General features: G+C 37.7%; 2 protein-coding genes across 3 annotated transcripts; both read right to left on the bottom strand.

Moving 5' to 3' along the window:
* Positions 1-41,305: 41,305 nt before the first annotated feature.
* Positions 41,306-75,222, bottom strand: plod2 (procollagen-lysine, 2-oxoglutarate 5-dioxygenase 2). Of its 2 annotated transcripts, XM_079260141.1 has the most exons (20): positions 75,083-75,222; positions 62,811-62,902; positions 61,831-61,967; positions 59,851-60,014; positions 56,953-57,065; positions 56,800-56,863; positions 56,535-56,632; positions 54,588-54,689; positions 52,657-52,782; positions 52,445-52,566; positions 50,379-50,483; positions 49,436-49,561; positions 48,675-48,816; positions 47,918-47,980; positions 46,705-46,818; positions 46,301-46,366; positions 45,989-46,093; positions 44,249-44,395; positions 42,210-42,335; positions 41,306-42,081 (listed from the first exon to the last, which is right to left on the bottom strand). In XM_079260141.1, exons 1-20 carry the CDS (start codon positions 75,183-75,185, stop codon positions 41,926-41,928), a joined length of 2,271 nt encoding a protein of 756 aa, XP_079116267.1. In that variant the 5' UTR covers positions 75,186-75,222; the 3' UTR covers positions 41,306-41,925. The 2 variants fall into 2 exon arrangements, with proteins under 2 accessions (XP_079116267.1, XP_079116268.1); XM_079260142.1 differs by lacking the exon at positions 47,918-47,980.
* A 13,465-nt stretch (positions 75,223-88,687) lies between these two features.
* Positions 88,688-94,904, bottom strand: LOC306770882 (phospholipid scramblase 1). The gene is made up of 7 exons (XM_079259895.1): positions 94,853-94,904; positions 94,136-94,225; positions 92,582-92,624; positions 92,275-92,495; positions 91,993-92,154; positions 91,398-91,559; positions 88,688-90,953 (listed from the first exon to the last, which is right to left on the bottom strand). Exons 2-7 carry the CDS (start codon positions 94,202-94,204, stop codon positions 90,924-90,926), a joined length of 687 nt encoding a protein of 228 aa, XP_079116021.1. The 5' UTR covers positions 94,205-94,225; positions 94,853-94,904; the 3' UTR covers positions 88,688-90,923.
* Between the last annotated feature and the right edge of the window lie 49,275 nt (positions 94,905-144,179).

Genomic DNA, 144,179 nt, shown 5'->3' with positions numbered 1-144,179 from the left:
GCCTGACTCAGAAAAGAGTTTTTGTGCTGTGGTAAACATCCTGCCTTGTTCCAGTACTTAAATTGCAACCATTTGAACCAAAAAGAGAGCAGGTAGAGACTCAAAGAAACATAACAAGCTGAACAAGAAGGCTGGTTCTGTGTTGGGGATAACTGGGGCCAATGCAGCTGATGGTCTCTAAAAGAATGCTGCACAAGCTGCTGTTTAAATGATTATTCCTTTACCTCCTTCAGACAGCGCAGTGAAGAAACAACCAAGGGTGTTTAGACAGAGGCTTCTTCAGCTCCACTGCCATCCAGATCATTCCTGCCAGCATCCATCATCCTCTGGAACAAGTCCTCAACTATCTAAAAGATTATTTTTTTTATTTGTATATTAAGAAAAAAAATATATCAATAAATTACAATAAGAAATTTAGATTTTTATGTTAAATTAATTGAAAACTTTCATCAGTGCATCTCACAAATTATTATCGTATTAATGCTTGGTCGATATTTTCAGCTCAGATCAGTGCTGGTTACTCAATGATTGACTCAATGTATGAATGTAGATTCATTTAATACAATTAAAGTCAAGCTGGATGAAATATGCTTTCTTAAACTTAAATTGATGCTTTCACTTTTCTTTCTTTTTTTTTATTTTTCAGCTGTTTGGTACATATCCTTTTTGTATTCGGTAGTTGCAATATCAACTCAGTGTTTGGAATCAATACCCACCCCTGTGTTTTGTTTTCTTTTATTGAATTGGCAGCAAGAAGGAAATTACTGCTTGTTGCCACACCATGAGAAAGCAAAGGTTTTGTGTTTCTGGAAACACTTGGCAAGACACCTTGTAAACTTTTTTAGTGTTGTTTTTTTTTTTTTTTTTGCCAATTTCAAATATTGTAGCTTTGTTCTGTTTCAGCAAATGTGAACTTTCCAAACATTTCCAACTATTTAACACAAACAACCAGCCTTCAGTAAAATTTTTAAATGTAAAACAATAAAGCTACATGTGATCAAGTATAAATAGGTTTAATTTTATGCATGAATACTTAACGACATGCAGGTACGTTTCTCATGTCATCTTTGGTAAAATAACAAAACGATGAAGGAGTGATGGAATGCACATTCCTGTGTCAAGACTAGGATTCTGTTCTGCATCATTATCATAACATGAGATTCTGAGTGCACGGAGAATATGTCCAGGGTTTGTCACCTTCTTTATTGGGCAAATCAGTGCGTTGTACATGCCCGCGGATATGCTTTATTAGCGTAATCAGGACTCTAGAGGCAAGACCCCAAGCATAAGACCCTTCTAAAGTAGTTAATAAGGTGCTTGGATGAGAGCAGGTTGTAGCAGTATAGCATGTCAACAATGTAACTGCAGGGAGAAAGATGGTGAACACTGTATGTCTGTTAAAAAAGACTTGGGATTTTACATATAACTGCTAGTAATATATGCAAGGGCATTCAGCACTGCATATATTAGAATTTAACTTGTAAAGATGTCTAACCAAGACATCTGCAGAAGCTCTTGTGCAGACGACTTGGGTGAACTGAGTCATGGCTGCGAAAGAAATACAACATTAGAAATTAATACTCAATGCTGCAGCAAGAACCCTGGAAAAAAGCTGTTTGGATACACTCTTCCACAATCCCCAATAAGAGGTGGTGCCTTGAATTATTTAGTGGCTCCTTTTCACGTGTAGCAGCCATTATAAGAAAGACCATATATACAAGTGGACTTTCTATCATGTAGACAGACAGGATGTGTTAAAAGTGGGAAATGTGCTCTCACACGAAGATAAAAAGGTATTCCGATTGGATTGTATGTTATCTACTTTGAACTATCTTCACCTATATGTATTCTTTGAGAAAGAGGTTTATTAACAAGAAATTCAAATACAGTTGAACATTATGCACATAGCTTGCCAAGACCTGCAGGAATGTCTTTGATGTCTTTAATTCAAAGGATGTGCACAGGAAGTGATGCATCATATGTTTCTGGATGAATCTTAAGTATTTCCATTGCCTTCTTGGAATCACAAAAGTACAATAAGCTTCTGCTGATTCTTGGCTTTAAGCAAACAGCTTGAAAATATACTTCTCTTGAGTTTTGTCAGTGAGGATGAAATAAGTGACGAGATATTCACAAAGAAGTCACAGAAAAGCTCATTTTCCCCAACTGATTCCATTCTAGGAATCAAAATATCTCATTAAATTGGACACTGATAAATGGCCATGTTTTGCTTTTATCCAAGCCTCAAAATGACATAAAACCATATTTTTAAAGCTACACTGGGGAAACTACCACAAGAAGCCAGAAAAAAAAAGATACCTAAATTGTATATTCAAATGTAATCCCAAAAACCATAAATGTTATTAAAAGTCATTGCTCTCCAGGATGTTCACAAAGGTGTGATAGGCTTCAACTCCATGGACAATGCTTTGTGTAGCATCTGTGCAAAGGGTCATGGTCGAATCAAGAGCATCGCTGCAGGAGGGAACACTTAAGTACCTGCTTCTTTGTCCTCTCCTTTCTTCCCTTCACAATCTAAAGAATACCAATCCCACACTCAAAGACTGAATTGTTTCAAGGAAATACTTTACAGCTTTTGGCATCCTTGAAAAAGCAGTCAGTATTCTTACTTGGTATCACGCTTTATTCTATTTGAATGTTGTGGTACATTTATTCATTTACTCATGAAGCAATACAAATACAATCAGGGTTATACTGTACTTATACTGTACTATAGTACAAAAAGCAGATTTAAAACAACAATAGGATTATTTTAATGTTTAATTTAACTCAAACATTTATTTATTAATTTATTTTTGCTTGAGGAATGTGCCAGTTAGAAAACACAAAGCACCAGAAATGTGTGGATAAACTCCAGAAGAATAAGAATGCAAAAACTGGAAGACTTGATATTTACCAAAGAGTGTGCTGCTAAGAATTGTTTGTTCAGGCTGCATTAAAAAACAATTCTTAGCAGAAATAGGTGAGATGGTTGTCTGCCTTAAGTGGCTCGAGCAACATGGTAGAAAAGATGAACACTGAGAAATATTAAACAATAAATGCAGAGTTGGGTGGTGGACAGTAACCACTGTTGAGACGTTTTTTTTTAAATCAAGGCACAATGAGAAGTGAAGTAAAAGTGTCTAAAGACAAGTTTAATTCTTATCAGAAGAGTAAAAAAAAGAACCAGATGATATTCAGCAGTCCAGTGTTCCTCCAGTCAAAATGGCGCACTGGTATATGACAAAATAATAACGTAACAGAAGGCAAATAGCTAGCTTAGCTTTATTTGGCCTCCAATCTCGAATAACTTGGGGCACTGTAAGAGTTAGGGGATGGAACTCAGGCAGCGCAGAGCAGAACATCGCTCTCTTAAACACTCTGGGGACACCAGCATCGTCGGCGATGCCAGGGACCATGTTGTGTTTAATCGAGCATAGCTGTCGAACCATAAAAGATAGAAACTTACTTTTTTCCCCCTTTTAATCGGGAGACTCCGGGCTTTCAGACGGTGGTTCCAGCATCACTGTAGCCCATTCATAAGTGACACAGTGTTGTGTAAAAGTAGGTGTTCCAATCAGAGCCTTTGTCTTTGGCGCATGACATGTGTTTGTCCAATCAGAGCCGATGATGCCTCAGGAAACGCCTCCAAACAGTGTCAATCACTATGCATCGGTGTCACTATGCATAGCTGCCTTCTGTATTTACAAGGCCGATAAATTATGAAAACAACAGCTTTTACGCACGCAAACCATGCGTAATTGCTCAAACAAACATTTGCATTACTCAAGTAGTTTATTTCAACATAAACGACACGACGGCGTCGTAACAGATGTATAACTTGGTAAAAGATATAGTGTGTGCAGCTGACAGTGATTTCGGAAAGCTGCGGTGCTTCAGTCCCCTTCAGTACCTTTAGTCATGCTTCGAAATTATAATACTCTTCATTTCAAGCAAAGGAACCTCATTTACATAGCAGTTTATGATATTTCAATTCAAAATAAAAGAAAATTTAAAAAAAAGGTATAGGACATTATGGGCCATTGAAAGGTGGTTTTTATTAGCATTTAAACAAAAAAAAAGTCAGGTTTATTTCTCTAAAATACCCTTGGTCCCCAGAGGGTTAAGCAAATATGATGAGTATAATGTCAAGATGACTGAATAAATATCCAGAAATCTAAATTTCACCACATAGAAAAGTCCTAAACCTATAGTTCTGAAATCACAGAGCGTGAGCTCATAGTGGATTTCTGAAAACAATAAACAGAAAAGAAACATAACCTATGTCTTGCATTTCCCTGTTTGCATGTTTTCTGTGGAGCAGCAAACATACAATTTCTTTTGTTTTCTTTTTTAACTTGCAGCTCCTTGTAACTATGTAAGATGTAAATGTTTAAAAGCTTAACACTCCCATCCTTTCACACACAAGCCTAGAGTGATAACATATGGTTGAAAGACATCATTTAGGAAATGTTAGATTTGTTTCTCTGACGCTGAATTTAGCTCTGCAGCTCTTTTTCTAGTGCATCATTGATCTGTAGCATAATATGCTGGGTGTGCATGCAGGGACATGCTTTTATTTTTTTCTCTTTCTCTCATGGTATAAATGTCCATTTTTCCAATAATGTCCACTAAGCCGGAACTCTGTTGCTATACGCAATCCCTCCATTTGTCACACCATTTACTCCCTTGTTACTCCTTCCCTGCTTGTTTTCTGCCCACCTGCTGGCTTGTTCATTTTCCTGCCATGTGCCAACTCCTAGCAACGGCTGGTCTTAGTCCCACCGGCTTTTTAAAAAACACAACAACCTTGCATGTTTGAAATACTGTCCTATTGATATGACATCAGGTTTAGGACCAACCATCATCACTTTCACACATGCATTCATCCAGGCAAACACTCTTTTTTTTTAACGAAGACTCTTCCAAAGTTTTCAGTTGTGTCTGTAATACCAAATAAAAAGCTAACAGTTATTAGTCATCACACATTAAGCACCACTAAAATAAAACTAACACAGCTTCATCTTCACACCAGTGTGCGTCAGGAACATCTCAGGACAACTTTTCACAGTCCTGCTGTATCAAAAATACTTTATTATACTTGAACTACATAGCTGCACACTTTCAATAAGTCAAACCATAAAGATGTTCTGATTGTGTATTGCAATGTTGGGACAGATACAGTCTGCGCTATGGATGGGTAAAGATTATTGACGGCTCTGTCCCTACGAGAGTTTTCAGGTTATCAGTATACATTACTCATGATGTTCAGAATGGGATTTTTTCTTACATCTTGCTGTCTCTTATTGACAGAATGCAGTAGTTTCTGCCATACATCAATATTCCTTGCTCCAGTAAGTAGAGACGAAAAATGAGCAGCCTGCAGCTGAGAGAGAGGGCGTACTGTTTAGTGGAAAAGAAAACCGTATGAACAACAACTCAAAAACAAAAGTTAAAAGCTGAAAATCTTTTATTTTGTATTTTTTATATATATATATATATGTGTGTGTTTGTGTGTGTGTGTGTTTTGAGATAGATAGATAGATAGATATTCTTTTCTTCGGTTAGTGAAAAACTCATTGAGTGATCACCAGCATATATGCATTATTGAGAGCTGAGAGGTCTTCTCTTCGACACCTGTCATACTGAGACTGAGTAATATGGAAAAGTCTATGTACTTGTAAGTCTCAGTGCTGAATTGCATTTAATGAGCACTGAGTTTTAGTGGTTGAATTAGTGCATATAAAGGTAATTTTTCTTGTTTTCGATCATTGTCAGTTAGACAACAGCCACTTCAAAATATGAACACATTCAAGGTGTTTCCTGAGTTTGTAAATTTCTTAAAATGTGAATGGTCTTTTTTAGTCGTGAACATAAAACATAAAAAAGTCTTGTTGGAATGCAAAGTTATTCATTCATTCATTTATCATCCCAACAGCTTAATCCATTGAAGGGTCGCTGGAAGCTGGAGCCTATCCCAAAGGCAGGGTACACCCTGGACAGCTTGCCAGTCCATTGCAGGGATATGCAAAGTTATTTTCAAATCTAATTTAATGTTTTAAATAAAACATGGCATTTTATTTGTTATTTGAGTCAAATACAGCTATATATTAATATTGTGTTCATAGCAACCTAGTCTTGTATCCGATGCAGCTGAATACAGGAGCTCAAAAGAAAAGGCAATTTTGTGCAACCAGATGATACTTTCTACAGTAAAAAAGGCTGAGTTCAGTAGTTTTCAAGGTTCGCACCAATAACTTGGCCTCACTTATTGTACTTTTGACACGCTGTTTGGCATAATTTGTTTGCTTTTTATGACTTTTATAAAGGATACACTAAAATATTGCAAGGTCACATGTTTTGCTTAAGTGGATCTAATGTTGCAATAGCAGGGACTTTTGTATGGGCATAGATGTAGTGACATTTTCAAATCGTTTGGTGAAAATAATGAAAATGTGTTTTTGAAACTGACAGCATGGCACCTTATCTGTTGCCTGAAATTTTGTAATGCACCATCACCAATGAACAAACACAGACACATAATGTAGCACTCAGAGTTTTTTTCCAGTCCTCTGTCAGTCATGTGGCACAGATTGCAGCTTTCATGTTTTTTTTGTTTTTTTATTCCCCCCCTGCTGAATGATGTCTTGATGGCCACTGAAGTCAATCCATAGTAATCATGATTCTTCTATCGGGCTGTCACCACACAAACACTAGGCCTGTATCCTGCGGTGTGTGATGCTCGTAATCAACCAACCAGTGGGCTAGATAGACACCAATCAGTGACATGCTCAGTCATACCCAGCATGACTGCCCATATCAGAGATGGCCGGTACCACCCACAGGGTGCCATCTGCTCTCCATTTTATTTCAAAGTGCCTTTACCACTTATTGGACTCTTTAAGGAGGTAAATCTGTGGTTTGATTATGAGATTCTGTTGCTTCAGTATAAGAGAAAAATCAGTGCGGGATGTTTGAGGAGAGTGGTCAGTATTATATCTTTTTACTTTAAAAAATAATATTGTTATTGCTGTGACAGAAAACTTTTAAAAGTCAAAGATAATCATCTTTTAATAATCAACTAAATGTTCCGTGTATTTAGTAGTACACACACACACACACACAAAACACATTAAAGCAGGAATGAGAGCTGCTAAGGATAAACGCACACATATATATAAATATATATATATATATATATATATATATATATATATATATATATATATATATATATATATATATATATATATATATATATATATATATATATGTATGTATGTATATATATAGCTTTAATGGGATAATACAACATTATAAAGTAGTATATAATATAATATATTAAAATAACAAGGGATGTATGATATAAGTATTTTATTTATGCCAAATTAGACAGTGGAAACTTGTCTATATGTTTTTGTTTGAAATTTTTTGGCAGTGTTTTAAAAAGTTTGCTTCAACTCTATACATTGAGTCAGGGGTGGGCAACTCAGATGCCCGATACCTTCAAGTGTTAGAAGTCTCCTTGCTGCAAATCAATGGATAATTATCAGACTTGTGCAGAGTATAAGCCTGATATGTGTCGGTTGTGTTGCAGCAGGGAAACTACTAACATATGCAGGACTGCAGCTCTTGAGAACCAGAGCTGCCCACCCCTGCATTAAATGAAGTCTTAGGTTTTGGAAAAGCTGCAATACAGTGTGAAGACTATTTTCTAAGTTTGAAACTAAACTGTTAAAAACAGAAAAAAATTTGCATTACATAACAGAGGCTAACCTAAAACAGCAGGGGTAATGTTTCAGGAATAATCAGTAATCACTAGATTTCACTTACCCTTACACCTTTCTCCTTGAAGTCAGCCAATTAAGAATCCGCTTTTAAACTGAACCCCGACTGCTGAGGTTTGGAGTTTAATTTGTTGAATAAATTATAGGAGGAAGAAAATTCTGTCTTGAACAAAACACCAACCTTTTATTCTTTAGTTATCAGCCTGATCGATTCTGTAGTGGCTACATATTGACATCGGTTACCTTTGGAAAATGTATATATATCCACACTCTTTTGAATGTTTCATAACTTAAGAGCTTGAAAAGTCTTCGAAGACCTGTGCTAACGATGCCCACCGAGGAATTGAAAAAAGAGGGCAGGAGATTGGTTGGACCCTCAATCAAAGCTCACAGTTTCCCATTGTCCGTTTTGCACACCCCTGGGATCCGGCTCATAAGGACTTACTTTTTTTTTTTTTAAAAAAGCATTTTAAACTACTTTGTTTGAAGAATATTTAATACTTTGTGGTTGATTCCTTTTTACAACCTAGGTATTTTTGTGCGTGTTCCACTGCTTAACAAAATACCATTGATCTTTTAGTTATTCATTTTCATGTTCTTTGTCCTGACCGGGAATTGTGCCATGTTAGCAAGATTCAATCAGAATGTAAAAACAATAGCAGCATTGTCTGCTGCACTTCATTGTATAGAGGATGATATTATTTCTCTACAAAGCTGAAGCAGCTGGAAATACCATTGAGTCCGCCCGGTGGCCTTGACACCGGGCGCTCATATCCATCATGCCATATCTTTGTCTTTGGGTGCTTTGTTACATTTTAGGGGTCTGCTCTCAGGTGAAGATAAATGCTGTAAACACTTCTTTATGAATGAATAAATTTCCCCTGCGCCAACATTGCTCCATGGCCCACCGTTAATAAACTGATTCATGGTGTAATCCACTCGCTCAAGCATTCAGGGCCCCTTTTTATACCCCCCTATTTATGTTTGCTGTTATTTCAGAGAGTCAGCTGAAAAGAACCACAAGAGAAAGAAGATAAATCACATTTCCCTGCTTTAATTTATGGAGGTGAACCGGTGTTATATGAGCAAATTCTAACCTAGCAAGCGGCGGCAGTGCAGAGCAGTGAAGGAAAACCTGAAAGGGAAATACAATCAGGCAAAGCATCTTTCTCCATAACCTGTAAGCTCGAGAAGTGAGCACGTTCATTACAAACTTCATTGTCCGGAACCACAACAAGGAAGAAAAGTAAGTCTAAAAGCAGGAAATATATTCTTCTTCAGCCCTTCAGAAAAGCTCGTCTTTCATCATTATCACCTGTCTTGGAAAAATTGACCATCATTCTTCATGGAAGTTAAATAAGTTCACAGAGTTGCCAACAGATGCATCATAATTTTTTAGAGCTGGCTCCTGAGGAAATGCTCATAGTTTTAACACATTTGTAAGACTAAAATGATCATCATAGGATGGATAAAAAATGTACTCCAGGTAAACGTGTGATATCAGATTTCCCTATTTTTACACTTGAATGAAAAACTGAAAGGGCAAAACACATATATTCCAGTAAACGAAGCCGTGCTGCTTCTAAGATTTTGACATTTTAACTAGAACTCAAACAGGAAATGATAAATGATGAAGGGGGAATAATTTCTTTTATTTTTTTACTGAAAAGCATAGTTACATTCTAACTTTACACAGATACAGACAAGCTCTACCTTAAAATTAAATATGAAGGACATCCCAGTCATTAGGAGGTCTCAAATCACAAAGAACACAAGGACTTTAGTCTGTTATTATTTCTGAAAACAACAAGTTTATATGTGACACTCTACACTTGCAGATGAGACATACAGGTATTCCAACTGGTCTGTGGTGAAACAGGTGAAAGCAAGCTGAGTGACCCCCACAATGAGAGTGATTCAGTATGCAAATATTGTTGACCCATAGTCCAGGGCTGACAGAGCAGCCATCTGTTAGCAAGCTACAGAGTGGCTGGTGGACAATACTCCAGAGCATGGGTCTCTAAAAATAACTCACCTTTTGAGTTTTTTCTGTTTGTTCAGCAATATTAAGAAAAAGTGTTTGTTTTCAGTGTTCCAATAGTTAAATATTCCAATGAACAACAATACATTGCTAGATGATACAACTGAAAATAAACATATTCATTTTGGAACATGTAGAGACACATGTCTATGGGCTTGATATAAAGTTACAACGATTCTGCGGCAGCATATCATTTTAATTTAGCATAGGTAAATCAATTTTTCTTATCCTGAAAAGTAAATAAATAAATAACATCTGCCTGAGAAATTCTATTTCCTGAATATGTAGAAAATTATTTGGATACTTAAAAATTTTATATATATATATATATATATATATATATATATATATATATATATATATATATATATATATATATATATATATATATATGTGTGTGTGTGTGTGTGTGAGCGTGTGTGTGTGTGTATCACTGGGGTTCTGTGCCATTTCAAGAAATGAGGTGGTTCATTTACAATTCCTCCAAAGTGCAGCAATATATACAATGTCCCGTTCCAGTATGTACAATATTTACAATTTGTACAGATTTCTCACCAAAGGTTTACCGAATGCCAGCTTCGCAATATACAATCCAATCTACTCTCCACACCTTCTAGCTCAGAATGAGCATCTCATAAACAAAAAAAGTTCCTCCCCAAACAGGAAGCTTCCCATATATCACAGATAATGCAGTTTTTCTTAGGTTGTATTTGTTATCCATAACAAATATGCATAACAAAACATTCCACAAAGAATACACATTTAAACAACCCCAACATTAATATGATAATCATTACATAGGCCAAAATAAAGAAGATAATTGACATGATGTGGTTGACGGTGACGTCACTGCCGCATTGCGACCTATGATTGCGACATATGCTCCTATCTTACAGCCAGCCCGAGTGTTGCCTCGGTTTACACAAACTACCGGCGGACCGGGTGACACACGGTAAGTAGTAGTATTAGTAGTGAGAAAACTAGGTGTGCACCCCTAATAATCTGCTAATGGTAGGTGGAACGCCTTAGTAGTAGGGGAAACATCAAAGGATTGTTCAACAACATATTAGTTTATGAGTGATGTAACATAAATCAGTTTATCATATTTGTTTTTTTTTTTTAAATTATATTGAACTAAGATTAGAAAATTATGTAATGATGCCATCTTTTTTTTTTTTTTTTTAAATTATTGTTACTTTTGTCCAGGGTGTATCCTGCATCTTGCCCAATGGCAGCTTGGATAGGCTCCAGCTCCCTCGTGACCATTGATCGGATTAAGAGGTTCAGATAATGAATCAATGAATATATATGCTTGTTTTAGAAGTTTTTATTTTGAGTATTGATTTTTTTTAGCTTTATTTATTTAAAATCCATGCTGCCCTTGCAATACAGATTTCAATGCACACTATAGAATTGTTATTTTCCTATAAAGGGCAAAAGGTATTTATCAACAGCAATGAAAAAGTATCAGGAATCAACAGAAAAAAAAAATTCTTCACATCTAATCAATCTGATTAGATAATGATTCTCCCTAGCTCCTTCAAAATCAAGTGCTGCTGTAGTGGATGGATGTTGCCTACCCTGGCAGACCGGGTGGTGGGGTGTACCCTAGCCAGGAATTCCTTTCTTCATCAACCACTTCTCTTTTTCCCTCAATGTATAATCTTCAGTCTCCAGTCTGGAGGTGCTGCTGTAAGGGAGAAATCTGGATGCAGCCATGTGAAGCAGCAACGACCGTAGGATCAAAGTGCCGTTGAAATAATAACTGCAATGCACAGAAACCAGCTGGAGAAGAACTGGCTGAATGACTGACTCGGAATGGCCTGTTGGATTTTTCATCATCCAATCAGAAGAGTAAAGACAAGGCCAGTTTATTAATTAGAATCCAAGAAAAAATGATTGCAAAAGCACTTCTACTTTTCTTTACAAGTAAAAATCTTTTTGTACATGCAAAATCGTTTCATATTATTTGCATATTCACAAACTTGAATTTACAGACAGATTTTTTTTTACAGGGTGACAAAACCTGATTTGCCAAAAAAAAAAAAAAAAAAAAAAAACAAGGTTGAAACTACTTGAATACATTCATAATCACTAAAAAAAAAAAAAAAAAACCTGTATGGCTTTGTATCAGGCCCACATACACTATATTGCTAAAAATATTCACTCATCTGTCTTTACAAACATATGAACTCTAGTGACATCCCATTCTTAATCCACAGCGAGTTTATATGATGTCGGCCCATCCTTTGAAGTTATAACTGCTTCAGGTTTTCTGGGAAAACTTTCCACAAGGTTTGGGAATGTGTTTATGGGAACTTTTGACCATTCTTCCAGAAGCACATTTGTGAGGTCAGACACTGATACTGAACAAGAGGACCGGGCTCATAGTCTCCTTTGTAATTCAGGACCCTGTGCTGGCCAGTCAAGTTCTCACTAACCCATTCATGTCCTTACAGACCTTGTTTTGGAGGAAGAGCAAGACACCATTTCCAAACTGTTCCCATAAAGTTAGGAAGATGGAATTGTCCGACATCTCTTAGTACACTAAAACATTGAAAGTTCCTTTTACTGGAGCAAAGGGGCCAAGCCCAGCTTCTGAAGAACAACTCCACACCATAATCCCCCCTCCATCAAACTCCACATGACAGTACAGTCAAACAGGTACCGTTGTCCTGGCAACAGCCAAACCCAGACTTGTCCATCAGTTTTGCCGGATGAAGAAGTGGGATTTGTCACTCCAGAAAAAATTTTTCCACTGCTCTAGAGTCCAATGGTGGCAGGTTTCCCATCGCTGTATCCGACACTTTGCATTGCACTTGGTGATGTACGGTATGGATGCAGCAGCTCAGCAATGAAAACCCAACCACCAAGCTCTCTATGTACTGTTGTGGAGCTAATCTGAAGACCACATTATATCAGAGGTCAGTATTGAAAGCTAGCAAACTGTGCACTACGCACCTCAGCATCCACTGACCCCACTCTGTCAGTTTACATGCTACCACTTCATGGTGGAGCTGCCGTTCTTCTTAATTGTTTCAACTTTATATAATAGTGCTAACAGTAGACTGTGGAGTATTTAGTAGCAAAGAAATTTCATGGGCTTGTTGCACGGGTGACATCCTGTTGAGGTACTACGTAGGAATTCACTGAGCTACTCTTTCCCATTCTGTTGCAAATGTTTATGGAGGCAGTCTGCATGCCTAGTGCTTGATTTTATACAACTGTGGCCTTGAACTCAAATTTTTGTATGAGTGAGTGAATACTTTTGGCAATATGGTCTTTGGCTACTCACATTGGATTACGGCAACACTTTTTTCTTCCACATCCCATATATAGTGTTTTTAATTCAACTTTTTTTTTCAATTCAACTTTATTGGTATAGCGCCACTTCACAACAATGTTGTCACAGGGCACTTTACATACACGAATCAACATACACATAATTTCGAGCCAATTCATACATAGCCTATAATAGAAATCAACTGATTGCATCGAGTCATGACTTCGATCCAATCCCCCATCCTGGGCATGCACACGGCGACAGTGGGAAGGAAAAAACTCCCCTTTAACAGGAAGAAAACCTCCGGCAGAACCCGGCTCAGGGAGGGCAGCCATCTGCCTTGACTGGGTTGGGGTGGAGACGACAGGATAGATAGATAGATAGATAGATAGATAGATAGATAGATAGATAGATAGATAGATAGATAGATAGAGGCAAAAAGAGAACGACAGAGTGAAAGAAAGAAATGGCAACACTGCATCTGCATTGTTTACAACATTATCATATTGTTCACATTATTATTGGTTTTTGCCTCACCATTGTAAAAGGAATAAAACACTGTACTCAACCCTTCAAGACAATGGCAGTAAAAAATATTAACAATTAATAATTAATTATTATTGTAGCCACTGTCACTCTTTGAGAATGTTTTAAAATGAAACATGAAAAGAAGTGGACTGTCTTAGAAATGAATACAGAATAAGGGGTGTTATAAATAAAGCTTAACTAGGACAAGAAAAAATATTCTCCTTTTTCTTAGATGCCTGCTGCTGTATAATATACATTGAATGAAAGCAGGACTCTTCAACTGTTTGCATATATGACTAACCATATGTGCTAATAAACATGTGTGGTCCTTTTTCTATTGATTCCATGATACTGATATTCAACTTTAAAGATTAATTGCATGACATAAATGCAGTGGGTTGATATATTCTAAAATACTGTATGTTTATCCACAGAGAAAAATAAGTTCCAGTTTTCATTCTTTCATTACCATTCATGATACAGTCTCCAACACACTGGTCATGGTGTCTCCACCCCTGTCAGACCACTATGCCTTTACAATGTAAGCAGTTGCTGCATTTGAGAAGAACAAAATCATCTTCAGATTGAAGTTAGAAAACAGCCCTGACCTGAAAGCAAGTAATGACTTCTCCAAATACTGGTTTTTAAGTCTTGGCCTTTTTATTCCACGCTAACATACTGCAGTACTCCTCTATCACCCACTAATACTTCAAATAAGAAGTTAAAGTGTTTGGACTTAAAATTTATGTGTATTTTCAGGTTTATATTTTTATACTACAGAGTACCTGATGCTTTTATATCCACCACAGGTAAACGTGTATTCACACACATATTTATGCATATAAATATATGCTCATATTTTGACTTTCTCCTCTTCTGTTTGTCTTTTGGCATTAATCTTTAATCTGAATAAAGAGATCTCTTTTTTTTTAATTATTATGTCCTAAAATACAGAGTAATTACCCAGTGAATATGCTTGAGTTTTCTCTTAGATGCTTTACTTCTATGTCATGCCCGACTGTTATCTGTGGTAAAGATCATGAAGGATAGATTCTCACCTTGAGGCTTTAAAACAGCATTAGAGAGGTGACATTGTCCACTTTTTAAATGCAATCTTTTGTATCCACCTAGCGCAGAAGTGCATAGCTTATATTTGAGTTTTAATGTGGGCTGCAATGAAATGTCTGTTTCATCTTTTTTGAAAAGAAGGTAATTTTTTATTTATTCAATCTAATTTAATTTCCTTCCAAATAAACTGCTTGTTCAAACTTGTTTCCATGCTTTTACTGAAACAAAATCAATCAGTGCATCAGCACATCAGTAAAAAGAACTAAACAACTGAGAGTATTTTCACAAATATCAGGGTAACAGGTTTTAGTTCATGAGAAAATCCAGTCTAGCCTTGAAGTTAGTGTACAATGAACCCGTGTGCTTCAGAATTTTCAGTGCTAAATGTCCTTAAAACTGCAACACCTCTCACCATTGAGCAGAAACTGAACATGCTGGAATGGAACTCATATTAAAGCCTTGACCCTTACTTGGAGAAGGAGCCTCATCCACAATTCTGCTTGTAAAAGCCGCCTCTGCATAGCTTCTTTCTTACCACAGCACAATCCAATTTAATGTATGCAACAGGACTTTAACAAGTGTTTTGAGCATATTGGGTAATTGTATTATTTTTTGTTGTATTGTTTTTACTAAGGGTGTGAATGTTATGTTGCAAGAATGAAGCGACTCTTCTGTTTCTGTTTCTCATTCTTTTCCAGTGTATATAAACATAGCTATACTCCCAACCCTTTGCTCCCTAATCAGGCAATTCAAGCTTGAATTTATTTTACATCTGCAAACATGACCTGGCCAAAAGATCTCAGTAGATAGAAAAAGAAAAAACAGAAACACATTGATACGAGAAAATAAATATGAGAACATCCTTTGTAGAAGAAAGTCCTCAATTCAGAACAACCAGATGTAGACAGTAATGTACGCATTACACATATCTTTGATATCTTACAGATGGAGTAGTTTTAGTGCTTCAAAATTTTTATCAACAGTTATCATGCAAAGCTAGCCAAACCATTAGCTTATCTTTGCTAGTAGGCTAGCTTTAATGTTAGCGAGTTATTTTCTATTTTCTATATTAGAGGATTTCTATATTAGAGGATTTTGTATGTAGATAAGTGCTAAATGGGTGAAGTAACTTCCTAACCTCTTCAATTATATCAGTGACATAAATGTGACTTACAAGCTGTGAATTATCATTGAGCAAATAATTATTTGTCATTTATTTATGTCATTTTTCCAACTCAACAGTTTTAATGTGATGGAAAAATTCACTACTTCACTGAATGTAAGATGATGAACCTTAACTCTATTCATCCCTTTACAGTTCCCTGCTAACTAAACGTTTCTGCTCACTTGGTCAAGATTTTATTTAACATGGCCGACTATCCTGTGGCGTTCACTTTGCAGGGAGCTACTGGGCAATCAAAACGAACCCCTGATGTGTCTGTGATCCCCTCTTTATTTAACTTTCTCCAGTTCTTTCGCTCTGAGACATCTTTGAAGACACCTAATGTAATGAGAGCTCAGCAGAAGTGGCAGCAGGTTGCTATTGGACTGGGAACAAGGAAGAAGGCAGGCCAACAATAAGATGATGGGTGTTTGATTCAGTTACCCTCAGAACTATTATGAGCTAATATTGATGGTAGGCGACAAGCTTTTCAGTAATTATTCTTTTTACAGCTATTACAACTATTTTACAGATGTTTAAATGTCAGGTTGGTGGAGTTTGGGGTTATTTAACAAAAAAGTTTAGAAGTTAGGAATAAAGTGTTAGAAAAGCTTCTGTTCTCAACTTATCTGACGCAAGCGAAAGCATTTAAAAAGGCATCATTACCGAAAAGGGCCGAATTATATGAAGTAACCAAGTAACTACATAGTTACTAGTTTTCAGATTAGGTACGAAAGTGTCAAGTGGGTACATTCAAAGTATGTTACATTTCTAAGAGGTCATAACCAGGAAGAGTGGAAATTTTTATTCTTGAGTAAAAATATAACTGTTTATATTTGAGAAATCTCCAAGGTTATGCTTAAGGTTATTGGTCTTTAAATTCCTAAAAGTGATAGTTTGCTGTGTATGTCTGCCTTTAACATGTACATAAGTGAAAACATTATCATCTGCCTGAAGCTTACAGTAACATGATATCAGAGCTGAGCTCTACGTTTCAATAAGAAAGGAAATAATAAAAATGAAATATTTTCCATCCACCCTGCTACCAAAGAAAAAGAAAACCTTATGCCCCTCATTTTCTGCATTGTGAAAGGCAGAAATAATGATTTCCTATTTGGTATGCATTTTTCTGCTTCTCTCTGGCGGATTTTAGGGGAGCAGAAAGCCAGTGTGGTGCCTGCACCTTATTAAAAGTCAGCTCTGTGTTCCGTATCTTATCAAATACAGAGACAAAAATTACAAAAACAACCCTCTATGTTAGATTGTCTGACTGAATGGTAAATATCAGGTTTATAATGAGCTTTCCCTGACGCTGTTTTCCTCTTTTGTAATGTAAAGTGGTTAAGCACCTCTGAGAGAAGGGTGCTGTGCTGCTTCTGTAAACATCATTTCCTCCTTTGCTCACATCCCTGGGACATCCAGTTCCTCAGTGGCATTAAAAGTAAACCCCTTTCTCAATGAATCCAATTATAGAGAAAGTTCAATCAGCTGATGCCAGGCTTGTTGAACCACCTACACATGCTTTTCCCATAGACCAAAACATGACAATACGGAGTATAAAACCCTACATTTCTTGTCATTTATGGATACTTTTAGTTTAATGTGAGTAGTTACAGTTGCGTTAACATGTATAAGTGCTGGCTAAATGCAAGTGACTTAATGGTTAGAACAAAGCATATCCAAAAGTTATTTATTAGAGAAATTTAAATAACTGGTTGATCATTTAATTAATTATTTTTTATCATAAATACATAATACATAACATTAAAAACATTTGAAGTCAGTTAATAAAGTGTTTGTCTTGATTGCCGGTTTATTCAGTCATCCTTTGCCGTAAAGCAGAACATATAGCTTTTGCATATGTGACTGGCTGCCTTGCATATTTTGCATTTACCAGAAACGTAATTTGCGTAAGCTTATATACGGTGCAACATGCGAGTAGCCAGACAGTGTGGAGACCCATTTGATTGGCTGTAAAAATGACAGAAAGTGTCAAAGACATGCTTGATTTGGGGGCCTTAAATACTTCTATGATGTTGCTGTTGTTTTTTCATCTCAAAGTTCAGCAAATGTCTAACTCCTCCTTTGTTTGCACCCTGTAAGCTCTCTTATGTAGCTTACCCCAAAGTGGAATCTGAAGGTAACAAGCAAAGTACACAAGCAAGTATGTTTAAATGCTTAAACATGGTTGGACAGTAAACAGTTGTACAAGAAGTTGTTCATCAAAACATGACTCCACAATCCCATTCGCAGTTATTCACTTAATAGCCCTCTGGGGTAGTGAATAAAAAATAAATAAAAAAATAAAATAATAATAATAATCATAATAATAAATTATTTCAAGTTCAGCTTGAAATAATGTACCATTCACAATGAGTCCCTGACTCATTGGGGTGTCAAACTATACAGTGGTCCAAAATTAAAAATTGGACAAACTCGGGGGGTTTGTTTGGCACATTTTTATTTTAAAAATGTGCAAATATGACAGTGACCCTCATAGATTAGTGGTAAAATGTGTGTTAAGTTACTGTGTCAGGCTCTCATTTGAAAATGCTTGTTTTTTCAATGGGGTTATGAGCTCACAAACTTTTCATAATGCACAAACTCTCCCTCATTGAAGGGCAGGGCTTCACTTTACAATCTGATGCAGTAGCATCATTGGAGTTACTATGACTACTGTCAGCAGAGAAGAAGATCCTGTCCTGATTGATGCGTCAAACCACCACCAGAGCATCCTGGGGCTTATAATTTTGGCAGCATATGTGCGGACCAGCTTTAGTATTCATTTAGTATTACCTCGTGGGCTAAGTATAATTACACCGCGGACCAAAGTTGGCCCATCTGCAAGAGTTTGACACCTATGTACTATTGATTTAATTTTCAGGCGTTTTAGTCATAAACAGAATAACTCAGTTAGGTATAAATGTGTTTGCTGCATGAATGCCTCCAAGTCTAAGTGTCCGATCTGTAATGTAATTATTGTCCCAACATTTTATTCCTTTTACCTAAATAGGTTACATTTCATTCACTCAGTGCAACAAATGAACTCATATCTTTCTTATCATATCTTATCTCGTTTTGTTTTGCAATTTCTCCCTTTAGAAGTAAATATATATAAATTGTTTGTGCAAAATGTAGTTTTCCCTATTAAGATAAATAAAGCTTAAACGCTTTGAATGAATACAGCCTCATTGTGTTAATCTTGTTTTAGCTTTTATATATGCCAATATTTTAGCACCTTGAATCTATTCACTGTGCATAAACACATTTTGCAGTCCAGGCTGTCATAACTCTATATATAGTATGAATACTAGATTTAGCCAGAGGACTTGCCAATAGCTCCTATGATTCTCTATGTGTTTTCTTTTCTTCTTAATATTGGTACCATTTTTGTTAGTATAATATCCATGATGCAAGTAAAGGAAATTACTTACAATAAATAAATGAGATTTCTGAGTCATTTAGTCAGACATGGAGAAAGTGCTATAGCTACAGTCTGAGCACTGAAAAGAATAATTGAAAGTCAGACTGATGAAGTATTTCTCTGCAAGCTCCATTCATAATTCAAAAGACCCTTTGTTTTTGTAGTTGAAATGATAAGATTTTCTTCTGCTTCAAGGTGAAATTAATTGTTTATTAGACCATGACATCTGAACCCTTCTTGTTTGTTTCTCCTACATATGCACAGAATACCAAAGTTCTTATATAAAATGGATTTTTTTTTTTTTCATGCGCATGTGTATACTTGTGTGGACTTACTTTGTCACTATTAGTTACAGTCTGCTTACCTGCGAGTTCTGCAGCCAGACTCACACAGAGATGCTCTTAACTTTCTGTTTACTGCCTGTACTTAGACTCAGGAGTTGTTTGATGTCCTATAAAATGAGTAATTTATCATGAACTTCCTAAAATTTGAAAGAAAACTCAAACAGCTGTCACAGAGATAGGAGAAGTGCAGTTGCACTGAGGCTTTTCAGCCATGATGTGCATTTTCTTTGAAATATCAGAGACAGGACTCGTGCCATCTGTTATAGCATGACTGCATACCTAATACTTTTGGTGAGTTCTTTAGATCCTAAATCCCTCCAAATATATGACAGGAGCCATGTTGTTGTTTTCTTCTTGAACACGAAAGCCACAGTGTAGCTGTAGTAAGTGAGCATTTCTCCCGTTTGGTGGTGCAGTGTGAAGTGAGTGGGTTTGTTTGGGAGTACATTTACAGACGACGTATACAGGAGACGGGGCAGAATAATAACTCACATGGCTGTATGTGTAGCAGAAACCTTGATCTTACAAAGGTACTGCATCTAAAGAAGGTTCTTTGTAAAGTATAAGTATTGAGACATTCACTTAGTATTGAACTGAAGCTCCTTTGACAACAATGTCATTCTCAAGTGCTCTTTGAAATGATCCTACAAGCTCAGCACACCTTTTCTCTTTGGATGTTTCTCCCTTCCTTTTTGACAGAAACATTCAAGCTGAACCAGGTTGGATGGGGTGCACCAGTGCACGAACAATTTTCAGCTCTCCACAGAGATGCTCTGCTGGATTTAGGCTGCGGCTCGGCCGTTTTAAGACTTTCATGGTTTTCTTGACGTTTGTTTTCCTTTCTTTTTTTTTTTTTTTTTTTTGTTCTAATGTTGAAATGTTAACGTTTGCTCCAACATGAGTTCCATTGAAAGCTTTTTACTCAAAAATACTCAACATATTTCTTTTCCTCCGTATTGTCTCTCAGCAACATGATGTTGCCATTTCCATGTTAGACTGTCAGGATGGTAGTAATGAGGCGATGCAGCGCCTGGTTTCCTCTGTACATGCCGTTGGGTGGCTAATAGTTCAATCTTTGTTTAGTGAGATCATAGGCTTTTGCTTTTAATGGTCTGAGAGTCATTCAGGTGCCCTTTAGGAAAGTCCCAGTGGGCTGTAATCTCCAATTTAATGAGGAATGGGAACTACTGGCCAACCACTTTACCAAAGGCCTGATTGGTGTAATGCTGCACTGAAGTTTGTCCTGCAAGATTTTCCGATATCTGCAAACTCTTGATCTCATTTAGTTGAGTGTGTTGGATTTCCAGATTTAGGAACTCTTGTTATGGTGGTCTGTGAGGCAAAAATACATTAAAGTGAAGTAGCATGCACCAAAGCTCACATGCAATTGTCATACCAACAGGACTGAATACTTATGCAAATTATATAGTTTATTTTTTCACGTCTTTTGGTTCCATCTTTTGTCATGAAAAGTTGTATATACCCTGATGAGAAATATATATTTGAACAAATATGTATTTGTTCAAATCTAGAACAAATCTAGAAAGAAGCAGAAAACTTTTTGCATTCACCTTCTCAGTGTGAAGGTTACAGCTGGTGCCTCTTCAGTTTTATGTCATTGTATGTGTGGATTTGGTTGTAAAATAAAGATGGTACTCCACCTCCAAGCTCTCCATCCTCTGATCATTACCTTCTCTGTGTAAGAGCCAACCACTTGAATTCTCATTTTACTGGTCTTTGTGGTATTGCTTCATTTGGCCTTGCAGAATTACTGTCTCTGTAATTTGTTATTACAGAAAAAGGTACCTAAAGGAGTCGAGCATCCTATTTTTTTTTTTTTTTTATCTCTGGAGGTTTACAGATGAAGACTTATTTTAATGGTCAGGATTCTCCAAGAGAAGCTATACTATATTATATACTAATGTTAGTCATTTTTAATAAAATCTGCAAATATTACAAATGCTTGCCATCATATTTGTGTGTTTACGTTGAGATTGTACAATATACTGTGTTCATTACTTGCAAAACACCTAATGAGAAATCAATTACAGCAGGGCTCACATCGGAAATGTGCTCGCAACAAACAATAACAAGTTTAGCATGTCATTTATATCCCTGACAGCAAAAGAAAACTGGTAAATTGCACTACGAAGTCTTGTCATCTTGATAGCTTTTGTACTTGTGTATCTCTCCTCTTTGCCTCCCCTGGCTGAGATTAATTGCTGTTGCACCCAGCAGTGACAACAGCGTTTATGGAGGGAGGGCTATGGATATGGAATGCCTGTATTTTAGGTCCTCTTCCTTCCTGCTTTGTGTATTTTTTTTCCTTTTTATATTCCATCAGTTCTTCTTATTTACCCCTTTCTTTGATTCACTAGAGAAAAAGCACACAGGGAGCATGTAATGGGAATGTGCTAGATAAGGAACTACATGAGACAGCCAGCAGGAATAGAGGAAAGGTGATGTCTCAATTTATGATTCGCCTCCCACATTGTTTGTAAATTTATCGCCCTGATACCACCTGCTGCCACTATTGATGCCTTTGTCACCCACACAAGTGCACCAACCGTAATACACGAGAGAAGCAGTGAGACGCTGTAGTTGCAGAGTTCTAACCAAGAAGTAGTCGCATGCTGCAGCATAAGGTTTCAGGGAGCTGTCTCGACTGGCCAAACGTACACATCCCAGCCTACAAATAATACATAGCTGCTCAACGGTCTCAGGAAGATTACGTATTCTGATGCGACGTGCATTTGACCTCATCTCCTGTTTTTATTGATTGGATGCAATTTTTGCAACACAGACACAACAGGCGGGTGTTGGTCAGACTGTTAATAATCATTTTTTCCATATGTGGGACTTAATCCGCAGCATTGAACGGTGCATTTGGGGCTGAATAGATTTTTTTTTCTCAGCTGAATTAATTCTTTTTGTCCATTGTCCTGTTGTGCGACCCTTTAGAGTGGCTCAGGAGATGAGCATCGAAATGCTCTCTGAATTCAATCTGCTCATCTTCACAGTACAGGCGTAATGTCTGCAGCTGCTGCTGAACATTTTGATAAGTTAATAAGCAGAGAACAAACTTCACCGGCCCTCTGCCAAAGACATTACTACAAACTTTCTAATAAGCTAGATTACTGTTTGCACTCATTTCTATGTTACGTTTGAGTCATGTCTGTTCATGCTGTGTTTTATCTGTAGGCATTTTTATACTTTTGCATAGCATTCAGCGCTATATTCTGTGACCTGTATGCCAGCCAACCATTGGCATGTCATTTTAACTATGTCAAATGACATGAAAAGGCTTCTTAAATGGCACAATGTTTATTAACATCACGATGAGATCTTGTTGGATTCATTAGATTTCTCTTCCCAAATAGTTTGATATTGTTATACTGGTTTAAATGGGATGGAATTTTGAACAGGATTTTAATTCTTTTGGATAATATTAGACTGTTTATGACTGATTTGCATTGTTAAGTGAATTGAATTGGACTGTATTGGGGAAAAAAATCACTATAGTGCTCTGAGAAAACTTCAAGCACAATTTAAGTTTTTGCAACAAATTATCCCCGTAATAAATTTCTGCTTTTATTCTTGAAAGTTAAGAATAATATCAGTACAGTAAATTAATTTTATTATTTTTCTTTTAATTGTAAATCATTTTTTGATGACTAAAAATAAAGTTTTTTCACTTCTATTTTATTTGTCAGTAAGTTAGAATATTGATCAATGAACATGATGCTCACTATTCAGGTATTACAACTTGTTATCTTATTTTCAACAGTTAATCAGTCATTAAATACATCAATTTAAAAAAGGGAAAAAAAAGAGGTTACAAAAGAACAATCTATGAAAAAATAGTTAATGTTTATTAGGACTTAAATTCCTTTTTTTTGCAACACAGCAGTCCTGTGCTATACTATAAATAAAGCTAAACACACATAGAGGAATAAAACATTTGTGTTTGCCAGTTGTACCTTATAAATGACTTATAACACATGTGTAAATTAGCTGCGATTCTCACCTAACCTCTGGCTGTCACTTTTGCTTTTTATCTTTTTTCTTTTTGTCTTCCCTTTTTCTCACACTGTCTCGAATAAAAAGAGTCCCCAGGATTTAGGAGATGGTTCAATAATATGTGAGCCAACTGCTTGGCTTGTGGCGCCGGCATTTATCGGACACAAAGAGCAGGACGAGAGCCAGATTTATCGCTGTGTCACCTGATGTTGTCTCTCAGGTGGGTAATTTTCATCCTTAAATGTCCTTACCTTGGGGTGATTTGTGATTTCTTTATGCTAAATGGGAAAAAGAAAACAAACTTCACTTTCTGCTTTGCCATCTAGACAAGCCTGTGTGTCCTAGAATCTAAAATACCAAGAAAATGAACCAAGTTTCTGTCATGACCACATCTTCCTTAACTTGTGCAGTCTCTCTAGATTGTCTCTAAAGCAGGACAAATGGAATAAAAACACTTGTAGAAAACACTTTCAAATTTTCTACAGTGATGTGTTTGTACCTTTGAGGGGAAATATCAATTGCATTTGTTATTACAAAAGATATGGGCCAGCCATTTCTCTGTGGAATAAGTTTTTGTCAAAGACAGAAAGTGATTCCCAAATTGTTGCTCTGCCTTCTCAAAAACATTTACTTGCACTTTGCAGATGAAGCTCACATCTGATCACAAATTCAGTGAAGGCACAGAAATCTGCCAGGCAGCCACATTAAGGCAGAGAATGTACACTGCTGTTTACTCCATCTCCATCCCCCACCCCACCACCCCCTACCCCGACCTGCTTTCAAGCCCCAGTGGCATTCTTCTATTCTACTGATGAAAGAGATTGCTTGGGTCTTGCACTAATGAATTGGCATTATTATTAAATGATGTTTGTAAATTATGACCCAGTTTGCTCCCAGTGAATGGTGCAGAAACCCAAAACCCACATCATCAATTAGCAGCTTACAGCCACTGCCAGCAGATAGTTGGGGAGTTAAACTAGTTTTGTTTTTTTTTTTTCTTTTTTTTTTCTTTTGGATGCAGCCTGGAGTTGTAACATATCCATTCACAGCTCACTAGCAACACCGTGTGGTGCAAAAGCAAACATGTCTTTTTTTATTGCATTGCACTGAAATGTTGTCCATTATTATTATAATTTTATAATTATTATTACAGCATAGTGTTTTTAGATACACACTCTATAAAACAGATTTTAAAAAATACACATTTATGTCACTGTTACTGAGATTAGAGTCCATATCTGGTGCGTGAAGTGCAATGACTGAGAGATTTCAAACACATGCTTGCAAATTTAACAGTCGCCGTCACATTTAAGCTTGTTTTGTTTCCCGTCTTTTGCCACAAGATGGAAGAAGAGGGGAATAGATGCAAGCACACAAGCTTCACATCTCACTGATCAAATATTTCATCTTCATTTGAAATTCTGCTTTGCTGTTAATGATGTTGATAGCAAATTCAGTCAGCTGCTGATAATTTAGATGGGCGAGGGTTTGACAAATGGAAATGAATCATATTAATTAGTTTTTTGTTTTTTGTTTTTATCCAAGCAGTTTAGGAGCCATATTTCTAAAGTCTGCCTCTAATGTGTGCTCATTATCTTGCATCATCAGAATGGTGGCATTTTATAAATGTAACCAGGTCATTCTCACAGTGACACCTTGTGGAGGACATCCGCAACATCTTCCAGTTCATGTGCCATAAAATTCCATACAAATTGTTTCTATTGATAAATTATTTTGAGACATTTCATTATGAACTGTACAAAAACATGGAAGATATAAACGCTCAACTTCCTATTTATAACCTAAATCACCATTAGACTGTAAATCACTGATTATTTTGGGAATCGTCATTTAAAATCAGAAGAGCTAAAACTGAAATAAATTTTTACATGACAAAATAAGATGTATGTGAAATAAAAAATCCACAGTAAAATGTATGGTTTCCTTTTTTTTTTTCAAATTGCAAATGGAAAACAATGTAGAGGCAAGCTAACACACACATTGCAAGCTTCAGATTGATTTGACATCGTTTAAAAACCACATTCTGCTGGTTTTTTACATACACGTATCAGGACCAGTTGATCCTTTCAGGCTGTTCAATCATTTTTATTTTATCCAAGCAGGTATTTTAGTTAAACAACAGTTTTTATGAATGTACATATGTGTTCTTATTATTGTTTTGTCGTTCATCTTTTGGTCTTTTTATGTAGCTTTTATTCTTATTTTCTTATTCTTTTTGTAAAGCATCTGTAAAAGGTGCTATATAAATAAACATTTCTTCCTGCCTTCCTTCATCCTTTCTTGATTCTGATAGATCTCCTTTAGCTTTTTAGACTTAACTGATATTCTTTACTTCGATTAGTCATGGTCCAATTATTTACAATTATTTAACAACACAAATTGACAACTTTTTTCCCTCCTTGACAGTACTGAAAAAATCAGGATCTAAGAAAAGTTTCTCTTTTGAGTGGTTTTAGTCGCTTCAGCAGAGAAAGCTAGAATTCAGAGAAAACAGCTAAAACGAAAACTAAGAAGAAAAAATACAGCTCACTTGGGATGCAGAAAGACATGTTATCAGAAAGTGTGACCTGCAAACCGAATCAAATGCAACAAGGCAGAATTTGGTTTTATCTGGATTCTAAGTGTGTTTGAAACGGTGCAAAGAAACTCGGCTACACTGGTGCTTTTATCCCAGAGGTTTATGAGTCATTTTACTCAGTGTTGTGCAGCTGTTCCCTGTCTGAATAAGCTTTCCATATGTCATAGAAATCATCACTTTATAGATGAGAAACAGATATTCTGCCAAAGAAGAAAGATTAAAAAAAAGAAAGGAATTTAAGCAGTTCTCTCTTTGTTTCTTTTAACTCATATTTAAGCCAACATGATGGAGACAGTTTAATATGAGTAGTTAGAATATATTAAACAGAGAGATATAATTACCTTTAAAAAAGGTGCTTTTTTTTAAAAATATTTTTGAAAAAGGTAGATTTTTGAAAGCTTGGGATGGAGGCAACTAAAAACTAAAATGGTTATGTCACGGTGATGAAACTTGTTAAAAGTTATTGGGTCAGTTGCCAGCAGGGTACTCTCTGCAAATGAAAGCATCACAGAGTCTTTCAGAAGTCAAGATGAGGAGTGGTTCATTCTCTGAAACAAAGATTCACCTCAGAAATTTTGTGATTTTGTTTCTCAATTTAAAAATGGAAATACAAAGAAAAACTGAGAGAAAGCTTTTCTCATCTCGTCGTCCACAAGGCTGAAAATTTCTTTCCAGTCACTCAGATCTTCAGGGCAGCAGAAAGTGGATGTCACTGCATGGACTCAGTAGCCCACTGTGAGTGAACAAAGATGTTAACTATAAAAAAAAATCACAAGTTAAAAGTTTGACATGCATGTAGACAAAAACAATAAGATTCCAGGCCAAAAAAAAAAAAAGAATCAGTCAGGTGTTTCCTTGCATATAGTTCATAGAGCAGAATTCCTCAGGATATGATGTATAAATGCCCACATGACACATGCAAATGATTCGGTTTTTAAATAATCACTCATGAAAAATATATGATAAGCTTTTGGAGGGAGCAAGTCTTGCCTGCAGCCAGTTCATATAAAAAGCATTGCTTATTTCAGCAAAGCAATACCAAACCCACATTCTACATGTTAGTGACTTGGCTACAGTCCAGGTCTCTGATGCACAATGAAATTTATTGAGCATTATGTAATGGAAAATATAACAAAGGACAGTATGTATGAAAAAGAAAAATTCTTTTGCAATAGTGTAAGAGTTGACTCTTCAAGTTCCCAAATTTTCCATGTTCCTAAAAAGATTAGCAGTGTTACACAATAGTACTTTTTTTTTTTTAATTCATTTCCTTTTTACAACATGTTATTTATAAATATTGTTTAAGTGACTGATTTCTTTTCACTCTCGTGTCTCAACAGTTTTAGTACTTAACTTTTGTAAAATTGTGAATACAACCAAAAATATTTATTTTAGGCATAAACTAAAATATGTTTTAATTCAAATCATTGTGTGTGTATCTACACTAGATTTCCAAAAGCCAGACTCTCCTGTTAATGATGGTTTAGTCAGTGTTGCATGATTGGCTGCATTCCACTCCCATATTTCACTGAACAGATGTCTGTCCCACGCAGCAGAGAGGCTGTAGAGTTTTTCTGTCATAATATGTGACACTCCCAGAGCTCAACCAGCAGAGAATTTATCCATCTTTATCAGCTCTGAGTCACAATGTCAGTGCAGGGGAAGTAACTCACAAGAAAATACGTCATTCTGAAGAATCCTCCTGCTCTCTGGGTTAACATTAAGTTTCACATCTGTTACACAGAACTAAGCCGATTCAAATGTATTCAGTCTGATCAAAGTGATAACAGTATTTGCATCATGGCTCTGGGTTTTATGTTCCATTAATGATGAGGACACAGTGGGAAATAAAAGCATGTTTTGTGTTGCAATACCCTACAATTTGAAGGCTGGATTAAGCCCAAAAACTTTCAAATTGAAGCAGTGAAAATACCAAAATTATGTTGTCATTGTAGACCGTTTATTATTTTCTTTATGTTGCTTAAAGTGGTCAATTTATGCTCATATCAAATTTGACATCAATTCAGACATTTTTCTTGATGAACCCAAGCTGTCTCTGCTGGAGATGAATGTCACAGCTCCGTGCAACAAGGGCTTGGGGGTGGTGAGGAGGAGGAGGGGGGTGTCACATTCCAGACCCACTGAGGCTTAAAGGAAATGATGTCACCCCTGACCAGACTACCATGATTCATTAGTTTCAGGCTGAGCTTTCATGTTGCCCTACATTAGGAGCCCTGGCAGTTATGACTGCCTTGGCAGTACCAGCATAAGAGGAAAAACACCTGGTCCATTACATTCCCCTTGCAATGCATACTGCATTTTCATGTTTCTTTCCTGCACTGAAAACGAGCCAAAGGCTTGTTAGAGGTTGAGATGACAGACTGAATTCTTCTCCTTTTACTCCCTCCCTGGGGAGCTGGAAATTTTCCATTTTTTTTGTGACGCAATCCAGTTTGCAACAACAAATTCAGGGCACTAATGAGAGATGATGTGAAATTTGACACATGGAGAAAAACCTGTAAGGTAAATCCATTTTCTAACATTAACCTGTAAAGTGGAACTATACAAGGTAGACATCACAGCTAACATTTGACTCCCGATGAGCTGTTTCCAATTCAGACAGATACATCCAGCACCATGGAGGTTTCTTGACGTGTGGGAGGCACAGCAGGCAATCAGTTCATTGCATGCTTGGGTGGCATTTAACCTCCTTCTAGTGCAAGTGAAAATTATAGGAGATTGTGAATGTTCATGTATGTAAACATACAACAATCACTGTATTTGGCTCCAGTTATTTCAGCCTACGGACTAAATCCCCTGAGTGCCCTGAAATAGCCTGTGTGTAGTCCGGGCTGTCTGCAGCAAATACGGGCCTCTGTGCTTCTAAAGGTGTGTGAGCTAAAAGACGTGGTTTTCTGGTTGAGTTATAAATATTAGATGATGGAAGATGAATTTATTTTTTCCCCTGAGTTTGAGCTGATCAGCAGGAGAAAGACAGATCGGAAGAAGGAGCTTGAGTTACTGCAGCTGCTTGATAGTTGCTAACAACAGAAACAATAAATTATGAGACTATTTGGTGAGACTATCTGTTTTTGATACTGTGCACCAAAGATATTGCACAATCAATTCGTATTTAACCCTTTCATGCATAGTGGCCCTACATTGGACACCTATTTACAAGCTTTTTTCTTGCATATTCATGAATGAGGATGGTTTTTCTGTAAATAAACGACTTCAGTGGATGTTAGTGAGCCATCCAACACACTTCCACTCTCTTTTGAATAAATATATATATGATATAACTGAACGTAATGTAATCAAGCAAGTTTGTCTTTGCAAGAAATAGGAAAAGAAAATGATACAGCTATATTTCATAGAAGATTTGAATAATATGATCATGATTATATGTTATTTCATAAATATTTTGTGGAATACATTAAAATAAATCTTAAATCATGATAAATTCTAAACATCACTCATAAACAGAAAAAGTATCATTGCATGTCTGTAAAGGTAAAATACTGTATTTAAAAAAATGTAGCATTGTTGTTTTTTTGTTTTTTTTAACTAATTCATGCATGAAAGGGTTAAAACATAATATATATAGAGAGATATGTTGCATAAACAAGTAGTTGTGAATGAGATGTTGCTCCATACTGAGCAAGCAACAGTCTGCATTTGGAGATCTTCAGGGGTTCATGATGGCGCTTTGAACACTACTGCCAAATTGGAATACAGAACAGAAGAGCCAGCTTCAATATAGTGCTGATCACTTGTGTTTTTAAAATAAATTCACTTTGCAATATAATTTTATGTACCTTTACATACTCACCGCTTCCTTTGCTGTGGTACACATTACAAATGACATGGTTACGGTTAGGAAGACATCATGGCTTGTCTTAAAGCAGACCATGTAATAACATATTACATCAAAATATCCTTTTGTAGTATTGGTTGCCAAGTTCCATCCCCACTGCTAAAGACATAAAACACGCTGGACATATAACTAAATCTTTCACAGAATGCATTTAAAGATTTTTCTTTCGTAGTAATTTCACACTTTGCCATGACATGTTGCTTAGCAATATTTTACTCAGTCTTTCTTCAGTCAGCTTCAGTTTTAATTATGGTTGAAAATCAGTTCAATCTCTTGCAAAGTCTAGTTATTTTCCCGAAAAGGCTCTTGGTTTGTCCTTTTGTGTTTATCATCATTATGTGTTCTGTAAAGCTGCCGACTGAAATTTAGGACATTTTGTTCAAGCCGCTGTCTGTGACCACATCATCAATAAAGATCAGAGGTACTTTTGCCTTGGCAGCAACAAGGTCTCGTGGATTCAAACTGCTTTCAACACATTTGAAAAATGATGTGGGAAGCTTCAGATTATGCCCCCATGTCTTCGCTGTGCCACTAACTCCAAGTACAAGTTCACCTTGGTTTTATTCAACCAAAGCATGTTGTTCCTGAGGTGGGCAGGCATTTTGGAAGACATTTTTGAGCAAAATCTTTATTTTATTTTGCAGTTAAGCTTAATTTAGCCACTCTTGTTTGTAACCTTTTGCATTTATAGGCCTGCCTGCCGCGTCTATAGTGTTCTTGATTTGGGTATATGCATCAAAGTTATTTATTTTTTTTCCCTTTTTTAATCTTTAACCACATGAGGTAACTTTAATAAACCATCAGGGTTTTTGATGTTGCTGAGTCTCTCTGATAACAAAGTTCCCATTTAATTACCTCCTCAATGTATTGACATTTTCACTCACAATGATCCAGAACCAGAAGGACAACAAAATTTTATGTCATACAATTGAACTTTTACAGACATTTCTATATTATTTATAAATGAAGTTGCATCTAAATTGTATTTCTAATAGCACAGGGACTTTCAGGTTCACATTGAAGGTGGAATCACATTTGAAAGTATTGATGTTTATGTTAACATTTATGTTTACTGCAAAGAAATCCCACATGCTGTCAAATTATCTCCACTTTAGCCTCTGAGTTCAATGGTTTATCCTTAGCCACGTTGTAGAACTTAGCTATGACCATACTGTAACAGTCTTTTGTTGCATTTTAGTACTTGCTTTTATAATGAGCTAAAACCGAATGGGTTGAAGCAACAAAGATCAGACAGAGAGGAAGAAAACTGTTGACCTAGTGAAATCATAAGGTTTGCATTCCTGTGAGGTTGCGCTGTGTGATTTCTAGCTTTCTCAACCCCATGTGGTTTCTAACCACTGTTTATATGTGTTTGGGGTAGCAGCAGGGGTACAGCACCCACATGTCCTTTAGATGACCACCACTTGACTTTGGCATTGTACGTTGGACTGATTTCTTAATCAAGCTTTCAGTCTGAAAGACTAAATTTACTCAGGTCCCACTGCTAGGCTTGAGTTCACACTGTAATTCTATCAATCCAGCCCTAATATTATACAGAACAGCACCTGGAAGATATAACAGCCAATGTGCGTTGTTTGCTACAGTTATAACATAAGCAGTTTAATGTGCAGCCCATGGCAGAGGCCAAACAGAAAAGATCATTTCAGCCCAAAGCCACATTTTATTACTGTGTGCACAAGCTGCTTTTGTATGTGGGCCAGATATTATTCACTTACCTCATCTCTATTCATACACATGCATGCACATGCAGGTGATATGGGTGAGAGATCCTGAACAGTTCCCTCTTTCTCCCTGTCAAAAAAGTGCTCAGTGTCAGGTCTTTTGCTTTGTTTTCTGCAGTTCTGTGGAACATTTAACTACTAATTATTTAACGAAAATAAATATGACTTGTATGCACTCACTCAGTTTTTAGCTAGCACCCAGTGGGAGATATAACATAATTCCTGGAATTATATTTCATTATAAAAATCCTTTACTGCAACTGAGCAGGCCATGCGGAGGTCGTGAGTCGTGTATGGTGTGTTTTACAGCACTCAGTGGAGCTGGCATGGTTGTGTCTATTTTCACATTTTATAGTCCAGTCCACCCAAAAGCTGTCAGCTAATTGCACAGATAACAAAACAACAAGCAGCCTTTCACCCTACAACACTGGGAACACCCTAAATGAGGCTAAGCTCCTATAAAACCAGCTTTAGTCCATTTGTTTGGCTTTAACAGTATCATAGTGCTATTTTCCTTATACATTAGTTAAGCATAATATCAACAATAATATCATTCACTAAGAATAAACAGGTTGTCAGTCTCTCTTTTTTATCTCTCCATGCTTCCATTGCAGACATTCTGAATATTTACTTTTAAAGTCTGTACAAAAACAATCAAATTGCTTCTTGGTCATGATGAATATGTATGTGGTGTATGTGCACAGCAATGTACAGTTGTGCTCATATTTATCCATACCATTTCATTAAAGAAGGGAAAAAAAACAGCTGCCTGTAAAAGAAAAAAGCTGAAATTGACTAAAGTAATAAAAAATAAAAAAAATTATAAAAATCATTACATTATTTTGTAATTCTGGTTCAATATAAATATTTTTTTAATAAGCAAACAAATAAGATCATTTATTAGATATTACATCACTCATAAACTAATATTTTGTTGAACAATCCTTTAATGTTTCCGCTACAGTCAGGTGTTTTCTGTTCCTCTCAGTCAGACTTCTGCACCTTCAATTCAATTCAATTCAACTTTATTTATATAGTGTCAAATCACGGCAATGCCATCTCAAGACGCTTTACAGACAGAGAAGAAAATATAATGAAAGCCAATTCATAATAGCCTATATAAGGAAACCAACAGATTGAGTTGAGTCCAACTCAATCTCCCATCCTTAGCAAGCACACTGGCGACAGTGGGAAGGAAAAAACTCCCTTTTAACAGGAAGGAAACCTCCGGCAGAACCCGGCTCAAGGACCTGTTGACAGGTATTTTGTCCCACTGTTCAACAGAAAAGTGCTCTAATTTGTCCAGCACCAATTTCTTTGTTTGTTTGTTTTTTTCAATCTTCAACTCAATTAAATGAAAAAATAGTGTTTTATATTACTAAATTATATTTTTGCAAAATTTTTAGTTATTGTTCCTTTTCTAAGTCTCCAGTTATTTGAGTGACTGTTGTAAATTCAGCCTTTTCTTTAATGTACTGTACATAGTCATTAATGGATACTTTTTTGTTTGTTTGTTTGTTTGTTTTATTTTGTTTTTAAATTATACTTATATTTATATAATTATAAATATATTATAAATATATATAATTATATTTTAGCACTGTGGGCTGGAGACAAAATACCTTTTCTCTCCTGCTGGGTCATGGTTTAGTCCACAATGTTGAAATACACCGAGATGCAGTTCAGCACGTAAGAGGTATTCTTTATTTAGGAATATTTTTAATGACAGCTGTTTGGAGTTGATACTTTATATGATAAAAGTTCAGTGTTGCCACCTGGATCAGCTTGACCAATGCCTTATCTGTGTTCCTATGAGAGCATAGATGTAAATATATATATATAAATAAAAAAAAATAAATAAAAACATCAACAGATCAGTATTTCAAAGCGATCGCAAAGCAACATGGAAACTCCGGTTTAGTGTGCACAATGTCTTCAGAGTTAAAGGATCCTCACTGGAAGACTGAATTAAAGCAAAATTTCATTGAAACTCACACTTTCCAGTGTATAAATCTTAGATGTTGGCAAAATTTCTTTTTGCTTTAAACGTTTTCTGAAGTTTCTTCCATCCCCAATTAGTTTTCCTGTCCTGGATTTAAAAGAAAAGAATTAAATCTTCATGGATCATCTTGTAGCGTTTGGAGTGAAATTGGAAATGAAAACATGACTTCAGTGTCTGAATGCATGGTGGAAGCTTCTCGGAGAATTTGCATGGCTAGTTACACATGACCGTGATCATAAATAATCCCTCTATGTAAACTAGTGAAAGTCAGAACAAAAAGAGGGCTCAGGCAGGGTGCCCGGACAGAGGCATGGTGCCACAGCACAGAGTTAAACACCACACAGTCCAGTGTGGAAGATTTCTTTACACATGCAACAGAGGTATCCAAGGGGAAGAAAAATCCCTCACTTGTGGTTGGTCTTTTAAGTCGAAGCCAAAGAGGCAATTAGAAGGATTAGGGTGGATCACCACTGGTTTTTGTCTTGATGTGCTGCGGTCACCAGATTGCCAGTCTGCTGCTGTGCTGCCTTCAGCTCCTCAGAGGGCACTAGGTTCACATGGCAGGCTCAAAACAAACAAACAAAGACGCCCTGAGGGATTCTTCATCTTCAGGATCTGATAGGACTTGAGAATGAAGTGCTAACTACAAATCTGACAAGAGCCGCATACTTACAAGGAGCATGCAATTATATCAAACCAATGGATAGACAAGAACTGGTAGCTTTCTATGGAATGAGGTCAAGACCAGCTATGGGAATGTTCTCATGTCACGAACACTGCCACAGCCTTGCTTGTCTTCTCTCTCTGAATGAGTGTTTGTACGCTGTGGTGCTGCAGTCACCCATATACAACTGAGTTTATAGGAGACATAAATCTAGACTCAAACACTAAAAACTTGGTGCAGTTGATTGGTTTTCTTTTATGCTCACACACAAGTTCATATTTAATGAGCAATTTCATTCTCAGATTTTTATCCCAGAATTCACTTGTTCAGAGAGATTGTCAGTGTGTTGTGTGTGTTGAAATCAATAGTTCTCATGTGGATATTGTTGATGTTCTGAAAGATGCACATTTTCTTTTCTTGCTGGTGGCAGTATCATGGTTTGGCTTTCTGTTCTGCTTGTTTTTTAATCACATATATGCAATATCCAATACTGTTTTCTCAATAAATAAATAAAATCATGGAGTTGCATCTAAAGTGTTTTGTTTCATACACAGAAATGTATAAAACCTCCATAAAGATACAAACTTATAACCTGTATTCCAGCTATGCCACTTCCTTAGTTTCAAGCATATTGTTATTTGAAGCTACAAGGGGAGGGGGAGGGGGGTATAGACATTAGATCAGCTCAAATAAACCATTCTAACAGAGCAAATTGGACATAGTTTATTTTAACAAAAGCAATGTGCATAGATGAGACATCACCTTTGCATGCAGCAGATGTTATATATATTGATCACACTGGATAAAATCAATCCAGCTTTTGTTGTTCCCACTGATTCCTACGCAGTTTATGTCAGAGGAATCAATTGTGAATTAATAAAAAACAATGCAACATTTTTTAAATACAGTATTTTACCTCTACAGACATATGCAATGATACTTTTTTAAGTGGTGATGTTTAGAATTGATCATGATTTATTTTGACGTATTCTAGAAAATATTTATAAAATATTGTATCATATTTATATTTTGTAAATCTTCTATAAAATGTAGCAGTATCTTTTTCTTTTAAAATTTATCGCAAAGGCAAAATTGCATAATTACATTATGTGCAATTATATAATATATTTATTCTCTAGCGAGTGGAAACTTTTTGGATGACTCACTAACATCCACTTAAGTAGTTTATTTACAAAATACCATCCTCATTCGTGAATATGCAAGAAAAAGCTTGTAAATAGGTGTCCACTATATGGCCAATATGCATGAAAGGGTTAACCCCACGAGGTCAAAGATTTTGCCTTTTTGATTTGCCCTGAAAATACTGATTAAGGACCATTCTGGGCCTTTGGACATGTTGTAAGCAAATATAAACACTTGTTTCAATGTAGAACTCTGGCTTTCACGCTTGGTAAGACTAACACAACCTCAGAAATTAACATCCTTGTAAGACTGTTTTGCAATATTTCTTTGATAAAGACACAATGAGATGTGAAGTAAAATCTGTTTTGTGGTCAGAAGGATAAAACAGTGGATAGAAAGTATGCAGCAGCCTAAGGATTCTTTTCCAAAGTCAACAAGGACAAGCTGCTCTTTATCTGACACGTTATCAACGTAAAACAGGTGTCAGAGCATCTCAGCTCTATCTAGCCTTCGTCCTGAAACGGTGCCACACTACAAATCAGGTCACAGTGAGACCTCAAAGACAAAACCCAGACAAAGAGAAGCTGTCTTTTGAGCAGATATGATGATTGCATGAATTCAAGATAACTTATCAATATCAAAATAAAAAATCCTCCACATCTGAAAGGGAGGTTTGCATGTTTGCATCCTTGGCTCTTTTGCACGCATTAGAGTCTGATGTTTTTCATCATTTATACTTAGGTAAAGACTTCATAATTCGATTTCAATATTGAAACTGTAGATATTTTAATAGTTCCTTTTAAGTTGTTCTAAAACACCAACAAAATTCAATTATTAATCCACAACTTTATTCAACTGAAGAAGCCAATGAAAATGATAAAACTGTCATGTATTTTGGCCTCACCACCATACTGTAGATGTGACGAGTGTGAGCGGCCATCTAACACACGCTGCCAAGAATAATAAACTAACCCTTTTGATAAAGCCAGGAAATGGTTTTGCACGTTAGCAGAGAAGAAGTCTGGTGGCAAGCAAACACTGCAGCAAATGTCTTCCAGGGAATATGAAGCCTGTCTGCATGTAGGGAGATGTTATCATTTTTCTTGTTGTTTCTGTAGCAAATATTTTAAATAGTTAAGAGGCTGCACTTTACTTTTGTGTTCTAGATTATATTTTTCTTTGCAATGTCTTTCATTTTGCGTACACAAATTATTCTCATATTTGCGTTGAAATTAGCTGCAATTATTGATGAAGAACAAATGACTCAAGCAAATGAAGCATGTAATACTCTTTAAACTACCTTATTTAAAAAAAACAAAGAAAAACTTTTGTGTGGATGTGGTTTTATTCTTATCTTTGCATTTAACTTCAGATCGTACGGTATACTTATTCCCATGTTGGAAAATCTCCAATCCATTAATATAACCAGCCTCTGGACTGAAAGTTGAAAATGTTTGACATCCACTTAAGAAATGACGGTTTGTACCCACAGGGGGGCTCTAAGGGTCTGAACTCAACCTGACATTGCTTCTTTCTTGCACTCAAACTGACCTAAGACATGGAGCCTCATCTTACACTTGAGCACCCTGACTCCAGAATACTCCACACTACCATTCTTTCATCTGCAGTTCAACTTACAAAGCACCGATTGAAGGAGGAAAAGCAGACTAAACACACTGAAAGATCATTCAGAAGACTCCAAAATAGCTCATAAAAGACACGTTCAGAGTTTTCTTTGCTTAGGAACTCCTGTGGCTTTTGACAACTCCCCATCCTCCACCCTTCTTCTGTTCCACTTTTGTCTTCTCCATAAATCAATATCTGTCTGGGAGTGTGGGGCTGCTGATTGTTTTTACAGAGCATTGCTATGTAATTTGGCTAAATGGTACGTGCACCCAGTTTACGTTGAGATGGTAAACAGTCTGGCCAGGAAAAGGGAGTGTGCTGATATTTTCAAAGCATACAATCAGCTATAATTGGTAATGTGCATTGAATATAGTTCATTACCTGGAAGATAAGACCTATGATAGGTTTGTGATATTTGTGCTGTTTTCGTCAAATCATATGGATGGTGATCCCCACCTCTTCTCATCTGACATGGATTTACATGCGTGTGTATGTCTAATGTAATGACAGATGTTAGCCTAATGTTAAAGAACACCACAAACAAATATTCAGAGGTTTTGCACAAAGTGCTTAGATTCTCAGGGTCTTTTTTTTAGAGTCCTGTAAAGCTTTAACAGTGTGTTAAAGATGCAGCTGCTGCTGCCAGAATCAGCAGTTTTATGATGTTGAAATGAAGGAATAAAATGTTCCCACTCTTTGGCGAGTGGAAATATACATCATATTGTGAGTTTTACTCAAAATATAGAGTTAAATGGAAATACTTCTGATTTGCCTGCTATTGCTTAAGCTTTGTGTTTCTGAAGCAGGAAAACAGACAATCAAGCAAGAATTAGTTCCTAAATAAACATAAATAGACTTGCAACACAAAGATTATCAGGTGTGTCCCATTATAGAGAGGGATTATTTTATTTTCATAACTGGTTTAGTTTGTTGCTGCTGCACCTAGAGAGTGAATTGTCCGACAATATGCTCATGACCCGGTATTCGCATTAATAAAACAATGTTGAAAAAAGGCCAGATGCACCAGAGGTGTCTTGCTAATGCTTTGCTGAACGAGCAGGTTTTGTTGAGAAGATTTTCTTGTGTTGCAGAATATTCTTCTCAAACACATTTCCACACAGTTGTTTAAACTTGAAAGTGTTCAAGAAATGTTAAATTTTTTGATCTATACACAAAAGAAGATTACTTCACCCAACACATTTAGACTCCAATGAACAGTCATAGCCTACAGAAGCTTTCCTGACTTGATCTGTGCCCCATCCTGGTACTTTTCCACTAACTCAAAATTGCACTGTGCTTGAACCCAGATCCCTCCCACCCCTTCAGTCTCTTCCCTAAACCAAGTCAGAGAAATTTATAGTTTATAGAGTTTACCATGCAGCAAGTCTTACACACCCACACACACACACTTAACTTATCGTGCATTACTTATAAAAAAAAAAAAAAAAAAAAAAAAAAGGGGGAAAAAACTACTTGACGTTCCATACTGGTGATTATTTCTGAGAAAATAGCTAATTTAAAAATTGTTTTTTCAAAGATTTAACTACTTAAGACAGTTCTGTTAGATGATTGGAGACAAACGTAATACTTATAAGAAACTTGACAAACCTTGGAAAACAATGTCAAAGCAGTTTGTAAAACTGTTGTTATTTTATGCTTATTGTAACAAATTTATCAGCTTTTTGTGGACATAAGCAAACAATAACTAATTATAAAAGTAATTATAAGAGTTTAATGGTGTTTTGTGGAACTGTCCAAAAAAGTGTGTGTTTTCCAATTTAAGAGGTTAAAGGAAAGCCTGTGGAGGCTTGAGGGTGTGGCTGCTGAGCTGACTGGACGTATTACTGAGACTTGGGTTCAAATGGAAGTTCCCAAACCAACAAAATCTGGAGCTAAAAATGACAAATTTGTGTGTGCCATTGTTGCAGTGGGTGGCTGTGAAAGCTGTTTATATTACCTTAAATTTAGCTCCACATAAAAGGCCTTATTGCTAAAAATACATAGCAGAAATCCAAAGGTTTCCTTAAAGGTTAAAAAAGTGCAACCTATCCCTTTTTTTTGTAGATAGAGGATGCTCAGTAATTTGAAAATTGAAAACTACTTTTATTATTTCAGACTATTGTGCCATTATTTGCTTCTGATGAGGACTAGATATTGTCCTTTCTGTTGTTCAAGTTAAGCAGTAAAATGTCAATAAGTCTTAATGAAATGCATCACAGAACATGTAACAAAAGTAGGTAAGACTATAAAAACCAGTGTGGCACCAGGAGAAAAGTTCACATAAACTTGAAGAATGAACTTTAACGCCTTCTAATGTCTTGACGCACACAGGTAACATGGCTGACATTCATGGATTAAAGTTTGCTTTTACTTTTCTTAATGTTCCAAGTGGTGAGTAGTAACTCTGTAAACCAGCTGCAGACAAAAATAACTGTAAACCCTTTTTAAATGCAATATGGCTTCAAGGCCATGAGCACCAGCTGGGACCACACATAGGTGGGCCTAAGACACTTTAGTTTTAAAACACTCAATTTAAATCTGTTGTTTAGTCAGGACCAGAGTGTACGATCTGTAATTGTTAAATCACTGTTTTTCACTGGGCACCCTGCACTTTGTGGCGTACTTGAATTTACTTTGGTATAAGATCTCATTTCCCATTCGTAGAACCATTTACCCTGAGCATGGATACTCACTGCGTTAAAACCTGCAAGACCTCAAACAACCTGCCTTTAAATGTCAAATACCCAGTCTACCTCACCTCCTAAACTGTTTAAAAAAAATTAGGCTTAGAACATTTTTGGCCATTTCTGCCTTATGATTAGTAGATTCCTCAGAGAATCTCCTAGTTAGGTAGGCATGAAGGTTTTCCTGCATGCCTGGTTGGGATCAATGTCACCTTTCAGAGGGTATGGACACAAGGCAGTTCAGGGAAATTGATGGTCACAAAGGGCTCTTTCAGCAGCAGCGAGTTTCCCCCCACACTGACCTAAATCCCCCCCCCGCGTCATCATTGCTGCTTTATAACAGCTACTTAGACATTCAGCCTTCGTCTTGGTTTACAAGGAGCAGAAATGTGCGCCTAGTCAGGGAATAGACCATGTAGGGTGAAAACATGCCCCTCAGGGCTGGAGGGAACCCTCAAGAGGCTACAGGTGCTAAAAACTAATGAGATCTGATAGGGTGGCAGGGCTTAAGATGTTGCATAAATGAAGTACTGGTGAATAGGTGAATAGTGAATATTCTCTTGTCTACTTCTCAACAGTTTATTATGATTCATATCTACTAAGTGAAACAACAGTCAAGATATAAACATAAAAAGAGCACTGACATTGCTTCTCTGAAAGACGACAGTATTTACGTACATTCCATATGTTCCTTCTCTGTTCCTGCATCAGTCTTACAAGCCCCATCTGTGCAGCTTTCATTAGGTTACATGTACATGTTTACACACAGCCCCTGAGGTACACTGAACTACATTTGCACCGATGTTCATCATCACACCACACCTGAAAACATGGCCGTGCTTCTCCCCTGCAGCAGAGCAGTTAACAGCCCTGATTGATTCTACATGTGACTTGTTCAGACTTGGGACATGAACTGACAGAGTGATAATACAATAAAAAGTCTGTCTATAGAGGCGATGACATCAGCATATTGTTCCACATCTGTCAGAGGGATCTGCAGAAAACTGAATCCGTTTAGAGAAATGGGACATTACTCATTGATTTTGGAGATAATAATGAGAACGACACATAGAGAGCATGTATTTTAAGAGAATTTTATTACATCTTGACAATAAATTAAATAAGTCTATTTGTTGAGTGTTGAAATCCACTCAGAACCACCATAAAAAAACAACAAGTTTGGGGGGTTTTATTTTTCACTGAAATAAATGAATGATGCTGAACATGATTCACACAGAATTCACACTTAATTCTGCTGTCTTCTTTTTTTAGTTTTGCAAAATTACAAAAATAGATTTCTCAATGGGCAAAACTCAAAGTTTCATTTGGTAAAAAATCTCAAATGAGCTGTGTCAGGGTAGAAAAATCTCACAAAAAGTACACTCCAGCAAACAAAGACACAAACCTTGAATGCAGAAACATGAGAAGTCTGTAAGCACCAGTAGTAATCTTTCCATTTCAGTGACATTAAATATGAAACACAGTTAAGATACCCAATAGCTATCTGCACACTTGTATGGTACAGCTGCTTATCTAGAAAGCTACCAGTGTGTATGAATGACAGTAACCATGACAATGTAAGATCGGCATTGTGGAAGTCATAGTAACCTACAGCACACAATTCCTGGAAAGGTGTCAGTTTTTGGTATAAAAGTCTTTAATTAAAAATCTCTGTTCCCTGATAGCACCTATTTTGTGTGTGTAAATTCCATTTGTCACGTCTCTTTCCACATACACTCTGTTTGACAGAGATTCTTCCAATGCAATCTTTAATCCTCTCAAAGCATTTGCTTTTTAAAAAAAAAAAAACTAAAAAAAAACACCCCCCAAAAACAAAGATTGCATCTGAGAGACATCTGGTGCACGAAACGTCATATAAAAACAAAAGAAAAAACAAGCAAACAAAAAAGCTTACAGTATAAGCAAATGGTTCAGGGATCGATGAAGGACACTGCAATGTACCGGGTGCCGTTTGTGGTTGGTAGGCCTTCATGAAGATGAGTCAGCCGTCCTGGATGCATGAAGCTCCAGCCTTTTCTTGGCGACTCTATGGAGCAGTTATACCTGTGGAAGCGGCAACCTCCACCCTATCGATTTGACACAGACAAAGCAGAAGAACGGTGTTGTTTATTTTTAGAGCTGGATGGCTGATTCTGAATTATTCTAATAGAAAAACAAAAAATGGTGAATTTCTTCCTTTGGTATGCTTACTTACCTGAAAATCTATGCCTTTATTATTAAGAGCAATATTGATGGTGAAGGTAGAAGAGTCATGGTGAGGCCTCAAGTATGCTTGCCTTTCAGGAGTATATTTCACAACGAAGTTCATTATTGAGTAACCCTGCAGTAAAGGAATAGAAATTACCGGTAATTATGTCCACTGTAACGAGTGTATATTATCTGAAATGACTCAATAGCTAGACAAGAAAATCCACTACTGAGGGCTGTAGTGATATAAAAGTATTGACAATAATCATGTCAATCAAGGAGATAAATATCTCTTACACAAATGATAACATTTAGGGATACACAAATACAGAATGTTATCCAAACATCCTTATACTATCACTATCAGCAAATAAGTAAAGGACAAGGCCTCATGAGGCGTCCATTATCAGAAATTAATAGACAATGCGGAGGCGTGAGCTGTCTGACGTGAACTGGAGGACGGTTGCTTCTACAAAGTCCATTCATTCCTTATAATGGACACCTCGAAGGGGATTATCCTGCTTATACCAAGGTCACTTATGAAAGAAATATTAAATCCGTTATTACTACAATTATGCTGTTTTTTACCATTAGAAATTAAGTTTTTCACAAGAAGCAACCGTGTGAACTATTTTACATTATTTGTTGTGACGAAATGCCATGGTAACCAGCTTTGGCAACAGAACCTGCAGCTTGGTTTGCCACAGCTGTTTCATTTGGACAAATCAGTGGAGGGACATAAGATGATTGGTTAATTTTATGTTACGTGACATAAAATATCATTTCAGAGGTCAGTGCTCCTCTTACTGCATGTGTGTGTCCAGAGGATTATGTGAAATTTTGTTTCAAAGAATCAAAGTAAACTGATGGTTTCCTAAATCGTTTTTATTGTAGGAACTATAATTCATCATTTACTTTGATCATTTAATGTGTATCAGACAAGTAGGTCTATCCTGCATCTCTTTTATAAATATTATCCACTCTATTCACTATTCACTCTGTAGGAAACATGTAAGTAAGTAAACTAAGCAGGACAGAAAGGCAGGTAAAGAACTAGTTAAAGCTAAATACAACATTGCTGTCGATGGGGAGATTTGATAGAGATACTGGCATGCCCATGATGGTGAAATCATGGAAATCATGAAAAGACGAAGATTTAACGTTTAGGATTCCAACCACTGCTGGTTGGGGCAGTGCGGGACGACAAAATGATGCTCCGTTCTCATCGCTCCTGCACTGATGGAACCCAATAAGGCTGTGGGCTGCTCTCACAGCGATGCCCTGACAGAAACATGATCTGCCTTGTTCTCAGCTCGGCGTCTAATAGTCAACCCACAGCTGTACTATGTTCTGAGTTTCTATCGCCACGGTTACCAACTAGCATTTGAGTTAATAATAATTTAAAACAATCAGGCAATTTGACTAGAAATCCTTCAGCCAATCAGAATTGATTATTTACTCAGACCAAGGAATGATACACTGATGGTTTATATTTATGTATTGTATCACACTGATTTTCCCCTCAAACCTATGAGCTTGGAATTAAATTTATTGGAAAACATAGTGTCAGGAAGATGTGAAAAAGCTAAAATACTTAGGAATTGCTAAATTATTCTTCCTAAGCCATACTTGATTGTTTCTATTGCATTACAGACTGGGACAATAACATCAACTATCAGCCCGGAATTCCACCACAGCATTGCTAAATTATGAAAAACATTGTGATTTCATATCAGCTAATAAAATCAAATTATTCCTGTTTTTCATTACAAACAAAAATATATTTATTTACTTCCTTTTTATAGTAATTTAGAAGACAAAAATAACAATAAAATTATTTCTTTTTCAATTTTGGTATTAGTATTATGGTAACATTATTATCGTGCGTACTCTTGGCCATGATTAGCATAAACTTAAAACTTACACTCTGTCATAGCACTGTACAAGTAAAAGAGGTCAAAAAGACTGAACTTTGTTTCTCTCAGGTAAACAGCAGAAGGGATTCCTGCTAAGCTTTCCTATAGGTCGCCACCAGATTTCACTAACCTTTGTGTAATAGCCAGAGAAAACCTTTAAGGTGACAGGTGATATGAACTCTCGGATGAAGTGTAGCCACTCTTTATCAAACCCAATTTGCTTCATATGTATATCATCAGTCGGCACCGTCTCATAACCTCCAGCAATTCTTTGGTCCTGAGAAAAAGAGGAGAAAATAAAGCAGCATGATTAACAACGGAACAAATGACCCAGAATTTCAATGTTCTCAAAGTGTATTACCACGACTTTCAGTGTGATTATGACAATGATGATGTTTCTTTAAAACCGCAACTGTTTGTCTGCATGAGGTTAAATGACTCATTCACCACATTCTTTCCCCAAACAGTTTAAATATCTGTAAGCATGTATTCCTGCAAACCAACTTAGAAAGACATTAAATGACCAATTTTAAAATCTATAAAACAGACAACTGAAGTCATAAAAATAAGTGCCTCATCATGACCTCATTTTATTTAAATTCTGGACATGAGATAGAGGTAACATCTTGTTTGTTTACGTAGTCTATATACTATTCAAATGTCTGTATGAATTTATATTAAACTGTAGCTAAATATGAGTATCCCACTGAATCCATCTGGTTAACATTTAAATGGTAGTTTGAAAGTAAGTGTGAATGCTCACTGAGCCCCTTGTGACAACAAAGACAAGACTTCTTTCATGAACTTCACAAGGCGGCATTCATTTTAGTAGAGTTGGCATTTAGGACTGTTTAATTCCAGCAAACATGGATTAAACAACCATAGGAAACAAAACAATGTAGGCTGTACCTTCACTTCATTTCAGTTTGGTAAGCAAAAGAATATTTATTACAACGTAAACCACCAACATATTTTTCTAACTACATAGTTTCAATAAGTTAGTTAAGAACACATCAGAGCAGATCTGCATGTGTGATTAGTCATGAACAGAGTAAGGGTGCATCAGTAAATAAATAAAACAGGCTGATATGACTATACAATAGTGTTAATTAATCTCTCTTCCTTAGTGAAGATGGCCCAAACTTTAAAAGCTAGTTAGCTGCCAAGCTACAGCCTAGCCTTCACTGTAGACACACAACAAGAGGGAGCTGCCTGTAGGTTCTGAAAACATTAACACTTTCAGGTACATGAAATAACTGGAGCTTTGTTGCTTATCACTGAAGAATGTTGAGCAATGTTGGAAGAGCAGCTATGTGCGGTTGCTTCAAAGACATGTTCCAAACTGACCAAATATCTAGCATGCTAAAAAATGTATGGATAATTCAGCAGGGAAGCTCTTACTGGATTAGCTGCAAGGTAAAGCTTAATGAAAAAATTGCAGACAGCTTGGGGGCTGAGAAGAATTTAATTTATTGATATAAAAACCTATCTGCAGGAAAGTTGCAGCTCACATTATCACTCATATCCAAAGATTTTCTTAGTCATGCTAGCAGTGTTCACAATATTAGCATGCTAATGCTAAACTACAAATCGCATTCACACAAATCTTTTTTTTTTTTCCTGGCAACATTCAATGCACATTTTTCTTTGTTGTTAAGTTTTTTTTTCTAAATTAAAACCAAAATAATTCCAAAAGCATAAAAATAACATCAATTTACATGCATTATATTACCTGTAAGACAATACAAGCCTGGTTTCATGAAAATATGTCAACACAAAGATTAGGGAATAAATTACGCAATGTACTGCAACTCCAGAGCGAAGAATGTTCTTTTAGTATGTTCAGGAAGGGTGAACCAACACTACTGACCTCATGTCTTCCTCCTGACCAGGAACCATAGTGCTCCATCTCTTCGACCATTTCATCACAGGCCTTCTCTGAGAGGACTGGGAACCAGAACACATCTGGGCAAGGCTGCAGTACACACAGACATAAGGAGACAGCTGAGAATAAACTTGAATCACACCTTCACCAGGAGTAATGTAATACCCAGAAATGTTAAAACCAGATGTTAGGTTTTCCCTGCGACATTATGTCACTATGTTTTACTATCTCTCAGTCTATGTGTCTGCACCTTGAGGACATGCAGACACACACACACACACATAAATAAACACAAACCTCCTCCAAGTAGTTCTCAGTAAAAATCCGTGTGTAATTTTGGTGGATGTACTTCTCCTTCCAGTCCTGCAAAACAGACAGATTTTAAGATTAGTGGGTTATTTTTTTTCACCCCCTTTGGACTGTTTGCTGACCTGCATACCTGATAAAGCAAATCCTCCCCACCCTGCCACCCTCAATTTAAAGAGGGCATATCCCAGCTTAGTAAAAGCAACAGCCCCATCTGTTCGGAGCCTTATTATTATTATCACACTTAAGTCATGGGTTCACATTTGTCTCAGATTTCTTAGCCTAGTAGCTAATAACCTTTAGAGGTTTGCAGGTTGTTACCATTCATCTGAGTTGTTCAAAAATATAAAGATATTTCTGTGTGTGAAGAAAAAATTGAAATCGTAATGACTTACCACAGGGTTTTCAAATATCTGCCACAAGTCATTGTTGTAATGAGAAATGTTATAATTGGCTGTGGAAATAAGCCTCCCAAAGTCGTGGCGATTAGTTATGTACATGAAGACTCCCTGCAGCAAATGGGAAAGAGTTCTGTCAGTTTCATACAAGTCAGAGAGCTGATAAGATGAAGCAAACCCTCTGATGTCTCACGCACAGACTCGTATCTATTTAACTACAACACATGCAAAATCTACACCATGGTATGCTCATAAGTGGGTAACACTGACATGAATTGATTTCAGAGTGTTTTAATACACTGAAATCAATTATCTGTAACAATACGAAAAAGATATAGTAAAACACATACACACAAAAATGACATAAATAATCTGAGATTATTTATTGGTTGGGGGAGTAGAGGGCTGCAGGGGTGTTGTTGGGTTGGGAACAGGACAAGGTAGGGCAATGAGGGAAGGAGAGAAGGACAGCGAGGCATTTAACTCTAACGTGAAGCATGGGGAAGGTGCTGTGTGGGAGTGGACTTGGACTCGCTATCAGACTAGGCTTTGTTAGGTGGCAAAAATGATAAATCGGTGCTGGTTTTGCACTTTTGCGGTGGAAGTTCCCAAATTGTAATCAAGTAAAATCATGCAGTTCAAGCTGTGATTTGAACCAGATGTTTTGGTGAAAGGAAATGTTGTTGAAGCCTAGTCTGAGATCAGTCTGTGTGTTCAGAAGGAGCAGCTGGTTACATGTGTGTGGCTTTTCAGGGTAAAGCATCAGGACAGGGGACTTGCATGTGGACTGACTCTCCAGCCTTCTGTCTCCTCAGTGATCTTGTCTTGGAAGCAGTTGTGACAACAGTATAGAGGACAGGTATTTCTCGCACTAGCTGGGGCAAATCTGCTTTGTAAATGTGATCTCAACACAAACAAATATCAACATCAATTTCCAAAGAGCTGCCAGTCATTCTGTGACATAGGCAGCAAAATAGAAAGCTTCTCAACATTTGTCTCATCACATTTGTATGCAAATGAAATGTTTGATTTTAATCAAAAAGCATTTGAATTTCACTTGGCGCTGCCAAGAAATCAAATCAGGTACAAGTCTTTTGCATGTGAAAATGGGCCTACCTCCAAAATTAGCCAAAACTCAGATCAGTTTCTGAGTGCTAACCCATTGGAAATGGATGTTTCAGAAAACAGAATAGTCAAAGTAAATTGAGACCTTTGGGGGCCTGAGCATATGGAATGATTCCGGAGAAGGGGAGTCTTTTTCTCTGTGACTCGTCTAAAATAAAGGAAAAGCATCATGTAAACAGGAAAACATTGATATTGTATGAGAATAACAGGCACAGTGACAGTTAAAAATATGCATGTCACATGTATAAGAACTCAGGAGGAGCGGCATGAAAAAAGGAGCAAGATTCCCTCTGAAGCTGATGTTTTTTTGTAGGTTAATATGGGAGGAATGCATGCTGGGGAAAAAAGCCAAGAAATCCTAAAGTAGCCTGATTTTGGATTAGGCACAAAAGCTGTTCAGTGCTGAGTGCAGGTGACACGGCGCAGCTGAATGAACAGTTTACAGAAGAAAAGGAAAACAGAAAACTGGACAAAGTTCATCAGCTCACAAGTCCGGCTTTGCAAATGGCTGAGGTTGTGAGGATGAAGGCGAAAGAAAGAGAAGAATCAGGGAAACAAATGGAGCAGAGAACTTTAATGCACCATGGAGAATTTATGAATGGAGGAGGATCATGCCTCAACGACAGACAAAGACACAGTAAAACACACATACTTGCCTGTTTTAGGTTCCCGTTGAGAGCTGTTTACTTTTGTCAGGAGTTAGATTTATTGCATTTTTAAACTACAAGTAGCTGCACTGATACTTGGTGCAACGCCTTTTGTACAAGCATGCACATCTAAAGACAATGATGAAATACTTCTACGCTTCAAAATTCTGAATCAGGATTTTTGTTCCTTCTTACCATTTCTCTGGCATTTCTACACAAAGCCATATCTGGGTCCAGTTTCTCCAGAACAAAGAAGTTCCTTTCCTTGAGTTCATTCCTTAAAACACTGCCCTTGACGAGGTATACATGCGCCATGTAAGGAATGTTCCACACACCCCTTGAAACAACAAGAAGACAGGGCAAATGGGTGTTTGTTTTACTGTAACCTTCAAAGTGAAAATTCTTGGAATTCTACAAACCTTTTATTTTATTTTCAACTATTTATGATTTAAGATTAAGGAATTATTAAGGACTTTGTTGGAGAATTATATAGTAATATAAGGTAGGATGTGGTTTTTCAGAAGCTTATTTTTGGTTAAAATGACATAGCAGACAATTATTGTGGGTATGGGGATTGCTGTGTACTGTGCTGTGGTGGAGAATGTTGGTCTGCACCATCTGGATGCCATTTAAAAAAATTTTTTGTGAACAATCAGAATGAAGTGTTAAACTTGACTACTGTGATTTTCATGCCTTTGGCTTCATTACTTAGTAGTAAATCACCAGTCAGGTAGTTTGTAGCTTTAACAAGTCTTCAAATGCGCATTCTGGGATGACCCCTTGAAATACAGACAGCTGATGTTGTTTGTGTCTAAAACATGGGTGAGAACTGTTAAGGAACAAGGAGACAAGATCTATTCAGAGCTGCAGACACACAGAGATCCCAAACTAGCATGCAGGTGTGTGGGAACCATAGAAAATGCAAACATATTGCTTTGTGTACACTTGTGACTTACACACGTTTCCTTTGCACAATGTCAACATAATCCTCAGAGCGTGCATAATAACCATCCAGACTCAAGGCTCCCCAGAAGTTGGACCACAGCTTGCTGTGACGAGTGACAAGGGGACCAATTATTTTTCTGTGGGGGAAGCGGGAGACAGAGCGGAGAGATGGTGTTTGTCAGAGCAGTTAAAACTGGTAGCCTGGACAGCCAACCACCTATTAAACTGATTCTTTTAGTGGTGAAACCATTAAACTGCTTCACATCAAGCTCTAGCTGGAAATATACACTCACTGCCAGTAACAGATGCAAACCAGACTCATATGTCATGCTGAACTTAATTCAGATAATTACAACAGCTTGATGTATATACATATCTTTTCTATCTTTAAAAAAAAAAAAATCACTTTTCTTTTATTAAATACACAGTTACACTTTAACGTGACTCCCAATGATGGTTAGCGTTCATGCAATTAAATGCACTGCTATGCCATAATGGTAAATTTCCTTGGTTTTTCCTGTTGCGTCATTAGTGCCAGCAGAGAATTGTCATGCTGCCTTTAAATATTCTAGAAAGCCTTTTGCTTTGCATGCCTCCAGTTGGTCACGGTTCCACTGCGACAGCCGCAGTGACATCCAGTTTATGGGAACGTTTCTTTACAATTATGAGCTGCAGAGGGGAGAAAAAAGGGGGTGTGCATGTTTGTTTTTTGTATAATGCTAAGTGGCATTTCAGGGTTAGTGCGACAGACTTTCAGTATTTCCATGCTGCCAGGCATAAACAGGAAGCCAAAGCAGCTTATTTTAAAACTTTAATTGACTCAGCTGTAATGTTCCTGCGGTTTTGCCACTTGAGGGATAACTTCAATGGTTCAATGATCACGACAGCTACTGAGGAGACTTGTTGAACAGACTTCAGTGTGGCCTAGCTCCATTTAAGTTACTGTGCCATTACCTGTTTTGCTCGATGAGGAGCTTCACGGTCTGTCTGTTGGTGATCATGACATCTGAATCTATGCTGAAGTAGTAGTCGCAGGCGGCATCCTTACGACAAAGATCCCTGGTGAAACAAAAACATAAAAAACACAAAACAATCACACTCCTGAAGTTCTAATTTATTACCATAAAATGTAGCTGTAGATGTCATTCAATTTTTTGTTGAGGTAGCCATTTGTAAGGAGCTACAATATGAGGGTAAGGTATTAGGTTAGGGGACATGGCAGGCTACGAGACTAAGGAGAAAACAAATATACAACAGACATGATGTAGAAAATGCTGAAGAAGCTATGGTCTGCTCTGTTAACAAAAACACCCATACATCTTTGATGTTTCTAACAATTACACTACATAAGAGAAACCCATTGTATATAATGATCTGACCACAATGCACAATCTTACAGAATTTATCCCAGTGCTATCTGCAGCCAACCAGTGTTCAGTTTCAGGTACTAGTGCTGAAGATATTAAGGATGAAAAAATAACAGAAGTAATGTTACAACTGCAGGTCTACGGTCTCAAGTAACTGGAAGTTTAATATGTATCTATATGTCAAATTTGAAGTTTGTTGGTATTGTGATACTGCGATGGACTGCCGAGCTGTCCAGGCTGTACACTGCCTTTCGCCCAAAGACTGCTGGGAATTTCTGAATTGAAATGAAGAAAAATAAAGAGCAAAAAAAAATGTTTATACATTTTTTTGTTTTGTTTTTAATCTACAAAAATCAGCAATATCGGAGAATTGCAATTTAAATCACAATTTAAATCGAATCGGCAACCAAAAAATCTGAATCAAATCGAATTGGGACAAAAGCATATCGTCACACCCCTACTGTCTAGAGTGGAACCTGCTTCACACCTAGCAGCTGCTTCAATGTACAATCTGGTGAAATTCCCTTTTGGTGAGAACGCAGCATTCATCATTCTACGGCTGTCCAGACCAGTGCTTTCAGGCATGCTGTCCTTTAAATGGCATCTCATAGATGATGCCTTGCGGTCCTTTCAGCAGCACTGCACCATTAAACCCATTATTTTGAGCAGCTTGTGCCACACAGAAAAGCTGAGAGGGCATGTGAGTCTACAGACTATCCACGCAGCCAACAGACATGAGGCAACCCTTCAGTCAGAGAGAGCAAGATAGAGGAAAAACTGCAACTGAGGGATATTGATCTTCCCAAGCTCCATCAATCATAAAAAAGTTTACGAGTAAAACAATATCCAAGCAGCAGGTTTCCCACCAAGTTGAAGTTTTAGGTGCTGTTTTAAGTGCAAACTATGCACAATCAGATGCACCTTTGACTTTTAACGTATTGCTACATACAAACACGGACCTTCTCACCTACCAACATTAACGTGACGTGCTCAGCCTCTTTGGTTTTGTTTGTTGCAACAACTCTGCCAACTAATACCTTACAGTTGGTTTGTACCAACACACCATATACCCAATTTGATCAAGTTTGTTCTTTAAACCCCCCTGTTTGATGATTAAAATTCTAACCATAGTCTAGTCTAGTCTACCCATCCATGACTTATGGACCAATGGGGACGTCACCTGATGCACTGAGAAGTACCTTGCTCTATTTCTCTAATGTATTAATGTATAAATATATGTCAATATTGCCGTCTCTAACTTATTTCTCCTTTTTCCACACATCATCCTGAATAAATGCAATTGTACATGTTGATCTCTCTTTCCTGTTCTCTCCACCCCAACCAGTCGAGGCAGATGGCTGCCCTCCCTGAGCCGGGTTCTGCCGGAGGTTTTCTTCCTGTTAAAGGGGAGTTTTTTTCCTTCCCACTGTCGCCTTGTGCATGCTGAGGATGGGGGATTGGATCGAAGTCATAATTTGATGCCAGATCATGATTTTAATAAACAGTTGGTTTGTATTATAGGATATGTATGAATTGGCTTGAAATGATGTGTATGTTGATTTGTGTACGTAAAGTCCCCTGTGACAACATTGTTGTGAAGTGGCGCTATACAAATAAAGCTGAATTGAATTGCATTAAAATAAGAATACATACATTCCCATGTTCCTGGCCTCTCCTTGGCTCAGATTTTCTTCAGGTCCCACAACCTTGAAACTGCTGAACACATTCTTGTTCTCCTCCCAGAACTTTTCAATGTGCTTCTCGTGGTATACCTCCTGAATGTGGGAGACAGTATCAGTAAATTAGGAACAGCTATGTATTGCAGTGATCTAAAAGACAACCTGAGAGCAGCTGCCAACACTTACATTGTTGTGGACAAAAACTTTAAGTTTATCTTTGGGATAGTCCAGATTAAGCAGCCGTTGGAAGAATTCAGGTAGAAATGGAGTTGGCTGCTCGATGAACACTCCGACTAGTACATTTGGATACTCCTGTTTAGATTAGAGAGAAGATAAATCAGTTCTTCTTTAAACAACCAGTCTCAGTAATTCAGCATCATTTAACATAAATCATGATCATGTTTACATTTTCCTTCTGAGAAAAATAACAAATGAAGCTCCTGCAGATGACTTTAATATAAACTTGCTTTTATTTAACCAACTTAACTGTGATCCAGTTTTTTTTTTCTACAAGTACAGACATCATGGCATTTACACATGTAATCAAAAAGAAATTATTCATTATATTATAGGCCATCTCTTGCCCTTCCAGGCCAGGCCAGCATGTGATGGTAAATACATAAAAGAACCAGCTGGAACAAAGATGATATGCAGGGAACTAAAGGACGAGACAGAGAGGAGCAAAGACTTTCCCATGACACTCAGCTCCAAGCCACACATCCCAGTCTGGACTCCTGAGTCTGTTGACCAGTTCACAGCAAAAGTCTGGGCAAGGGATGAAAAGCAATCCGAGCAGAAGCATCTAATTTGCGAGTTCCACAATGACATTTTGGGCACAGGAAGGGAATCTAAAGAATCAAGCCAATGCAAGCCTAAATCATCACACCAAGACAGTTGACAGACAAATTAAATAGCAATGAAAGCAGCAACAAAAGTTCAACTAAAATGTTTATGACTGAAAGAAAAGACACCCACATGGGAAAAAAAGCTACAGTAGACAATGATGTTGTGTGGCTGGCATGATGCTGGTCTTTGGTGCAACTCATATAAGGTTTTTGTGAGGCCTAAGCTCAGAACCAGCATACATAGGGAGTCACAGGGGACTGCCTGTGAACTGAGTTTATCCACACACACACACAAAAAAAAAAAAAAAAAAAAAAAAAACTGGACACAGTCTGACCAGTGTTTTCACATGATCCAATCTTCCAAAAGTCTAAAACAAACACAGGGACACAGTGGAATGACTTTTTTTTTTTCTCTCTAACTTACTCTTTATCATTGTAAGAAGCTGTTTTTTCTGTATTGAAAGGTCAAAGCAATACCTTCTATGCTAGGTTTGTACTGAATCACCTCCTGTTAAATGATGAAAGCATGTTTATTTAAAGAACTTGTAGGATTACAAAGTAAAAATCAGCATCTTTGAGCTGTGAGGACAGATTTTGTTGCACTTTTTTATTTTTTTTTTTTTTTTTTTTTAAGAAAACACCAATAACAAAGATTAACTGTCTTGGCTTCAGTGCTCAGCCCGCAGTGAGGGAAGGAGTTTGGTAGCATGACAGATGCAACCACACAACTGGATGCATTTCCTAGTGCCAGCCATTCTTGGTGTCTATACGTTTTCAGCCTTGGCTGAACTCCGTGACAAATTTTCAGTGTAACCGCTATAACTTACTATTGTGGATAAAAGCCACACTGAGAAGCCCACTAAAAGGCGGACTGGTCAGCAGTGACACCCCTTTAAATGAGCCCTTCTGAAAACCTCAGAAGCCATATCCTGCACCGCAGCCACACAGTGCTTCCTTTTCCCCATCGAGTTGCTCTCATCACACTTTTCCTCTTTTAAAAGGGTCCAAAAGGACGAAGCTATTATTGTTGGAAAGCATTTGCAGCTCCAACAGTTCTGCTTATCTGTTGAAATACGTTAAGTTAGCTTCCCCTCCTACTGTCTAGACAGTCACTGATACATGGATAGCTCATGCTGGAAAACCAGACAATGTTTCATCCTTTCCTAGGTCTACAAGCTAAAGACAGACTTTCCACAGTCACAATTTTGAAATGGCGACTGTGGAAACGGAGATGGCAAATAAATGGAAAAGGACTAAATATGAATCACCTACTTTTAACTGAGAAAAATCCAGAGTATCGTCATCACAGTGGCTGCATCCGTGTTCATAGTTCCATGCATTGGGAACATAGTTACCCAAGTAGTTCAAGTACATCTGTAGAGGGAAAGAAATTCAGAGCAGGTTATTATATATTACTTGTTTTTCAAAAATCAAAACCATGGTGCAAATTTAGTCTTTTTATAGATATAACTGGATGAAAAGAACACAAAAGCTTTCATTTAGTAAAATAAGAAATATAACTTTAATGCTGTATGAAATGACTGGCACTGACTTACATACACATTTACCTCATTCTCTGTTTACATCCTTTCATTAACCAATAACTGATACTTCTACTGGAGAAAAAGGGCTAAATATGGTCTGATTATTTCATGTTTGCGTTTTCTGTTTTGTTTTTCTTTTATATTGGGAACAACAAACTGAGAATATTATATATGCAAATATAAAAGAGTAGAGCTCCTCTAAAGGTCATGATTCTGGTGTGATGCATTTAACAAATGGTGCTGAGATGGAACTCAGTCAGATGAAACCTCTCTGAGTGTAGGTTTGATTGTGAAGGAGGAAAAAAAGGAACAAAATGGAGTTTTCGATAGCTTTTAGTTGGCAATGTTGCTTAAACGGCAACAATCTCATTAGCAATCAACAAAGTAAGACTTCATACAAAAAAGCCAAAAACTGAGCAGAAATTGGCAGAAAGGCACAAAAAGGAAGATCTAATGCTTGATCAGATTTCATTTATAAGCCACAGACATATTATTTTCTGTGCTGAAATGAAATGGGATTAAATGAAAACCAAAGCTCGAACTTTAGGAACTGACTAAGTCTTTAGGAGATGATATAGAGCATAAGGAAGTTGATACAGCGCATAGTGGAACATAGTCACGCTTCCATCATGCAGTCTGGATGCTTTGTTGCATCTGGTCATGAAAGTATTGAATGAATGAAATGAGATTAACCAGGCATTTAATAGTAAAATGCTCCACACAGAGTCTGTAAACTCAGTTTAAAGCCAAAATCAGGGGCACCTCAAGACAACTGCATAAAATGATCAATCTGACGATATTTTCAATATTGTGCTTAAAAGTCAGGCATGCACATAATTCTGACCGACACCATAAAACATTTTCAATGTGTGTTTTCAGCATCCTGCCATGGGATACCACAGTGAATATTCAGCTTTGCTGTGTGAACATGGAACGACTGGACAGAATCTCTCAGGAGTCCAAACTAAAAGTCTCAGGGTTGTAAATTCTGAAACTTGGCGATCGTGCACAATCATTCTTTCACTTCGCTGCGTCCCTCAGAAATGTCAGCATATTGTAATCACAACCATTGCTCCTCTGTGTTTAGTGTGCATTAAAGTTACACATTTTGTGGGAACATATAATTTCCTGGTTGCTGCTGTTTACCAATCTGTTATTGCCGATGTTAACGCTGTGATCATGTGCTTGTCACCAGACTGAACTTGGCATGATAAAGTGGAAATAATAATAAACTAAAGGCCAGACACCCAGTCAGGCAGCTCCAGCAGTAGAAACCACTGCTAGGACACAAATTCGCTCATCTGCCATTTAAAACTTCTTCAGCTGTTTAAGCCTCTGGGAAGAATGACTGAACTGTTTGGTGGGTTTGGTTCATTACCAGACATGACCAGAAACATGCAGCTGGCAGAATAACAAGACAAGAGGAGTTACAGGAAAGAGGATAACCAGACAAAAATTCTACAGAACAAAAGCAGTAACGTACGAACATCCTGTTTGTTTTGTTTTGGTTTATTATTTTAGCCAGCTCTTCCTGACACTGATATACAGGAAGTGTTGGCATACCCGACAGACTGAAGCATTATATGTATTTATAAACAAAAATGTACTATTTATTATAAGTGATAGTTGGAAAAAGTTGCATCAGCTGTATTCACAGATATTCTTTCATACTTACTTTGGTGTTTCCGTTGCCATGGACAACAACAGGCAGGGAGTCGTACACTGTGTTTCTAACTCTCACTCTGTCCGTTCCAAATTTGAGCAGCACTTCATCTGCCAAGATGAGGAGGAACACAAGATGTTTCAGGCCAGCTAATGGAAACCGACTCACCACACTGGGTGGGAGTGGTGACAGTACACTTATGCCAAGTCAAGTTAAAAATATACACATTAGCTGGAAAGGAAATTATGGAATTCCATAATTTCTTTTGATTTCTCACCGACGGCCCCGTTCAGGTTTTGGAAAACCTGGCACTTGTGGTCCAGAGTCATATTGAGAGTTTCCTGTAAGACATTAACATAGAAATTTTGCTTTGACATTGTTTCAAAATACATTTTCAGATCACATGTTGCCAGTGACACAAGAAACTTACTCGCTGTAACGGATCCAGGTATATCTTAGTGTAGAAAAGCTGGTCGTCATCATTGTCGTGGAGAGTCCACTGTGAAACCATTCTGTGTATGTACGGGGCATAGCCAATTATACCTGCAAGTAATTAACAGTGTGACATACATGGAGTTGTAAACTATAGGGTGAGGGTTAGTTTACAGGGTAGAACACCCCTGGCAGGCTGCTGGTGACAATTATACTATGTATGCTGGCACCATGGTTGAAAGATTTTCCCCAAGAAGGCTAAATGCTCTAAACAAAGTGTGACTTTTGGCAGTAACCCCAAGCACACAATAAATGGGCAGGAAGTTCCAATCCCACAGTCTGTAGATAGCGAGAAGAGCAGTAAGAAAGCTGCAATCAGTTCATTATAACCAGCTCATATCTCAGCTGAACTTCTGCAGCTACTCTCCTATTTCACACACTCTTTAAATGTACATTCTTATGGCAATCTCTGTTCCAGTCTGGCCCTAAGTCTCTCTCTTTTCCTTCTCCCTCTCAAGCTCAAGGACGCTGACCACAGTAACAGATTGCAGGGTTTGGCTGTGTTGCTGGTGCACGGCGTTTTGCATCCCATCATTTGACAAAAGCCTCAGACATTGTAAACAAGTCAACGGATAGACATGACATAATCTAAATGGCAGGAAGGAGGAAAAAAAAAATAAAAAAGGAAATCATGAATTTTATGCAAATTATATTGTTGGTAGTTGCTCCATCTCATGATACCCTGGGAAAATGCAACAAAGTGCACATCATTTTTGTTTTGTTTTGTCTTTTTTTTCTCCACAATCCTTTAGAGACAGCCTCCATTTCTCACCATGTTGCACTTTAACACCATGACTAAAAAGTTTCAACAGAGGCACTGAACATTAAAAAGGAGTATGCTTTGTAAAATATGTGTTTGTAGTCTTTTTTTTTTTTTTTTGCCAGACTTTGAAGCTATAAGAGCTAAACCTCCAGCAACTTTGACTAATTAGTTTCAAGTATTGTTAGTTTTTGGAGTAAATGACCTTTTGGTTACTCTGCTGAAAGAATCAGCCACAGCCGCTCACAAACCCCACCCCCCCACCCTTATATCTTGATTCCATCCCCTAGACACTGTACTCTCTGTGACACAGTTGTGCGTGTCCAAAGGCAATAAAACTCTCTCCACTGGTCACTTGGGCGGTAGCAGTAGGAACACAAACAGAGCCTACAATTTTATACAAACTGTGGCACATTGAGGGGCCCAAAACAAATCCACATGTCATGTCAATGACAATGATTGCTAAAAACAGTCTATGATCAGCCTGAGACAGTTAGGCTCCACTATGGGAGGTCAGACCAGACTGATGACCACAAGGAAGGCAGTAATTCAGTGTCCTGAAGAACTGGCAGGATGCAGCTGGCTGTGCCGTGTGGATTAAACATGAGAACTTATTGTTATTCTTTGTTGAAAGCGTCTGCACATATTCTAAACTTCTTTTTGCTCAACATCTTAATGTGTACTTGATGTTACGAGACACTTTGAAACATCTCCACAAGTGAAGTGGATATCTGTCAGTGTAACCACAGGGAGGGTGAGTGCTAAAAAAAAAAAAGACATGTACTATAAGTATGCAGTTAATATTAACATGAATGGGCTTCTCCCACATCCTGTGCACTGTGGACAGGAAATACCTCACGGAGCAAGTTTACAGGGAAAATATACGTCCATTTTAAACCATGAGATAGTAATAAAAATCATGGGGTTTTATATTTTAAAACCAACACAAGTCTGTTGCCATTCCTGAAAGTTGCTCCACCACCCATTACACTGAAAACATTGAGGGCCCACAGCTGCTCAGCCCACTGAATTCCAATAGGGCCTGCATGTCTTCAAAAGTCTGACGGTTGACAGCGGAATGTGTAAATCGCTGCACTCCCGAACAACTTGGATGGGTTGGATGGGTTTACAGCCAGGTCATTCAGACAATTATTTTCCCCAGTATAAAACATTTAGACACAAAACATACAGTAAACACAACGGGGGACATTTAAACAGATGTCAGCAGTAACTGTGGCATCACAGATCATTATTTAGTTTTCAGATTTGCTTTGTACTATAAAGTTAACCATTAGTCAGTCTGGTAAATATCTAAGCTGATGCTTGATATCCTGTTGGGTTAGGTCGGCCATGGTGGAGTGGAAGTAGCTGCAGTCAGTGTGCAGGGCAGGCACATAGTGACACATAACTCAGCTGTAGGTCACAGGTATATTTAGTCCAAAGTCCAAATCACTTTACTTTGACTTTCCATCACATTTACATGTGAGTTTGACGCAACATGGTGTCTGCGCAGACAAAAAATCAAAGAACAAAACAACAGGCAAGATGCGTCCTTGACAAGTGTGACACTCTGTGACTGGGACATAATCACAACTTATTTCCTCATTTAACTAAACAAAAAATTGAATTCTACTGTCCATTAAAGAGTTTTCCATTTTGGGATTTATTTGTGGCATTCAATTGCATCTCTTAGTCTCAGGTTGGACTGGAACTCCACCATCTCTGACTTTACTTGGTCCTTTGTCTTCATTTTTCTCTCTGTGTGATGCAAACCTGCAGCAGATGGTGCTGCGGGTGGTTTATGCGCCTGTATGCCAAGCTCAGAGCTTGTAGAGAACAATGGGGATTCCCCTGGGGCTCGAGATTGAGGAGTTAGAATTTATTTTTTGGGACAAGAGACTCACTGCGGAGGCAGCTGAATGTGCAACACCAAAGTGTTTGGCAATCAATAAGAAATGCTAAAAGTAAATGACTAAGTTTGAATGACACACCCACATTTAACAAAAAAATACCCCAAGTTGGCATGTGTGATAACATGTTCTGATTAATTTCAGGTTGATGAGCTTCTTTTCTCACCTCCAGAATTGAGGTAGCGCTTGCCACTGCGGACTGATGGGTACTTCTCAGCGAGACGCTTATCTGGCCATATAAGCCCCTCTGCTGCGAAGAGCACTTTGTGATTGGACTGCTGGAATTTCCTGAGAATCTCTTCTGGTCCGCCAGCGAAGATAAGATCATAGCTAAAAGGGAGGAGTGAAGATGAAGTAACAACAGATTGTTATCTTTGTTTTATCCTCAAGGAGCAGTCTTTATTTCCCAGCTTGTTTTATTGTTGAAGTGACACATAACCCATGTTTCTACTTGCCTGCAACAGATGGGAATCTAAAGGTAAACTATAGACATTCCACATGAGTTGCAAAGGCAAGTGAGCTTATTTAGTCAGCTATTTTAAAAACAGGGAATGAACATACTGTGAAGATGCATGCATACATCACACAGGCCACACAGTAATGTGTTTATGGGGATATTACCCTAAGGGCAGATATTTTAGTACGTGGAAACTCTTAATATATCTGCCAATTTTATTTCTTTGAGGTGTGAAGTCACCGTTACGATGAGACAATAATCTGTAAGCCACCAACAATAAAATATTAAATACAGCTTTGACTCTGTTAGTATGAACTATAAATGGCCTGAAATGGACAAATCCAAAAGTAAAAGAAAAAAAAATAGTGACTGTAAAAGATGGCAGCAAAAGTGAAAGTTGAGGCCACGATGACGAGGGGAAATATATCATAGGTGAGGAAGTGAGTGTGCGCTATCCACATCTGGCAAACACATGTTCATACAAGTATCCCTTGTGACTTGCAATCTCATAAATCACAATTACTTCTTGTATAAATTGACCTCCAGTCTTTAAAGCATTGACGACAATGTCTAAGAACTGCACAGAAATAAATTCAAGATAATCCGGAGAGGAAACTAACAGTTTCCCTTTTGTGCTCCCTCTGCCTGTGTGACTTGAATTACTGTGATTCACAAAATGACTCACAGTCGCTTTAAAGAAATATTAAACCATTTAGCTTCAGGAACAGATATAAAAGTACAAAATATGGTCAGATTTAACTGCTCAGGGGATGTTGTTTTGGATTTTAACCACTATTTCTTCAGTTTTATCTGACATTACAAAGATGTGGTGTTTGTTGATGAGAAAAGTTGTATATCTTGTTTAACTCAAAATGCAAAAAAAAAAAAAAAAAAAAAAAAAAAAAAATGCATTTTGTGTTTGTAATTTATGCAGATTTTAAATAGCTTCCATTGCTGTTCCTGTATCAGAAGCAGAAACTACCAAACCAGTCTGGGTGGCCGTGCAGGATTAAAGACATTAAAATACTTTTGAAAAACTCATAATCTACTGAAGTGCACAAGCAGTTTATTAAACTACAATCACTTCTTCTAAAGACAGAAAATTACATTCTGATTACCTGTTTCCAGGGTGTGACAGCTTTGCACAGCAGAGGTGGCTAACACCATTATGGGATATGGTACAGTAAATATTATTATCTTTCACTCTATTTAAAGAAAAATGTTTTTCAAAGCACTTATTATTCTAAACCACTTACGTTACCTCAGTGAAACTTTCCATTGGCCTCGAAAGCTCATAATTTACCTGCCTGCATGTGAGAAGTGCTCTGCTCACATATAATAATGCCTTTGCCTGAATGAGTACTGGTGTTTTTTTGGGGGGGGGTTATTTTGATTCACAAAACACCTCTCACTTAGGAGATATGGCTTTCTAAGCTATTATTACAGTCTGTGATTATGAAAATTAGTTCTAAACTAGAATTAAAGCTGCTCTTCATCCACTTCTGGGTTAGAAATTAAAACTAAATCAGATCAAAGGTCAAACTGGTGATGAGGAAAATGGTAAACCTATTATTACATATTAAATGAAACAACTGCTTCACATATAAATGCTGTGCCAGGTTGAGGTAGGCATGATAAATGTTCCATGCAAGACAGAGAAAGCTGATAATATTTTTATTAGCAACGTACCTATCCACAGACAGAATAATAAGATCCTCCTGGTCAGCCAGAGCCTCCATTGCTGCCTTCAGTAGTCTGACTTTTTGCCCTCCACCAATAGATCGACCCACGTCACCCCCCTTCCAGGCTTCTCCCATTCCCAACACCTGAGACAGAATGCATAACGGCAAAGAGTAGACAGCGTTACCTGACTGAAAAAACAAAAATAAGCCATTAAAAAATATCCATCTTCTAAAATATTCATCTGTCTTCTTTTGTAATTGGGTTCTTTACACATTTACCTGAAAACCCTTTAATCGAATTCCAATATTTTGACATTATGATACCTTGTTAGTCACCTTTATATTCAGAGTAAAGTACATTTTATAGACTGTTTTGTATAAATGCTGCTGGAATAAAATTGTTTGGTTAACATGCATTTACATTTGTAGTCTGTTCGTTTCTGACTTGCAATTTAAGTACCTTAAACTGAAAATCCAAAAGGTCAAATTGCCTGTAGTTCAACAGTAACACCTGTGTCCACGTAATATGATCAGATTCGTGTTTTTTTTCCTGTAAAAATGCATTTTAGGGCTGTCAGTATGACAATTTGAAGCCACTTCTCATAGAAAGTCAGCCTCACAGAAAGACTGAGAATACTCCAAGTGTCTGCCTGGGTAACACTGATTCCAAACTGGTGCAAAACAATTACACACGCGTGAGGTTTCAAACGCAAGCAGAGCACAAACTGAGCAACAAGCTAAAAAAAAAAAAGTTTTTACTACTTGTTTTGACCACAGAGGGGAATTCTGAACCAACGTTTTGGAGTATCCCTTTGGGATGGTTGTTTTTGCAGCTCTTTACACTTAATTGTTTCCTTTAACAAAGTCAATCAGTCCTGGCAAGTGTGTGCCAAAAGCTTTTGCCACAGTGTCTGTGTGAGTTCTGTCTGAAAGAACCAAAAGGATGATTTGTGGGAAGAGTTTTAGAAAATGAGAAGACAATCTTACCTTCACAGTGTAATTAAAATAGTTAGCAGACTGCATGAAGCGGCGGAATCCATCCGTTTCCTCCGTTGCAACAGTTAGGACGAGCAGCTTTTCTGCAAAGGATAGAAGGGTAAATCTTCAGCAACTTTATGGTCATCACATATTTTATGGCTAGAAAATTATGGGGATGGTGGAATGAAGATGAAAACTGAAACATCTGAAGTTGCAACAATTTGGCTTCAGTTAAAAAAAATATCCACATAAATGTGCATATTGTTTTAAGCTTAAATATAAGCATGGAGATTCCCACTTCTGTGAACCGTGTCCCCTTGTAAACCTCAAACCTGTGTCAACATGCTGGTGACTATTTGGTTTAGCAGTCTAAGCCTGTGTCTCAAATTAGGAACGACTACTGTAGTTTTGATTGGATTCAAAAACAGAAGCATATTTTAAAAGACAGACTCAATAATCTTCTTCCTCTTGGGGTTAAAGAACTCCCACAAACCTCTAGGACATTTCCAGTGGCTATGAGTGCTGAAATTTGAGGTTGGAGGAAGGGTTAACCAAATACAAATCTTGCCCTAGTCTAACATGAACCTGTAGGCCGCATTAATGCAGCTGGTTTTCACTTGTTCTGTTTGTTTTGTTCAACACGCTGAGCAGCTTTAATCAGCAATGTTCCGTCTGTTGCTTTCACTCAAGGAAGGAAGTACCCAGGATCTCTGGATTGTGTTAATTGAAACCTGTTATTGCACAAAGGGGAGGCTTTAATTCATTCCCAGCTTACATTTTACCACATGCAACGTTAGTGTGTGCTAGTCCTCAAACAGGCCAACACAATTAAATTAATAGCACTTTCATATCATTTTACAGGCCTACTTAAACATTAATCCCGCTTTTCGTGTCACGCTTTAACAGGCAATCTGCTCTCTGTTTAATACACATCACCAAAGCCTTGTAAATTATTTATTGGTCAATGGCACATAGAGGGAGTCACAACTGAGAGAGAACATATCAGTCTCTCAAAAGCCTTCTGGAAACTTGATTCAAAGTTCATGTTGCCCAAGAGCAAAGTTAAGGAACTGTAGTAAACCTTTATTATACAGAAAAATTCATATGGCAATGGGATTTAGTCCGAACTTCATTTTTCTTGTGTTGACTGCTTTGCACATTTCAAGAAAAGACAAAAAAAATAGTCAAACAATAAAGAAGGACAGCTCATAAGAATGTGGATATGGCATTTCCATTTGGTAAAATCTTCACTTGTTTTCTACTGCATGGCTTGGCTGCATTTGTTCAAATTTAGTCTTTATTACTAGATATAGTGCCAGGATTAGTCCCACATAAAGACAATGTGGAGCATCAGGAGTTTCACATGCATATACATCCTGCATATACAGTACATAAAGTATGTAGCAACTAGGTATTCACTATAGTGTATATAATTTTATAGAACCACTGCGTGCTATATGGATTGTCATGTAGCCTATTGTGTCGTGCTTCACTAAGCAGCCATTCGCCTTCAGCTGTTTGACTGATAGACACAACACTGTTTCAGTATGTTGGTAAATAAACAGCTCGATGGATACTTGTGGTTAAGAGACAGTGGAAGGCGAGGATTTACCAGCAAGTCAATAATCCTGCTCCTTTAAAGCTTGGGTAGGTAATGTTGGGGAGCTAGCAAGATGTGAAAGTAGCACCCCGTCTTGGCTCCTCCCCCTCTGGTTTTGCTCCTTGCGTGATACAAGGCTTTTTTTCTTACCTCCGCCAAGGAGGTTATGTTTTTACTAGCGTTTATCCGTCTGTTTTTGTTCAAGATAACTCAAAACTGTATGGATGGTTTTCATTTAAATGTTCAGGAGTTGTTGGAAATGTGAAAAAGAATTGATTTAATTTTGGTGGTGATCCAGATCATCGTTTGGATCCAGCAACTTTTTTAAAGGCCATGTTTGCCATCCGAGTTTATTCTTCACTACTTTGTATTTTCATCCTAACACGCTATTTATATGCAGGGTGCGGCGATCAGGTATGCACTGCGGGAGGGGGAGAGCCAGGAGAAGAAGCTTACGAAACATAAGAAATGAACAACTTCAATTCGGCCATTTGATTGGTCAGAGATTTTACACTTTACAGTAAACTGAGGGGTCTAACTATATTTCGTATTGTTCATGATTACAAAATGTACAGACTACTATCAGGATGAGGAACCAATTCATCCAGAGTAAAAAAAAAAAAAAGAAAATGTGTCTGAGCAAGATTACCTAACTCAGCTTTAAATTCTCTGTATTGGCTGAAAGAATAAAATCTTGGATAAAAGAAGCAGAATTTGGTTTTCTCCACATATTTATGGGTTCAACCTTAAGAAACAAGATAAAGTGTTCTAAGAAGAGTTTTAACCACAGACACTGCTCTACTGTGTCAAACAGAGCCAGCTGAGATGGTTTGAGCAGCTGATCAGAATACCTCACTGGTGCCTTCATTCTGAGGGTTTCCAGCCATGCCCAGCTGGATGGAGCTCCAGAAAAACTGTACATCTAATCCTGTACATTTGGGAATACTTGAAGAAGTGAAGCAAACTATTTGGATCAAAACCAATTTATCATGAGAAGATTGACTCCAGTTAATTTAGTTTCCTAGCTTAATTTGTACTTAAACCTCATTATTACCACTAAGGTACATCAAAGTTAAGAGCGCAATTAGGTAAAAGTTACAAGCAGTCTTCTTTTCTATTCATTTTCAGCAATTATGGCATAGACAGTTTCTCATCTTAGTCTCATCTTTAGCCCTTTCATCACCCAGCCACAGACATACAGACACAGACAATCTGTTACAGGTTGGAAATAACCTTGTTTATACTGGAACTACAGTATGTAAAGATGCCTTAATGATATCCTAACATATGGCATGTAAAAGTCAGTTCAGGAGAGTGAGTTAAACACGAAGTACCGTTCAGGAGGATTATTCTGAGCAATAGGTGTTCTCTGTTCATGTTCTTGGCTTAAAGGAGGATGTTAGCACATAGGGGGATGATGTTTCCGTCATCTGGAAAACACATTTCCCTTACAGCATTGTAAAACAGGTGATTCTTTTTCTTGCAGGAAAGATTTCCAAGCTTCTCGTTTCCAAGCACCAGAGAGGCAATGACAAGCAAAGTTTGAGCCCAGGTCAGGCAATCAGACATGCAAATTACATGTTCAATACTGAATACTATGAGGAAAAGACATTTGTCTTTTTTATATTTTTTCAATCTGGAAATAATTGTTAACACTTTGGCATTATTTATGTTAACAGCAAATAAATAGTTTAACAAATTAAAAATGATAAAGTCATATTGATGGAAAGTTGTTTCTGGAGAGATCCTGGAGATTTTATTACAGCTCTGAGCATCCTTCTGTTTTCTTTGCCGTCTGTTTGGGATTTCCTGGCAACATTTGAAAAATCTTCACAAAGTTCCATATTTAGTGATACCCTGTTTCAAGCCAGGACACATGTTCACTATTTCTCTTTAATGGACAGTTTATGTTTTCTCATAAAACGCAAATTTATAACCAGTAGTTTTGTTTGTACTTGTACAATGGAAGACAGTGGTATATTCCACGCTCTGAGTGTACTGGACTTAGTATGATTTTAATTTCAACTGCACTAAAGTCATGTTTTAGCAGCCGTTCTGCATATAAAACCCTTGTTGCTTCTTATGTCATTCTGACATTTCCCATGAGAAAAAAAAAGAGTTGTATATCCTTCAATGACTTTGCCTGACCTTATAGAATCACATGTTTGACTTCTGTCTTAAACACACAGGCCACATGAGTACATCCAAACCAGCAACCCTTCTCTTAAGTGCACCGTGGGGATGCAAACCAGTTTTGATTTAAAAGGGCTGAGAGGTACAATTTAGTTTTGACACTACATGTGCTATTCAAACACTTTGGAAAGTGTCCTTTGTGGCTTTTCCATACAAAACCTCTGGTGATAAAATTCCTTTCGATTCACAGTCACCTCATAGGTCATGGGGGGAGCTGGAGCCTACCTCAGATGCTTTCAGCCAACGGAAGTGCACTTTGAACCAATCGCCAGAAAAGCAAAATGGTCAGACCCAGCTTAAATATCATTTGTGAAAAACATTCAGAATGATCAGTCTTCCAGCACTGACACACAATCTGTAACCACTTTATATTTAAGTTTACATTTGCCAATTGTCAAAACAATTTCCAGATTGTGCGATTATAAAGTATGTATAAAACATTTAGTTGAAAAGCGTGTGGGGGGCAAATGAGGTGGCTAGGGCATCTGGTAAGAATGCCTCATGGACGCCTCCTTGGTATGATGTTCCTGCCATGTTTATCTGGGAAGAGACCCCAGGAAAAAACCCTAGATGTGCTGGAGGGAATACATCTCCTGGCTGGCCTGGGAATGGGATGAGCTGGAAAAAGTGGGCGAGGAAAGTCTGTGCTCCTGCTTAAGCAGCTGCCCCTGTGACCCGACCACAGATAAGCAGCAAGAAAATAACTAAATATCCAAACCAAAAACCAAAAAATGACAGATTTTGTCTGTTGCAGATGTTCACTTGATGTTTTACAGTTACACAATACATAATTTTAAGTTTTTGCACTGCCAGCAAATATGGATAAGTTTGAGAAAGTACCATGGGAAGACATACGGTAAATAATGATAAATCAACAACAGACATTTCAACAACTAAAAAGGTTGAGAAAATATGATGAGAAATCTTGCTCCAACACAATGGTGGGCAGAGCCAGTGCTACAGGCAGGCACCAGTGGCCAAGACCCTCACTAGCCTTTTTATCGTAATTTATTGACTTTTGATGATTTAATTATGGTATTATAGTACTAAATCACAATAATTACAATGCAATAGAAACCTTTTCTGTTTGTGCTCTTTTGGCTCTTATCTCTCAAGATATTTGCAAGTTGTGTTTGTATGCGTTTGTCTATATAACTATGTGCATATATAACCATCAAATCTCAGGGTACTTTAAATGATTCATTATGTTCCATTAGTTATTGCAAATTTTGGCGCAAAGTCATTAATGAAGTAGTAGCCTTGTAGAATGATGGACATAAGAAAATAGTTCAACAATATTATGAAGAAAGGAAGATGTGTCAGATGTTACGTTGAATCAACCGTTTACACCAGCTTGGATAATTCCAGAAACTGGATCAAGACTTTGCAGGAAACATACATCCCTATTTGTCCTCTTCCCCTAAAGACATCGTCTGCAGCTGGATTAAACTCAGTAGACTCATTATCAAGTGTTTTAAGTCACAACATTTTTAAGAAGATACTTTCATGGTATTTTATCAAATCTACTTTGATATGGGTCAAATATTAAATTATTAATCGCCACTTATAAATTCAAACTTACTTGATAAATAATCAATAGCCCGACCTGTTACTGTGTCCTGGCAACATAACTGTTGGTGAGTAAAAAGAAACCACCAAGTGTCGTATGTCTCAAAATATTAGCAGCTGACAGCATTTACAAAGACTTCTCATATTGAACACAATCTGTTGATTACTTCAAAAATAAATTACTTAGCTGTCGTGTACACCAGATGTTTTACTAAAGCAGTATACATCAAGTCAGCAGTTAAACTCATCACATATAAAGTATCATGAAGAGTTTCACGCTCTAAAAATCCGTGCTGTAGTGGGAAAATCAATACTTCCCTATATGGATCATATTCAAATATGACTGATGAAGCAGCAGACAAGAAAACTAAAGAGTATTTCTCTGCTAAACTATACTATTTGGTGGTGCACTTCTTTTGTAAGTCTCATTGTAAGTCTTGGGGTGCACATGGCAGTGGTGGAGTGGGGGGCTTGATATTGTCAATGAAAAGAAATCCTACAAAAAAAAACAACATTTTTGGGAACCACTGATCCAATTTGTGATGGAAACATCTGTAGTGCTAGATTAGCTATCATTTGCTAATGTGGCTAACTCACCAGCATTCAGATCTCCAGCTATAACTGGTTCTCATCAGTCCGCAAAGAGTCATATCTCTTTTTCCCTTTGTGGTCTTTTTTTTATGCCTAACAGACTCAGTGAGAATCACATTTTGCAGCACGCAAGCGTTCACCTCATTAAAGTGACCGAGAAGTTAAAGTTAAACCTCTCAATTGCCACAAACACATCCTTGTGAATCCCACCTAAGAGACTGAAAAGACAAACAGATAGGGACAAATGATTATGATTGTTAAATGATTCGATCAAAATGCAGTTTTAGTTAAAAAGCTTTCTGTGTTTCTGACAAAATGTCAACACAATTTATTTGGATTTTGATCAAACTCCATTGGTTGAAACATTCAGAAGAAAACATGTTTTAGATTTGGATGTTTACGAGATTCCAGCACTTTCTTTAGAGAACTGATGCAAAAAAGATCTCACTCACCACGGAATGGAGTCTTTTGTGTGATATTTGGCTTTATTACATATATAATATGGCTTTGTTGTTCAAGTATCAATGGCTGGAAAGTAATGCTTTATTGTCTCACTCAGCCTCAGGGCACAGAAACATCTTAAAATAAAAGAAATCTCATTTTTATGTCATCACCATGTTCAACAATGATGAAGGACGGCTAGGAGACAGAAGTGAGCGCTCAGTAGGGGAGTTTTTTTTGTTGTTTTTCCAACTGTGGTTTCAGAGGATAAGTGTCCAGTCAGAGTAAACACAGCATATTTTCTTTGCATTCCTGTATGAAATATTCAGAAGGAGAGGAATGTCGCTCAAATGGTGCTGCTAAAGCTCTTCTCCAAGAAAGGAGAAGTGATCTTTCATTTGCCCTCTTTCTCTGCACCACATAGGGTTCAGCCATCTAGGTAAACTTTCACACTTCGATGAGCAAAAGTTCTGACTCACTGGCTGGGACTTAGCTTAAGTAAGCATATTTTGAAGAGAGAAAAGGGGGGTATCAAGAGAATGTGCCATGGCCTTAAAATCTAAGGAAAACAGGATTCTCATTGTTCTGACCAGAGAGCACAAACCCATGTTCTAGTTTGATCAGTCCAGTAAATAAACATTTTTTTTACCTCAAGAATCCCCCAAAATTGTCAGGTTGTAGGGAAAGTAAAAGTTGTTTAATATATTCTGTATTCATTTTCCGAGACAATGGTTTTGCTTATATGAACAGCAATATTCCCATATATATATATATATATATATATATATATATATATATATATATATATATATATATATATATATATATATATATATATGTACATACATACATACATATATATATATATATATATATATATATATATATATATATATATGTACATACATACATACATATATATATATATATATATATATATATATATATATATATATATATATATACATATATATATATATATATATATATATATATATATATATATATATGTATATATATATATATATATATATGTATATATATATATATATATATATGTATATATATATATATATATATATATATATATACATATATATATATATATATACATATATATATATATATATACATATATATATATATACATATATATATATATATATATATATATATATATATATATATATATATATATATATATATATATGTATATATATATATACATATATATATATATATATATATACATATATATATATATATATACATATATATATATATATATATATACATATATATATATATATATATATATATATACATATATATATATATATATATATATATACATATATATATATATATATATATACATATATATATATATATATATATATATATATATATATATATATACATATATATATATATACATATATATATACACACATATATATATATATATATATATATATATATATATATATATATATATATATATATATATATATATATATATACATATATATATATATACATATACATATATATATATATACATATATATATATATATATATATATATACACATATAGTTTTATGTTCGTATATAAAACTGCCCTCAGATAAACATAGAAACCAGTTTTTCAACCTACAGTTTTTATCCTAAAGGTTTTCCAGCTTTAAAAAGCATTAGAACTTTAATGTGACCACAGACGCATTTGGCACTGAAGTGGTACTTGTGATACCTAAAGCTTGTAACCCTAGACATGCAGGCCTGCCTTCTAACCTACAGTAACAAATGACTTTGTTGTTAGGTAAGTGATTCATGTGGTAGCTATTAGGCTTAAAAAGTAGATTCAAAGGACTAATACACATGGGAATAGAAAGACTCAACTTCTCATGGACTTCTAAATTAAAATTACTGGTTTTGTTTCTCATTGCCTAAATATAACTACATTTTCTATTGATGTTACAAGATCATGCTGATCGATAAAACACACAATTTCCATAACACAAGAGCGATGCAGCATACCCACAGAGCAGAGCTGGATTTTCAATTACACGTGTTAAATCACAGGCACGTTAGCCTTAGGATGTGGCATGATGTCACCAGCTGTGTGCCAGGAAACTAGCTCCATCAGACGTCATTTTGAATCAGAAATAGCTCATTTGTTTTACCAAACAAAGGCATTTCTAATGATTGTCTCGCACGGGGCACCAGCAGTTAGGATAGTCGTTTACTTAGGTTTCGCTGCAGCATTTGTAATCTGCTTGTGTGGAAAGAAAACACTGTTAATTCAGCTACATGTGGTTCTCGGTTAAACTGTGTTCTGCATAATTAGCTAATGTATGTTTTGTGAAAGATTCTTTTAACTAGAAAAAAAATCATAATTCCATAATATTACGTTTTGACTATGTTTGCTGCTGGGAGTGAGACCAGCACTGCTCCCCCAATAACTTGGCATATAATGTCACATTTTTAAATCTACAATATATGCAATAACAAGCAACAAAGTTCAATGCAAAAAAAAAATAAATTAAAAAAAAATTGAAAGCTCATTAAAAGGCTGTTGAAAATAACTTGTTTTTTCACTGTTTTTTGCTTTAATTGTCCTGCAGTTTTCCAACTTTACTCCTGTACAGGTTACATTAATGGTTCACTCAAGAGTATTGAAGAAAGGGCAACAGGTCATAGTTCGGCACGTTACTTCCTTATTTTTTCTCCTAATTGCAAAGTGATTTCTCTGCTTTACCTGGATGTTACCATAAATATTCTTATTTCACTGTATGATTTATTAAACTGATGATAACATCCACAATTTAAAGCAAAGATCTGATATTAGAACAGGATCCTGCAGTTTGAGCAGAGCATCTCTAGTTGTATCAGCGCAAAGCTCAGCCAGCAAAAGCTTGAAAACAGTTGTGCAATTCCCAGCTTCAGACGTGGATTTTCTTAGTCCAGCAAATTTAGTCTTGCTATTTTGTTTTTTTTTTAATTTTTCAATTATGCTTCTACTTCTCAAATGTTTCAGTGTAAAGCACTCTGAATCACCCTGTTGTTGAACTGTACTATACAAATAAAACTAGTCCTGATTTGCCTTAAAAAAACGTGTACATTCGATACAGCCCTAACACAATTACATTTACTGTTCATTTGTTTCAGCATTCCCTAGGGGAAGCCCTTTGCATCACAGGTGCTTGGCTCTTGCACTACTTAGCTATTTAATACAGTTGGCAGAAAATACATCAGAAACAGTTACGTAGAAAAACAGCACAAAACGTGTTTGACTGGGAAGGAACCACAGAACCAACCTTGTGGTGATATAGTGACAATGTCATAAGGCATGATTACAGCTTTGACCTGCCAAAGGGGTTTGTTAGTTTGTTAGGCTGGTATTACAAGCAATAGAGAACGTCAATTTATGGTGTATATATAAGGCATAGACAGCTGTAGGTGGAGTTTCCTTCACTGCTCTATAAAGTGATCCCTGCTGACATGTCAGGGGTGTCTGGGAAAGGTCTAATATAAACGTCTTGTCTGTGGGATGGTGGAACAGTCCACCATATCATAAGCGATGGAGTAATCCAGTCAGTCACCCATTTTCTTAACCGTTTAGTACAAATTAAGGGTCGAAGGGCAGGTTACGCCCCAGACAGGTCACCAGTCCATCATAGTATTGTTATTTAACCTTTGATTAAACATTCATAAAGACAAATAACTGTATGCTATCCATGTGAATACTGTCATCTAATATTTCTCTCTTGATACAGAGAAGTAAGGAGCCAGTCACGTCTTCATGTTTAAAATTCATAGTTTGCAAAGCATGTGGGGAAAAGTTGCTTCGAGCGCTGGAGAATGGTTGTTCTCTGTGAAATGAGAAGTTTCTAGTAGCCTGGTTCATGTCAACCACATTCTGAGAAAAAAACTATTATAGATATTATTCTGAAAGTGAAAACTATCAAATCACAGTGATTATGAATCAGCCTTCAATTCCATCTTCAGCATGCTTTTGGGTTAGTCCTGCACAGAAGTGTGTAGAGACTCAACCTCACACCATAAGACCTACATGTTAAATCTCAAATGCTTTCAGAAGTGCTGTTCAAACAGTCAAACATAAATGAAAGGTCCCTTTTAGGTGGCTGGACAGTGGGGGTCTACACAGCCCAATTTTTGTAACTTTCCAAAACTGACAAACCAACAGCCACGTCCGCTGTTCACAGTGACGAGCCAGGTGCACACTGGTGAGAAAAGGGCAGAGCTCTACATTCCTCCACTGCCCCCGTTCACAGCTGAATCAGTCTGTTTGTGTCTGAGCTGCAACCGCTGGAAGTGTGCTCACAGACCAGAGCTGGAGGAGAGCTTTCAGAATGCGAGTTGATTTGTGCTTCCTTTACTTTGACTACTCTAAGCAATGCTCAGATCTTCACACAGCTGGCCAACTTCAATTTTCACTGGAACACTTTAGATTAGTCTGACTTTATCTGGGAACAAAATAAAATCTGTTTGGCTGAGAACTTAAAGATGCAATACAAGACCAGCTGTGCTGGTATTCAACACTGGTAATGTGTTATGTAATGTGCATAGGTGTGTCATCAGGAGTTTCAATTTAACCTGTGAGATCGGGTGTTTGGTGCAAACAGGCTGACAGAAATTATGAATACGTAATGATTAAAAAAGAAAAGAAAAAAAAAGACAAAAGAATGTCTAAACCGTATGTCTGATGAAATTAGAGTTACATTTTGAGCTTATTTTGTCGTCATGTGCTTCATCAATACTGCTGGAACATCCCAAACGATGACTATGTATTATAAGATGGTTATGAATATTTTTAGTAATCGAGTAGAAAGTCTCAAATATTTAAACTGTAAGCTTTTTCAATCTAGAACATTTTTTTAGCCTTCAAACATTAATTACTTTCAACTAAACTATAGATGCATAGGCCAGCTCACCACAGCTAGTGTCTCTTTGCAACATCCAGATAGGCTTGTTGCTTCAACTTCACAAAACGGCAAGAGGAAAGGACAAAGTGGCTTTAACTTTGGCATCCAGGACACAAGTCCAGCATGAGATTTTGCAGCCTCCATCCTCTCCGATCTCTGAATGCAGATTTGTCTACTATTTCTTTTCATCTGGCAAAATTATCCTTCAAGCTGTCAAAGACTTTCACATGCAACTGTGTGGATTTCAGGGTGATTTGGAGGGATTTAGCTCCAGCAAAATGTTTCTGGGGCAGGATTTTTCAAACAAGTCAATGAAACTTGCTTCTGAAGTTTAAATTTCTGCTCAGTATAGGTTAAACCTTCAAATATAACAAGTTTACAAGCAACTGTTTGTGTCTCAATCGTAACCTCACTTTCTATTTAACCTAACAAGTTGTAAATAACCTATTTGATCTGATCTGTTTGCTATTATTAACTGTTTGTTCTGGTTTTCACTTAAAACCTCAAGACTGAAAGTGGTTTACAGCCCATTTTACGTACATAAAAGCTTGTATACTGGGTGCAGACCAATAACACGAAATAAAAACCAGCCTGTGAGAAGCCGCAGACGACGCTTTTGTGTCGAGCAGCATCATGTAATTTCACGCTCCAACATATGACGCGCCAGACACGTTCAGATTCCCACACAGGGAGCCGCAGGCATGCAACCTGCCCCTCACACACACCGACATCACGCAGCCGGTAAATTACATCTCGAAAACACGTAAGTCCTTATTTGCAGAAATCGGGATGACAGCTCTGAAGCGCATCCAGAACATATGCGGTTTAATGGCTGGATCAGCATAAGGAACGCTGTGAAGATGGGATGGAGCTGCAGGCTGTGTGTGAGCTTGGGAGATCCGCACAGAGCAAAAAGAAAAGAAAGTTTGGAGTTTCTCACCTTTGGGAATGGGCGCAGGTCCTTGATGGGTATCAATAGAAAAGACTGAGTGGGCTAACTTGATCCAGCATGAAAACACCACACAAAACGTAAAATACGCCATAACTGTGACAGAGTGACCGACGGGCTTTCAGTTCCCAGTGGTCACGATCAGCCTCAGAGGGTCCTACAGTTGGCTCTCGCGATAATAGAATAATTAAAAAAAAAAAAAAAAAAAGGGAAAGTCCACAAGTATTGCGTTTTCTGAACAAGGAGGTCTCAAAGCCCTTTTCACGACTCCTTTTGCCCCAGGGAATGGTGGAATAAGTGCTACAAGTCGGAGAAATTAGAAAGCAACAGGCGTGGTTCCTTAATTGCTGCAGCAGCCACTCGGGTTCCTGGAGAAGCTGTGATGAGAGGAGGGAGGAAGGAACAGTGCTCACCCCTGACACAGGGACGTCCAGCGTGAAAGTCTGACTAAACACAGCTGTATTTGTAACCCCCCTTCCCCCTAATCCAAATATCCCTCCTACGGTCCCCTCCCCTCAGAGGATCAGCAACACCGTTCCACTTCAGCAGCAAAACCAAAACCAAGAAACAAGAAGCTACAAAGAAAAAATATTAAACTTTTCAGCCTTATTGGGGTTTTTTTCAACTTTGAATTAATTTTAATCTTTGAATGATTTTTAGCATTTTCAGACTAAAAACAAACTGTGATTTAAGACTTCTTCTTCGTCTTCTCTTCCTCCTCCTCCTCGTTCTTCTTCTTCTTCTTCTTCTTCTTATTATTATTATTATTGTTAGTCAGTTATACTACTTCTCTTTGTAGTCTTGTTTCACCCATATATTCTTGAGTTTATTTTAAAAGATGCCATAAATTATTATGACAAAACATTCATTCATTCATTCATTCATTCATTATGTTTACCACTTAGTCTGATTGAGGCTTGACAAAACATGCTGTTTAAATTTTGTAAAGCAATAGCATTATCAAGAATTTATTATTTTAGAAAAGCAGAAGAAAGCTGTGGAAGAGGTTGGAATAAAAAGATGCAACACGTCACAGATGTGGAAAAAAACAACAGATAGGGTCACAAACAACGTAAGACTTTTGGTGAAAAAAACTACAGCAGTGTACCCTTTTAATCATGGTAGCAGTCCTTTCTGTATTCAGAAAGTTGATTTCTTTAAACAATCAGCTGATCTTTCCAATGCACTTAGATACATTTGCTTTTAACTGATACAGTAAATTTTCATTTTCTTTTTAGTTCAATCTTTTTGCAGTGTTGTTTTGGTGTTTCCATTCATCTGTTTTAATGTGCCAATTAAAGATGTGCAGCATGATGAAAAGCAAAGTAGGGAACGGCAAAGCAGATGTCAGAGCTGCTGCAGCAGTTTTACAGTACTCTGCATACAAAATGAGCTAGGATGGATTATGACACAACTGGCCTCCGGGCACAGTCAAAAGCCCCCCTTCTTCCCATACATAAAGTTTAACACCCAAATGTAAAAGTACACATTTACAAAGCTATAAAAATTGTGTAGGTGTGAGGTGTCTTTGAAGACTTTTTGCATCATTTTGTGTCATTACAGTCATTACAGTAATTACAGTAATTTTGTCAATCATATATATTAATACATGTGTCCATATGCATTATATAAATGCTGCGAGAAATGCAAAACCATGATAGAAATTATTTTAAAGGTAAACATTTAGATGCAAAACCTTAATCTAGTTATATTATATTTTAGGCGATTTCAACACGGGCAAGAGCAGTTTTTCCTTATATGTTCAGAACTCTCAGTTGTTGCATATTGCTTCTGGTTTGCTATAACACTGACAAAACATCATTGTGCAATACAAGCAACTGAAAATAATAGATTCCAGACTGTACTGGTACTGCTGACATATAATGTTTATAAAATGACCTTTTGCAGCTCTATGTTGCCAGTTTGTCTCTTTCTGGCCACGATACAGCTTTTAAGCATCTCATAGTGTTTATTTGGTTTTCCCTTCAGAGATCTACATCAATTTTCTGAGACAAAACTGGGAGTCCCAGAGCTCCTCGGGTTCCTCAGACCATGCCCGGTAGGGTGAAGAAATAGATGAGGAAACCAGACAGTGAATGCAGCTTCCATTTACTGTCAAATTGCATATTTGTTTCCTTTGACCTTGAAACCAAATGCCTTGTCTCATTTATGGCTCTCCATCCTTATTAAAAGTAACAGACTTCCCGCCTGCTACCCCCTACCCTACTGGCTAAAACCATTTCTATCTGGCAAATTATTTGCAGGGCATCTATGACTGCCAGCAGATTGTTTGATTTAATGGCATCACCAGGTTTATGGCTTTGAATGCAAAAGTAAAAGTAAAACTTTTGTTATGTGGGAAATTATGCCTTTTCATTAAGATTCTAATAAATCTAGTAAATAGTTAAATACAAAGAAAAACTTCATCCACTCAAGCTCAAATCATTGCTTTTTGGCAGTTCAGATTGCTGCCAGCAGATTTCTTTATGTATGACATCATTGCCTTGATGGTTTTGAGTGTAGAGTTCTCAGAAGGCAGGCTTTTTTTTATGAGTTAAATAACATGTTTCCAGTGAGGCCCCAATCAACCCTGAAAATGGAGAACTGTGCCAGGATTCTCAACATATAGGCAAACACTTGACTTCGACATCAACCTCTCGTTTTACAGCAATTCAGCATGCAGCTGACACTGGACTCAGCGCAGGGTAAGCCCATTTATGGGAATTAGTGTGTCATGAGAAAAAAACCACAATGAAATTCACTGTATTTTTCCCAAACTGCCACACATCCAAAATAAAGATCATCTACCTCCGTAAGACTCAGACATTATCCTAGCAGCTGTACTAATGTGTAAGTCTTTAGATTTGCAGTCAATAGCAGCAGGAATGTGTAATTCAACAGCTCAGTGCGAATATTAAACAGGCATTTTTGCCTTGTGGTTTGTGAGGGAATTTTCTGCTGTTGGAAAATAAAAGTGTTTGTGAAGCAGGACCGAATGGTTGCATCTTGGCAGCATGCAGTAGAGGGGGAGGGGGGTGCTGTATCTCAGTTAATTTAATTGACTCAAATCTAAACACCCAGCTATTTAGAAAAAAGCCTATAAAATGCTCTCTGGCCTTAACTATACCATGAAAAAATATGTGGCTCAATATTCCATCAGTGTCGTCTTCTGGAGAGATGGAATCACAACCCAGTCTGTAGGTTTTTAACCTTTCTGAGTTTCTTGGAGAAGTGTGACATGCCCATGATGGTGGCATTGGGGCTGACAACAAGTTAAAACTTTGGGTAAGTGTGGAGTGGGGTGAGAAAATTACATTTAATTACACAAAAATGGGCAGATACAGCAACTAAGAAACGGTTGCGGCGTGTGGGCTGATGATGGTTTGGAAAGCTTGGAGTTCATCGGGACAACAAGGCACACCTGCATACAATTATATCCACTCTGTCTGGGTGTCAGTGAATGCTAGTTCACTCTGGACTGCTGCACACCAAGAAACGCAGCCAAATTCAGCTGTTTATCAAATGTGAAAGAAAGCTCAAACAGTTGGGAGTCTTTCTAATTCACAGGTGTTGTGTTTCTAATGCTCCCCTTTTATATTTTAGCTCATTCCTTTGCCAAATACAACAACCAAGCCTGTGGCTCTCACTGTCCTTGCCTGAATTAAAGACTAAACACAGTGCGAAGCTTCCTGATGACTGCAAACCATCCTCTATTTTTGGTCCTGTTTTGAAGACAGTGGGTTTACAAGGTCTGTTTAAGTCTAATCAGACGGCAAGAAGAAACAGATGATTCATTGAGGAGGCAGACTCTAAGAAGATACCCAAGCCTCTAACAAAAAATAAAGGAAAAAAAAATATATTGAGAACAAATTAAAAGCAAAATTATGCATTTGAGATGGTTAAGTTGATTTTGTAAAAAAAAATTATCTGATTTTATTTTTCTTTAAAGATACTTTATTATGAAAAAAACACTTTTTAAAGGTTTTCTAACAGTCATATGTATCCCCACAAACTATATATGAGACCCAAAAAGTGAGGAAATTCTGTCACCTTTCTTACTTGCACTATGTTTAAGTGAACTTAATCGGGTGAGTCTTAGATCTTTCCCTTTGTGACCTCACGATGGGAAATAACCACTCCCCGTGGTGATGGATTCTGCCATTGACCAGAGTAGCTGAGCCTAACTTCTAAAATCACCAAGAAAGCTTCAGCAAAAGCTGTATCCTCTCCCCAAGAGGAGCATGGAGTGGCGTGGACAAGGACCTCTTCATGAATGATTAAAGTTGGGGTGTCCAACTCTGGTACTCAAGGGCCATAATCCTGCAGGTTTTCCATGTGTTCCTGCTCCAATAAATCCTACTCAAATTAATCAGTTATTATGCAGAGTTTCATTGACTGTGTGTGTATATATGTATGTATGTATATGTATGTATGTATGTATGTATGTATGTGTATGGATATGTATATATGTATGTATATGTGTGTATTTGTATGTATGTGTGTGTGTATGTGTGCGTGTGTGTATGTATATGTATGTATGTATCTATATGTATGTCTGTGTGTATATATATATATATATATATATATATATATATATATATATATATATATATATATATATATATATATATATATATATATATATATATATATATATGTTTATGTATGTGTATGTATGCATGTATGTGTATGTATGTATGTATGTATATGTGTGTATGTGTATATGTGTGTGTATGCATATATATATATATATATATATATATATATATATATATATATATATATATGATGTATGTGCGAGTGTATATACATATATATGTAGGTGGGTATGTATGTGCATATACGTGTATACATTGATCTCTTTCTTTTGTTTTTTATGTTCTCTTTTCTGTTCTCTTTCTGCCCCCTTTCTGTCCTTTCCGGTCAGGTCCAGCAGCATAAACTCTGTAATACAAACTATTATCCAAAACAAATAGGAAAATAAAATAAGAATCAAGAAATAGGGGATCATTATATCTATAAAAGTTCCCCTTGGCAAAATAAATTTGCAGAACACAGCATCACAGCAGAACACAGCATCCAGAACATTAGTCTGCTTGCTTAAATGCTGGACAAGACAAAAAAAAAAAAAAAAAAAAAAAAAAAAAATTCATTGACTGATCCATTTATTGTAAGCAAGATGTGTTGGAATAGGGATACATTGAAAACATGCTTGGCAGCAGGACCAACTTTGGACACCTGGATTAAAGGTTCAGACGCATAAACAGCCTGTTCTCCAAAGAGCTCATTAGAGTGACGTTTGAAATGACTGAAATTTAACCAACCCAACGCTGGATTTGCGGTAATATATTTTGAAAACGGTCTTGTTGACCTCCCCATGAAATTGTTGAAATTATGGATACTATGGGACCTTTCAAGTCTGACTATAGTAGAAATAGGAATTATTAAAAACAAATCTCAGGTACATGAATTTGTTCATGAATGCATTTTTTACAGATTTCAGATCATTTTAGTCGAGCTACACTACTCGGGCAAACAGAGGAAGTTCGTTTTAATCAAACTAATCTGCAAATATCATTTATGATATTACATTCTGCCCTGCGATGGACTGGTGAGCTGTCCAGAGTGTACCCCGCCTTCGCTCAAAAACTGCTGGGATAGGCTCCAGCTTCCCCGCGACCCTTCATCAGACTACGCGGTTAGGGCTAATGAATGAAAGAATGAATATTACATTCTGCAAATCTGTCTCTGGTAAAGGTTTGGAAAAACACCTGGTGAAAAACTGAGATTCAGAACTCTGCAGCAGCCCTGCACTAAATGAATCCATAGAGCATTCGCTGACTGACAGTACCTCTCTAACTTCAATTCTCAGTGTCAGTCCACAACCCTGAAACTTCCACAGTGAGGTGTTAGTGATTCACAAAATTGATCCATGGCTTGTAAATCCATTATATTCTCATGCAGTCTGCAACAACAACTGTTTACGACATGCTAAAGTCGGCTTTGTTATCAGCCCAGGATAAATCTCATTTTCTGAGCTTGGATGTTGCAGTGGTGCCACATTTCAGCTATACCCTGCTTTTCCGGTGGCTATTATTACTTGTAAATTCAGGTAAGCAATCTAAATGCAGCAACTCTGATGTGCTAAATTTGGGATTTTTAGAATATGTGATTTCAGACCTTTTTAGACTGTTATATAGACCAGTATAGACCAATAAATTGGCTCTTAGATATATAAACTATTCACAAAAAGTTAGGGATATTCAGCTTTTGGGTGAAATTTCACAACAAGCCTAAAATGCATTCAAACCTGTACAGGTGAACTTAATGTGATCTTCTCTAAGCTTTTAAATGCACATGTCCAACTGTTAAATGTTTCAATAAATTTTGCACAAGTTGCTGTTCTCTAACAAGTAGCTTAACTGCAAAAATCACGGCAGGTGTGTGATCCTTGAATTGACCAATAAATGTCCTGGTTCAATTAGAGCTGGTGTTTAAACAGTTGTCCTCATCATGCTGTTCACATTTTGACATCATGAGACCAAGACGACACCTAACAATGGAACAACAGTCCCTTGCCATTGCGATGCTTCAAACAGGACGTTCTCAGACAGAAGTGGCCACTGAGCTTGGAGTGTCACAGAGTGTCATCAGCAGGTTGCAACAGAGATATCGAGAGACTGGAAGAGTCCCAGAAAGGCCTAGAAGTGGACGTCCTTTGGCCACATCCCGTGCTGATGACCGCTACATTGTGAACACTGCCCTGAGAAACCGGATGATGAATGCCACTCAACTCCAGGCACGTTTAAGAGAGGTGAGAGGCACCCAAGTGTCACGTCAGACCATTCGAAACCGTTTACATCAGCGTGGTCTGCGTGCTAGACGACCTGCACGGGTACCTGACCACACCACCAGGCACAGGCATCATCGTCTTGCATGGGCCAGGGAGCATTTACGCTGGACGAGGAACCAGTGGGCTTCAGTGCTGTTCTCTGATGAAAGTCGATTCACACTGAGCAGAAATGATGGCCGGCAACGATGTTGGAGACGTCAGGGAGAGCGCTATGCATCAGCCACTGTTGTCACCAGGCGAGCTTTTGGTGGTGGCGGTGTTACAGTGTGGGCAGGGGTGTCCACTTGGTACAGAACTGCCCTACACTTTGTGAATGGTACAGTGACAAGCCCATACTACCTGAATAACATCATTAATCCAGTGATTGTGCCCCTACATGAACAGCACAGGCCTAATTTCATCTTCATGGACGACAATGCTCCTGCTCATCGAGGCCGCATCATCAGGGAACGGCTGTTGGAGACTGGTGTACCTCAAATGGAATGGCCTGCACTCTCTCCAGACCTGAATCCCATTGAAAACCTGTGGGATCAGCTGAGCCGTCGTGTAGAGGCTCGAAACCCTGCACCCCAGAACCTCAATGACCTGAGGGCTGTCCTTCAAGAAGAGTGGGATGCCATGCCTCAGCAGGCAATAAGTTGCCTTGTGAACAGCATGAGACGTCGTTGTCAAGCTGTAATTGATGCTCAAGGGCACATGACGAGATATTGAGACGTTCAAATTTTTTGTTGTGGTCTAACTACCATTGTTGTTACCTTTTGTGTTGAATGAACTTTTTGAGATGAGGAAATCAGTAGTGCATCCTTCTACTTAAATGTCTTACTTTTATGATATTATATCACTGTAGCATGAACATATTGCATTTTCCATAAATTTCACCTGAAATTTATGGAAATATGTATATATCTATATCTATATCTATATCTATATATCTATATATCTATATATATATATATATATATATATATATATATATATATATATATATACATATATATATATATATATACACACACACACACACACACACACACACATACATATATATATATATATATATATAGACATTGTGCTTTATTTCATTCATTGAACTTGCTTTAGTTTAAATATAATGACTGTCATCAATGAAAATGTACATATCTCAGACCATATTGCTCAGTTTCTGTGTATCTTTTATGCCAAAAGTGTATATTTGTGAGTGGTTGGGACACACCTTGAATTTCACTCTGTTTTCTACTCTATTTTTGACCTCCTCTGTAGAACTTACTGGTTTTGCAATTATACTGGTGAGTCACATATCGTTGAAACTTGGCCCCCTAAACCTTCCTTGAGAACCCACAATTGTAGAAGGTTGGGTTATAGTTTTAGCTCAGACGCTTTGATCACTTCACAGAAAATGTAATTACTAGTCCAGATCACTGGAAAGAGTATCAGTCATTTCCCTCACTCAGGTCATCTTCCTAAGGAACCCATCATTGCGTCATCTCCTGTTTAGTTCAGGCGACTGTGGTCATATTTATGGGCCTACAAAGCGTCCATTGACCAAGGGTGTGGACTTGGAGGGGGTACGTTAAGGGACTTTATCAACATCGCATTTAATTAAAGACCAAAAACACTTTAAAATGTATGTGCTATGTTTAGTAACGTCCATGCAGAGCCTGACCACACAAAGAGCAAAGAGAAAGAGATGAGATATGGACTACTTCTGACTGTTCATGATCAATCTTTATCTCAGAAAAAAATGCTCAAGTGTGCCTTGAAGGGCATGCACATTAAATAATTTGAAATGCACAGATGAAAGGTGCGGTTTTTAAACTTTCATTATTTTAGTTACAAAATTTGCATTTCTAATCAGTTTAGGCTTCTGGGTAATGTTTCCAGAAAATTACAGATAATGAGATCTTTTGCTGGCTTTTCATTTGAATGTCATCATTAGGCAGACATGTTAAAACCACAGGGCTTGACTAAACACACCAAAAGTGGCTTGAGGAAATGAAGATTCAACCTTGCAGGAAACCTGCCCCTCTGGTGCCACCTCATCGTTTTAGAAACGTTCATACTAGTCATTTTCTTTTCCAAGCACAGTTTGGAGGAAACATAATTGATGCCTTCCCTCCATTCACTGACAACTGTTGTTCCAGTCCATCTGACATGTTACATCTTTATATATCCCAGTGGTCATAGGGAGAGGGCTGCATGTGGCACAAAGTTTGCATCTCAAACAATAGATTAAAGGATCCGGCTTGTACTTTGAATTCATGTGGATTTCTTGAAAGTTTGGACTTAAACATGTCTTTTCAGTAATACCTTCAGAAGTAGTTGTCAAAATAGATATTTCTCATTTAATTCAGTCAACAAGGAGAGACCTCTATGCAAAGCAAGACAGAAGTGTAATAGGAACTCCGTCATCTTCATTAAGTTCCTTCTCTACTTAAACGGCAAAGATGTATACAAATCGTGCATGTTGTCACATTGTATTAAGGGTGTTGGGCAACAGGCTGTTATGAAGAGATGTGTTCTCAAGAAATTCTTTAAGGCAGAGTGATGCATCAGCTCTTATATCATTTGCCTTATTTTTGGTTATGATTAATTGAGGAACCAAAAATGAGAACAATCTGAGCTCTGCCTGTCGATAGAAACTATTCCACAAGTTGTTTTTGACTGAGTTTGTCATATAGACTTCAGAGACAGTCCATGGACAAGCTGTGGGGACATTGATCTGATTGAGGCAGCCAAAGGTAGCTAGGGGAGTACAATGGGTATAATTGCATTGTGTCCTCAGTGGATAATCAAGCACTCACTGTGCCAGTGATAACAATTTTTCTCTCAATATTTGCCAAGGAGAGAGATAAGTAGCCATTTTTATGTCACAGTTGGAATTTTAATTTTAATGTTTATGTAGTTTGGCAAAATAGTACACAGTTTTCTACTTTTTCCTTTGTCTGTGTCGAAGTCAAATAAGTTTTTTCTGTAATTTGAACCAAAATGTGAACCTCTAATCTTGAAGATTAGTTTATTTTCTTTTTAATTTGTAGGGTTGTTACTTTCTGTGTTCATTTTCTGTTCACTATACCGGTTGTTCATTTTATTTTCACATCTGAAAAATGGGCAGCTACATTGTTTGGGTTTTCTGAAGATCATTTGTCTTAAATTTTGTAAAATAAGGCAGAAAAATGTTGTCTTCTCTCACCCACATTCCACTTCCCTGGGTTGAATTGGATGGCTTTTATTCATCGCTGGCTCAAATCCTCTAACATTCTTGAGAAGAATAAAAGCCAGAATAATAATAATAATAATAATAATAATAATAATAATAATAATAATAATAATAATAATAATAATAATAATAATAATAATAATAATACATTTAATTTTCTGAGCACTTTACATTGGTAAAAAAAAAAAAAAAAGTCAAAGTACGAGGTAAAAACAAAGTTTTAAATTATCTAGAATATTAATAGTTTTAAAATCACTGCAGTAAAAAAAAGGGGGAAAAACAAAAAAAGATTTTAAAAAATCCAAGATGGTTACATGCTGCTAATTTATGCTTTAGAATAAAAACCTTTCAAATGTTTTTCAAGGACTCCACAGTCTGTGGAACTCACAGGTAGCCACATAGAGCATTCCACAGTTTTCTGGTATTTTTTGGGAGCTGGAGGAGTTCCTTCACACACTCAGACGCACTATCCTGTATGCGTTGGAAAGGGAGGAGACATATTTTGTACTCAATCCTCACTTTCACTGGGAGCCAGTAAAGGGAATGAAGGACTGGGGTGATGTGGTCAAAGTCTCGTCTCCTTGTCAGGATCCTGGCGGCTGTTGTGGGTACCCTGCCAGGAGTCCTGACATGGACAGCACTGGAGTTATCCAGTCTGCACCATACCTCTTGCTTTAATATGCTGGGATAGGGATACAGGTTCCAGCCTCCCAGCAACTCTGAATTGTACTAAGTGGTATTGAAAATGAATGAATTAATGCATGGATCCATTCATCACAACGGATGACTTTTGCTGCTTATCCAAGATCACCGAGTCAATTTATTGGTCACTGCGATTTTCTCTGTCGTTGAAAATACCACAGGGTCTTGGATCTGTGATTCTTCACCACTTGGGGAGGTGTTGTCCATTGTGACTTAATGGTTTCCAGTCAAAGTCTGCACAGAGGTATCACTCTGTACACTCATGTACACTCTGTCAGCCATTTGACGGAGGCATTCCATTTATTATTTTCCAACTAGGATCTCAAACCGTGATGTTATAGGTGCAGGATTTTTCAGGAACCTCTGTGCAGCCTGTACCTGGGATCTTTCCTGGTTGCAGAGATCTGATTAGTGCCTCTGTGCTGCTCTTTAGTCCTGCCCTCATACAGTGGCAGAACTTGTTCATATCGGTCACTTCAACTGTCTGATTGGTAGTCTATCCCACCCAGGGATCTTTCCTCCCATTAGGTTCCACCAACTCCTTCTTCTCAATTTTCCTTTTCTTGAGACATTTCCAAAACGCTAGATCCATTTGAACCACCTTCTTGATATGTTCATGGATTTTGGATGTTTTATCTTGGATGTTGACTCTGACGCTCACTAGTTTTCTGGCTCCTTCTTTGTGCTTTTTGACAAGTTTTCCAGTCCATGTTTGTATATATGAAACAAAAATACAAGTAAAAATACATTGTATATGAACGTAATGCAAAAATGAAGATATTTCATGCTATGCCATGTTTAATATAATTGGAATGAAACAACACTTTATTTGTTTACTCAGATTATTTGTATTGTTGCTGACTATAACTGAAAAAAAAACCCAAAGAAAAACCTCCATTCCTTCTTTCTCCATGGCAGCTATAAAAGGGTTAATATTGATACTTTCAGTCTATATATAAAAGCATGAATACCTCTTTAATTGGCAAAGAGTATGTATTGCACTAAACAAAAGTGTTACATTTGTACTTTGCAGGTCAATTTGAATTAAAAATTTCATTTCGGCCAGGTGAACAAGAACATATATATTGAGAGGCATTATATATTTCCTATCATGTATTTACAAAGACACCAGGCTTGTTAATGAGAATTGAGGGTCTACAATGTCCACAGTTCTTGATTTTCACTGACACACCAAGGTAAAAGTATGTAACCTTCCCCTGTCTTATGTTTAAAATGAACTTCCTTTCTCTTGAAGTGTGTAAACAGTGCTTTCTTTAGCTGCATTTGCACAGATGTCACTTCAGGTGCTTGTTTGTTCTTGGGTTTAAAACACAGATACCAGAAATTCCAGTAAGTGAGTTCTGTTGGGAACCAGCTGCGGCAACCCTTTCCCCAAATGCAAATTCTCATGCATACCTGCAAACACAATGAACATCCATGTTCACTACCTTCACATACTTGTTGTTACAATCCTAAGTGAAAATATAATGCATACAAAAACAGTGCTACTGGATCAGTCCAACAGATCTTTGTACTCTTTCAAAATGTGTGCAGTGACTTAACAAATCTAAGTTTAACAAAGGAGCAGCATCACTCTGCAGCTTCGGGAGATATTGGTTTTATAAACAAAGTACAACATATGGCAACTAGCTGCCTCAACTGACACGTCTTCTTCGCTCATACGGGCAAAACATGGAAAAGCTGTTGGTGGTCCTGTTTGTTTACAATGTGCCAATTCCCAGACTTTGACTTGTGCAACCAAGCGTGTCATTTTTAAATGACCGTATCACAAGGAGATTACACAGTTTATGGGATGCAAAACTTTTAACATGTTTTTAATTATAAGGAAAGTTTATGAAATGGGATGTTGCAGTCAATATAATCATACTTACCATATCATCTTACAACATACTTTCTGTAAATGCAGAGATGTGCAATATTGTTTTCTCTCACAGTGTATACCAGAGATGATGATTTCTGCTGAAGTCTGGGAAGTCAATTCAAAGAGTGAGTTTGGGGAAAACAATTCACCCACAGCTGTTTCTGCTCCGGCTTTTGAAAGAAAATTCTCGGCCAAGTTTAATTAAGTTGTTAAAAAACATAAAGTTGAAAATAACATAACTGTTCACAGGCATATCCTGTTTTGTCAATATCAGGACATAAAGACATAAAGATTGATCTGATATAATACACAGGCAGTTCATATTTATGTGACTGTATTAAGAAAGCAGGAATGTGCAGTGATTAGAAAAAAACAAAAAAACTGACTATATAAAGAGAGGATGCGACACATAGTGATGTAGAGTAATGCATCGTTAAATCAAATCAAAGACAAAATAATCATAAGACCAGGGAAGATGCACAGCCATATTGTGCAATAGCATCATTTGGTCAGTGGTGCACTTAAAATATCTCTTTAATGTTTGACGAATTAATTTTTTTATTATATGATTTTTTCTATATCGTCCATCTGTAGCAGAGATATTGCAGTCTATTCACACACTTTAAATGTAAGAGAACTGTGGCCTCAAATGTTTCTGCTGTAACAATTCTTCATGAGATTAAAGTGAAGTTTGTGAACGCACAACATGACAAAAGATGCTAAAGAACATTTTTTATGGTAATAATTCTTAATTTAATAGCAGCTTCCTTCAAAAATCTCCACAGGGTGTTGGAACGTACCAAAGGGAAAGCAAATAAAGCAAGGACTTCAGCAAAACGTTTTATTCTATATTTGATCTGCATGAAGGATTTTTAATACCTTATGGATTTTGTATAAACAAGGCAAAAATCAAACAGTCTTCACACAGCTTAGTTTAGCTTTTCTTCTTTTATTTGTCCATAGATTATTTGCACATTTTAAGCTCAGTTTTCATCCATTGCATGACTAAACAGTTTTGATTCACAGTATTAGTGCAAAAGTAGAAGAATAAGGACTTTAACTTGTTTTGATTGGGAATAGCAAAATTGCCACAATATCACATTCTGACTTTGATATTTGGTTTGAAACATAATCAAAGCTTCGAGTGGACTCATCAGCGGCATCTATTACTGCATTCGAATAATGAAGATTTAGAAAATGATAACTAATGGTGAAAATGTGACTCAGGATTACAGAAATTGCACAGGTTATGTAAACACAACAGACTTGAAAAAATATTATCCATCTTAAGAACTTAAACATATTGTAAATATTTCATTTAAGAATAAAAAAAATCCAAAAAGAGAACGATCCATTTATGGCAACCCTAAAAAAATAAATAACTTCAGTACTCAGTAGGCAGAATAAAACACTGTAGATACATTTTGTTTTCACAGACATTAACTTTTCAAACTGGCAGTGATTAGTACTGAAAGAAAAACAAACAGTCTTTAAGCTTCTAAAAATTCTTAAGATGGACAGTTTTTCACACATCTGCAGAGAAATAGCTAATGTTGCTATGATTAAAAAAATGAATGCATTTTCATGAATCAACACTTACTGGCATTGATGTAATATGTCTTTGTTACAATACCTCACACAATACTTAAACTTAAGTCTCTGTTTATTGATGGTTTTGATGGAAAATTATTATATTTATGAATTGGATCTTTTCCCTTTTGATGCATGTAGAGCTGGTGCATGCAATACATGCTGCAGGGGGAATATGTATATTTAAATTACAGATATAAAACTTTAAAAAAAAAAAAAAAAGTTGAATCAGTTGCAGGTGAGTCTTTTCTCAATACCAGCAGTAGCTAACACTATAGTACAATAGCATGCATTGTAACCTGAGTTTGTCCAAAAATATAATTTCTCATCTATCTGGATAAAATTCTATGGCATAAGCAGTCTGGTCATTACACTGTGAACTAAATGGATATCTAGCTCCCTCTTGTGGTAAATACTGACATGGCATATCAAGTTTTTAATCACAATTTCCACAGAGACAATAAAAAAAAAAAAAAACTTGATAATGCATAACTTTTGTGGCATAAACACCTTGTATTCTAAAGCATAACTTTTCTTTCGGTTTAAACAAACACAGGTTTGCTCACTGCACACAGACACACAAAAAGCACACAAAGCTGAACACAAATAAGTGCTTACTGATCAAAATAAATAAATTATTAAGGGCATTAAACATCCAAACTATGAACTACTACATTACATGAGTGCTTTAGTTCTCACACAATATAGATACAAACATATCCAAGCTAACCTTTATGGGACTGAAAAAAGAGTAGAAACCTCAGATTCCTAATAATAATAACACCAATCAGGGCTGCACGGTGGCATAGTGGTTAGCACTGTGGCCTGACAGCAAGAAGGTTGCTGGTTTGATCCTGGGGTTGGGTTTCGACGGTGGTCTGTGTGGACTTTGCATGTTCTTCCTGTGTATGCGTGGGTTCTCTCCGGGTACTCCGGCTTCCTCCCACCATCCAAAGACATGCATGTTAGGTTGATTGGTTACTCTAAATTGCCCATAGGAGTGAGTGTGATTGGTTGTTTGTCTCTGTGTGGCCCTGCGATGGACTGGCGAGCTGTCCTGCCTTTCGCCCAAAGACTGCTGGGATCGGCTCCAGCTTCCCTGCGACCCTCAGTCTGACTGAGCAGTTAGGATAATGAATGAATAACACCAATCCTTGTCTGCTGTTCCTTTTAAGTGTACATTCAGTCATCTTTTAATTCAAATTTAGTTTAGTAGCAATTTAAAGTTTTTCAGTGATTGCAAATGGGATCAATAAGCAAAATGAAAACAAACACTAAAATATGTAGTTCAAAAAATAAAATAAAAAACAAAATGCACAATCATCACCCTAAAAACAAGAAAAAAAAACTGCATTGTGCACTCACAGCCCACTAACACAACTTCACCACCAACCTGAGCAGCTAAGACTAAAACAAACCTTCTATTTGATTTTTCATGCAAGGTTACAACATGTGAGTACACTCTTGTACTCTCTTTAAACAACAATCCGTGTGAAGGTTGTTTGATGTTAGGGCATTTGGGACTGATCATCATGGCTTTGTGGCCTTTGTTCCTTCAGGAATGTTACATGGAAATCCTGCTTGACTCCTAGTTAGTCGTTTCAAAGAACATGAAATCCTGCATGTATAAAAACAGGAAGAAAGCACTAAATACAAAGCAAAAATATTAATCCATCCATTTAAATTGTATTTGGAAAATGAAATTTATAATTTATATGTGTAAAATATGTTTAGGGATTATCATTTAGCAAATGCATCTAGCACATAGCTTTTAACAAGCTGTTTTGCTTATGTAATCTTGGGTTGTATTTCTCTCTAAGTGTAGGGCAATGATTTAATTGGAAGGGATGTGAAATTTCCAGCTGCCATTGACATGAAATACATTTCCCATAAGACTGGGGTCATCTGAGGCTCCAGCGTCTGCGGTAACCACATTGTGCCGACATCTTTTCCCAAATTACAATGTGACTATCCTTAAACTACATCCTTTACAAGATCTGACTTTCCTGTCATGTTGATAAACAGCTATAAGTACATAACAAATGCTTGGTGTTGCACTTACAATGAGAAAACACGCTCCGATCATTACAGCCTTCATTCTCACGTCCAGATCCATGGGAAACTGGATACCGAAGTTGTCTGAATCTGTAAACGCTTCCCGGAGTAGTCCCGTCCACTGCTTACTGATTTTCCCAATCTTACTGACTTCGTCCATTGTCAAAATCTGAGGAAATACACACAGAGAAAACATTACATTACCATGTGTTGCATTGGGATAATGATTAGGCCAGTGTGGGGTTTTCACTGAACAGATCACATGTTCAGCAGACATTTTGAATCTTCTTTCCCTGAAATGACTTCAAAGAATCTAAAGGAGAAATGTGATGGTAATATCATGGTTCATGCTTCTTTACCGCTCTGGGACTTGTGAAAGAGCTGCATTACTGACCCAAATCCCCCCCTGCCTCGGTCAAATAAAACTATGTGGGCCATGAGACAATGGTCACACTGTACCAGCAGAAGAGTGATGTGCAGCGGTTCCATTCAAGCTGCAGCCCACTCTGATTGGAAACACATTTCTTACATCCAGAGGGTCAGAACACTGCTGTGTCATGTTTTCAGGAGTTGAATCGATTTCGGTGTCTAAGTAAACTCACCTCAAAGTCAACATCTGGAAGGCAACTCCATCCACAGAAGGGACCGTGAATCTTCAGGACAGGCTCGTTGTGTTCGTTCGCAACAATAAACTTAGGGGAGAACGGGTGCCACTGCTGTATCACATAGCCCACTGTGTTACCAGGGGGGGCCTGCACCTCAAGCTGAGAGAAGCATGATGGAAAAAAAAAACATTTGTTTTCAGAACATAAAAATGCCTGACAATAATTCATGTAGGGACCCAAAAGCATCTTGATCATACACAAAAAAACTGTCGCGCTCACCTCTTGTAAACAACAAGGGAAGAAGCAAGACATGCACTTAAGGGGCCGGGTGACAGTGATGACCTCTTGGCCAAAGTTGTCAAGGACGTGGATGGTGAAGGAGCGCAGGGGTCCGCAGCACTGTCGACTCAGGCAGTCGTTCTCCTCAACGGCGTAGAAGACATTCTGACCCATGATGTTTCGAACTTCATATTTGTTGTTGCTTTCAAAACCAACAAGAGCTGAAAGGATGGAAAACACTAAATGAGCCGATGTTGTGTAAAACACAGCTGTACTGCCTGTCAACAAATGTGTTTGCATACGGTACCTTCAACAAGCTCAACTTTCTGTTTGATGAGAAGCTGATCCACCTGAAAAAAACACATATGGATGGACATTTATGATTTTTATATGTGTAACTGTTAGGGGTGGGAAAATCTTAGAAAAATCGGGTATTTGGGATTTTTTGCTTCATATAAAAATGATCCATTATGAAATTTTTGTCATTTTTATTGTTTTTATTGATCTTTTTACTTGTCTTCTTGGGCAATATAGCAGCAGAATGATGGTCTAGCTACTGTGTTGTTTTTTCCTCATTGAAATCAAGAAAAATGATGAGAAAAAAAAGTTTTGAACATTTTTTTGTTTGTTTTTAATCTACAAAAATCTGCATTATCAAAGAATTGTGAGAATCGCAATTTGAATCGAATTGGCACCCAAAAAAAATCTGAATCGAATTATATCGATGTTCTGATGTGAGCTGCGAATATTGAGTAAATCGCCAAACAGAACTAAACTGTTTTTTGTTATACACTCCTAATTCTCTGCTCAAGTATTATAAATTCATCATTAGAATAAACTGAACAGTAAAAGTAACTATAAACTAAAGTTGAAGGAGTGAGAGAAAAAAAAAAAGACAGCAGAAGCCTCAACTTGTGAGCAGTTCTTCCCAGTTACTGGGTGACACTGACTTCCATCCATTTTACAGATACCAAACCTTCTGCAGGGATTTAGTTTGCTTCAGTGAGAAAACGGGAATTAAATGGCATGAAAGACACAGCATGTTCTCAAATTTTCAGGTAAAAACTAACAAAGCTAATTAATGGATTGAGTTGAGGATTTTACTGTGATCCAACAGAAAAATTATGAAACCATGAAAATAGACACAAGATCCTAGCTACATGTGCTGCACTGAACCTCTTCTTTTTTTTTTTTTTTTGCCAATAATTTTCTGCCTTTTCCATTTCACTGGTCTTTTTTCTTATTTACTCATTTACTTTATGATCTACTTTAAGTTTTGTTAAGAGTTTTTCCTAAACTGTTGCTATTTATTCAAAGAAGCAGTACATAACTTAATAAAGCTTAATAGTGCAATGTTGCCAGGTGTAATTGTTTTCTAAAATCTGAATGTTTAGCATGCATGACAAGTCTTACAGCTCAGGCTGTAGCAACTTATTAAACTTAGGGGGATCATTACTTGTCAAACAAATAACTGTGGTTATGTTTTTAACAATTTAATTCTCTCTGTTCTCCAGCGGATACTAAACTAGAAGCCTGCTAAACAATGTGGACTTACACTGCCTGTTTGAAAAATCTGGGAATTATCTGTACCTGTGCATTAAAATAATCATAATCTTAACACAAAATCACTTTGAAATAAACACACTAGAGGGTTGACAACTTAGTATTCAGTTTGCTTATTTGTTCATATTTTTTACTGTTTTATTTGGTGACATTTATAAGACTTTATGTAAAATGTTTGAGAAACAGAAATTAAGCTAATGTCATCCAAGTTCACACCTTGCCCTGCGTCAGACTGCTGGAAGTGGTCGTACTAACATGACAGTAAACGTTTTCACGCGGGGGAATAACGATTACTTACTTGTGTCAGGTATTCTAATCCTGGCGGACAGCCTGGTATTCCCGGGCTAGGCACAACATACATATTCATGGCGTCAGGTTGGTCGTGGACCTGTTGAAAGGTGGTCGTTTGAAAACAGAAAACTGGCGCCATCTTGTGCTTATTTAGGTCACAAGCATAAACAAATTCAATCCTCCGCGACAGACGGACACCAACCTGCAGTCTACATTTCAGATGTTTAAAAAAATGTTTAAGTTGACAAAACAACGTGGAAAACCTTTGTTCCATTTTTTTTAAAACTACAAGGTGTGTGATTTTATTGATAAACTGCTAAGTAATAGCCTTCGGGTCAACAGCCTGGGTGAGCTAACTGCTGTGGGTCTACATGTTGGTGGGCGACGCACATAGAAGCGTGTAACGAGGAGACACCACCAGCAGAAATCCTCTTACTACTCCTGTTTACATATAAACAACGGGCCCAAAGCCACACAGTATGTAGGCCATACCAGTGCGAACCTCGGCGACAGTTTTTTAATGTTTACTGCCCCTGGATGTGTCGTCAGCTGCCGAAGAAGACGCACGCGGAGGTTTAGACAACCCACTTCTTTATTAAAAGATACTGAGTAGTGAAAAACGACGAGTTGCGGTAAACATAAAACTATACCAATACTACAAGCCAGATAATGATGAAACCCGACATAAAATCTAGATATGTCATTTCAATTCTGAATTACTCACCAAATCACCTGCTACTTAAAATAATAACGGGCCACTAAAGATAGGACCAAACCCATAGAATAAACTCGCAATCTCATTGGCTGGCGTCATCACACTTCCTATCTCTGTTAACCAATGGCAACGTAGTAGTATAGAGCTGAGGAAGTTAGAAGTACACGGACTGGGCTAGAGCTGATTAAAATAGAAAATGTGACGTCTGCAAATTGCAAGTTTTCCACTGTTTCTCCACGATTTTTTTTTTTTTTTTTTTTTTTTACAAATCTTTTTTTTTTTTTTTTTTTTTAAACGCAAGAATCAGAACACCTTGCAAACAATAAGAACAGATTTATCTTCACTCTTTGCAAAACACTACACACTTTCACACAGATAAGGACTGAGATTATTTCCTTCTCATTAAAAAGCCCTGGTTTGCCACACAAATGAACAAATTGGATAACAACATTCACCTGGTGTGGAGACACGAGTGCTTATGTGGTAAGACAAATAAATATTTTCAGTGTGCAGCATCAGTGTTGTACAGTACTACGTAGGTATATAGTATTTGTATACTTTCCTTGTATCCCTCAAAGTAATTTTGAAGAATGTATTGGGTTTGTAAATATATTTGTCATGTGAATTTTCATAACAATAACCTCAAAACAAATTTTCTGAATAGAGCCCATCATTACATTTCCTAAAAAAATAAAAAGGTTTTTATGACTGTGTTTTGCATTTTTCCTGTTAGTACTTGATAGATTGAAACAGTGTATGATCTATGAAAGACTGCTTTAGTGACATGGAACTAATTGTTTATGGTTTGGCTGATCGCTTTCATTTTGCAAACAAACTGGGGTGTTTAATGAACTGGGTGTGAACTTTGGTTAGTTAGCTAGTTAATCTCAATATTGGTAACAAAATTGTGACTGCCATGGAGACCTAGAGGTAGACGTTTGCTTCCACCAGAAGAATATTACATTATTTAAATGGTAGCACTGTGCTAGCTGGTGACCTCAGTTAGATTTGTTACAATCTGCTGGGTCACTGTTGTCTACCAGAACAAAAAAAATGAGCTCAAATTTAAAAGAAAAAAAACCCCCACTAACAAACAAAACCCCACAACTTCCCATGAAGATTTAATTTTGTTTTTCTTTAGGATTCTGCATTTGCATTGGACAACTGTATTGTTTTCCTAAAAAAAAAAAAAAGTGACATCTAACTACATGGCAAACATTTCTTGCCAGTTTGTAAAGGAAAACTGGGGGATGGGGACACATTTTGATTATTTAGTAAGAAATCTTCATGGTCAGGGCTTCTTAAAGATGTTGTTCTGATAGTTAGTGAATCTTTTATTTGAAGTTGCTCTGCAGAACTTTGGTAAATTTTCTCAGTGACACTGTAACAACAACTATTTCTGCATCCATACATCCCACTTACACATTAAGCTCTCTCCAGCCAGTAAAAGTTATCATCATCAGTTTATCTATAAAGCCCTTCAACACCAGCTACAGCTACATATTTGAAGCATAAAAACAACATGATGCACATAAAATGAAAAAAATAGCAATAATTGAATAAGTAAATTTTCTATAAAAGGGCCTATTAAGAACAAAAAAAGCAAACTAGAAAAGTAGTCGGAGATTGCAGACCCTCATGAAGCAGCTCATTTACACCTGTATAGTGATTTCCATGCTATGTTCTAGTCCTACATTAATTTTAAATGTAAACACTTCTGGATTCCTGTACATTGATGCTGAATCCAAAGTGTCTTGGCCATATTGTGCTGTTTGTTGCATATTTATACCTTTATTTGTTTTCGTGCAATGATGAAAATTCCTATAATTCTGTAATTTTTCATGTTTTGGATTGTGGTATTAATAATTTTACCAGGATCCAGATCTAACTTTGGTATCATGTTAAAACTGGGAGGAACTTCTCCTTATGTTTTTTGGCCATGCACACTGACCTTTTATTGAGGACTTAAATGTAAATACACTGAAAATAAACTTATCTTGCAGTGAGAAAGAATCCTTAAAAAAAATCTGAATCTACATGGGGATCCAATCATTCCCGAAATGTTATAGAATTTAAATTAGAAGAGGCCAATTCTCAGAGAAAATAAAAATCATGAAAATCCGTCCAGTAGTTTTTGCCTAAATTTGCTAACAGACAGTCAAAGAAACAAACACCAGGAAAAGCATACCTCTGCCACCTCCTTGGCAGCAGTAAGATCAATTTTCAGGTTAGGTTGAAGGTCAGTGAGTTAAAATTAGTTTTAAGACTGGTTTTAAAAATGGACAGAGATGGGGACTGGTGAATGGAGAATGGTAAACTGTTCTACTGCAGCACTTACACAGAAAGCCCTGTCCCCTCTGAGCTTTCTTTTTTTTTTTTTTTTTTTTCTTAAGCTTTTGGGTCGACCAGGAGCATCTGGTCAGCTGACCTGAGGTACCAAGAGGGAGTGTAGTAGTAGTGGAGATGCTTAAATAAATTAGATGAGGCAAGACCATTTTAAACCTTATAAGAAAACAAAGTAATTTTCAAAGTGTGAACTCTAAGGTGCACAAGCAGCCAATGGAGTGATGTGGTCTCTTTTTCGAGCTCTTGTTAGAAGTCATGCAGCAGCATTGTGGACTGGCTGTAGATGCATGAGCAAGGACAGGTGAACAGGGAGTTACCCCCTGTTCACTCCAATGAACAGGAAATTACAGTAATCTAGCTTCAATGATGAATAACTGTCTCCAAATGCTGCCTTAAAAGAAAAGGTTAAACCTCCTCAGATGATAAAAAGCTTGACTTGACCTGACTTGCTGCAGGACCAAGCTCCATGGCAGTGGTCAGTGAGCCACTATGTAGCCCATCTAGACTCAACATCTAGGATGTAGAGTTCAAGAATGTAGCTCAAAACTGAAGTTTAGATAGTGGCCTAAAATAATCCAACACCGTATGATCTGGACCAGGTTTCTTTAGCAGGAGAGGTCACCACAATGTGTTTGAAATCAGCAGGAACTACACCAGACAGGCTCATGTTTCAAATAGAACCAAGCGCCCAAAGGCAGGAAATACATCTCTAAACAATTGTGGTGTAAAGGCATCATATGAAGCCAGTGTAAGGTCAGTGTTGACTTTTGTCTAATCCTTTGCTGTCTTTTACTCTCTTTCCTAAATTCCTTTCCTGCTCTTTTTCAGTGTGGTCTCTTCAATGTGAAACAAAAAGCCTGTAGAGGATGACTGCACAATCCAAGTGGATCATCACATACCCAATACCCAGGATAGAGGACATCTATTCAGCTTGCCTCCACAAGCAGGCCAAGACTCCACACACCAGGGCCACTCCCATTTTTCCACCCTTCCATCAGGCAGAGTAGTTGTTCAGAGAGCACACATAAATAGGAGCAGTTTTGTTCCTTGTGCTGCTAAACATCTACTCTGAAAGGGGACAGATTTGTATAGAGGGTCAGTCATGTCTGTGTTCTCCTATATAAGCAGATTTTTTTTTAAATAATATAATATCATATAATATATAATATATTCATTCATTCATTCATTTTCCAAACCGCTTAATCCAATTCAGAGTCGCGGGGAGCTGGAGCCTATCCCAGCTGACTTTGGGCAAAAGGCAGGGTACACCCTGGACAGCTTGCCAGTCCATTGCAGGGCTATGTATAATATAATATAGTGAGTACAAATATATATTCAAAAAATCAGCATTTCAAATGCTACTGAGTACTAGATGTGTCTATTGAATCTTTGGAGGTGTACTCTCCATTCTTTATGTTTGTGCCATATAGCTTTAAACATCCCACTCCACATTGCATAGTTGACAAGGAATGTTTTTAAAACTGAGATATCCTCCAAAGCTCCAAAGAGTCTGAGAACATCTGTGTAGCATGAAACTCTGAACATGCATCCTTTTGTAAAGTGAAACTCCAACATCAAAGACATGTAGCAATGACACATTCTCTCTCCACCCTTAATACTTCTAGGCTGCAGAATATTTTTAAAGTACTATGTTTTTGCAGTTCTTGGACAGCCACATATTTGCAGCTTTAATAAACATCCACTGGAGAGCAGTGTTGAGCCAATGATGCGCGGCTCTCATTGCCATTACTAAGACTAATGCAGAATTGCCTGTTCATTGAAAAAGGACATATCAATGCAAACTCGGTACACACATGAACACAAAAGCCCTAGCTGCTGCGTTACAAATGGCATGACGTTGTTGGGTCGAGCCTCCCTATTTGCGAATACAAATTACCTGATTTCCTCAAGCGCTTCTGATTTCTCCATGCAACACTAATGAGAACAAATGATGACTCGCACAGAGATCTGCTGACACTTCAGGCACAAACACCTAAAAAACATGTTTTAATTGATTCATGTTACGGCAAATGTTTACAGTGACCGCTGTGTAAGCCTAGAAAATGAGAAGTGTGTTTTGCTGCACAATAAAATATTTTAAATTAAATGTAAGCAACTGTTTTATCTCTTATTTTCTATGACATGTTCATATAAAAATCTAATATGAAATAAAGGATGACTAATGGCAGCACCAAAGGTCTTTTCTTTTTTTTTTTTTTACCATCTCAGCTGCCTACATTAGAGCATCAAATGTATGTTCTCCCATCAATGTGATCAAAACAAAGCAATGGAATGACTTTGAAATGATTGCATCCTCTCATCTGAATAAACAGGCTTTGACGGTCAGGGGTCTTTGAAAACCAGTTAGATTGTCTTTTTAACTCCCAGAACCAAGTTACTCCCACTGGGAAATACTTTTTGCATGTGTGCAAGTACGTGTATTTGTGTAGCTATATACCAACTGTAAAGTCTCTGTTATAGGCATCCCTACCTGTTCTGCAGTTCCTCCATATTTATGTTTTTTGCATGTAGGTAGTGCTCTTTATATGCATGGGTAATCTTTCGTGCACTCCTAACGAGCTTGTCAGATTCCCCGCATAATGAGGAACCTAAAGATGAATGTAAAAACGCCTCCATTACACCGCTTTCATTCTCTTGTTCATTAGGTTAGCATAAGGTTACAATACATTACTCCAGTTCCTATACTATGCACAAAATTGCATGTGTCAGTGAAGGGGCTGTGTTTTAGTTTGCAATGGTAATGTTCATTCAGGCAAACACAAAACATGCGGATTGTTACCAGCCTAAGACAATCCTCAAGACACCTGAGAGTCCTAATCTCTAAATAAGATTTTTTTTTTTTTTATGTTGAAGAATTATTCTTATAAATGTTCACATTAAAAGGGGTTTCTTGTAAAATATGTGTGTAATTTGTCCCATTCTGCAAAATAAGAATTGCAGATCAGTTGTGTATATTTTCATCTCCAAGAACACTGCTTTTGTTATTCCATCTCTGTCTCTCCACCTCTGCCCATCCCTCACCTCCCTCCCTCTCTTCATTTCTCTCATTTCTGCACCCCTGTCAAGTGCTTTGTTTGCTGTGACTTTCGATGTGGTTATCTGAGCAGAGACAGTATGCCTCACCCTGGCACAGGACCTCAGTTTCCACGGCAACTTTATAATTGTTTTGGATGTGTTCCAAACGCCACTGGATACCGAGGCATTATTGATGTCAAAAGAAACATGTATGAAATGAGGAGATGTGGAGGCGTCCATATGGTTCCGTACACAGCCTCACGCAAAGCCATTTAACCGTTTTTCAATGGGAGTTTTGTGATACCGCTGAATAGATCCCACATGTGTCGCATGATATTTCATAATTTTGATCCTTCTGTATCACAAAGGCATAATAGCATGCAATACAAGCCACTGAACTGTGCAATATTTCTCCCCATTCATACTATTAAGTCATTGTCACAGTATGTACTGATGGTGGAGTATGGCAACCTTTCTGAATACAATATGTCCATCATGATACTTTGCAAAGTATCATGATACTCAATGAGTATTGAGACAAAGAATTAGTTCCATCTGAACCCATGAAGGGAAAAACAAAAAAAAGAAATGTGACAACAAAAGCTGGTAAATATATTTCTCCTGGCCTCATTCACTTCAAGCAGTCTTTGTTTTGACAGCAGAGGTGGTTTGAGTGATCCCAGTGCTTGTCACCATAACCATACTGCAACCACCTCCCTAACCCTTTACAGCTCCGTCTGTTTCTCAACCACACACACATATGCAGTTGTGGCCATGTTAACTGCAATTCTGATTAAAATAAGATATAGCAGATATAACAGCAGTGTAGCCCCAAGTGAATACGCCCAAATGCTTTAACCTTACTCACAAATTCAGACATTTCTTAGAGAATTTTCAACTGACCAGCTTGCTTGCTTCTCACGCTGCTCAAGAAACTTTAAGCTGTTCTATCTCAGAATAATGCGTTAAAATTGAACTAAAATAAGGCCCTGACTGATCTTTTTTTTTTTTCCTCTTCTAATCTCCAGCCTCCCCTCCCTCTGCTTAATTTATGACCTGTGAGGAGGAACCCAGGGAGTGAGAAGTGAGTGAGACTGGTGTGAAAGCTTTGAATAGAGCAGGGGCAACAGGCCCTCCAAATAACACAAAGGAGGCACCACAGCTGTTTGGAGGCAACGCAAACCTTCACGAGGCACTGTCTTCTCCCTGACTGGCCCTCATGCTGACTTTGTAAACAGAATACTGTAACACAGCCACAGTGTTAAAGTTGCGAGCAGTGACCCGTAAGACATGGAAATGAGCATTTCTCAGTTTTTTGGTTTTTTTTTTTTGTTTTTTTTTGTGTTTTTTTTCATAGAAATGTTTGACACTCATAACGTTTTTGTTCATTTGTTGGCTTTTATTTGATACCTGCTTTGGAACAGAAACAATAAAAAAAAGGGAAAGACGTGGGATGGACCATTGAAAAGCCCTGCTGGGTTTTCAAAAAGCGTCGTCATCTTTCATGTTGCTAAAGTTCCGAACAACTTATCGCATCTGACAACTGCAGTTAAAAATTATTTCACGATCAGGGGTTATAAGTTCAGCTCAGTGTTTTCTGCTCCCAGACTGCCAGCATCATTTGGCCTATAATGATTTATTTCCAGCTGTACAAAACTCTGTTTGCTCCCCTTTCAGTGTCTGCCTCTTAGTTTTTGACTCATGGCCATCAGCTGACCACATGCAGGACATGTGTGAACTCTTAGGAGGAACGCAGGTTTTTCCATAACCTAAGTGAGGACCATGTTTGTCATTGCTTTAACAGGGGAGGTCTTCCTAATAGGTGTATCTAATGACACATTGATGTGTTATCAGTGTTGAGATGAGGCAATTTTATTTCAATTTGTTTTTTCTTTTAGTATTTGGATAGAAAGGACTCAAGTTTTAAGGTAATATTTAGAAGGTTCCTTATTCGAGGCAACAATCCTCAAAGCAAAACAATCCTGACGCTAACGAGTTCAGAATGGTGTCCTTCCCTATTCTGTCTCTTGCTCTCTTTTCCAAACATCCATACAGAGAGTATCCAGAGCCATCTGCAGACCACGATTCATCCCCAAACACCGGGGATCACAAAGGTGTTATTTTTCAAAGCAGGCCTTGTCCACCTCCTGCCGAGGGTGTGCGGCTGTGGTTCAAGGGAAGGTGGGAAACTTCTGAGGCCCTGTTCCCCTTGTAGACCCCTCCCTGTCGCCTGCTTCCTCAGGGGCAGCCCTTTGAGGGTGTCATAACCGCGGCCTGTATAACATGGGTTACTGCTGACGGCGGTTGGTCACAGTTGATGAAGCCTTTAAAGAAGCTTCCCTTCTCATGGTTTCTGTTAAAATTCTGGAGAGCGGGACCACGGCTTGGCTTTCAGACAATTACAGATGTAGGAATGGGAAGACTCTGGACAGAAGTCAAAGCCTGCATTTTGATTTGTGATGGGTAGAGGGTGCTCTAAGTCCATGTTTGATGCAACCTTTTTTTTTTTTTCCTGCACATTAAAGCCTTCCACTGCCGCTCACTCTCCCTTTTAGTTTTGTGTCTTAATGCTTACAAGTTTCCCCACACAAAATGAGTCCTCTGTGTTTTGCAGCAATCTCCATTTCATAAAACTGAAGAAGGAAAAGCTTCCATGAAGGCTATGAAATAGCCATAAATGGACAGAGCTGGAGAACATGCAGCTGTCGATGTGCCATGCTGTTGTCTTGCAAGTTGTGGCGGGGGGGGTACACAAGGTAAAATGGGCCAGAAAACTATGATAGTGTGGTGGTGGTAAAATAGCATGAGAGGGTACACAACACCTGGTACTCACCTCTTTCCCCGGAGAGTCCCTGCGGACACGGTTTCCTGCTGGCACACCGTAAAACTTGATTGTGGAAAACATCAGCATGCTGAGACCGATGAAGGGAAAACGAGGAAATGCTTTTGGTTTTAAATTTGGTTGCAGCAGCAGAGGAAGAAAGAAATTGTTTTTACAACTTTTATTTTGTCTTTAAACTCTTGTGAACAGGAAGTGACAATAAATCAATAAATGAGGCTTTTCACACTTATAGCCCCCCAAAAAAAAATCATTATTCTGAATACTGTGCTCTTGTTTCTAATTCTCAGTCTGGGTCTAAAATATGTCCAAATTACTGCCAAAAAAAACAAAAAACAAACAAAAAAAAAACCTCCACAGTAGTTTGGTTTCAAAGGGAAAAAACAGTCATGGAATTGTTTTGTTTAATAATAATTGGTACTTGCAATATGAATGCAAATTTTTTAAACAGTAGAAGTGTGTTTTTGATTTACTGAATTGTGAAAATCAACATTTTATATTTGAACACATTTAAAGTGATACACATTTCACAACAATATTTTTTAAAGAAATTTTAGAGCATATTCTGAACATTTTTGCTCCAGTTTTAAATATAATGCCTACTTAATTCACAGTATTTTTGTGGGGAAATAAAGTATAATCGATGTGCTCAAGATCCAAAATGTCGAGTGAGGAAAAAGGTCCATGCATACAATAAAAGTGCTACTTCTTCTCAGCTTAGAAAATGTGTTGAACCTGGCTCGGCCAGACAAGAACAGCGAGGCGGACACATTGCTCTGCGTGAGTCGGTGTCAGTGCAAAGTGCAAAGGCCAGTGCGGTTCAGGACTTCTCCTCAGGCTGTGCCCCGCGAGCATGTGGACGAGGTGCTCAAAGAGGACCCGAGGAGGCTTGACACTCCACAATGCTCTTCTGTTCTGTGTGCTGTACTTATGTCTCACTGGCTTTTCTGTCTTGCAAACACATCCACACACGTGCATGAACGCTGAAGAGTTTTCTCCACACAGTTGGAAAGACAGGGGTCACTGACTGGATGCTCCCAACTGAGTACTTCAGTTCAGATCTTCTCTGGAACATACACACATGTATCCACACATGCACTGTGTTAATGTCTTTTTCCATGTTGGTTGCCTGTGCACTCCTTCAGCTGCAATAACTAACACTTTATCTAACACTCTCCTTAACTTTAGTCTCAAATGAATATTTTAAATTCTTCATTAAAATCATAAATGTTAATCATTCCACCACTTTTTTACCACTGAGCAAGACTTTTGATATTAGAATATCTCAAAATGTTAAAGGATGTTGGAGATTTTCTTTGCAAACATTCAATTAAAGTAAAATCAAAGTTAAGAAAAAAAGACTTTTCAAAATTAATTTTCTTCCTAAATTGAATCTAGAGAAATCTTTGTCATTTAACATGATGTTACTATGATCATACAGGTGTTTCTTCAATGCACTCTGCAAAGCAGCCTTCAGCCAGGAATCCTACATTTAGGAACACTTCAAAAGAGCTCATTTTCTAGTTTTATTTCACAACAATGCAGCCAATAAACTTTAGGAAATTGAAACCAGACATTTTACATATTTGAAAACAAGGTGTGTGCAATAAATAGGTATTTCATTAGTCTTATAAGAGATGTTGTGCAGTGAGAAGTTGAGAAACCCATAAAGGCACTCAAGTTCCTTTTGTTACAAGCAATCTTTTTGCATTTGTAATTTGTAATAAAAAAAAAAAAAAAAATAAATAAAACAAAGCAATTTTAGCCGATAAAAAACCCTTCCGATTTTCCTAAACTGATGGACTGTGTGGTGAGCACATAATTTAGTCGACAAGCCCTTAATGGTCCTCTAAATTAATTACTGCTACAATGTTGAAGAATCTATCAAAAACAAAATCCTGCTGCCGTTAATCATTACTGTCAAAATCAGAGAAACATAACCGAGCCAGGCTGTGTGTATGTGGGGGGTTGCAGAGGAAGTGGAATGCATGAGGAACGGGAACGTTGATCCCTACGCTGCCTTGACGTCAGGCATCCATCTAGTGGTGTTATTCCTTAATCTGATTCACTTGGCTGCTCAGCAGACCAGTGTTGCCTGTTGGAAAGGTTTCATGTGTGTGATGGATGCTATTGTCAGAAATGCCAAGGTCAATATGCGACACAGCAGCAAAAAAAGAGAAGACTTTCTTATTTCAAAAGTGCTTCCCATGTATCATCAAGTCTGCAATCTGACCTTGCTTCCCTCTGTAATAACATTCAGGGGGAGGACAACTGCTGGGTGCGTGCTCATGGGTTGGCGTTGATCTTTAAAACGGGTCATGGCGCTGCAGCGAGGAGGCCCGTGTCACTCATGACAGTGTGCAGGCATATTACTTACAGCAAGACAGATTTGGAAGTGGAGTTGTGCTGTCTGGCATCAATGTTGGATGAAAATTATGTCTTGATTCGAACAACTTAACGAAGGAGCCACATTGTCTGATGACTGCACAAGAGCAATTAACTGATATGGCGGCACATCAGCAAATCATCATGTAAACAAATTCGGGATAATGAAATCACATTTTTGGCAAATGACAAATAGCAGTGGTGAACTCGTCACTCAAAGAGAAATCCAATCTGACAATTTATCAGTTTGACTGACAGTGTCAGCTAGCTTCATGTTCTACTTTTAACAACTTGGTATCACATCTAAACATGAAACTTACCACTGCAGACACTGCAGCTTATGTATTTTGGTATTAACAACAATTACAGTTCCTAAGTTTTGAAAGAAAAAGCTATCAGGATTTTCAAGGAAAACTGTAGGAGAGTATCTATTCAAGTTGCTCCTGTCTGCTAAAATGAAAGTCACTTAGGTAAATATTAAATAAACAGCTGGTTGATGTTGTGAAACATGTGAAGATGTGCAAGGCAAAACCTGTTCATAACACCTCAGTAACTCACAAATATAGCATTTAGTAACTTGGTATAAATGTGATGAAATTGTTTGACCTCGATCAGAAGGTTTTCTATTATTTTCCCTCCAAATCCAAAGCAATACTTTTATTCTAAATCGGACCAAAATGTTTAAATGTATTAATCCCCGGATAGTGAGTTGCAGTAAGAATTTAAGTTTCATATTTTGGTTCTGGATCTTTTAATTATGACTTTCTGCTGATTTAGTGTTACACTTAAGAGTTTTCTGTTCATATCTGACAAACTTTAACTGATGAGACAAAATTGAAAATGTGAAAGAAGCTATTTATTTGTTTTTGTGTAAAAAAACAAAAACAAAAACAAAAAAAAAACAAAAACAAAACATACATTCCCCCCCAATTTTAGTTTCAATGTTGCTTGCAGAACAGTTAGTCCTCTACTTTGCACACCAACCTTTGCTTTCAAACTGGTGAATTCATAAAATTATGGTCTTCCATGAACTTCAAGTCAGACTCAAGGTTAAACATTTCTGTTTTGATTGCTGATATAATTTAAATGGAATGGCCTGATGAGAAGAAAACCATTACATGTTGAGATTTAATGAACTGCTGCCCTCCAACGAGGTGGACATCACACCACAAAATCCCTTTTTTTTTTTTCCTAAGTGATGTAAGGAAATGGCTGCTAACCCAAGTGGCGTTTCCCCACTGAGTCCTCATCTCCGACTGTCCACTGATTCGCTGCTTCCTCAGGGGAGACTGACCTCCACAGCCACCTGTGGAAGACCCCCCTATGCACAGTTAAATATGCTCACAGGAAGGAACCAGAGAGGAGAAAATCACGTTGTTAAGACTCTACACCAGGCCTGCTGTCTCTGCGCTGTCCAGCTTCCTCTTCTTCTAAGACCAAGTCTTGGAAAATGACTTCAATTAACCGTAATGTTAATCACTATTGCTCAGGAAAAAAAAGTCAAGCTGAGAAATCCCTTGATGGAAATTGTTATAATTGCCTTAACAACAGGGATGAATATTTCTCCCTGCTTAATTACATGTGACTTAATATTTAAATATACCATTTGTAGGTTTTAAAGTATCTTAATCTCTGCCATTAATTTTAGATATCTAGCATTTGCAGCGGCAGGGGTGCAGACAAGCAACTTTTACTGTGTGGCTGGTTACATGTGGCAGGTAACATCGGCAGAATGTCAGGTATGCATTATGCACGAGGCGCCGCTGGCAGGTCCGCTATACCTCGACAAGAACAGGTAATTGTGCTTTCCTCTTACAGTGGGAGGGAGTGATCTGTGTAACAGATGGGCTTGTAGCTCTGACGCAAACAGCGGCACCTTTCAGACACAATGCAGACTGACTTTTCAATAACCACAATAAGAAATATCATGCGCATGCAAATTTCAAAGACTCGTCCTTTTAATGTACAGGACGTACAACTGTTAATTTGACATTTTCAGTGTTTAATGATAAAACGATTAGCTGAAGTGGGTGGATGTGCCAACATTGATGAGCATTAGTTGATTTTTTTTTTTTTTTTTTACAGTTGGAGGAGGTTTAGGGTATGTGGCACTGTAGAGTAATGTTATTGTGGGCAAAATAATAACTTATTTAAGCAATATGTTGCTTTATGGATTGAAAGTTTTCAGACAGATGTGTGCTGGAATTGGCTTTCTTTTTTTTTTTTTGTTAGACATTTCTTTGAATAATAAAATATAAGCTCATTTAAAAAAGCTTTTAAGACATAAAACTGGAAAATGAAAATAAAACTATGTGAACTTCAAGCTCCTACTTGATTGATTTATTGACTTCTGGAATTAAAAGATAAAACAACAATGCAAAGGATAACAGGCCAAAGTGTAAAACCTCCAGCGTGGTCCTTAGTGTTATAAAATAACAACAGACTGTGATCAAAAAGCTAATATTTTTCAAGAATTATCATAGTAATCTTTGTTAAATGTTTGCTCCCTTCGCTCCTGTCATCACGCTGTGGTCCTGTAGAAACTCATAGCATGACTTCTTGAGGATCAGGGGCGGCAACCCAAGTATCCTGGCCATCGTCCAGCAGCGACTTTCCCAATCTGGCCATCTAAATCACAACCTCATCTAATTGGCCAAATCGCCTGCTGCTTTCTAGCCCCTGTTGGTGTGTGCCGAAGGCCTTCTGGAGGAATCAGACGATGTTTGCAAACTGTTCATGTTTGGCCTGTATTAAGAGATGCTAACTATTAAAACATACAAGGTAAGAAAACTTTGTCCTAGTAAGGTTTAAAACCTTATTTTTCCATTTTATATTTTAATATGAGCTATGGGAGTGAGCAATTACTGCAATATACACAAATCAACCCATCACTGGGATGCTGCACTTCCACCATGCTGTCACTTATCAGGAGTTGACACTAGGCTGAAATGCTGCAGGGGGAACAAACACACAGAAATGCAAAGACAAGCACACACACCAATAGACAACTGCTTGTACACACATACACACACAACTTAGGCAGGCCTTTGGGTCACGCAGTGTGAGTGAAAAACAGAGAGTGGGAGTGAGTGAGCAGCTGCAGGAGCTGTGGGGCGGGTTGGGCCTTACGGCGAGCAGCAAGGGGCTGTGGGAGGCTTAGGGGATGGAAGAGGCTGAGGAAGCTGCGGAAGGCTGTGGGGAGACCTGGAGCTAAGGGCCGCCTGTTTAATTGGAGCTCATTTACACAGCAGTGGAGCAGGAGACACCTGAAGGGCCTTCCCTGCCTTATCAGCTAAATGGCTACCACACCCCTGTTCCACAAATCAGCTTTGTTTATTCAAATACTCCCTCAGAAAACCACATCTACTTCTGATATGACAGCATTCTTTCCACTTCTGACCCCTTGGTTGTTAAAAGTTCCCTAGAGGGGCAAAACGCATCACTGGAGAAAATCAAATAACCCACAAATTTCTGAAATCACAACAAAATAAAGAAAACAAGATTTTAAAACGCACACACACATTTTAGGACAAAGATAACTGCTTAAAGAAACATATAAATGTCAATAAATACAAAGACAAGCAAATAAATCTAAAAGGCAAAAAATAAACACCAAAAGCACAACTTTAAAACCTGAAAGTATAAGAAGGAAAAGAAAGCGTAAGCTGAACATAGTCGGAAGGAAAAACTGAATTGAACAAATGATGGGATAGAAAAACAAAACGATGAAAAGCAGTGAAAACTGAAATTTAATCAAACATGACAAATGCAACATGCATTTAAAAACCAGAATCATTTCAGAAGCTTCAGCTGTTTTTGCATTTCTTTTACACATTCTATGCAAACATTATTGACATGTAATGTGTGTGCTTTGTATCTCTGTTTTTTTTTTTTCAGTTAGATTTCTTTTAATGTATTTCTGTTGCATTTTGACAACTGACATTATTTTCATTTTGTTTTAATCTTACACAACCTTACATTCACAAAAATGTGCAAAATTGCACAGTTAAGTGATATTTGTCATTAAAAACACATAACAAAGGCAGCAGCAACATGTGATGTTGCTTTGAGAGTAACCTCTGCTAAGTTGTTGACATTCTTCATCATCTAGATCTGAAATGATCTGCGCCTGTAAGTTATTTTATGCGCTTGAAAAATAATTAAATCAGTATGTGTTGACTGTGAGACCCACCGTTCCATGTTTGTTAAAAGAAGGTAGAGAGGATGGTGAGGTACGAAACAGGAGGGAGCAGAGAGGGGGAGTGTGATGAGGGGGAAGAGGAGCCAAAAGAAGGAACAACTTACTGTAATCATAGTCATGTTCAATCAGACACCTGCTATTAAGTTGATAAATACACTTTTCCCAGTGTGAGTCTGGATACACTGAGTACCCCTAAGGCACTGTTCTGCTCTTTAACTACCTACTCTGCCTGGCGTCTTCACTCAACCACCGACTCTCTTCCCATTAACTCGCATTTCTCCCAGTCTTGCAAGATGTCCTGAGATCCAGTCCTTATAGGGCGCTGTATGATTGACTAAATGTAGTCCTCAGCAGAGGGACAGAGAGCAGATTTGGAGAGTGGTTTTTCTGGCTTTTAGAGTAAAAAGGTAGGGAGTTGGGCACATTTTTGCTCCATTAGTAAGTACTATGTCACCTTTTTTTTTTTTTCTTTTCTTTTCTTTTCTTTTATCTTCTCCTTCATGCTTACGGTAATAAGAAAAAATGAGAGTATGATGTGTGCATGTGTGTTGTACATGGGAAGGAGGGTTGGGTATGAGGCGGGGAGGGTGCACAGACAAAGCTTCTTGCCTTCTTAATCTCTTGTCTCGCCTTTTCAGCTCCCATCGGTGCCCACATGCTGGTGAAGGGGCCAAGAGGATGCCTCCTGTCGAGAATCTTACTCAGCACGGTGTCATGGGCGCCACGACACCTGATAAACATTAAATACAGGCTGTGCTACCTAAGTGTTATTGTTGTTTATTCATGTTATGTCTCATTAGTGCTACAGCCTCTTTAGCTTGTCTGCAGCTGTTGTGACTGGACCCGCACACTTTTAAGAATACTTTTATTTGGATCCGAGGAGAGGAGAAAGAAAATGAGGTGTTTCTTATTAAAACAGCTCAGGAAAACAAATTTATGGGATGCGATGAACAAATATACCCAGGTTACTTGTTAAAATCATGCTTTTAGTGATGCACTTGTATTTAACAATGCTTTTATAGCATCTGCTATTCAAATCAAATCAAATCAAACTTTATTTGTATTGAACCATAACAGATAAAATAAACATGGATAGTTTAAAAATACTTAAGTTATTATTACTTAATTAGGAAATAAATCAAGAAATCAATGATTCCTTTGTTCTTCACTAGAAGGTCCTCTTTTCAAGTCTTTCCTCATCATTACCTTTTATCGGTTAGGGTAACTTGGATGTGATATTGATTTTATGCACAGGAAATAACCATTCTTCCATGTGATCAGCAGCAGAACAGTATTGTATTTGAGTTATCTGAACTCGGTGCAACAATATTATGAATGTACTAAAGAATGAACAAAACCAACTTGTGGAAACAGCATGGTTAAAAGCAAGACAGCCCAGTGAAATCCAAACTCGCTTTGAAACCTGAATACCTTGTGTACGTTGTCCTGAAAATGTTTTCCTTAAGCTCCTTTGAGCCTTAAAAGAAAATTCATAACTTTGTGGTCAAAGTTCAAAACCGTCCCTGACTTGAACATCTGAAAACAGCCAAAGCAAAAAAAAAAAAAGGGGGGGGAGAAAAAAATGTGCCATAACATACAATTCCTCTCTAAACATTGCACATGTCACTGATTGAGTTGCAAACTGGCTGAGACGAGATGCGTCTGGAGGCATCGGAGGGGGTCTCTCTCCATCTTTTCACCCCCATCCCTCTTCCCCTTCCTCTATCTATCTATCCATATCGGCTGGGTGGAAATCATCATCTGTTGTGAGGGCGCAGCACATGATAAGCATACAAGCAGGCAAGTCGGGCCGCTATATCACTAGGAATGAATGAGCGACCTCACACTGACCCGACCAGGGGAGGAAAACACATGTTCTGCTGGTCTTGACTGGCTGGCTACCTGCGGAGAGGGTTGGGAATTCCTCCAGCAGGAGCGATGGGGAGACGGAGGGGTGGGAAAGGTGGAGGAGGAGAGAAGTAGACGGTCTCCATGTGTCTACTCTGCCCTGACATTAACTTGGAGAGGATGTTAGCATATTGTCGTTTTCTGGCTGGTGCCTTGTAGAAAATCATCTCAGATGTGGGATGCTTCAGAAGTGCTGTAGTCTGTTTTGGGGTTTGGGGAGGTGACGGGAGTGCTACAAATTGTGTAGCATGAATGGAAGTTTTCATGTATTAGTGCATTAAATGTGTAGGTGGGAACAGTGTGTGAATGTGTTAACCACTTGAACAACCATAGATGAATAGATATTTAACACAAGGTTACAAGGCCCCTAAGCTCCCTTCTCACTCTGCAAATCCTGCGTTCCCTGCTATGAGCTCAGCAAGCTCTACGGCTATTGTTTTTTTATGATGTGTAAAATGTTTTTTCCATTTCCCAAATCTGTTGGGGAAATGAGAACTCTTTGTCCACCATCTCTTAAATTCAGAAAGACGTTGTAAACTCACTAAACCCAGTGTTCAAGTAAAATAGAGCTCTGGATCCCATTACTTGAGAAGTTGCGTGTATCTGCGTGCACATATGTTTGTGTTTATGCATGTGTGCTTGCATTTTATGTGTACAAGATGGAGAAGTCACTCAGCTAAATTTAAGGTGAGTCCATGTGGACTTACACAAACATGTGTGGCTTCAAAAGTGCATGCAATTTTTTGCAATTCTTACTCTTTATATATATATATATATATAAATATATGTATATATCTTGATCAAACCAATTTAGTTTATTGCTTATTCTGCCTCATGTCTGTGTGCTGTGTCAGTTTCTCCTTATTAATCGGCAACATTTTCAGGTTTGGATTTCTTTATCAAATGCATGAAAAACAAATTGTGAGAGAAAAGTGTGAATTCCGGAGAGCTGAATGCTCTGTATAATAGTGCGTATCTAGATGCTGCGTAATTGCACTGGTGCTTATTTTCGTTCAAAGTTTTTTTATTGAAAAATTGGTTAGACATAATATTGAAAATACAGTACAGTCATCTTTTTTAATATATAACTCCCTGGAACAAACCCACCCTGTTGCACCATAAAAAATAAAAAAAAATTCCAGAAACAATAATTTAAAGATTAAGTTACTCATGTAAGATAAGTGAGGGATCCACCTTTTTAATTTGATCCCAAATAGGTTGCCAGATATTGAAGAACTTATTGACACAGCCTCTTAGAGAGTACCTTATTTTCTCCAGTGTTAAATGACGGAAAAGATTAACAAACCATAATTTAAAAGTTAGAGGATGCTTTTCACTGGTGCTTATTTTACGCACACAGAGAAACAATGTTTGCACCACCAGTGGCGCCTACGTGTTGTAGCTACCTAACTGTGTTTCAGTGTTGGACTGTTACAAGCTGTTGGGAATGGGGCCCTAGCCTCGTGTCTCAACATGGAGCTGGAGAGTGCAGGAACAGAAGGCATGTGGCAGTAGAGGTATGGAGGGCTTCAGGAGGGCGTGGTCACAGCATAAAGAGACCGAGTCCTGTTACTGGGACTGGGATGAAGAGTAGAGAAGGGGTTGGTAAGGGGGTTTGTAGAGGCGGTCCTCATCGCCCCTTTATTTACTTTGACCCCAGGTCTGCGGGAGGCCTGAGGAGGGCACATGCCAAACTCCCCAGGCGGGCAGAGCTGCCCTGCCCTTTCTGTCACCTCGCTGCCCGCCCCTCTGTCTCCAGTTAGATATATGCTTGTTTGAAGCCAGGTCCAGATGAGTGGCAGCTATACCCTTCTACTGTTTTCTCACATATCTCAGTTAAGACAGGGTGTCTGCAGCTGAAAAAAGTTTGGATATTAATGTTGTCTTAGGAAACGTGTTTTCCAGTTGGATGTTTAACACCAAAGGCATCATTTACAGCACAAAATTACTTTTTATTACCTCCGCACAATATTTTCCTCTTTTTCACTTTTCTATACATATATTTAGGATGATTACAGAACAGCTCTGAGTCATTCTCAGACATTCATTTCTCTGTCTTCACTTGCAAGACACATTAAACTTTCATCTTAAACAAACACTACATTGTCATTGTAAGCTGCAGTTCTTTAAATATGGAGAACTAATTGATAAATTATGCACAGGCCTCATCAATCCCATCCCTAATAAACACAATTAGAAGAAGAGATGGAGGATGATTGGAAAAAGGGGGAAAAAGGAGAAAGAGCAGCATGTCTTAAGATGTTAATTATTCAAATGAGGCCAAATGTACCTGCCTGATGTCAGTGTCATCACAGTAGTAATTATTCCAGTGGAAATGCTATTGGCATGGTGAATCAAAGTGTGGTTTATTTAGTCAAAGCAATTAGACGATATGATTAGATATGGAAAACTAATTGTATGTTTAAACTGATTTTTCATTTTCTTAGGCTTGTTTTTTATTGTCGTTTTTCACTGTGCATTTGTCTTAAAGAAATATTTCACCTAACTCACATGCTGGACATGATGACAGATTGAATAAATGTTGGACCTTTAGCTTCCGGTGAAAACAACTGTATTGCTATTTGATATTTAAAATATCGTATTGATGCTATGACGCTATTATGGCCATATTCCATTTTCACCCTTTAGGATAAAGGAAGATAAATTAACTTGCAGTTTTTGCTTCCATTCAGAAGTTTATTTATGCAAACCCAACATAAGCAGTATTTGATTTATTCATTTTTATTTCCAAATCAAAACTTCCCTTTTTATACTGACATGTCTTCCAACAGAGAAAAACCTTTCCTGAGGTCATGGACCAGCTCTAATCGAGGGGTCTTGCTTAGCGAGGGGACGGTTAATTGATTGTCAAATCATGTCATACTGTAGCGAGTAACTGAGATGACTCCGGGGCAAATATGTTCCTCGTGAACACAGTGCCCTCCTGCCCAGTGAGCGCAGTGGAGTCGGTCGCAGCACAGTGGCAGTGCTGAAAATGTCACCCCAAGATGACAGTCATATTCCATTACAGCTATCGCTCAATATCTTCATGCAGGGCAAATTACAGTGTCTCAACAGAGCATAAAGTAACAAAGGAAAAACCATACGGATATAAAACTAGAATTATTTTTGTGAAGACCCTGTATCGCACAAATTGTGCTTTATCTCTGGATTTGATGGTTAATCACGCTTTCACAGTAGTACTATCGCCTTCTGGAGAAGGAATGGGAAAAGAGCTTAAAAAAAATGAAGAACACTTGAAAATAGACGTGTTTTGTGTTGAGGATAACATGCTGGGACATATTGAATGACCAATTACGCCACTGTAAACTGCTTTGCCATTGAAAGCTGAAGCTAGTAACAAAATCTATCCAATTCCAGTAGTTCTAAGTATCTAGAATGTATTGGACTTCTATGGGGATGGGAATGAAGCTGCTGGGCATCCAACAAATTTCAGCTCCATCTTGTTTCTTGCAGAAAGGCTCTGGCGTGGGCCTGTGGTTGCCAGGCACCTCCTGAGGTGACTCTATCAGAGCCAGTCAAGCCTGAAATCAATCACTCACACCCATCAAAGGCTGCCCTGCATCGCCATTGTGACTAAGCCATCTGGGCCTCAGCACACTGTCTACATTTATCTTTATGAACTATATGCAGCTCTGTGTGCATGTTTTCTTGTGCGTATGAGTGTCTATTTTACATTGGTATTTAGTTATTTTTATCTGCTTGCATTAGAAAAAGTGTAAGTACAGGGTAATAGCAGAAAATAAATAGGGCATGCTGTATTGCTTTCTAGACCATAATCATCCCCAGTCGAGGATGCATCAGGAAGCAGTGGAAGGTCTTAGCATCTATCATGGAAGCATGCTTCTTTACACCTGTTCATATCCCTCTACTACATGCCTCTCCTGCATGGCATCATCTGCTTGAACTAGTTTTCCTGTGTGGAGGCCTCTCTCCTTTGGCCTCACTGTGGTCAGCGTCCTGCTCTCCAGTCCACCCTCTCAGTGCTGAGCGCTAACTGCCCAGCACTGGCAGGCAGAGTGGAGCGGGCTGCCGCTGAGTGTGAGTGTGTTAGCCACCATTGGAGGGCAGTAGAGCACCAGTGCATCCATCTCTATCAAAGTGGCCCCCGTCTCAGAGGGTGCCCGAGTGTGAAGCACTACTTAGAGGGATGTTGGGAGCACAGAGACAGGCTGGGGAAAATGTGGACAGGTCAGGCCAATATTGGACTCCAGTGGCTCTATGGACTCTGAGCAGTGTGTGTGCTCGGTTTCACACGAAGAAACCGGATGAAACAAGCGGAGGGAGTCTCGAAAATAATTGCCGCAAGGGAAAGGACACAGTTATCAATGCTGCAAATATGTTGAAAAAGTTTATTATTCAAATCTAATATTTAGTAAATATGGGAAATGGTTAATATTTATTAATATATTATATTATAATAATTTATGGGTCATTCACAAAAAGTAAATAAAGAAGTTTGCAATCATTCTTACAACCCAGTGTCAAATTTAAAATAGAACCCAGTTCTATTTTAAATTGAAATGAAGCATTCAAATTGCAGGCATGTGTTAGCATTAAAATACTACAACATAATCTTCTTGATGATGCAGTTACTTGAAAAAAAAACCCAACATTCTTGCTGGAGGACATAAAATTTCACTTTAATTTCTCCACATCAGGTCAACACACAGGACATAAGTCTTTACTCTTTTGCCTGGACTAACATCCTGTAATATTTTTTTTTCCATTATTGTCAGATTATGGTGTCAGCTTCCATTAGCTTTACTATAACATTTATTATTCAAAGCATGAATATGCCCTTGATCTACCTTGATTTAGAATGTACAGATGAGCACACACATTTCCATATCTAAAATAAATTGAAGTCACAGTGCTGTTACAAATGTATTAGGATAATACCATTAAAGACTTAGTACATTAGTCCATATATTTGTTTTTCTTTTTGTTTTTTTGTTTTTCCATTCCATTTTAAATGATGGTGAGTGTGTGTGTTACATCTATGATAAATATGTTTTCTTTTTTTTAGTTCACTGAATTCAGTGATAAACTGTATAAATATGTTTTGTAAAAATGTTTTCTAGATCTTCGTTTGGAGCAAACAACAATTATTTCAACAATCTTAATAGTTCATTTACTCACATGGAATCTTTCTTTTGGGAAAAAATTAATTTAGGAATTCTTTGTCTCCTACCTTTGATGTGTAACATTAATCTATGTTAATAGTCATCTCAAACACAACTCATTCATTTAAAATTATTCATTAAAATCTGTTATTTTATGTCATACTTTGGACAAATGTTTAAGAAAAGAGATGAGCTTAACATGATTTGAATTGATAAATCAACACAAATTATTGTGAAAGTGAGACATATCTTTGCAGAAACATCAGGTCCAGTCACTGCATAGTCCCTCTCTCAATTCACCTCAAACAAGTCATCCCAGAAACTCTAATCTGCAGCAGAAAACGCATGTTTCATGTTTTCTGCTTTTACATTAACGTCCATGTTTTCTCCGTTGCACTTAGACAGAGGTTTGGGATGGCCCAGTCCCGAGTGCAATATCCCAGACCTCGCTCCGCTCTTTTATGTAAACAGAAACTCCTCGCTGTGAAGGGGTCCCATAGTTAAGAATTCCACTTAGAGAGTGTGCTGAACTCTGCCACAATATGAGGAGATTCGTGTTCTTTTTCTGCTCTTTTAAAGCTACTTCATGTAGCTCTAAATGCAGCTTCAATACCCAGCTGGCGGAAAAGAAGTACAATAAACAATTTAGGTTGAGTCACAAACTTCTTGGTCTTCATGATTATTTTCATTTATAAATGTTTATGTTGGATCCTCAGTTGCATTCAAACAAATAGCAATATGTCTGTCCATAAAGGTTTCCCAAAGATGCCGTCCATATGCTTTAAACCTATTTATTATTTCATTTGACAACATAAAAAAAAAAAATTCATTTCAAACTGTAAAAAAATCACTAATTAAACTCTCAAAATAAACCTAATCCTTTCATACACATTTTCATCCTACACTTATTTCCTTTTTAAAGTCAAACCTGAATCTTATAAATCCAGGTATGACATTACTTAGTTTGGAATGATACTATTTTATAAGCCCTTATTTCGCCTTCAGTATTTAAATAAAAGATTGTAAGTCTTAGGCTTTGTTGTTTTAAGTGTAAAACAGATTTGCTATGTGTTCTCTATTCAGAACACCTTCTTCTTACAGTGTTTTTAGATACATCATTGCACTAAAGTTTACATGATGACGGCCGCATTTTACAAACACCGTTACCGTGTTTATTTGTGCCAGAGGGTAAAAGAGAACCTTTTATTTCCCTCCTGCTAATTGTTTGATTTCCTGTTGCCGCTGGAGAGCACGGCGCTGTAAAGGAAGAGAAAACGCCCAGGTTGGTGCAGGAGCTTGCACGCTCTCTTCATTTGTCTCAAGCATTGTGATGGCTGCAGGCTAGCCTTTCTCTCTGGAGCTTTGTAGAAATACCAAACTGTGACATCTGACGTTGTCTGTCTAGTCCTTCCCCCATTTTCTTTTTTTTTTAATCATCTTTATTTTTCTCCCTGTGCCATCTCATGCTGTTATTGACACCATGGCCATGCTTTTCTCTGTTTCTCACTTAGCCTTACCATGTACTGATAAGGTAAGAACATAACACTAATGTTTACGTGTGTTATGCAAGAGACACAACATGCTAAATCATACATTTTATGATATTCTTTTACATATGCATTGTAAATAGGGAGTCCCCTCTGTTTCGTATTCTTATTTCCAGCCCTCAGCTATTTTTGTGTCAATCAGGAACTTGTCATCAGTTAGTTTGCGTAGAGATACGATCCTCTCATCCCATTCTGATCCCAGCTCTTAGTTCAGCAGGTGGTGGGCTTTAAAACTTCTTGTTTGTGAGCTGCTGTGGCAAAGATGACACATTTACGATGAGCAGCGCAGGCCAAACAGCCTGCATACATCCAGGCGGGGATGATTCCCTGCTCGTGGCATGGATTGTGGACTTCCTTCTGAGGGGCCATTACACCGCATAGGGCACCACACTCACCTACCACTGTTTGATCACAGAGGGCTATTGTCATGGAAATGTATGTTAATCAGGACACAAAGAGATTGTTTTAATCGGATTGCTGCTTTATGCTTTGTTTTCCTCTGCCTTCATAACTCGGGAACGCATCAGGAACAAAAAGTACCATTGTCAGGTGGCAGTAAGCCAGTAATTTCTCTTGCAGCTTTTTGACGTTAGCACAATTCCACCGACAGACAGAATCTCTGCGGGGACCTCCATGGTGACTGGACTTGTGTGTAGTCTCACCCATGAACCCAGCCGCTGTCCTTTTGAATTAACTGTAAGAGAGGCTGCTTCGTTGGGCCGCTTTAGTTTCCATATTTGAAATGGCGCCATGAACACAGCGGCTTAAACCAAAATATAAAAAGTGTTTTTAATGCTAAAATATGAAGCCAAATTATGATGGAAAGCACGCACTTTCCATTGAACAAATGGTTACAGTAAAAAAGTCCACAAATCAAACATGAAAATATTTGGTGAAATTGCTTTACACCATCATGTGTGAGTGTAATGAGGACAGCAGTGGCTGTCGAGTGACTGACTTGTGCCACACCGCCTTGGGTTTTGTGTGACGGATGCCCCTGCCAGTGCCAGTGCATTTCTGCCTGCCAGCAGGCCTTTAATCCCTCCTAATGGGGGTTGTCATCTCACCGCTAATTTAAATGCTCCAACCACGAAGCTCCCCCACCTGGCTAAGCTAATCCCAGTGCGAAGGGCCCCCTTCCCCACAGCTAGCCTCCTCGTTTTGGGGCCCAGGGGCCCGGGGGCCTGACCACCCTCCTACACAACAACAGCATCTTTCAATCATCTCTCCCTGATTGTATTAATCTTATCTGCGTTTAATTACATTTTTTTAAGATTATTGCTGTATGCCATCTTTGCACACTGTGGGGGCCGCAGAGGGCTGCTCATTTCTAATGCATTTTCATTTGGGCACAAATCCCCATCAAAGACTGCCAGAAATTTTAGGGGAGTCATTTTTTCATGGTTGGGGGAGTTTATAAACTTCATTGTATAGCTTGGAGTAATGTTTCCTGCATTGTGGTGTTAGATGCTCATACTAGATGTACATTAAGATGCACTTTTGAATGAGAAATATCATTTTTGAGTAAATAATAAACTGAAACAGAACATTTAAAATACTTTGTGTCTTTATTAATATTTCAGTCTAACAACATATTTATTGTTTATTAAACATAATGAAATTCTTCAATCCCAAACCATAACCAGTTACAAACATGGCAAAGTAAAGAAGTGAAAAGACTCATGTCAAACTACAAGCTGGTTTCTTGTGTGACACTGACTGCAGTAAAATGCACAGCAAACCATTACATGGCTGATTGGACCACTGTCATCGTCCAAGGATATATACACAAAATAGTAAATTAGTTAATTACTGATGTTTGTCTAACAATGCTGTTGAGTGTGACAAATGTGTAAGATCTTCTTCCACTTCTAATTTTCTCTGTTGGAGATCATTGTACACGTAGGTGTAACAGCAATTACTGCACATAGTATAACTAAGTTACTTGAATGGTGCTTTGGAAGTTTATAGTGTGCTTCTAAAAGCGTGATTTTATATAAACAAAGTAACAGCCTGAAAAAGACAGAAAAATATGTTGATGAGATTCATTTTATTGGTAATTTTAGCTGTGTTAATATAACATTTTTCAATGTGCAGTAATATTAAACTTTGGAACTTATGTATAACTTTTTTTTTATTTTAAGCTAGTTGTGTGTTTACATACAGGAGTTAACTGAGCACCAGCAACATTTTTAGTTGTTCAATAAAGTTTTTTCTTTTTTTTGTTTGTTTTTTAAGTTTAGTGCTTCCCAATGTAAATCTATTAAAACTATTGTTATTGTACACGTACAACAAAATTTGAGGTGGAAATCTTTAAAGGTGCATTATTTAAAACATTCCAAACTATAATAAAAAAAAAAACTAAAAAAAACAAAAACAAAAATCACTATATTGACTTATAAGCTCACACACATTCCATACATTTACACAGAAATACATGTGTATTGCACAGTACACAATCCATGAGGAAATTGATTTTAAAGTGCATTAAATGCCGCAACTGCTTTTGCATAGAAACTGTTTTTCAGTCGGTTTTTCCTGACATTTAGCTCCTTGAAACGCCTGCCAGCTGTTTGAGTTTTTATTTCCTGTCAAGTAGTATTATTGTGATATATGGTATTCTATCTAACCTTTATATTTTTAAACCCTTCTTTTAACAGGCAAAGTAAATTTGCCTTCATTTAAAAATCACGGCTGTTTATCATGTGTCCTTTTTTACAAAACATTTAGATTTACTGTTCCTTCCATTTAAATGAAACCAACTAAGTAAATGTAGCAGACTGAAAAGTACATTTTGTTCCTCTTGAACAGGGGAATGGAAATATTTGCAAATACTTAAAAAGTTGTAATCATTCTTTCTACTTACATGTCCTGAACAGTTAAGATGTTCCACCTTCGTTAAGGGCTTCAGGATTTAAGCACCTTATTCCTGTAAAGTACAATTTTATCATTTAAAAGCAGTATTTTGCAAAATATTGAACGGGGTTTTAGTCTAAATGGCTCATTATTCACCTTATTTGAAATCCAGAAGTGTAATCCTGATGAAAGGGAAAGTCATTTTTCTATGCTCATCAGTTTTGTTAAGCGGAAGACAGAGGGCTGCAGGGCACTGGAGGAAGCTCCAGCAGGTGCAGCTAATTAACTAGAGGCTAATTCTCCACTTTCAGAGTGACATGTCGCCAGACTTCATCTTCATATGTTGGGAGGATGCACATGGTCCAGATTAACATTAACATGGTAACTAACAGGTGTTTTGCGCCTACGTCGTCGTGATTTCCCAGGGCTGCTTAATGAAGCTGCGATGGTTGAAAATGATGATTGCAATCAGAGATATGCTTTTTTCCACACAAGTAAACAATCAGCCATCTGGTCAGATGAGACGTCATGTTTAATTGTATATTCCATACCCATTTTCTTGGCATTGGCCCACTGCCCTTGAAACATCCTCAATCAATTGTAACCAGCCTTGATGCAGAGACTGGGCTCCGTCTTTGGATTATGTGAATTTTGACTTTTTATGAATATGGAAGCTTTGAAAATGTGAATCAGAAAGAAATAGTTGCTGCTTAATGTTCCATGCTGTAGCACAAGCACATTAGAACACTAAGTTCTGGCCATGTTTATCAATAAAATGTACCATAGCAAGTGGAAAGGTGTTACACAAACTGTGTGCTGGGATATTTACATACAGTAGTTATGAAGTTTATCTCCACCACAGCACATGCATCTGTAATGGTATTATACTGTGACTGTAAAGCTTGTAGCAATCAGCAGGACATTGTGTTCCACTTTAATACAGGACGGGGGGGTGATGACACACATGGAGTTGGCTGATGATTTTTTTGTGCATATTTTGAAGAGTGATCTAAAGTTGAATTACAGTGTTATCCTTAGGTGTGATTTAAATGCTTGTGTAAGTTGAGAAAGGTGCTGTTCCGTGGGCGTCTGTCTAGAAGCTCCATCTGAAACCTAGGAAGCTGGGTTCACTGCCTGACAGGGGGTGGCGGAGCTGATTATTCAAACATTTTTGAAAAAGATTTGATGTTCAAAGATGCTGCACCTGAAAGGAGGTGACACCGTGTGCCGCTACATCACACAGGATTACATGCACGTTATTGTTGGCGCTTCAAGTGGTGCTGTAAAATGAATGTAATGGCAAGCTCAGCTCATTTGAATAATTTCCAGAGTGCAAAGACAGATATGGGTTTTGGGGCAGAGGGGGTAGCGTTCCAAAGGGGACAAAGAGACAAGACTTGGCAGCATATGAAAATGATCGTTTGACTTCAAACATTCCCATTTAATCAGGCCCATGTTGTCTGTAATTTCATATGCAGAAAGGTATTTGATATATAACAAATCTGTCTCTTATTTTTGTTGAGTTGTTGAAATCAGAAGTAAAACTGTCACAGTCACAGATGTGTCCTTATATCACCTCACCTTGTTTGCAGAATAGAGAGGAAAAATTAACTGGGCATTCTACAGATGACATCCTGAGACCTCATTTTTTAGACTTCAGTGTCATTGTGAGCATTTCCAGATCAGATCACTTGTGAAGCTCCATTACCAGCCATTCAGCCCCAACAGTGGAAGAGGGGCCTTGTAATGATTCACTTCAACAAAGCATCACTGATAAAAGGATTAACTAATTAAATTAACGGAGTAAAGTACTTTATAACTGTTAATTATGTGGCTCCCTCGGCTCCTCTGGGCCACTAGCACCCTTTGTTTGAAAGCCCCTTGTCTGTCCTAATTGACCTCTGGGGAGCTTTGTGTTTGTGTGTGTATGCATGGGTGTGCATGTGTGTGCACTGGGGTTGTGGCGGGGCCTCACACAATTAAATGGTAAGTATAAACAAACTGACAATTTACTTTGGTGCAGAGTGACACTTAAATGAAGCTGAATGTGTCACCAGAGAATAGAGCCTCATTTTGGACAGAGCCCCTCAGAAACCTCATATTTGTAGACAGACATTCGTTTGTAGATTGGCAAGGTATATTTTTAAGTTATTTTTGACTCCTATCACAAAACCACAAGGAGTTTTGTGTTTGTGGGAGAGTGTACATGTGCTCATCATTTGTCACACAAAGTCGCTTGCAGCACAATCGAAGTTGGCGATATGGGGCTTTAAAGAAAACTATAGAGGGTTTGTTTTGTTGAGACGCCCCATCTTTTAGACTTTTCATGCCATCACAAGAAGGCAGGAGAAGAGACGCTTTTATTCTCAATGGTGTCTCCTCTAATGCGTGGCCAATCACATTATTAATCTCCATGGCTGCAGTCAAAAGGCTAATATATGTGACCTGGTCTGCCATCTATTGCCGCCTGAGCCAGCTCTGTCTTTCCCCACTTGTTCTTTTAACCCCTTCTCATCTTCCATTGGGCTTGGCCATCAAAACCCTAATGACGCCCATGACAAGTGATCTATCAGTTGGCAATTACGACATCTGTCATTGTGACAAAGATGGCTCCTGCACTTTCTTTTTTGGGGAAACTCTTCCTCCCTAGTGATTATGTCTTGGATTTGGGGGGAGATGCAGAGTCAGTGGGGTTGTGTGTGCATGTGTGTGTGTGTTTTAAGGGTTTAGCTACTTTGTGCTGTAAAAAGGGGCCGCCCCACAACAGAGGCAGACATGTTGACAGCAAACACAAACATGGCTAAACAAATCGTTCACGCCTACCTCTTTAGATTTCCATTCAAATGCACTCCACAACTCTGTGAAAGTGCTCTATCTTCTTTAGAGGGAAGAACCTACCAGCTGTCATCGTCTCTCCTCACTACAAAGAGGACCTTTCACTTGAGAACAATAAGAGGGCTTCTCTTTTCTTTTGGCACAGAGTGTCTGCTCCACCATGTTTAATTTCAGTAGCCATAGATCAATGCTGAACCACACTCCAGAAGTGATAGGCCTATCTGAATTGGCCCACAAGACTTTTGTTAACATCAGCAAACATGCATTCAAATGGTGACCGGGAAATAACCCGTGGCTGTCATTGTGACAGTCGGCAGTTAACCATCTCAGCCTGCACACCTACACATTTCTCAGAGAGCTACCTAATCTGTGGAGGTGTGTTTTGGGGGAATAAATCCTGTTTCAGGTGGATACATTTGCAGATGATGCCTTTCATGCTGTCTTTTCTGTGGCTCAGTGGGAGGAAGGTGTGGGACTCTGCCTTCCTTTTCTTTCGCCCCTTTAAGTGGAGCCACCGGATAGATGGCATGACATCACGGGGCAAGCCGGCAGCACAATGCAAAGGTCACGCGGCCCATTGATCTAGGGGGGCCCCGATAGAAACCCCCTGTATTATGGGTCTGCGCACACGGGGCTTACACACACTGAGCCATAGAAACAGACCACAAATGGAGCCTTGTTGTCTCCCCTTTCAGGGCCTGCAATCAGCGGATTTACACTTTGATGTGGAGCTCAGAAATAAAGCCCTTTCGAGCACTGACCTTTATTGACTGATGGATCAAAATCCATAGCCCTCTCTCTTCACTCTGGAAACTACATATCTAAGTTACAGTCCAGTTAGCCTGAGCATTTCTAAAGCCATTCCTCCTTTTCATTCCCTTTTGTGCCCTGTCGTTAAAGTAAAACAAGATTGAATTTTTTCTTCTTGTTAGGAAATGACTCGTTGACTGTTTTTCTCATTCAGAAATTCAAAAGCAAATAAAAGAGCCAAAAATAACGGTGTTAGCTTTACTGCCTTATTCAGTCTCTGGAGATTTACATTGGTCAACTTGTGCATCCCATCCATTTTCACACTGTGATATGAAGTCCAGCTGTTTAATCAAGATGCCTTCATGCCATGACTTAATGCAAAAAGTTTTTTAAAATTGCATTATCATGTTAGCATTTTCATAATGTTTTTTTTTTTTTCTCATTTGCTCATATTTATATTTCATTTCTTACTATGTAAACTTTTTTTTTTTTAGCTAATGTCGTTCACACACCCAGAGACCAGGCATATTTTTAACATACTGTCTTACCCAAGGACAATCTGATATGTGAAGCTGATATTTGAAACTAAGGGCACATTAACATCAGCCTGTTTTATTCGAATCCTAGTTCATTTGCTTGGAATGTCTACTTAGTTTGGTGAAATATAAAACAAACAAACAAATTCTAATCCAGACCAAAGAAGCGGACCAGGTCCGCCTACAAACTCAGGTATTGGCCAGCTTCAAGTATTTTTTTTTTTCAACAAAATACAGAAGCAGACTACAGAAAAAGTCACTTCTTGCAATTGGACTGTGGGTAAATACATACATATTGCGTTAAGAGTCCTCTGCTTTGTCTGTTGTTCATACTGCTCCCATTGTTGCAATGCATTTCTGTGGTATACTTTCATAAGACAAAATAAAACCCAAAACAGCAATAGTTTCAAGCTCCATGTTTAGTTTGCAAGAGGAGGAAACAGATTTTTCTTCTTCACGTGGGTCTTGTCCTCTCTTTTGCTAAATTCGAGTGCAGTGCCACCTTTGGTGAGAATGGATACATTTTATACTAATGGTTTTGCTCTTTTGACCAAAGTGCAGCATGAACACAATCTTGGTCTGCATGGACACACCCTCCTACAACTGAGCAGAGTCCCTTATCGGCCCGAGTCTAGCAGAATATCCTGATGTGAATGCACCCTAAGGATACTATTTTGCATCCAAGGGTGCATTCACATCAGGATAGTCCACTAGACTCTGTACGATCGGGGACTCGTCTCAGTTGTAGGGGGGTATATTATGACTGAGATCACATTCACATTGCGCTTAGTTCAAACAAACCAAACCATTAGAATAACATATTCAAATTCTCACCAAAGATGGAGCTGCACTTGTATTTAGCAAAAGTGAGGACAAGACCCACGTGAAGAAGAAATGTTGCTCAAAATTTCTGTTTCCTCCACTTGCTAACTGATCATGGAGCACAAAACAATTACTATTTTTGTTTTTTTTTATTTTGTTTTATGCATGTAAACTACACTACAACAAAGGGTGTACTATGAACAACAGACGAGGCAGAGGACCCTTAACATGATTGCCGACAATGCAATACTATGCCAAATGCAGGAAGTGATTTTTTTTGTGACTTTGTAGTCCGCTTACTGCAGTTTTTTTTGTTTTTTTTTTGTTTTTTTCAGTGTCTTGTCCAGCATTTAGGCAAGCAGAATGATGGTCTGGATGCTGTGTTCTGCTGAGCAAATTTACTTTGCCAAGGGGAGCATTACTGTTATGATGATCCCCTTGATTTTCTGGATTTTTATTTTATTTCTTTAAATATTTTGTGTAAATTTTTGTGTAAATCAGTAACCGCTTTCGGCAGTTGGTCCACTTGAAATAGACCAAGACCTGCATTTGTAAGCAGACTGAGTACGCGTCTATGATCCTAATTCTTTTGGTACACTCATATTTTTCCAAACAAAGTCGACTTTCTGAGCAAATAGACTAGGATTCAAACCAGAAAGGCTGATATGAATGTGTCCTAATTGAGATTCTGGGCCCATAACTTTTCTATCTCCTGACTACTCTGTCTTTTTGTCCTTTGCTATAGCTACACTAAGCTCAACCTGAAAACCTTGCAAACATCAGTAAAATAGACAAAGGATAAAACAATTTTTTCCATTTGTTTTATTTTTAACTTATCTAATATTCTTCATAGTACTGTCACTAAAGGAATTATTGTGTGTGTGATTTTGATGCTACTATGCAGTTGAAATCAGTTTAGATGCATGTTAAAAAAAAAAGGAAAAATGGAAAAACCATGGATAACAAAGCATCTGCTTTTACAGTAAATCTGTTTTTTGTTGTTTTCATGAGGAAATAACTGTATTCTCAAATGTGCCTTGTTGTACTCTCTAGACTCAGTTACAAATGAACAACAATCTGGGCTTCAACTTTTACTCAAGGTCATAAAGGGAACTCGCAACACAGTGATGCTCCTCAATAAATGGAAATATTGCAGTGCTTATTTGTTTGACATATTATCTACATTCTGAAATTGATAATAAATCAAATCAATTACACCACCTAAAGGGGCATTAATCATAACATTTTTACTATCAGGGCTTAACAAGAATGTTCTCTAGAGCAAAGATCTCACACACAGAAAAAGCAACAGCATGCTGTACACACAATGCATCACAACCACAGATGTCTCAAAGATGCAGACAGCAATGTGACCACTTTTATAATACTTTAAAATTCCTTTTAGTCTCATGGTCTGGTCTTGTGGAAAACTAAACCAGAATTTCATATTATTGATATATTGCAAATGTTTTATAAGTAAGCAAAAGTAAATCAGCAAGACATAATTCAGTATCAAAGCTGAAAAGCTAAATCTTGAATTATTGGTCATTTTTCTATTCATTTTAAAAATTTGTATTCATTTCAATATAGATTTTTTTGCATGTGTCATTAAAACTGTTTGTCAAGTTACGAAAAAAGCTGGCAATTTGGTGCCCCGCCATCATGGTGCATCATCAGACACTAAGAACTGTGCATACTTGTAACATCTATACAAGCTTTTTGATCAATAGCTGCTTTGACTAGTTAATTCATGAAGTTACCGGCCAATCAGAATTTCCAACAGCCAAATTTTTATCCATTCCAGATAATGTCATCCTGATTATAAGAGCCACTGAATACATTTAACCAGACGTTTCTTTAAGTAATTTTTAATCACTGTTCTTTTAAAACTAGAAAAAAGAAACAAAGTAACATACTAGCCAGTTACAAACCAGCTTAATTGTTTATAATCACCTCCACATTTTTTGCATTTTGTCTTAAAAGTTCCTGTTTTAACTTCTCCCCTTATTTAAGTGCACGTAGATCATGGAATAATGTTATTAGGAAATTATTTGCTTCATTCATCACAGTGACTGACCAAAGGGTTGATTTAGAATCACTCTGAGATTCTGTTTAAGCCTTATTTGCTATTATAAATGATTTTTGTTGGTAAGAAAGTTTTATTCAATGTTTATATAAAAGCTATAATTAATGCTTGTTTTTTTTTTTTGTATACAATGTCAATCAAACTTGTAAATACACAACCGAACAGAGGACCACAACAAACAAATAAAAAAAGGAATGTCTGAACATTATAACATTTCATTTAACAAATGCTGCACTCAGCTTTTCAGTCTACAATATCTCTGAAATGCAGCCAGATACAGTTTTTTTTTTTTTTTTTTTTTTTTTTTTTTTCAATTTTACCAATTTTTCTTTTTACCAGACATGCTTGCATTGAAAACCATCTTCTTTCTCTGTTGTTTCGTGAACCTGGTCTGTACCACTACACTGTCTTTGAAGTGTCTGCCCAGATTTTCTGTGATCCGAGTCTGTGATTGGCCACATGTAATGTCAATAAAACTAAATTCCAGCCTTTTGTTTGTGGAGCAGTAGCTACTGAAGATTCAACTCTACCCAACAAGAGTCGGCTCATCTCGTTCCATTTAGAGCCATGCTTAACTCTTTTTCACTCTAATAGTAAAAGTACATTGACATTGATGAGCTACTGACAAAGGATAGACTTTATTTGAGGACACAAGGCCACAGCTGTAACAACAGGAAAAAAACAGATAGAATTCCAGCTATGAAAAGGTCCAGAAACATTAAATGATACATGATAAGGTAAGATAAGGTGAACGGTGAACCTCAGGTCTCTTGCTTTATGAGCTGTTTATACTGCCTGCAGTGCTCCAGCACCGTTTCCAACTTCTTTAGTTTATTCTGATCAGCTGTTGAAGGGTTGCTGCTTGGAGAATTATCAGGATATCTCTGCTGGATGCTACAGCACAGACTGTCTTGAGAGGAGGAGTGTTTTCTGAATCAGCTGTGTGCTGTACAGCAGGTGGTATTTGAGACGTGATGTACTGGCTGTAAGTCAGTTCAAACTTACAGTAGATATACATTTTCTTTGTCTTGTCCAGTGAACCATCTTTCAGAACTTTGAAGGTAAACTTTCTGTGGAAAAGATGCATCCTGTGTCTGTTTCGGCTTCAGAACCGCATTATTTCTGCATCTCTTCCTAACAACTATGCAGTACTTTTACAATGATAAGCTGATGCCTTCAGTGTTTGCTTTGTTAAATCCAAATGGAAGTGAACCAGTGACCAAAAGCAAGTTCACTGCCTTGAGCCTTAGCTAGTGAGGGGTTCGACTGTGGTCTTTCTCTCTACATTTGGGCTCTCTCAGTAATCCGGCTTCCTCCCACTGTCCAAAGACACACACATTAGGTTAATTGGTCACACTAAATTCTCCCTAGGAATGACTGTGAGAGCAAACGATTATATGCCTCTCTGTGTTGGCCTTGCAATGAACTGGCGACCTGTGTAGGGTGTAACCAGTGTCTTGCCTACTAATTCCTGGGATAAGCTCCAGCTCTCCCATGATCCTGAATTGAAACTAGTGACAGAAAATCCAAGTGATTTGTCTCACTGCAAAAATTTTGTATGCATCAGATACTCTCTCACTAACCACAGGCGTTCCTTAATAATGTATTCATGTTTCTATAAATTAGGACAGGGATTAGAGCCAGCCTAGCTACATTTATATGCTTATCATGCATCATTTATTGTCAAACCTTCTTTGGATCAAGTCATTGGGCCTTATTCAACATTGGTTCTTAAAACACAAATTTGTTCTTTGATCCTACTTATAAGCTTTTCATGAAAACTTTGGCAATCAACAAAAATCTTCGTATCAAGGGTTTGTTCTTTGGTAAAAACAAATTCAACAACTGCTCAAGAGGACTTTTACAAACACCTGAGTGCCGACGCAAACAATTATAAAGTTCCAGTAATGTTTTTGGCAGATTTTTAGATGTCTTTTCATAAATTACATTTTGTTTGAAGATTAATAAGATTTTGAAGATCACGTCCTGTTACGATTTCACTCAGGGAAAAGTTTAGCTGTTTTTCATCCATTTTCATTCATTCAAGTACATTGGAGACAGATTGCTAGTCTTCCTTACAGCATTGGTTCAATGGTATGAACACAGGCCAGATCCTTTTCTTTTAACTGCAACGTCACTCCATAAATATCCCAGTCATCTTTAAAGGCAGAGTATGTAAGATTTCAAGGCGATTCTTTCCACCACCAGGTGGCAAACACCAGGTCGTGAGCAAAACCACAAAACTGCTACCTCCACAAACGACCACAGGTTGGCAGTAATGAGTTAAACTCCCCCCTCACCCCTCCTCCTTGACAGCTCCAATGAGGGCAGGAATCGCTTGTGAGCTGTAGCTCAGAGCCGCTCTGCAATAAATGGGCTTATACTCACCCTACTGGTGGAAAAAAAGTACTTTTCTTTTTACTGGTCAGAAAACATTCAAGGAGGGTCTTTGTCATTAATTAAACTTGTAATTTAATAACGCATTAAATATGGACTGACTGGAACCTACATGTTTAAAACCCATCTAATTATGATTGTAGTAATTTTTTTAGTTGATTTATTTTGAAAATATTGAAAATATATAATATATTGCTAAGTTTTAAGAAATCCAGGCTTTGTTGTGGCTTCCTGGTTATTAAAACCTATCAGACTCACGTGGAGATTTTATCAGATGCAATACTCCCTCTATCGGTGAACTGCATCTTAAAATGATGCCACAGCAGGTGGAATTTTTTTTATTCCCATTGTTGGACGTACTGCAGGCTATGTAATGATAACTCAGTTTGTGGTATATCACTGTCCTCTTTAGCCATGGCGCCACAAGGATGTGCAACCTGATGTACTCATGGGACCAGACTGTTCTTTTCCTACTACATCCTACTAGTTTCCTTGCCATCAGCACAAGCTAAACAAAACAAATAAAAAGAAAGATGATACTTTTGACAGAAAAGCCAATCAGTTTTTGCTGACAGTTGTATCATGATCAGTGAGCAACAGCAAAGGAAAAAGAGGAGGTAGGCATACAGAGGCGCAGAGCGACTGGAGCTGCATCTTTGTGCAAAACTGTGGAAAAGGTTTTTTTTCTTTAAAAAAAAAAAAAGTATTGGATCAGCTAACAAGGAGAAGTGTGCATGTCCAAACACCCATGTATCTTACTGGATGACTTTCAGGATATAACACAAGGTTAAGGATGACTTCAGGTTTGTACAACCATCTCATGTTTGTGCAGGGAAGAATAAATACACAGTGACACAAAGTACAGCTGTGTTTTCTTATCAAAATGTGCTTTATAGATCTAGAGCTTTTCATTTATTTATTTATTTTTTTCTCACCTGAAATTGACCAAACACAACCACTTATTATTTAATTCATGCTTCCTAACGCCTGACTTCCCTTCTCTTGTTTTCAAAACAATCCCCGATGCCCACTTGGACATCATGTCTGATGTTCTCCTAAGGGTGCCAGCTTGAAGTCAAATGCACAGAAACAGAATATATCACTTCTTGTTCCACAATCTTGCCAACCAGATTTGATAACCCAATTTTGCTTTGTCAGATCCTGCACAGGCCAAAGTCTGCTGTAATCCACTAAAGAACACTTAACTACAGACTACTGTCACAGTAGACCAGCGGCTTCTATGCTGTGACGCACTTTAAAAATCTTGCAGCCATATCCACTTAATTCGGCTAGTGCTTTAGGAAGGCCCACCTGAGAATTGTGAGACTGCCTGCAGAGAATCAACCATCAGCATTAGAGAGCATTACCACTGAACAACAAGAAATACACTCAGGCTATTTCCCTCTAGAAATTGCTAGCCTACAAGCCTTTCCCAGAGCTCCTTTAAGTGCAATGAGAATTCAAGTCTCAGTTTCCTGCCAACACATTCCGCTTCTAGAAGAATTGTGTTCAAGCCATTATTGTTGCGTTTGTGTAAGTCTTAAAAAAAAAAATTGTGGCTCAAAAACTAAATGTGAGTTGAAAAGCTTTTGAGCTGCACGTATCGTGACACCATCCTTTGTTTTCTGTTCACAGTGTGAAAGGTCTCAGAACAAAACAATTACATCACACCACAACAAGGCCCAGAGTGTACAACAATGACAGCACAATTGTGCCTTCAAGCAGAAAACACTTTACACACTGGAGATGGGGAATGAGAGGAGGAGGGGAGCATTTTCTGGTTGATAAGCATGAGGTACATGGTCCGTTCAGACGAATGGGGGGGGAACAAGGTTTGCTGAGAAAGCGCTGCAACAAAAAAACATTTCTATGAAATATTAAAGGAGTATATTTACTGACATGCAACAGCAACCAGCAGCTATCTTTGGGGAATATGGTGAGAGAAAACTTGTGTTTGACTGACAACTAGGAGTAGGAATACATGTGCATGACCTGCAAGCTCAGACACAAAAACACACTCACACTTGTACTTTTGAAGTAATAACTGGACAGGGGTAAGGACAGCCCCTTTCATACATCTATAGGTTACTGGGAGCTCTGGGAATATCCTGAGAAAAGAAAATGACAAAAACAAAACAAATCTCTCATAATTTTCAAGCAAGATCACCATCAGTAAATGAGGTAGACAGTATTATGCAAGCATATAACAGGATTCCCATATACACTCATGCCTGCACCAACAAGCCCCCCCCCCCCCCCTCCCTCATCTACCCCATCTTCTTCTTTGGCCTCGCTCCTGAAATCTTGCTCCATCCCAGAAATTCCAAACTTTGCTTACCTAATTTTTGCAGCATATTTCTTTGCCACAGGAGGTGGTTATGACAAATTAGAAGTCTAGAAATGCTCTGATGGTGTAAAGGCTCCAGCTGTCATCGGGGAGATGGTGATCAGGTTTCCAAGCTGCATGGTCTCTTGGCACCACAAAGAGTTCCATATGGTCATCCAAATGCTGCACCTAAATCTGCTCCCAATCTCCACCCCAGAGCCGAGCACTTCTACTGAATTAGACACAAGGGCTGCTAAACATATGAGGCAAAAGACAACAAAAATTGCATGCCCTTCATGGAGAAATGATCACATTAGTAGACATAAACATACACTGTACTATTCACATTTAAAGAAGCATAGAGTGTGATTTTTGAATTTACAGTTCACATTGTGGCTTATTGTTAAAAACTAAAACAGAAACATGTCGCATATGTTTATGCAAGGAGTTCATTTCAATAGTAAGACTGGGAAAAGTTCAACTTTTTGTCCATTGAAGTGTTTCCAGGACTTTGATATTGTAACAGAAAAGCTTAATGGGGAAAAAGTCAGCTTGTTGTATCGCGTTTTTTAGCAAATCTGTCATCCTCCTTCAGCTGAGCATCACCCCCATCGTATCATGCGGCTGTCATTGCAAGGCGCTGAAGAGCAGGGGGATTGGTGATCTATAATTAACCAGTGGGTTGGTGTTGATGTCATTGACACAGCGTGGCAGTAGAAGGTGGCAGTGCCAAGGCACCTGTTGTTGTTGAGAGTGGCATCTGATATCATTACCTACCCAGCCGGAGCGCCGATGTCCCTGCTGGGTTGCGAACTGTCCAAGCTACCAGCAAGTCACCTTTCACATACACTCACACATACACAAACCAAGTGAACACACTCACATCATCAACTGTCATCTCATCCTCCTTTACATAACCAACTCTGACGGCCCTGACACCTAGAGGGCAGAGATCCACGGAGAGTTTCAATTACTGTTAATGATATTTTGATGGTAGCTGGTTAACTTATGCAACCATCAGTATACAGCTGTACAAATATTTGATAGTGAAATATTCAACATAGTAACAAAGACAATCTTGGTTTCTAGCCAAAAGGTATAGTCTCCATATTTTGTGAAACCTATCAGACAGCATGAGCAGAATGTTGTTGCTATGAAGCGATTTTAAAGAGAACCAAAATGCAGATAACACACCAGTAACATGAAGGGAAGTATATTCAAAGCAGGTCCTCTTGAAAATAGAAACTGAAAGCACAGAATGTGTTATAGAAAGGTAAAAACTGAGCTTTACTTGGCATACGAAACACAGACATGAACAATCAGACTCTGACAATGAACAAGGAAAACCTGGTTGTACATATACTACCAGTCACAGTGAAAGGTTATAATAAAGTGTTAAAATTATGTAACATGACCACAGACTTGCTAGGTCTATGTCAATCCTTAGTCTGTATTTCATTGCACTGAGGAAATTAATACAGCTATACAAGACTTCAAGATGACGGACTTCAACACTTGCTAGATCTCTCTGGTGAAACTCATCTTTCAGGAGTTTCCTAATTTTGCTCTTCCATGGACATTGAAGAGTAGATTGTAAGATTAGGATTAGAGTTCATTAAAATAGTCCATTGTTTTATTTTATTCTATCTTTGGGTGCCCTTGTGTGTCGTAGGTTTAGCTATTGAGCCATGATCTGCAGCTGAAACTGAGCCCTCTGATATTGTCAGTGTGTGATGCTCTAGAACTCTTTGGACTCTTGGGCAATATTCTGTCACAGTATACAAATCAAAGTAATGCTAGATGTAGCAAAACTGCTCCACAGCACAACTGAACCTTTTCCTATGTTTCATAAGAGGGATGGTGTCCACCTTTGCCCTGAAAACTTTAACTGAGCTATAAGTTACAAAAAAAATTATATATTTCTTCTTTGGAGCCCAAAGAACATGAGCTCAGAAACATTATGTCCTCTTTCTGTGCATTATGAAAAGCTGCTTTTTCTTTTCTTTCCTGATTCTTTCCCAGAACATGCTGGAATACAGAAAGCAGTCTATATGGCACAACTGGATTGATCTGGCAATTTGTGTGAGTTTTAAAGCTTTCTTTGCTTTTCTGCTCCATTCAAACTGTCAAAACTGTATTATATTAGCAACACTGCTTACCGTAACATGAAGCAGCTTGCTGCTATAGTCTTTTCTTTAACCATGCTCTGGCAATTATTTTCTTCATTTACCCAGACAGCTTCCTTTTTTTCCCTGCTACTGTTAAGTGCAGTGCACTCAGTGCGCTCTATACAATGTGCTCTCCGTCAGGTTTAGTATAATTCAGTCAACAATTGGTTCAATATACAACAGATAAAGGCTATTTAACTGCTAAGATTTCAAATTTACCATCCTAAATATCTTTACTATTTTGGTGTCTATAGTTTAGTTTAAAATTGGTTTTAAACTTAGACTATGTTAGAATCATATGTAGATAACAAACAAATGTATGCTCTAAGAAAAAAGCTGGGCTCATATGGTTTGGTTACTGTTACTTTCATGAATAGAAAATATTGGTGGGAGCAAGTGCGGTGCACAGAGGACATATGAAAAATGAACAGAACATTTACAGTGAGACAATGTGACCGTTCCGGTTTAATGCCGTTTATTAGTGTAGCAGCTTTCCCAAGCAGATCAGAATGCCTAAGCCTTGGGCACTGACGGGGATTTCACAGCCCAAACTGATTTTCAGGCCGGCAGGGTTCATGCACATGCACACTCCTCCCATCTCCTCCCAGACAACACACACATGCTTATTGTCGCATAGTGTTGTTATGATGCTTATCGCAGGATCTACAGTGATATATTTTAATTCTCCATCCAAATGTTAGTATTCTAAAGACAATACTGTGAGAAGAAATGTGTCAGCAACTAAGAAGACCCTTTTAATATCTTTATGGTTTTACACTTAAATCTGTTTCATGCATGAATAAATGAAATAACTAAAGATTTATCAAAAGCTTGGTTGCCATATTATTATTATTATTATTATTATTATTATTATTATTATTATTATTATTATTATTATTATTATTATTATTATTATTGTCTTTTTTTTAACTATTCTGTTAAGACAAACACATGGGCTAGCAAATCCTCTTTTTTTTCCCTTTTTTTTTTTTTTTTTTTTTTTTTTTTAAAGGAACTGTTTGCTCCCAAGAAAGCCAATAAAGACACAGCAGTGAGCTACATTATTGATTCATTTTCATACTAATTCAGCATGTCTTTGTTTATTGCCATTGGTAAGGAAGAAATCACACACAGTTTTCGGAATTAAAAAGAAAAAGAAAAATCATTGCACTAATTAGTGAAGTTTATGCTTCTGCTCTAATCAGTCCTCTGAGAGTTGATGTATAATAACAACTGCAATGTGTTTAGCATGGTGTTTGCTTATTGCTAATTTGAAATCACTTACCAGCTATTCAGAAGGGATATTTTAAAGGTTTCAACACAGATAATCTTCCACAAATCTAAAAAACATCATGCCGAGACACAACTTGCAGGATGAAACGTCCTTTTAGTAATTATTGATGATCCACAGTCATTGGCTTTCAACACTTTCAGTTGTGGTTATAATGAAATACGACATACATTATGGGTTTTGTGTCAGATCAAAAGCAACAATGACTTAAAAAATGATTTGTCTGCAACTTTCTTTAACTACCGCAGCATTACGTGGTGCAGGATTCTTTAGGGAGCTGGTAGCCGTTTCATTATTGTCCCTCAGAGTTAAAGCCCAGTGTCCTTTGGGACTGCATGTCATTGGCTGACAAGACGAAGGGATTTGAGTGAATTTCCTTTCAATAATGGAAATATCCCAAGCTCCAAACAGACATGGAGACAGAAGACTGGCAGGAAATATCTTAATCTGCATTGACCCTTTCTTGGCACAATCCCTTACTCTTAGTGAGAAGAACATGTGCATGTATCCCCCCAACACATGCATGCCTGCACACACACACACACACACTGTAGAATACATCTGGATTGTGTTGCAGTGACCATAGGCCCCTGAGTGTGCAGCCTCAGTGGCAGTGCGTGGGTGAGAGCCAGGGTCCAGTGCACCATGGTGGGGCTCTCCATCACTCTGCCTCCTGGCTTGACAGGCCCTGGCTTTGGGGCCCATCAAGGTCTTGCTGAGTGCATTCAAACTGTGCACTGCTGAGGAAGGGATTCTGTATCCTTCTAATGGATTACTCACCCACATCACATGTCTTAGTGGATTCTGTTGAGCGGCAGACACTCACTGCATGCAGATGTGTAATCATGCAACTAAATATGTTTTTGTGTGGACATAAAATGTTTTGAGGAAAGGTGTTTGCATCACAGAAAAAAATTCCTTCCCTGAAATCAATTTAACTCCAAAGTGCAATACAAGCATTTGTATTACTCCTTTATTCTGAAAACAATGAAATGTAGACCTTCGCCAATTTGCTAGGAAGAAAGGCATCCAGAGCAGGCTGTTTTCTTTATAATGGATACCTTCTAAAGTTGCTTTATTTTTCAACTAAAAAGGTCACATACCTCCGTCATTTAATGTTAATTTGGACGGAGAAGGGCTGCTGGTTTCATGCTGCTGGACACCTGCAGACAGCGGTCAGGACTGCGCCCCTAATCAGCCTAATACATATGTGTCACATCCAATGACCCACAGGCTCTGTTCATTATAAAGGTCACTCAGTGAGAGATACCCTGTCCCCTCAGGTCCTTCTTAATGTGGAGCCACTGTAGCTTTTAGAAACAAGTGCACCACTGACTGATTTGGCAATGGTAACATTTTTCTTGTTTACAACAAATGCAGTGAAAAGACCAAAACTACAATGACTTATAGTGAGTACCAGGGGTGGACTTGGACAAAATATCGACCTTGGCATTTTGGCCCAGACCGACCCATTACGATTAGCACACCTCTCATCTTTGCACTCCACTGAATATCCACCATGGAACTCCTTAGAACTACTAAAACCACGCAGTGAATTAGCAAGAATAAGTAACAATAGACACTTTAAATAATTTTAAAAAGTGTCATTTGTTTACAAAATAAACATCTCTATTCCATCACAGAGATAAATATTAGAGCAGCACTCATACTGCTGTGTGCTTCAGGGAGAACGAAACAGAACAGACATGAAAAATGAAAACTGTTCCTGGGTAAAGACCAGAAAAGTGTCTCTGCTGCTCTGTCTTCTCCTCCAGAGATGATATCTTAACTATGTTCAACAAAAGGCTGGAAGGAGAGTTATTTTCTTTTTTCTTCTTTTTTTTCCAACATAACGATACAGGCAAGTCCAGAAATATTGGATCCTCTGCTAAGGAGTCAAACAGCAGCGTCGGTATGGCAAAAAAATGTAAATAAATAATCTTAAAAAGTATGTTATTTCTGTATATTGTCTTAACAACTTAATGTATTTTGTCTCAAAAGCATCCATCAGCTAACAACCAATGACAAATAGGCTAAAAAAGAGGGAACTCAGAAATTTGAAGACTCAGATTTCAGTTGATATTGAATGATGGTGAAGAAATTAGGTTCTCGCTTTCAATAAGATGCTTTAGTTTTGGAAGATATGAATGAACTGGTTTAAGAAAAAAAAAACTTGTTTATGGAACCATTTATGTGTAAGTTTTACCAAACATAAAACTTAATTTGTAATTATTACAAACTGTGTTATCATTGTTTTATGCTGTTTGTATGACAAAAATGGACATCTTTACACAGAAATAATATGTGGAAATGTTATTTTTAAAGTTGTTTAGATTTTGCCACAGACTTACAGAAAAAGGCATCCCAAAATCTGTTCAATTTTATAGTTTTTTTTCATATCTTGGTACTTAAGAAAGAAATATATGACAACTTAGTTGTAACTGACACTAACATTGTCTTTCTGTACATGGCAGAGTATGTGTGAGTCAAAATAAAAAATGTAGAAGTTTACAAAGTTGAAACAATCTGTGATTCCCAGCATCCTCTGCTTATGATATGAACATTACTTACATTTCTGTTGTACTCATGATTTCTTTTAGGCATCAGATTTATTGACTGTGCCGACATCTTTTAGGACAAGGTTAAGAACAATGTGTCACTTCTGCCCTCAGAGAGATACTGTACATCATTTTCACAACAAGCTGAAATGCTATGACTAGTAAATAATAGCTATAGAGGTCAGCTATTGATCTGCTGCAGAAGGGGACCTTAGGGGCATGTTAAGAAAACCCATTGTTGCTTGTCAATGATCCTTTTATGGCCTTGAACTCAACGAGTCAGCTGCTATAAATCAAGGTTAAACCAGTCTTCTAATAGCAAATCAATGGTGGTCTATAGATATTATCATGTGATTATACTTCAGTCCAGTAAACTATTTGTCAAACCTTAAATGGGCCTTCAAGGAGAGGGCTTTGGATTCTAGGTTGAGAGCTAAATGTTGATGGAGACTTTTCTGAGTTCTATGTTCCACCTTTATTGCAAAATGGCAAGCTGTTCCATTAGTTTAACTGAGGAGGTTGCTGAGATCTGAGAAAACAGTGTAGAAGTTATATGGAGATAACCTTTACACAAGAACAGATATTTCACTTGCATTAGGATTACCCCTAGAGTAACCTACTTGTTATTTAGCGCTAAGCCTCCTCCATCAATGTGCTTCTACCTATTTGAAAGGAGCATCAGTCAAAACTTTCCGCAGTGCAACTAAATGGAATGCAAGGACATATCTATCCAACTATAACCTTTGTAGTACTGATATTTATGATAAAGACCATTAGGCATTTGTGAGTTGCTTGCGCAAGGGCTTTAAGGCTAACAATGCTCATGAAGCAAGGCGCTACCCGGGGTCTCGCATGGCTGTTTGTGTCATCTGTCTGCAATACAGCACAGGCTCTGATAGAAATGTCATTACCTGGGGAATTTCTGAGGGGTGATGATGCAAACATTGTCAGCAATGTTATAGAAGCACAGATAATAATAGGAACAGAGCACATTGTTTTCTCTTTCATGTTAGCCCCAGTGCTCCACTCATCACAGGCTGCACACTGACTGAATTCACCATGTTGTTGTAAAGAACAGTCTATGCTGTGTAACTTCATGACAAAGATGGAAACAGTGAGGCAGGTATGCCACAGTTTGAGCATTTGAATTGAATGAAAAATGTTCTGCAGTAGCAGCAGTGTGTCAGTAGCAATACTGAACTGAAAACTGATCTGAGTAATATTTCAACGCTCCCTATTCAAATATACATCAGTGTTCTTTACTAAGATGTTTATCTAGTTTTATTCAGCATCATATCTTTCGATAAGATGCATATTAATTGAAATATGTCCTTAAGAGCATCTTAAATCAGTATCTTAGATTGTAGATCTCAAACCTAACATGCAAAATTTTAAGCTAAAAACCAAATAAAGGCATCCTATCAGTTACATCAACACATCAGCAGGAAGTCTGTTCTTTTATTTAGCATATTCATAGAACAACTACATTTACGTCCACATCATTGTCCTTTGATTCAACATGATAAAAGGCTATCTCCTTCCATTCTTGCCCCTTTCTAGTCCAAACCTACACACTCTGATTTGCTAAAATGTAATTCTAATTTATCATTTTTCTGCCTGAGGCAAAACTCTCTCAAGCCTGAGGCTGTTTGAAAAGCAGTTGGACACAAAGACAGACCCTGGGAACTTTGCCCATGCAGTCAATCAGTCCGACACCCCAGAGTGCCCAGACCCGAACAGCTTGTTTTTTGTCCAAAGATATCAAACAACTTCGCCTCTCTCATTAGGTAATAAAAACATGTAAATAAGAGAGAGGTGTCTCAGTCTTCTTTTTTTTTTCTTTTTTAAAGTTTCTGGAGATGGTTTGTGGATACGCAGAGTCTCTGTGGTCAAGCACTGAGCAGCAGAGCAGACATCAAAGGCCAGCAGAGGTCTGTGACTGTGAATGCAGCTGGTGTCTGAGTCTCGGTGCTGGACAGAGCTACAGGCAGGGTCTCAGCTGCCCCACAATAAAGACACACAGGGGAAGGCAGTGCTTTCAAAGGCTAAACAAATACGCACACTCAGTTATATGCAGGCAAGAGCACAGAGTCAAACAAGCACCGGAACACAACAAAATTATATCTAAAATGATTATTTCTTGACCAAAATGTCGTGCAGTTTCCGCAGACAAATCATGAAATCACGCTGTGTTCCTCCCCTTTCTTCATCTTTTGTTTGCTTAATTTCTTAGATAATGGGTCTTTTAGAGATTTTGAACATGTCGCCATGTCTCTGCTAATGTGTTTATTTAACAGTTTATTGTCGTCTTTGCAAATAATTTCATATTTTTGGAGCTTAAAGAGATGTCTTCAAATGTGGATCGAAACTTGGGAACCCCGGGGCGATTTAGGATCATTTATGGAGCATCGTGCCCCATTAATGATCTTACTCACTGGAAGTGATCAGTTCACACAAATACATAATTCCATTTGCAAATCAATAAATATAATCAATGCAGTTACATAAACTTTCTCCCTGTGACATATTGTTAGAAATAATGAAAAATATAAATTCACAATAGCAAACGTCTTTTTATTTTTTGTGAACTTTAATATAGATATCTGCTCATAACTGGCCTTCTTAGACTGAAAATCATTAACAACAGTTTGTTATGAGCATCTTTATTTGTTGTTATGAAATTGAATAATTCACCCAGGGGGAGACGAGAAAAGAATCTGAAGGACAAAGAATGAAATCCTGGTGGCGTGCTGAGGACAGCTTCATGTCTGATGTGGTCCAGACATCACAGTGGGAAACTATGTCTGTGCTGTTGACAGCCTTTTCTTTTATTCTTCTTCTTCTTTCCCCCTTGTGTCCACTCGAGAAACTATTTCAAATGTTCTGAGTGTGATAAAGCAACAGCACAGACATTTTTCTTTACGTAATGGATTAAGGTTGTTTGACGTTTTTGGATAAGCATCAAAACAAAGGAAGATTTACACTATAGGTCGATACTGATTTGAAGAAAAGTAGCCAAATATTTTCTCTTAAACATCATGGCTTATTATGGTGGTTTTTTTATTAGTAGATCTCAGAGGGGAAAGTGTCTGCTTGCATGCGGTCTCAGTTCCAGCGTTAGCCTGTAGAGGGCATGCCAAAACAGCAATCCGGCCAACCTCAGTGTGAGTCTATGGACATACAATATGCTCAGTGGGAGAAAAGCAAAGGGTGACTTTCACGTCTTTAAAGGAAACAAATTATTTTCATAGATAGAAAAACAATTATATAACATCTTCATTTAGATGCAAAGTAAGTTCATTTTTGTGTGACTGATCCTTGATTTAAAGCAATTTGATGATACCTAATTTTTTTTTAGTTTGGAGATGATCTAGCAGAATTTGAAAATTCAGTGTTGTTAAAATACCATTCCCACATTTCTATTCTTTTCTTTTCTTTACTTTTCATTTCTTTTCTTTTCTTTTTTTTATTTAACTGAGGCAATTTAGACAAACTACTCATTAGAATAACGTCTTCTTTTCTCTTTAAACTGGTTAGAGGTCCTGCATAAAACATGGCTTATCTATTGCAATCACGTTAGTCAAGCCATTATTCATTTAACCATTTATTTATTACTCCATTCATCTACATAAATATTTAACTATGTCTTGGCATCTTTATGGACTGCTTGCTCTGCAGCTCAATTACAAGAAGTAGTGTCCTACCATGGCCATATGCCTTCTATCTGGTGACACTATATCTCTACAATTTATGGATGCCAACTTAAAGTGATATTCTGTTGGTTTTATGTGCATCTATATAAGAATTAATCTGGGTCTAATGACTGGCAACAATATGTTCCAGCCTGTCTGCCCAATAGTGCTACAACTGTATATTTATAAGAAGGCGTGAAGAGTTAAATGAAATGGTTGGTGATATGTCGTTTTTGTGTAAAAGATGGAGGAGTCTGGCTACCAAGTAGCTCAGCTTGAATAGATATGAGGATCATTTCTCACAGCCCATAAATTCCCACTTTATATTATAAGCTCTTGCAAGTTTTCACTTGCCCTGCCATAACAAAAAGCTTTTGCTCATCTGGTGAGAGGAGCATGGAAGCATGTAGAAAGCGAGGAACCGTAAACACCCACCATGGGTCCTCCTTCAAAGTGATGAACGGCCACAAAAGCAGCATTGGTTGTCTGCAGAGAAACAAAAAGAACGTTTGACCACCTGGGTGCCCATCATTTTCTCATGCTGCTTCTCAAGCATGACTATCAGGAGATGGTCCCTTCAGCATTATATGTGGCTACTTCAACACAAGTCACATAAAGCTTTCTTTATTCATTCTTACTGCACAGCTCCTTCTGCTCCATATGTTTCTTAGGTGAGGAAATCTCTCCACGCTTTGGTGAGATCTCAAAGCTCCTCGAAAAGGTTTTCATCATAATGTTTTAACATCATCACAGTGAACTTTCCATAATAAAAGCTTCAGGAATATTGTAAAATTCTATTTGAACAAATGTTTGACAGCAAAGGACAAGAAAATTTCCGTTTTCCACATTACTTTCATCATCACAGAAATATATACATGTACCTAAGCTCAGTAAGAAAAATGTTTTCAATGTGTCTTTTCTATTTCAGTTTTATCACTCCGCTCTCCCCTCCAAAGAAAAAATCACCTCCAAATGCCTTTTAAAGTTCCTGGTGCTGATTTAGATTACAGGACTCTACAAATCAGCAGTAAATCAAACATCCACCCTCACATCACCCCTGTATCCTTAAAATAGTCTTTTTGTCAATTACAATCAAACATACCCACTGTTGTGTCCCTTTTTCTCTCTGCCTTTCTTCTTTAGGGGGACTACCCTAAAATCACCATGTCTATGTGTAACATTGCTATCCTCATGATGATTTCATTAGTGCCGCAGCCAATACTATCCTTTGTGGGGACATCAATGTATAGGAACATTTAGTTTGATCAGACAACAAAAGGCACAGAACACGTTTTTTTTTACTTTTCAGGAAAGTATTTTACAGCTGTAATTTTAGTTAAGGTAGTGCATAAAATTCAGGTACACTGAATCACTAACTTTAGCTTCAAATATGCCTCCCCCTGCTTTTCTAAAGCAATACTAATATAGGTTTCCAACGTTAAAACTCTTGACTTCTGATTTGTTTTTAGGAGATGCTGACTTCATTATGCACATTCATGAGACCATCTTTACAGTGACATGAGGCTAAGAAACTGCCCTTCACAAGTTTGTGTTCCAGACTGAAGGATCATATTGCTGCTTTGTGTTGCTTCATGGCACCACATCCCAAT

Source organism: Telmatherina bonti, assembly GCF_933228915.1.
Source record: "Telmatherina bonti genome assembly, chromosome: 20".
NCBI lineage: Eukaryota > Metazoa > Chordata > Actinopteri > Atheriniformes > Telmatherinidae > Telmatherina > Telmatherina bonti.
This window is presented reverse-complemented; position numbering and strand designations above follow the sequence as displayed.

Excerpts from the sequence above, each read along its gene's own strand:
- plod2 (XM_079260141.1), bottom strand. The coding sequence starts at position 75,185 with ATGGCGTATTTTACGTTTTGTGTGGTGTTTTCATGCTGGATCAAGTTA. Across the intron at positions 57,066-59,850 it reads GCGCTACCTCAATTCTGGAG|GTATAATTGGCTATGCCCCG; the intron begins GTGAGAAAAGAA and ends AATTACTTGCAG. Across the intron at positions 49,562-50,378 it reads CTCCTCATCGAGCAAAACAG|AAAAATAATTGGTCCCCTTG; the intron begins GTAATGGCACAG and ends CTTCCCCCACAG.
- LOC306770882 (XM_079259895.1), bottom strand. The coding sequence starts at position 94,204 with ATGAATATGTATGTTGTGCCTAGCCCGGGAATACCAGGCTGTCCGCCA. Across the intron at positions 92,625-94,135 it reads GATTAGAATACCTGACACAA|GTGGATCAGCTTCTCATCAA; the intron begins GTAAGTAATCGT and ends TGTTTTTTTCAG. Across the intron at positions 91,560-91,992 it reads TTCCAGATGTTGACTTTGAG|ATTTTGACAATGGACGAAGT; the intron begins GTGAGTTTACTT and ends GTATTTCCTCAG.